The sequence below is a fragment of the Myxocyprinus asiaticus genome, chromosome 8 (assembly GCF_019703515.2).
Source record: "Myxocyprinus asiaticus isolate MX2 ecotype Aquarium Trade chromosome 8, UBuf_Myxa_2, whole genome shotgun sequence".
In the NCBI taxonomy this organism is placed as follows: domain Eukaryota; kingdom Metazoa; phylum Chordata; class Actinopteri; order Cypriniformes; family Catostomidae; genus Myxocyprinus; species Myxocyprinus asiaticus.
Window position 1 is genome coordinate 12241194 of NC_059351.1, and position 125150 is coordinate 12366343.

Below are 125150 nucleotides of genomic sequence, written 5' to 3' on the forward strand. Positions count from 1 at the left end.
AGTACAGTGGCAATATAAAAAGCAATGATTTAATTTAGCAAACAACACGTTTTATAATATCACTCATACCATTTTTCTACCAAAGTATCAGCATTAAAACACAGTCCTTGGCATTAAAAAAATTTGAAAACCCCTGGTTTAAGTTGTACATTAGGGGATGGTGTGATTTGTCTGTCAGTTGCGTCTCTTGGCCACTAGAGCTCAGTAAACACATTAATTTATTTGTGTATAAAAATGGACGTGGATGATTGACATTAACGACAGTTTCTTACTGTAGGCTGCTGCTCAGTGCTCACAAATAACTAACTAATGTTGGATGTCCTTGCGTACTTATTCATTTCCATGTAACGCGATGGAAATGAGGAAGCGCTGATCATAGGCGTCCATTGGAGGACAGCGCAGGACCACAAAAGCGCCTTTGGATGACATCAAAGCCATTTAAAGCTCTTCCTTCACTTCTACTGAGTTTGGATCGCTGGATAACATGCAGACACTTTTGAGCGCTCTGTGCACTTCTCACGTTAGATTCGGGGCTTCGGTGGACAAGATATAAACCTGCGTGTGTCCATTTCGATCAAAATTACGAAAAAGAGAGGACACCTTCCATTCATCAAGACACTAAGAGTCTACATGCATTAAGGACTTCGCTACAATATTTTTCCATCCGGGGTCTTGGTGCCATTTGTTTTATGTATCAATAATCAATAACAATTTCTTTAGCTCACTGGACGTTTTGTTTGTTGCTGGAAATATGGTTTAGCCCGTTAACGGGTAAGATTTGTGGTAACAAAAGCCTGTCTAAGGGGCCGTTCACACTGGAGGCGTTTTTGCGTTCGTTTTAGCGTTTGAAATCGTTTTATTATGTAAACACGCGCTTGACGGAAGTCTTTGACCGTTGCGCCGCGTCTCGCGCAGAAGTTAAAACGCGTCTCGAGACACCTGCGTCTAGCTATATTTAAGCGTAAGAACGCGTTCGGTCTGAACGGCCCTTAAGAAATCTGCATTTTCAACATTCCCAGTCTTAAATTAACGCATAATGATTATCATTGACTTAAGATTTGATAACTATCGAAATGATCTAATTACGAATAACAGGGGCGTTAAACAATAGTGTTGCACGCTCGCGGCTACAAAATAGTTGTGCATTTGTTTGCTCTGGGGTCTTTGGTGCAGATTTTAACCCCTGCTTAACTGGAGGCAGTGCGTAAAGACAGTTTAAACGCATTTGATGCAATGCGACATGATTGCATTGCTGCTGAATTCAATATTGTGTCTTTTGCAGTGACATATCGACATCTACACGGACACGATGGCTGCAGTGGTGAATTATTCTCCGCCGTGGTGGGTTAACCTTTTCCATCGCCTTCCCCACTTCAACCTACAGTTTCAGCTGACCAGCAGCGATTTCCGCCCGGAGGACTCCGAGTATCAAAAGGTAGGTCGAGTTCAAGAGCTGTGTGATTTTGGAAATCTGAGCCAACATCAAGATCAATGTGTGAGCGCGCCAAGCGGCGTAATCAAAGGTTGTGCTTTGGCATGACATCACCCTCTGAAGCTTTTTACTGCAGCATGGGCAACTAGTTGGATAAAATTCGTATTTTTAAGGCGCTAGATTGTTGATTAATTCCATTCTAAGTGGCATGTATTTCAGCTAAAGGGGGCCTAGTTTTGTGAACATGATGTTCTGTGTTATAACTCATAATTTCATACATGTTTGTGATAATGCATGATTTTTATGGTTGACTTAGGTGTCCCAGAATATTCAGTGGTAAGTGGAATCAGACATTTAGAGAGATACAGGACTCGAGTGAAATAGGACATTTTGAGAAAGCAATTAGATCAGATCTGATTCAAAACGAAGCACCACATTTACCCCTAAAGAGGTGGCATTTATGTTTGATCTGTTTTTAATGACTTCACCATCTACTAAGCGCATGTTGCACATCAGAACATGCTGTCCAGTCGCTGAACAGTTACTATCCAGAAAAGATGTGATTCTTAGGAGCTTTGGAGATAGCCAGTTTTTTATTTATATTTTTATTTTTTTCTGAGTTTCAGCTTAGCAAATCGTGGTGCATTTGTGTACTTCAGCCCACACAAATTAATCAACATTCACAAGGCACCATAAACATTTAGGCTACAGTACATCTACAGTACATTTCCAGATGCAAATGCAACATTTGGTCATATGTGTTATATTCATCATTTCGTCATATTTAATTTATTATGATTAGGGATCCAGTTTTGCTGTTCAGCTCACATCACATCACTAGGGAATTACTGCCAGAAAATTTGGAAAACCAACCTATCTGTCTGTCTGACTCTGGGTATAAACACCTAATTAGATTCTGTCACAGCCGAAGCACATTTCACCATGCTCTGGAAGGTAGTTCTGTTTTTAATGACTGCATTTCTTCATTACAATAGCATCAAGCAGTTTCATCACACTTCCAAAACAAGTACCCTAATATTATCATGTTTATCTGGACATGCACCATGCATAATATCGTGGTATAATTTGAAATATCTTGGAGTACCATGTAAATAGCTTAACATATGCATATGAAAGTCAATCTGTTCTAAGGCTAGGCTATATAAACCCTTTTTCAGGACACTGTATTTTAAAGATAATTTTGTAAAAATCCAAATAACTTTACAGATCTTTATTTTAAAGGGTTTAAACAATGTTTTCCATGCTTGTTCAATGAATCATAAACAATTAATGAACATGCACCTGTGGCATGGTCGTTAAGACACTAACAGCTTACATACGGTAGGCAATTAAGGTCACAGTTATGAAAACTTAGGACACTAAAGAGACCTTTCTACTGACTCTGAAAAACACCAAAAGAAAGATGCCCAGGGTCCCTGCTCATCTGCGTGAACGTGCCTTAGGCATGCTGTATGGAGGCATGAGAACTGTAGATGTGGCCAGGGCAATTAATTGCAATGTCCGTACTGTGAAACGCCTAAGACAGTGCTACAGGGAGACAGGAAGGACAGCTGATCGTCCTCGCAGTGGCAGGCCACATGTAACAACACCTGCACAGGATCGGTACATCCAAATATCACACCTGCGGGACAGGTACAGGATGGCAACAACAACAGCCTGAGTTACACCAGGAATGCACAATCCCTCCATCAGTGTTCAGACTGTCTGCAGTAGGCTGAGAGAGGCTGGACTGAGGGCTTGTAGGCCTGTTGTAAGGCAGGTCCTTACCAGACATCACCGGCAACAACGTCGCCTATGGGCACAAACCCATAGTGACACATTATTCCATTTCTGTTAGTCACATGTCTGTTAAACTTGTTCAGTTTATGTCTTAGTTGTTGAATCTTTTTATGTCCATACAAATATTTAAACATGTTAAATTTGCTGAAAATAAAATCAGTTGAAAGTGAGAGGACGTTTCTTTTTTTGCTGAGTTTATATATATATATACAGTTGAAGTCAGAAGTTTAAATACACCTTAACTAAATACTCCTTGCTTGCACACGCTTTTTCAGTTCTGCCCACAAATTTTCTAGCGGATTGAGGTCAAGGCTTTGTGATGGCCACTCCAATACCTTGACTTTGTTGTCCTTAAGCCATTTTGCCACAACTTTGGAGGTATTCTTGGGGTCATTGTCCATTTGGAAGACCCATTTGTGACTGAGCTTTAACTTCCTGGTTGATGTCTTGAGATGTTGCTTCAATATATCCACATACTTTTCCTTCCTCATGATGCCATCTATTTTGTGAAGTGCACCAGTCCCTCCTGCAGCAAAGCACCCCCACAACATGATGCTGCTACCCCCATGCTTCACGGTTGGGATGGTGTTCTTCGGCTTGCAAGCCTCACCCTTTTTCCTTCTAACATAACAATGGTCATTATGACTAAACAGTTAAATTTTTGTTTCATCAGACCAGAGGACATTTCTCCAAAAAGTAAGATCTTTACCCATGTGCACTTGCAAACTGTAGTCTGGCTTTTTTATGGCAGTTTTGGAGCAGTGGCTTCTTCCTTGTTGAGCAGCCTTTCAGGTTATGTTGATATAGGACTTGTTTTACTGTGGATATAGATTCCTCCAGCATCTTCACAAGGTCCTTTGCTGTTGTTCTTGGATTGATTTGCACTTTTCGCACCAAACTACGTTCATCTCTAGCAGACAGAATGCGTCTCATTCCTGAGCGGTATAATGGCTGCGTTGTCCCATGCATACTGTTGTTTGTACAGATGAGTGTGGTACCTTTAGGTGTTTGGAAATTGCTCCCAAGGATGAACCAGACTTGTGGAGGTCCACCATTTTTTTTTCTGAGGTCTTGGCTGATTTCATTTGATTTTTTTCCCATGATGTCAAGCAAAGAGGCACTGAGATTAAAGGTAGGCCTTAAAATATATCCACAGGTACACCTCAAATTCAATACACCTCCTATCAGAAGCTAATTGGCTAATTGTCCAAAGGCTTGACATCATTTTCTGGAATTTTCCAAGCTGCTTAAAGGCACAGTTAACTTAGTGTATGTAAACTTCTGATCCACTGGAATTGTGATAGTCAATTAAAAGTGAAACAATCTGTCTGTAAACAATGGTTGGAAAAATTACTTGTGTCATGCACAAAGTAGATGTCTTAAACGAATTGCCAAAACTATAGTTTGCTAATATGAAATCTGTGGAGTGATTAAAAAATTAGTTTCATCACGATTTACTCACCCTCATGCCAGTCTAGATGTGTATGACTTTCTTTCTTCTGCTGAACACAAAACCAGGGACTAAAACCTAAATGTTTTTCAGAAGTTCTGCAGTCTCCTTTCCAAAAGATTACTGGTTAGAACAAAATAAAAGAACGGTTTATAACTTTCTTTTTGAAATGACAGTACTCTGTGCTAAGGGGTGGGTAAAATAACAATTGCAGTGTTACCAGATCTTGCAAGAGAAACAAGCAACCTGGTCTGGGAAAAACAAGCCCAAAATAAGTCACTTGCCTCACCAAAATAAGCGGAATAAAAGCTATACATTTTTTTCCCCTGTGTGGTGGATTTATCAGCATACAGTTAAGTATAATTTTAATTACAGATCTGCTTCTCAGTCAAAACCAGGCAGCATCAAATCTGTATTATTGCATCATATCTAACAATAATTCAGTGAAGACTTGGAAACAACTGAGAAATGTACTTTCTACCTCTATTTATGTTTTCCTTGTAAATGGATCAGCCGTTTATGTATATGTAGTAATTAATTATACATAGTTGTTAAAAAGGTCTTCATTCACAGAATACAACATCCACAATGAGCAGTTAGGCAAAGAAATGTGTGATGCAGCAGTTTCCTTCAGGATCAAAGCACATGTTTAATTTTTCAGGGAATATGAAGTGGTGTAGTTCCAAAAATGTACTGTGATAAACCTTTGGCCTTTAGTTTCATGAATTAACCAGTTATAACAGGTTACCAGCATTTAAAAATAAAGTTTTTACTCTGGAACAATTGAAGGTTTTCAGTTATGTTCTACTAAAAAGTTTGTGCATTTTCTTGTTTTCATTCCTTGAACCGTTTTAGTCCCTGACACCAAACTAAGATTTTTAGTAGATTATCTCAGCTCTGGAGGATCACACAATGCAAGTGAATGGTGACCAGAACTTTGAAGCTCCAACAAGCACATAAAGGCAGCATAAAAGTAATCAATATGACTCTAGTAGTTGAATCCATATCTTCAGAAGTGATATGATAGGTGTTAGGTGAGAAACAGATCAATATTTAAGTCCTTTTATACTATAAATTCTCCTCCCTGCCCATTAGGTGGTGATATGCACAAAGAATGCAAATCACCAAAAACAAAAGAATAACTCCTCTTATGAGAGAAGAGTGCTTAGGAAAGTGAAAGTGGAGATTTATTGTAAAAAAGGACTTGAATATTGATCTGTTTCTTACCCACACCTATCATATTGCTTCTAAAAACATGGATTTAATCACTGGAGTCTTATGTATTACTTTTATGCTGCCTGTATGTGCTTTTTGGAGCTTTAAAGTTCTGGCCACCATTCACTTGCATTGTAAGGACCTACAGAGCTGCGATTATTTTTCTGCTAGAGAAAGAAAATCATTCACATCTGAGATTGCACGAGGGTGAGAAACTGATGAGAATTTTCATTTTGGGTGAACAATCCCTTTAAAAGTGTGATTTTTATTTTATTTTTTTTTACTATAATTTCAACCAAACCATTGTTGCCAAGTATATTAAAAATGTTTCATTTTAATTGAATAAAAATATAAATATAATGTATATATTTTTCCAAACTGTGTTTCTCTAAATGGAAATGAGAGCGTTATATTAAATTGTTTTCATTTATATGCACCATATGCAATAAACAGCAACATTTTCCTATATATGGTTATACTCAAGCATTTAAATACATTAAAATGCCACAGAATTCCACAAACATTTTAGAGTGATGATGCAAATTTACATTTATTTACATTTTACATTTATTAATTTAGCAGACGCTTTTATCCAAAGCGACTTACAAATGAGAACAACAGAAGCGAATCATCCTAGGGAGGCAGTAGTAAAACAAGTGCTGTAATACAAGTTTCAAAATTGTTTAGATTAGTACCCCTAGCGAGGAGGATGACAATTTTTTTTTAATACATTTTCTTTTATAAGAAGACAGTACACTAAAGGGATTTGTTTGAGTGCTCACGGAAGAGCTGTGTCTTTAGATGCTTTTTGAAGGATGTTAGAGAACCAGCTGCTCGGGTGGAGTTTGGCAGGTCGTTCCACCAGCGAGGAGAGTTGACAGTGATTTTTTGGCTTCTTTGAGATGGCACTACGAGGCGACGTTCACCCGCAGAACGCAAACCTCTGGAGGGATTTTAGACCTGAAGTAGTGAGTGTAGATGGGATGCAGAGCGAGTGGTTGCTCTGTAAGCAAGCATCGATGCCTTGAACTTAACACACGCAACCATTGGCAGCCAGTGCAGTTTGATGAAGAGAGGAATGATGTGCGCTCTCTTGGTGAATCATAGTTTTGAATTGATTTATTGAAACTGACAGTTTGAACTGATTCACGGGAATGAATCAAACTTACCAACTTTGCCGTTTTTGCTACATCAGTTTAAATCAGATACACTTTTAAAACATCTTAAACATTAAATAGTTGAACATCTCGCAAGTTGCAAGGCAAGAAAGGATCATGAAACTAGTCTAATGGCAGTCTTTAGGAAATTTAATGGTCAAAAATGATTGCAATATACATGTTGATTAATATTTGTCAGCAAAATCATTGCACATATATCATGAATATTTGATACACTTTTCAGTACCATGGTACCTTTGTATTACCGTCTGATACTGTCACTGTATAGTACTGTCACAGTGGTTTTTGTAAGGGCAGTATACAGCATTTTACTGTTTAATTTGAGTGTTCCTTTTCATAGAGACAAAGGTGCTGATACATTTCAAGTTCAAAATTCAAGAAGTGCTGTTTACCGTTTACTTGACTAGCCATTCTCCATAGAGCCAGAAGGAAGTAGCATCCAGCCATTGCTCTCTGGTTCTAGCTGTCACTGACCACAGCCAGTAACTACAACACTGATGTGCATGTGTGACCAAATGGCCAACAACGGTTGCTTGTTTCCTCAAGTGAATTAAAAGAAACTCAAGGCTTTAAAAATAGAAATTGATCTCCCAGGTTCAAACATTGCCCTGTGGAGAGATCAGATGAATGCAAGTCAATACTGCTATGCACTGTCAATTTGCAAAATTCCTTTAGAGATGTCTGCTCATTAATCACAGTGATTTCAACAGAATGCAAATGAAAGAGTGAAATGTGAAGCAAATGCACTATGAATCTTTTCTAGGTTAAAGCATATACATTTTTTTTTATTTTTCCCCCAATTTGGAATGCTCAATTCCCAGTGCACTTTTAAGTCCTTGTAGTCGCGTAGTGATTCGCCTCAATCCGGGTGGCGGAGGACGAATCCTAGCTGCCTCCGCCTCTGAGACCGTCAACCCGTGCATCTTATCACGTGGCTCGAACAAACAGAGCGATCATTGATAACACCACAGAGCTACAGTGTTTACACTTTTCCGCTAAAGTGACCAACGAATGGCTTATTTGTAGTTGTCTGCATATTAAGCTGGGATAAGAGAAAGTATTTTATTATGAAAAAAAATACACACATCAGCTTTAACAATTCCATAATCAGCTAGAGTTGGGCAATAGGACGATGTAATCGGACATAGATGATATCTGACAAATATCACAATGCGGATCTCAGTCATTGACCGACGATGATCGACAGTATCGGGAAATGACAAAATTGAGCTGGGAAGTTGCCAAAAATAATAAATAGTAGCACAGGGTATGAAATTAGCAGCTATTTATGCGCAGTGGTGGGTCATTTTGCTCATCTACCCGCTACTGTGGCGGGTGACCTTTAAGACGTCTCGGAGTGATACTGTGGCAGGGTGGAGGGCGGGGCCGGGCCGTGATGCTGCACACTCGGCCCTGCCCTCCACCCTGCCACAAATACATAACAAGAAATGCTGTTAAACACAAAATGCATGCTTGAAGAAACACACTTTGTGTGTTTTGAAGAACAGACGAAAGAAAAGCTGTTGATGCACGTGTCTGATTCACTGTATTTTCAGACGTTCAACAGCGCTAATGTGTCTCATGGAAAACATGCATGTAAAGAATTCTTACTTCAACTTTTCTGTTTCAGTCATCTGAAAACAGTTTGCAAAAATAGTGTCGTCTATGAGAATGCTGCAAATGACCTCAGACCATATCTGAAGGTGCTCTGAGTTTAGTTCGCTTTATTTCCATGGAGCAGTTCACGCTTAACATGAATAGTGAACGCATTGGTGGGTTCACTTATATACAGTATATACTGTGTGTGTGTGTGTGTGTGTGTGTGTGTGTGTGTGTATGTATGTGTGTATATATACAGATATATATATATATATCTGTATATAAACACACCGATCAGCCACAACATTAAAACCATCTGCTTAATATTGTGTAGGTCCCCCTCGTGCCACCAAAACAGCGCCAACCCGCATCTCAGAATAGCATTCTGAGATGCAGTTCTTCTCAACACAATTGTACAGAGCGGTTATCTGAGTTACCATTGACTTTGTCAGTTCGAACCAGTCTGGTAATTCTTTGTTGACCTCTCTCATCAACATGGCATTTCTCTCCACAGAACTGCCCCTCACTGGATGTTTTCTGTTTTTGGCACCATTCTGAATAAATTCTAGAGACTGTTGTGTGTGGAAATCCCAGGAGATCAGCAGTTACAGAAATACTCAAACCAGCCCATCTGGCACCAACAATCATCCATGTGATTTATCTAATCAGCCAATCGTGTGGCAGCAATCCAGAGCATAAAATCATGCAGATACAGGTCAGGAGCTTCAGTTAATGTTAATATCAACCATCAGAATGGGGGAAAAATGTGATCTCAGTGATTTGGACCGTGGCATGAATGTTCGTGCCAGATGGGCTGGTTTGAGTATTTCTGTAACTGCTGATCTCTTGGGATTTTCACAAGGATTTTATAAAATCTTTCATGTAAGAGTTCTAAGCCATAAACTAAACCAACCACCAGCAATACAAACTTTGATTTGAAGCAACAAATAAAAAACCAAACAAAAAAAAATATATTTGTAATTAAGTAGTTTGAGAATGTAGGGAGATGACTTGATTACTTCATTCACAGTGTGTCATGGAAGTGGGCAGTTGATGCAGACCAATTTTGGCACACTTTGTTTGCTGCGATCATCTGATTGGTGGATCATTCTCAGCAAGATCATGTGTATTGTAGCTATTTCACTGACAGATGCGTATACCATTGCTCAACAACCTTGGAACTCATGGTAGATTTGTCTTTAAAATTGTATAAGTTATTGTAATCAATCAATTACACCTATGAAAAAAATTACTGGGATATTTACTTCTGGAACCACACGGTTGGTCGTGTCTAGAAGGGAACCCTCTCACGTCAAGTTCTCGGTGCATGCACATTTTATTATGATGCTATGGTGCTTTTTCCGCTCGCCTCAGCATATTAATGATGGAGAGCATTAAAAACTTCAATAATATCAATAATATAACATTATTACTATTATAACGGAGTGACTATTTACAGTAGTTGTACATACCTGCCACACAGTGCAGCTATTTGTGCTTAAATAGTCTGGTGGAAACAAATAAATTAAAGACAAACTGCATCCTGAAGTGTTGCCACGATGGCTTAATGTGTAAGAATGGTATAGATGTGTTTTTTTCCATGCGGATCACCTAGGTTGAAATCTGCCTTTTGACCCTGTTTTCCCCATCCTGTTACTTGTCTCCACTCTTGATATTTTCCTTTAATACTATTGTGACAAGGTTCTTGTACTCTGTCAAGGAGGAAGTGGCAGCCAGGTGGACAGTCCTCATAATACTTTGTTTTTTAAAATGCTTTACAGCATAAGTCAAACTATTTGCTTTTCAGGCCGCACAAAAATGCGCGCACACACACACACACACACACACACACAAGTTCAGGCTCGACTCTCCTCCTCTCCGGCAGTCTGGATTGCCCTTTAAATCCCTCTCCGCTCTCACTGCAAACACAAAACAGCTGTTAGAGGTGATTTCCCACAGGTGTCAATCCTTTCTGTACTCGCTCTCTCGGCCTCATTCTCCACAGATGTTGCTCGGCCACGGCTCATCACCACAACTATATAATAATAAGTAAAATGAATATAAAGTTGATTTCCTCGCAGTGCTTTGGTCACGATGAAGTCTCAAGGAGTGTTGAGTGAAAGGTTTGAGCTGCATTTAATTTTACAAACATCTTATGTGTTAATTATACAGAAATAAGAAGATGGCAACAAATGTGCCACAGTGATGTACTTGGGAAAATGAGAATGGGCGGTGAGCGCTCTGCAGCTTGCACTCCTTTCTAGACGAATCGCAAAGAAAAATGCAAACAAATGTGTCCCCACTCGAGATATACATCCACTGAGGTTCTTATTCAATCTTTGTTTATTAAAATGTAAAGTTCAGTGTGGGTGGATTAGAACCCGGAGCCTCTAACACAAGGGACTCGCTCCACTTACCACTAGACCACCCAGTCAGATGCTTATCAAAAGAACTGATTGATGTACTTCTCCACTGACCAACAATATCTTATGGCTGACAGTAGCAGATGTAGAACTGAATTAACCAAATTTGTTAAATATTTATTTTAGAGCTTGAATTGGTCATCAAGAATGACTATTTATCAAGACAGACGATTTAAACTAATATTTTACGAGTGTTCCTCGTTGTTGTGTGACTTCAAATTAATGTTCCACGCACGTGCACTCTTCAAACACCTATCAAAATGACCACATTATGTCATGTTTTACGAAAGAAACCTAGGTGAGTCAAACTGCTTTCTCTTAATCCCTTAAACGGCGCAAGGAAATCAGCGTTTTTGTTTACGTGATGTTTCAGAATGCCACTTTCTGCTAGAACACACTATTGAGTCTGTCTCCCCCATTTACATATACTTGATTTAACGATATAAATATCTGATTTTGCATACAGTGAGGAATTATCATTATTGGTATTGATGCTATTATTTGATGTTATTATTAGTATTGATGCTATTAATTGATGTAATTATTAGTACCATATATATATAAACTTTCCTTGCACCTTAAATACATGAGTATAAACAACTTAATAAAAAAAAAAGAGAAAAAAAGTACAAATATTTTTTTTCAATTTTTTGTGTCAAATATCAAGAAGTTTTCTCAGGGTTACACCACATGACTTAAACAAAATGTGCCTTTTCATAAAAATGTCAAAATAAATATCAGATTTTGTTTTTTAAACTTCACACTCAGCCTTGAGGGTCTCAAGGTGTCCGCTCTTATGTTTTTATGGTCAGCATTTGAATAATACTATACAGTACTGATGTTTATTTAGCTATTTGTTTTATTTTTATTTATTCTTTATTTTCTCAGTTCATTTCTAGAATTTGTTGACAATGTATAATAATAATGTAAAATATTCTTTGATAAAAATATTTGTTTAAGAAAGCAGCCTTCTGAGTACCTTTGCATAGTCATATTGGTGCAAAATTGGTGAAAAATCCACATAGAAAAGGTCTGTTTTCATTCCAGCTCAAAAATTACATTTATCTGCCACCATATCGGTAATCTGTGAATTTTCCATCTCTAAAATCGGTATCGGTCTCAAAGAGTCCCATATCGGTTGGGCTGTCGTTTCTATGAAGGATGCTTAAACAGTGGTGCAAAAAGTTGTTCTACACACAAAAGCGTTTTATGGGCGAAACCCTGAAAATTGAGTTAAAAATATGTTGGCTACATGTTGTAACTGTAAACTTGTCATAGCAATATCTTACCTTTTGTTCTCTTCCTTTTAAAGAAAGATTTTTTTTTTTCCTTGTACTGTTCTCTTGGCCATTTTTGAAAGTACGTGAAACTTTTGAACTTAGCCCATCGCTAAACTCTGACACACCTGTTTGCCACTTTGCCAGTGCTTTCGTAAAAACTTTCTGGCGCCTTTTCGCAGTGGAGAGAGAGCTTGCGTGCTCATGGTTGCCAGATTGCACAACTAAAGCATCACACTTGCAGTATATTTCCAAACTGTGTAAGTGTACAGATCTGATCTGGAAATTTCACCTCTTGAACGTATACAGTTGAAGTCAGAAGTTTACATACACTTAGGTTGAGGTCATTAAAGCTAATTTTTTAACCACTCCACAGATTTCATATTAGCAAACTATAGTTTTGCCAAGTCGTTTAGGACATTTACTTTGTGCATGACACGAGTAATTTTTCCAACAATTGTTTACAGACAGATTGTTTCACTTTTAATTGACTACATCACAATTCCAGTGGATCAGAAGTTTACATACACTAAGTTAACTGTGCCTTTAAGCAGCTTGGAAAATTCCATAAAATGATGTCAAGCCTTTAGACAATTAACCAATTAGCTTCTGATAGGAGGTGTACTGAATTGGAGGTGTACCTGTGGATGTATTTTAAGGCCTACTTTCAAACTCAGTGCCTCTTTGCTTGACATTATGGGAAAATCAAAAGAAATCAGCCAAGACCTCAGAAAAAAAAAATAATTGTGGACCTCCACAAGTCTGGTTCATCTTTGGGTGCAATTTCCAAATGCTTGAAGGTACCACGTTCATCTGTACAAACAATAGTACGCAAGTATAAACACCATGGGACTACGCAGCCATCATACCGCTCAGGAAGGAGATGCATTCTGTCTCCTAGAGATGAACGTAGTTTGTTGCGAAAAGTGCAAATCAATCCCAGAACAACAGCAAAGGACCTTGTGAAGATGCTGGAGGAAACAGGTAGACAAGTATCTATATCCACAGTAAAACGAGTCCTACATCAACATAAGCTGAAAGGCTGCTCAGCAAGGAAGAAACCACTGCTCCAAAACCGCCATTACAAAGCCAGACTACAGTTTGCAAGTGCACATGGGACAAAAATCTTACTTTTTGGAGAAATGTCCTCTGGTCTGATGAAACAAAAATTGAACTGTTTGGCCATAATGACCATCATTATGTTTGGAGATAAAAGGGTAAGGCTTCAAGCCGAAGAACATCCCAACCGTGAAGCATGGGGGTTGCAGCATCATGTTGTAAGGGTGCTTTGCTACAGGAGGGACTAGTGCACTTCACCAAATAGATGGCATCATGAGGAAGGAAAATTATGTGGATATATTGAAGCAAAATCTCAAGACATCAGCCAGAAATTTAAAGCTCAGTCACAAATGGGTCTTCCAAATGGACAATGACCCCAAGCATACCTCCAAAGTTGTGGCAAAATGGCTTAAGGACAACAAAGTCAAGGTATTGGAGTGGCCATAATAAAGTCCTGACCTCAATCCTATAGAAATTTTGTGGGCAGAACTGAAAAAGCATGTGGACTAAAAATCTGTCTTAGTTACACCAGTTCTGTCTGGAGGAATGGGCCAAAAACTGTGTTTAAATGTATTTGGCTAAGGTGTATGTAAACTCCTGACTTCAACTATATATACTGTATGTATATAATATATATATATAATATATAGTCAGACTAAAATCCACACAGGAATACATTTTTATTTTTATGAGCGTGCAGGCAAACTTGCCGCTGCTCTGATTTTATTGTTATTTTAGCAATAGCAAGAGGTGCAACCTTCAACAGAAATAATCCACGAGCATCTGTTAAAGGCCCTTGGCCCAGGGGATAAATTGGGCCTGTATGGTCCGGAATGGCGTTCTGGCACCTTCGATTCCAAAAAGAAAGAAAAAATGCTTGTTTGTCAATCCATCCCATTTATTTTATTCTCTGATGTGGTTTTTGTTTCATACATTTGACAAATTTTGTTCTATTCACTCTATTTAGTGAGTGTACTTATTCAATATATTTCAAGTTTCTAGTCAGTTGCGGACGCTGGTAGAAGCAGAATACGAAAGCAGCACAAGACCGCGCACCCCCGCATATTGACGAGCGTTCCACTTCAGTACTGCGCCATGGTCCGATCTCTGTTTCAAAGAATTGAATCAACTGCTCACCCAATTCGTAGATCCACTGATATGCCATTTTGCTTAGTTGTTAAAAAAACTGTAGACACGAAGGGGTTTTGAATCCAGAATCACTTGCATCCAAAGCAACAATAACATTGATATCAAATAACTTTAGATCAAGACCACTCGACCAACACACTGTAAAAGGTTACACTATTATTTGTATATTTATGTGTGTACTCCATTTTTGTTGTTTCACAATTTATTTTTATTTTGTGGTTTTTTTTTGTTTTTTGTATTTTATTTTCTAGCAAACGTACAGTGGGATTCACTTGTGAAAATGCTTTTTCATGCCACAGAGAAGAATTTTAAACTCTTATAATTTAATGCAAATGTTTTCATTACAAATTATATTTTCAGTAAAGGTAGTTGTGTAGAAGGTGTTTGTTTCCCCAAAAATATACATTAAATTTTAAATTGCAACATAATTAGATTTAAGTTTATCATGTTCTATAAGATGACCCCCAACCTATAGGAACATTGAATAATGTTATGCATAAATAATCACAGACAAATCATTATCCCAGTAAAATGTATTCATCTGAAAGAAAAAAAATTCTAATATGAATTACATGCCATACAGGCATATTTAATAAATCCATATTTAGACACCCATGTATTTTATTAAAACTTTATCATTTACTTAATTTTTTTTTATGGGGGGGTTGCGACATCACCCGATTTTAGGGTTCCCCTACCTCTGAAATCCCGATTTAACCCCTGCCTAGGCCTACATATTTTATTTAAGAGTAAGGGCAATAAAGTTAATGTACCACTGGCCAGAACACTCAACTCATGGCCTCAGTACAACATTGGCCTACATAGGCCTACATAAGCATCGCTACAAACTGTAGCAAACAACTGATACAAGCTAATTTCATGTCTTCACAGTAAGAAAGAACTCGTAGGCGAACAAACTTACCATTAAAGGAATAACTTACACTCCTATACATTTTGAGAAGAACTTTCTAAACATCTTAAAATACCAACTTTTGATGATTAACTTATTTATTCTTTTATCAAATGACTACCAATATTAAAAAAACAGACAAACAGCAAAAAAAAAAAAAAAAAAAAAAAAAACTTTACCGAATCCTTTGCGCTCTCCGAGCATTTTGACTCCGAGCTTTCACTGCAGCCTTAATGTCAACGTTGCAAGCACAGGCATTCTCAAAACTCAGAATAGCTAAACTGGACAGTCTTTCTTGTGTCATTGTGCTCCTGAGAAATTTCTTGATCACTTTCTATTTCGAGAATGACCTTTCAGCAGTTGCAACCGTACAGGTAATGTTAGAAACAACTTGAGAGCTGTTGCAACTTTGGGGACACTAGGCAGGATGGAGTGGTTTTTAATAAATAACAGCTACGCAAGATCTGCAATGGAGTCACGCTTAATCTTCTGAATAGTGGGCTTCAGCGCATTTCTGAAAGATAGCAATTGCATGGCAAAGTCTGGTGACAAGTCGTCAGTGTACTGAACCGCTAAAGCGTTGGCCATTTGAAACGGATCGTTGTCAGAGAAGCGCAGCAGTGGACCAGGACACAAAAACCCAAAGCGCTTTGCCACTTCATTCATTCAACAGAAACTGTGTTTTAGTTGTCCTGTACATGTGTCAAAACTGACACCCAAAAATGCTCCTCTGCGTTTTGCAGACGTTGATCTTTGCATAATTCATCAAAGGGCATCTTAATGCACCATGCGCGCTTGTGAGTAAATGAAGACCAAACAACCCACGATTCTGCCAAAGATTCTGCTGTGGCTTCTAGGCTCTCAAACTCCCCTTTTAGTTTGGTGAATGTGTCTGATGCATTCCCTAGGAGTTTGCTGGCCAGCATGATATCCATATTTTTATCTTGGAGGGCACATTAGACAACGTTTACAGTCTTCAATATTTTGACTGTCATGAGGACAAATTAGAACTTCTCCATTGCTTTTTTTCAAACCCATTGCTTCTGCACGCTCATCGGTTTTCTTAGAGAGAAGAGTGCTTTTAATGAGCACTTGCAAAACATCCACATAGCGAAATTGCGAAGAATCAGTTGCGTCATTTCTGGATGCCCAACACGTAGGACATAGTTGCTTCAAAGCACACTGGCCAGATGAATTGGAGAGATGTCCCTCTAACAGTTCCCACCTCTATATGCTCCTACTAAAGAAGACGTAAAGTTTTTGTACGGTGTCAGAATATTCACGCATCTCTGTCACATGCTGACAGCCATTGTTGAGAACAAGATTCAAGCACACAGTGGGGAGAGAGGGAGGGGTGTGCCCGCACACTACAGCTCTGACGAACGCTGAATATGTTGGACCAATGGGTAAATATTTGATGGTGATGTTAATTAATGGGGAATTGGCATCCATGCAAAGATTCAAGAATTGAGTTCTGTTCTAAAAAAGCAAAGGCTACTCGTATATAGGTGGATCTGTGACGAATCTATAGGAGTGGGTCCCCCACGCACTGCGGGGGCTGCGGGGGTGTCCCGTACACCACTGATAGTGACCACATGTAAAACCATGCATAACTATGGTTTCATTTTTGTACTGAAAAACAGTAGTCTAAATACATTTAGAAACTTTTTCTGGCAAAATATCATACAGTTAATACAGTCATTGTATCATGGTAAAAAAACAAAAAACAAAGATAAAAAAGGTTTGCGAGGTGTGGATTTAAAAGCCTTTTTATTAATGTCATTGCACAAATTTTGCGTTTTCTCCTATTATCTTTGTCAGTGCTGTTTAGAGTGTATGGACTGTTTAATGTGATTTTAAACTAGTTTAATCACCAAGACATTTGAAGTTTTGCAATAGAGAATTCTATGCCGCATTCAAATGTGTTTCGCGATCCACGCTGCTCACGAGCACTGTTTAAAACTGCCTGCACTGCGTGGTCGAGACCAGTCCACAAATAAACGTGTCTGTTTTGCGCTCAAGCACATCTTTCTATTCTGTTGTGCTGAGAATTATTTGGGGTAACTACACTGTTGTTAATGATCTGCGTGGTTGAGAACGGTCCATGAGTAAACACACCTGCGCTGCTCTACCCATTGAGCCGTTGCTAATAATTGGTGCAGATAAGGCGGTTTCATTATGCTTTTTGGAGCAAGCAAATTGTGCTTCAAAAAGTAAGGTTAGGTTGACAGGGCAAGGCTGGATTTGGCCTGCAGGCCTTGAGTTTGACACCTGTGTTCTAAAATAAAATGAGAAGTGAACAAAACAGACATCCTTACCCTAAACCAACACCTTATCGAGAATGTCCAAAAAACAAAATGAGAAATGAGAAGCACATTTTTCTGAAGCAACCACATTATCTTGTGTCACTTCTATTACACTTTCGTCTCATGTGTCAGTTTGCGTGCTTGACTGGTCTCAAACCAAAGCCTTTCAAGTCCAAGTCCAATGCTTTATCAGGCAAACTACCGCAGAAGCTAATCACATTGGAATAAGTGTGTAAATGTAGGTTGGATGTGTAATACAAGCGTAAAAATGTATAATTTTTCAAATGATGCATTACATTAAAAGTGTTTGGATATCACAAGTGTTTATAAAGTTGTAATCAGTGGCTGTACTCCTTATTTGTGTGAAAGTTAATAAAACGCATTGTTGTCGTAGCACCTCTAGTGTTCATTTAACCAGGAATTTGCAGCGAAACGTAAAAGGTAGCACGTAAAAAGCCATTTGAAAAAAAGAAAGGTATTTATAGTAACTTTCATTCTATGAGACTAGGTTGGCCAAACCTGTGGAGGACATCCATAAGATGCTTAGAGATGCGGTTGGCCTAGTTGGTCTGCTCGTTGTGAGGTCACAGGAAAGCCAGGGGGTATGTGGGGGGTAAAATAGTATGAGATGAGGTCATGACAAGCCCTGGGGTCTGTCTGGTCTGGCAGAGCAGAAGGGAAGAGAGCGAGGGAGGGTGTGGAGAAAAAGGGTGTTGGATGTTGTTATTTTCTTTTTGACAAAAGATGAATGCATCCCTTTTTGTGGGGGTCTGTGAAAATGGGGTTTAATCTCCAATGCTACCCAGAGTGCTTTGCAGGCATTCTTTTGTCAAGTGGACACATAGTTTTTATGCCAGTACCCCCTCGTTCCCATTCTCACATTCTCACACACGCATACTGGAACACATGGGGGGCATGCACTTGTTCACCTACAGATATATAGAGGAAGCAACTCTGCAATAACATGCAATTAGAATAGATTGTAATATACAGAATGGCCAGTAAATATATTCTTGGGCAGTTGACAACTTGAACATTTAGTCAGGTTAACATTTATATTAGTGTTCTTTAACTTTTAGAATAAAGTCTCATTTTTCACAATCTAACTTTTTAAAAATTGAACTACTAACAATGTCCAATAGTGTATGTACATGTATCACAGGAGAGATTTATGCCATTTTTCCTGAAAGTCATAAAAAATCCCACCTTGGTGTCATTTCCACCACATCTCAAATTCTACATTGTGTTTAATAGAATTCTATGGTGGAAATGACTGTGATGGAAACGTTTTTGAAATAAAGTAGTCGCCTCATTTATCATGCTAAGGCTAATTTCATAGTTACCATTTAATGTATCCTAAATGCACACAATAAAAATATTTGGACACTTTTTGTATAATTTGGCAAAATTACAGCTTGATTGGAAATGACGCCCAATAAAATAATTTGCTCAAGTGATATTTCCCTAGATTTTTTTTTTCTTCAAACATCACTTGTATGCTCTTCACTGACACTTTTGTTGACTTTGTTATCAAGTGCTGTATTTAAAAAAAAACCAAAAAAAAAAACCTTTATCAGTGGCAATTTTTTTACCGTAGTGGAAATGACACCACAGCTGTGGGACAGTCGTAAGTAGCTCACTTTTTTGTTTCCGATTTTCATAATGGATTTTCATAGTTTAATGTTGAAAGTATGGGTCTGGAACAAGGCTAAACAGTAAAACCTGTAAATCAAAAACATTTTAAAAGTACCGTAAAGAAATGATGAAGGCCTAGTAAAAAGTTACCAATTCAGTTTTAATATGACCTTCTGTAAAAAAGCAAACAAACAAAAAAAAAAAGTTAAAATCTGTTCGTTTTAATAAGAATCAACCCCTGGGACATGAAATTGCCTGAAGTTCAAGAAACAACCTCATATGTACAGGTGCATCTCAATAAATTAGAATGTCGTGGAAAAGTTCATTTATTTCAGTAATTTAACTCAAATTGTGAAACATCGTGTATTAAATAAATTCAATGCACACAGACTGAAGTAGTTTAAGTCTTTGGTTCTTTTAATTGTGATGATTTTGGCTCACATTTAACAAAAACCCACCAATTCACTATCTAAAAAAATTAGAATACATCATAAGACCAATAAAAAAAACATTTTTAGTGAATTGTTGGCCTTCTGGAAATTATGTTCATTTACTGTATATGTACTCAATACTTGGTAGGGGCTCCTTTTGCTTTAATTACTGCCTCAATTTGGCGTGGCATGGAGGTGATCAGTTTGTGGCACTGCTGAGGTGGTATGGAAGCCCAGGTTTCTTTGACAGTGGCCTTCAGCTCATCTGCATTTTTTGGTCTCTTGTTTCTCATTTTCCTCTTGACAATACCCCATAGATTCTCTATGGGGTTCAGGTCTGGTGAGTTTGCTGGCCAGTCAAGCACACCAACACCATGGTCATTTAACCAACTTTTGGTGCTTTTGGCAGTGTGGGCAGGTGCCAAATCCTGCTGGAAAATGAAATCAGCATCTTTAAAAAGCTGGTCAGCAGAAGGAAGCATGAAGTGCTCCAAAATTTCTTGGTAAACAGGTGCAGTGACTTTGGTTTTCAAAAAACACAATGGACCAACACCAGCAGATGACACTGCACCCCAAATCATCACAGACTGTGGAAACTTAACACTGGACTTCAAGCAACTTGGGCTATGAGCTTCTCCACCCTTCCTCCAGACTCTAGGACCTTGGTTTCCAAATGAAATACAAAACTTGCTCTCATCTGAAAAGAGGACTTTGGACCACTGGGCAACAGTCCAGTTCTTCTTCTCCTTAGCCCAGGTAAGACGCCAGGAGTGGCATAACAAGAGGAATACGACAACTGTAGCCAAATTCCTTGACATGTCTGTATGTGGTGGCTCTTGATGCCTTGACCCCAGCCTCAGTCCATTCCTTGTGAGGTTCTCCCAAATTCTTGAATCGATTTTGCTTGACAATCATAAGGCTGCGGTTCTCTCGGTTGGTTGTGCATCTTTTTCTTCCACACTTTTTCCTTCCACTCAACTTTCTGTTAACATGCTTGGATACAGCACTCTGTGAACAGCCAGCTTCTTTGGCAATGAATGTTTGTGGCTTACCCTCCTTGTGAAGGGTGTCAATGATTGTCTTCTGGACAACTGTCAGATCAGCAGTCTTCCCCATGATTGTGTAGCCTAGTGAACCAAACTGAGAGACCATTTTGAAGGCTCAGGAAACCTTTGCAGGTGTTTTGAGTTGATTAGCTGATTGGCATGTCACCATATTCTAATTTTTTGAGATAGTGAGTTGGTGGGTTTTTGTTAAATGTGAGCCAAAATCATCACAATTAAAAGAACCAAAGACTTAAACTACTTCAGTCTGTGTGCATTGAATTTATTTAATACACGAGTTTCACAATTTGAGTTGAATTACTGAAATAAATGAACTTTTCCACGACATTCTAATTTATTGAGATGCACCTGTATATGCTAAAACATATTTTTAGATGCTGTAAATGATAACCATTTCTTTTAAAGTCAACATGAAATCAAATGTACCTTATTTTCCACAGACCGGGTTCTATTGTGGACGATTCATCTGTGCACTTTATTCCAAAGGAAAAAAAAAAATGCTTCGTAATCTTTCATCAAAATGTAATAACTTAATCTGCCTCTGAAATTACTTTTCTTCACCTAGCCCTCTTGTTTTTCAGCACCTCCCCTCCAACCACCTGTCATATAGAGACAAATTTTCATGATCCAATTTCATGATCTTTTTCATAAATTCACAAAGTAAATATCCTTTTACCATTTCTATTTGCCTTTTAGCTGTTCACGTGAAAGGCCCAACACTGTGTGACAAAATGAATTTTTTAAAACCACAAATATTCTATATAGCCTTTCAATTATTTGAAGTCATTCAAAACTGCATGCGTAATTACAAAATTATTAGAAATATGTTATTCAAAATAGTTCTACAGCATGTCATACAGCTGGATAGTGCTGTCACTGCTTTGCATGTAATGTCCAATTTCTAAGCAGACACCTTTCTAAACAGATTTTTCAACAGACACAGCAATCCAGCTCAACTTCCTTTATAATGGGACAAAGTTAGCACACAAGCACTACATATGAACTCATACTGTGCCAGTTCAGCATTATTCAGTCTCCAAGGCCTCTCTTCAACAACCCTTAAAACTTTGCTTACATCCTGGCACCAAAAAGAAGACATACATGTGCACTTTTTGGATTGAAAACATCTGTGTGGCAAAGGGTTCGCTTGGACCCTAGTGCACTCAGCACATTCGTTTGTCTGGATCTGGCCCATCAGTAGCTGCCAAAATGTGTCAGCACTTTGTCTTCTTCTTACTTCTTAACTTTTTAATACCACATGGACTGTATTTACAACCATACTGATTGTTCTAATGTCTTTCTGTTGAGAAGATAAAAGCAATGTCCGATTGTCAAAGGAATTTTTCTTTTGAATCGGTTTCTTTTTATTCAGTTTAGTTGATTTGCAAAGCTTGAGGTGGGTGGCATGTTGGGAGTGGAACCATAACCAGTGCAACATTTTACACAATCTGTGTAACTTAATCGAAAACATAAATACAAACAGCAGTATTTAATTGACATTTTTATTTCTTTTTTTTTAATAGTACAAAAAATTGGACTCTGATAATCAGCTTTTTGAACTGGTTCATTGAAATGAACTGTCTAAATAAATGTATTCACTAAAATGATTAAGACTTCTCAACGCTACAAGATAACACCGTCATTACATTGTGACCACTTTGATAGTTCTAGATGTTATACTATAGAGAATGAATTCTCAAAGAACGCCGACCTCTGGGTTATTTTTAGTAAATGCAGGGTGTCTGTAATATATTGTGATAGAAACACCAAAATGGCAAAAATAAATAAATAAACCAGGGACTAAAAACTAAATGTTTTTCATTTAGTTTCGTTCTGAACAAAAACTGTATTTTTTCATTCCGGTTCAGAAGTTCCGCAGACTCCTTTCTAAAAGGTTACCAGTTAGAACAAAGTAAAAGAACGATTTATAACGTTCTATTTAAAATGACAGTACTCTGCGCTAAGGGGTGGGTAAAATTTCAATTGCAGTGTTGCCAGATCTCGCAAGAGAAACAAGCAATATGGTCTGGAAAAACAAGCCCAAAATAAGCAAAAAATAAGTAATTAATTTTTTTTCCTGTGTGGTGGATTTATTAAGTATCATTTTAATTACAGATCTGCTTCTCATTCAATCCGACAGCATCAAATCTGTATTAATGCATCATATTTAACAACTTGGAAACAACTGAGAAAAGTGCTTTTTACCCCATATGTTTTCTTGTACCTGGATTAGCCATGCATGTATATGTAGTAATTATCAAAGCACATGTTTAATTTAACATGAAGTGCAGTTCCAAAAATGTACTGTGATAAACCCTTTTGCCTTTAGTTTCATGACAGAATTATCGGAACAAAATTAACCGGTTACCAGCATTTAAAAATAAAGTTTTCAATCTTGAAAATCACTTTGTTCCGTTTTTTTGATACGTTCTGCTAAAAATGTAGTTCGTTTTCATTTTTCGTTTTGCTCCTTGAACCGTTTTTAGTCCTTGATAAAAATATAATATAAAGGTTAATTAAAATGTAACAAGAATAACAAGAAATATTTCATGTGTCTTTGCAAAGACAGACTGATCACACTGAATTTGGCACCATTAGATTTAAAAAAAAAAAGGGTGCTGAAATAGGTCTGTGCTTACTGAATTTTGAACCACTGCCCCCTGTGGCCAAAGCTGGAAGTGTTATTGAGGTGAAATGTCCACAGGGTGGCGCCAAAAGTGAGTTGTAGTTTTAGTTGTAAATGATGTAATACAGTCAAAAGGAATGCATATTATATTAACCATACACCCTAAACCAAACCTCAACCCTAAACCTAACCGTTAGTGGAGAAAAATGTCATTTTAGAGCGAATATGCAACCTCAGCACCGCGTGCACTGTTGTTAATGTGAACATGAATACTTCCTGGTTTCCATGGGACAAGAACCTGTGTCTTACAGTAACACCAGAGGGAAAAGGTGTTCATGGTTGAATGGATGCAAAAATGTCTGAATGGGGATGCTGCTTGTCAGTAATTTGGCAGAATGTGGTTGAATTCAGGAAAGATTTCGTCATGTGATTATATTGGCAAAGATGTTGCACTATTCATTATATATTGAAAGGTTATCATTACTTTATGGTAATAGTGGGATGGGATTACAAAAACAACAACAAAAACAATGGAAACCCCTGCTCTGTTACTATTATGTGTGTCCTGAGAAAAACCTGGAACTGTGTTTGTCCACCTTGCAGTCTCCTTCCTGTACTAAGTGGGATTATCAGATGCTGTACATGTGTTTTGGTTATTATGTTAAAGAAATTAAGCTTCTGTTTTTTCAGTATTACTGTGCTGTTGGTTTCAGTCAGTTTGATCTGTTCATTGTCCAAAATGAGAGGAATTCATGACTCTGTCTGAATTTGAGGATATTTCTCAATGTTTGCTGATGATGGCTCCAGCAGCTGCGTTGCCACTGGTCTCGTTTGACATGTGAAAAGAGCACTAGTGTTTTTTTCTCAGCATGGAATGCTGGAATAATTAAAAGCATATTGGGCAGGAAAGGGGCCCAGCTGGCAGGAAGTCACGAGTAATAGCGATGAAACGATTTACATGAGAACACCGCATTGTACACATACATACACACATACTAATGGCACATACGCACAGTGAGTTAAGAGGAAAATGTCATTGTGCTTAAATGGCCATGATTACTGTTTTAACGTTCACCATTATTTTCTTAGCACAGATGGGGTAATATGGCTTAAAGAGATCTTTTGTGGTTTTGTCAATAACTGTATATGCCACAAAGTATTACTATGTGAAATTGTGTTGTAAAATGCCAGACTCACACATACGTACTTACAAACTATCCTGCTAAGCATTTAGATAACTGGGTTTGATTCTAGGGCATCTATAATCAGAATTTCTTGCCATCTTGCTAGTTATTACAGAGGCTGCCCTATACAAAGTTATTTTAAGTCTCTCCCTCTAAATGACATTCACTGAATTAAAGGAAAAAAAAATTACTTTTTATTAAGTTTAATTCAGTAAAAAAAAAATCACTGCAAAAATCCTATTGTTATCAAGTGTTTTTGTCTTGTTTTCCATTTAAAATTGGATAATATTAAAGACCCCATGAAATCAAAATGGGTGTCTGTTAGCTTTGAGGCCATCTACATGCTAGTTGACTCCTAAAAGTTTTTTTTTTTTTTTTTCTCCCAATTTGCAATGTCCAATTCCCAATGTGCTTTTAAGTCCTCGTGGTCGTGTAGTGATTTGCCTCAGTCCGGGTGGCGGAGGACGAATCCCAGTTGCCTCCGCGCCTGAGACCGTCAACCCGCGCATCTTATCACGTGGCTTGTTGAGCGCGTTGCCACGGAGACATAGCATGTGTGGAGGCTTCACGCCATCCACCGCGGCAACCACGCTCAACTCACCACGCTCCCCACCAAGAACGAACCACATTATAGCGACCACGAGGAGTTTACCCCATGTGACTCTACCCTCCCTAGCAACTGGGCCAATTTGGTTGCTTAGGAGACCTGGCTGGAGTCACTCAGCATGCCCTGGGATTTGAACTAGCGAGCTAACGAACTCCAGGGGTGGTAGCCAGCGTATTTTACCACTGAGCTACCCAGGCCCCCTCAAAAGTTGACAAAATTAACTTTTAGCAATATATAAACATTTAAAGTTTACAGTATTTCTCTTTGGGGAAAACAGACCAAAATATTGATGAATCATCCTGTACTCATCGGCGTATCCAAAATTTTGTCCAATAAAAGGCTCTCATGCAAGAGAATGCCACTCCCCCTAATACCACCTACTTCTGAATTGTGACAGCAAATCATGGTTGCTGACTGTGATGTAAACTCAAGGCTGTTGGCTGTTTAATAAATGGACAAGTCCTTCAATATATCCTGCCCAAATTTCCTGTTTTAATAAGAAATACATCAACACATGAGGAAAACTGTGCTCATCAAGCGATTCCATGGAGATTTTAAGGTAATGAGAATGTATTAATACAAGCTGTGTATGTGTGAGCTGATAATTAATCCACACTAATCTCTTTACGGATGCTGTCAGTGGTGACTGATTCAAATGAGGTTTGACACATCAGCAGACAGAAGCTGACATCCGCTCACTCACGGATCCCTAAACTCTCACAAAAGTTTAGAAACTTGTATTAAAGGGATAGTGCGTTAAAAAAATTTAAATTCTATTATTATTTACTTTGTTCCAAACCTGTATTACTTTTTTTTTTCATACATTGAACACAAAAGGAGATGTTAACATGAATGTTAGGGTGAGTAAAAGATGACAGAACTTTAAAGGGATAGTTCACCCAAAAATGAAAATTCTCTCATCATTTACTAATCCTCATGCCATCCCAGAAGTATATGACTTTCTTTCTTCTGCAGAACACAAATGAAGATTTTTAGAAGAATATCTCAGCTCTGCATCAACAATACATTTGCAAGACAATCACTGACTACGTTTACATGGATACCAGAAAGCAGCTTGTTGAAAGAAAGCGGGTTATTGCGAGAAAACAGCATTCCTGTTTACATGCACTGTTTAAGTGGCGTACTCTTTACTCCTGTATACATGTGGCTCAGTCAGTAAGCAGCTTTCTCCACAGCAACGTAATTTTCCTGCGATGCGTGTGTAAATAACACACATGGCATCCAAAGAAGACTTCATTATTTTACTCTGTTAATTCGCTTTATTTCCAGATATTCCAGAGTTGTTGATGTGTTTGTTTCCTCAACTTACTATCATGACCTGCATTGCGACGCAGTAATGGGGTTCCCCATTACACAAAACTCAAGGATTTACATGGCTACATTAAGCAACGTTCTCCAAGAGAAACCTAGGTGTGTTAAACAGCTTTCTCTTAATCCCTTAAACAGCATAAGGAAATCAGCGTTCTTGTTTACATGACTTTTCAGAATGCTGCTTTCTGCTAAAACCCTGGTTTCTTAAGTGCATGTAAACATGGTCACTGTCGGACATTAAATCCTCTGCTGTGAATAATGTTCATGCAGAGCGCTAGATGGTGCTAGGAAGTGTAATCAAGCCTGAAATCTTGATCACCAAGGAGACTGCTAATGTCATGATTTATAGCAGTGGTTCTCAACCTTTTATTGATGAACGCCCCCCTACTTCATTCCCTTAGGAACCTGACAATAGATTTGATTATTATGACTAATACCCCCCCCATTTGTAACCTAATGCCCCACTCTCTACTAATTTGCTCTCAGCGCCCCCTGGCATCCTTTGAATGTCCCCTAGGGGGTGGTACTGTCCCCTTTGAGAACCCCTGATTTATAGTGAAAAAGGAGTTGCATTTTGGTCTGTTCTCACCCCAAATCATTTGGATTTCTTCAGAAGAATTTGGATTTAATCACAGGAGTCTTATGGATTACTTTTATGCTCCCATTATGTGCTTTTTGGAACATAAACATTTTGGTACCCATTCACTTGCATTGTATGGACCTACAGAGCTGAGATATTCTTCTTAAAATCTTCATTTTTTGTTCTGCTGAAGAAAGAAGTCATACACATCTGGAATGGCATGAGGGTGAGTAAATGGTGAGAGAATTTGGATTTTTGGGCGAACTATTCCTTAATGTTCTGAAAATCTAATGACACCACCTTCAGGCCATAACACAATATCTCAACCCACTTGAGATTCAATAAGTACCCAGGTTTAACATTAAGGGTGTAAACATCACTTTGTAGGTGCTGTTGCTGGCATGTGTGACACGTGATCCTTCCGTGAGAGTTGACCATTTGCACTGGAGGGGTCAGACATCAGACAGGGTCACTCTGGGCATCTGAGGGCAATTAGCTTTTTTTAGCAGCCCCTGACCTCAGGGTGTGATTATTGGCTGTTTGAATATATTACATTCTATACTCTGAACTGAGATGGCTTACAGTAAGGTTGGTTAGAGGTTAGAAGAGGTTACTGTCCATGTTTTAATGCACCTTTATGATATGGATAAAGGTTATTCTCAGGAAATTTCAATTAGTTTTTTATTTTTTATTTGAAAAAGTTACTGCTGAGCTTTTTCAACTCAAAAGTACCTGGACAATACAATATACAGTGGGGGATCACTGTCTAATATTCAGCCAATTATTCTGCCAAATACTGCCAGATATTCAGATTAGTTGTTATCAAATATGGAGTTTTCAGTACTTTTATCCCCAATTCTAAATATTTAGTTACTTTGTAACAGTTGCAAAGTAGTAATATTAGTAATAGTAATAGTTATTTATAAGCCTAAACCATAAAGGCCTACATTGTTTCAACCTCATCACCCTTAGTTTAGAATTCATATACTTATAATTTAAATAGATAACTGAGGATTCTGATAAGTCTGATAGTATCCTTTGGAGGTTGATTATATTTAAAATGTAAAAAATCTTAATAGCCCATGACATTTGACTTTCAAAACATATCTTGTTTCAAGCCTTTTACATTCAAAATGTTTTTTAGTTGAACATTATGTAGGTAAGCACAAAAATGACTAATATTGGCCTTAAATCACAAATACAATTGCACCACACCACATTATTTACAACCAATATTTTTGGTACTTTATGCCAAGAAAAATGCACGTAATTTATGTAATTGATATAAAGATTATCTACAGCAAGAGTAGAAAATGTGGCAACACTTTACTGTAAGGTTGTATTGGTTAACATTAGTTAACTACATTATAGTTAACATGAACTAACAATGAACAATACCCACGCGAGATTTCAAGATTTAATCAAATAAAAAAATTCATCAAAATGTATTGAGTAATATATATAATAAAGTAATAAAAGAAAAAAAATGCTATTTTTTTTTATTAATTTAATTTTCGCTGGGTTGGGGTGGCGCAGTGGACCAAACTACAGGAATGCTAATTCCTGATATGATTGCTCCGGGGGGATTGTCCCTGTAAAGTGTACTGTAAATCGCTTTGGATAAAAGTGTCTGCCAAGTGCGTAAATGTAATTTTGTTAAACATTACACAATTCAATTTGGTTGAATTTTGTTATGAAATTGAAACGCGTAAATCTTATAAATAGGCTTAAATATTTTTTTGAGTGATTTTACAGTACTTATAAATCTAGGTTAATGTTAATTTCAATTTATACATTTTTGTATACATTTATAACATTAACCAATAATGTTATAAATCCTTTAAATAATTATTGGTTATTGTTAGTTGAGTCATTCTACGAAACGGGTGCCATTTCCACTTTGCAATTTTCAAAATTTTCATTAAGAATAAACTTTTTTTTTTTTTTTTAACTCACAACTTGAAAGATGTGTTAATCCTCCAAAAAACATATTTTCCCACCTCAGGCACAAAATCCTTATTAATATTATCCTTTTTATTCAGGCAAGGGAGCCTTTCTTGTTCCACCCCGTTACGGACAATATGTATGCCATTAGAGTAGTAAAACAAGAAATAGATTTTTAAAATCTAATGTTTTCCTAATAGTAAAATTTCCCTTTTTTGGAAACCATCAATAGAAAGTCTGTAATTTAATAAAAAAAAATGTATTCTTAGATTTTTAATCTTGAAATATGAATTCGACATTTCAGTGGCCTCATTGTTTGTACTGAAAAAATGAATTCACATAAAAAATACAAATAAAGTTACATTTATTTGATTAGTCCACACAACAAGAACATCATTCAACATTAATTTATGTAACATTTCATTTCCTTTCCATAAAATTTAAACAGAATGACCCTGTAACGGGGTGGTAACTGATGTGGCGGGGTGGTTCACTGTGACAGGGTGGTATGGACAAAGTGTTTCTCTATATGATCTGCTGGTTTTAAACTTTATAAAACTGGGGGAGGGGAAAAATTGGAGATGTAATGGAAAACTTTGGTCATGCTCTGAAAAACTGAAAAGAGCATCATAACAGTGACTGGGAGAGTCACATCCACACATCCCTCTGGATTTCCATGTGGCGGGATGTCACAGGCTGTGGTGCTTGAATGATTTCGAGCACATCATCAAAGAGATACCACAGGAAGTCATCTCTTGGAGGCCAGAAGAACATACATTTTACAAGGGCATGTGTTTCAATTGGATCCCAGGATAAAGGTCATTGTCGTATTTAAGCACGCACCACTTCCCAATGAGATCTTCACTTTCCCAAGCAATTGCTTCTGTTGGCACCTTTTGGGCTGTCTTGTTAAAAATGAAATGCTGTGTGGTGAAGCACTGACGTCTCGTCTGCTTTTGCGTGGAGCACATGCAACTAACTTCCCGGTAAAGGATTTCTCCTGGAGTGAATGTGACCACTTGGTGGGTTTTCATTGTGGATGGCACTGGTGGAATCTGGCCTGGCATCTTTTCCATTGTCTGCTCCACTGCTTCAGATGCTACATAAAACAACTTCACAGTTGTAGATGTTTCTGTGAGGACCTTATATAGCTCATGGGCATCGGGTATGTCGCGGTCGTTGGTCACCAGCTTGTCCGCTGTTCTTTTCAAGATTCCCCCAACACCGTCAGGGGCCCCCTTGCCATGGCTTGCCTCAAAAAAGTTCTATGTTCCACCTTTCAGACCTCGTCTTGCGAGCTCTGTGCTGAAAAGGAAGAAATTCCCTTTCTGTTTGTATTGGGTACATGGTCCATCACTCAGAAAGTGTAGAACAGATACATGTGGGTATGTGGCTTGTAGATAATTCAGCACCGGATTCATGTGTTCCCATATAGCTGGGGGGCTTTTGTGTTTGGAGGGTGACACTGTGCTAAAACAGATGGGCTCTTTTCACCACCTATGTACAAAACATCAGTGTGCAGAGTTGCTTGTTGGTGCGAGGAGCCAAAGTGGACAGCTTGAATCTCTGAGCTGTATTTGCATGTGTAATTTTCAGAGAAGTCAATGTGGATCACTGCCTCCATTTTTGACAGGTTCTTTTTCAACTCTCTGCAGTAGGAGTACTGTTGATTTATGTTGAATGTGTGTCTTTTGAATTTATGAAGAGTGTGGAATAACTCCACAAGATTGTCTTGTGTGTCCTCCATTGTTTTCTTCACTGTGATCTTAACAGTGGTAGAATCTTCCCTTGCTTTCTCTGCTGTGGCCCATTGAGTGAATGCAACCTTTGCTGAGCCATCAAATCTGGAGAGCTGAACAGTCTTGTCTTTGCATTTCTCGCACTCATCATACATTTACATTTATTTATAATTTTCTTTGCATTTAATAATGTAATTTTTTTTAATAAAAAACAGTTTTCCATATCTATTTTGCATGACGGGGTGGTTGGTTTGAGCTTGACGGACCCTGCCTAACATGAAAAAGCAACAAATAAACAATGTAAAAGAATGTCAGTACTTGCCTGCTTTTGTTCTTGGTGGCTACAAGGCTCAAATGATGTCACTTCCGCTTTGTGATGTCATTTAAAGCAACAGTACATTATTTATAGATAAAACAAGTTAGTGTGACGGGGTGGTAAGTCAAACTGAGGGACGCACACAAATCATAAAATATTTACAAAAATATAAGGTTTATTTTGAATAAATATCTTATGTAAACAGGGACACACATATAATCCTGAAAATAATAAATGTTTGAAAAAAATATATAACTTATTTGGTGATATTTTAGATGCAAATGTCATGCTGGTCAACATGGACATGTGAAATTGGCTATGTACTAATGAAAAATGATTAAAAATAGTATGTTACTCTTTAAGAATAGTATTTTTATCATATATCATGTTAACAAGAACACTTGAATTAATAACTTTAAGCTTTGGAAACACACTTTGGGACATTTTTTGTGCCTTATGCATCTCATCAAATGTTGCGGACACAAATGGCACCCGTTTCATAGAATGACTCAGTTCATGATACCTAATGCATGAACTAATGCTAACAAATAGAACCTTATTGTAATGTGTTACCAAAAACAGAATATTTTACTTTCCAGAGTAAACAAAAGACATCAGATATTCCATATGTAACATAGTATTCCCTGTATAAGTATATTAAAAGTAAAAAGTAAAAAATTAGTAAAAGTCAAAATCTAAAGACAAATATTAACTACCATATCCATGCTTAATGTGGTCTACCCAATTATGACACACGGTCCTTGAGCAACATTTGAGGGTAAGGTTTAGGGCTGGGGTTATATTAACAACTTCCTTATCAACGAACAATTTCCTTGCTGATTTTATGGATATGTTTTGTTTAGGGATGAGGTTTGTACTATGATTTTTTGATAGGAGTTTTGTTCCAGGACCAACAAAGGATGTTGTTTCAGGATCACATCCTACTTGGCTAAATTACTTTGTGTGTGTGTGGTTATGCAGACTTGTATACAGTATCACTTCCGAGCTCTTACATCACAGCTCTAAAACCAAGAGTAGTCTCCCATGTTCAGTGTGACATACTTTGCTGAATGTGGAGAATCCAGTGCTACAGAGTAGCCATGGATTTTTTTAAAATTTAGATCATGACACATCTGGTGTGGTGGAAGAGCTGCTGCATGTAGATCTGGATAAAACATTTAGGACCGCATCTTGAAAGAATGTCTCTATCATCTGAAAGAAAGGCTTTTTATCCAGAATAGCACCTCACTTACAACATTTTTTGCCATGTTGGATATGGTACCATGGTAATAACATTATATTCTTTGAAGTACCTTGGGGCATGTAAATACCAGGGTATTAGTGATGTACAAAACTACATATTTTTAAAATTGACTAGTTGACTAATCAGTCTAAAGGAAGCCGGTATAATGCAGGCTGGTTTTCAGGTTCACCTGACCCTGATTAGATACATTTGTTAGGGGCCATTTATGATTCGTTCTTGCTTTTTTACAAAATAGCTAGATGGAGCACAATGGAATGGAACAGTATGAAAGTGCCTTGAGCCTAGTTTTTAACTTGACACACCATCTTAAAAATGCAAGGCTCTAGTGCGACACAATGCGATGGCCAAAGAAGCCTGTCTGAATGTGTATCAGTGCTTTAAAGAGGGTTTTACCTTGCAAACTATGTAACAGCTAAAGCTCAGGAAACTGTCAGCATGCTAATTATATCACTGCCATGAAAAATATAAAAACTAAAAATATAAGAAAAAATCTAGATAAACTAGCCGACCTCACTAATTATATGCACGCTAGTTATAGCACTGCTGTGAAAAAATAAAAACCTAAAAAATATACGAAAAAATCTTGATAAACCAGTTGACCTCACTAATTATACACAAGCTAATTATAGCACTGCCGTGAAAAATATAAAAACAAAAAATTATTTAAAAAAAATCTAGATAAGCTAGTCAACCTCATTGATTATATTCACAATAATTATAGCACTGCCACGAAAAATATAAAAACAAAAGATTATTTAAAAAAAATCTAGATAAACTAGTCAACCTCACTAATTATTCACACACTAAATATAGCACTGCTGTGAAAAATATAAAAACTAAAAAATATTTTAATAATCTAGATAAACTAGTCGATCTCATTAATTATATGCACTATTATTATAGCACTGTCGAAAAAAATATATTAAAATATATATATATATTTAAAAAAAGATATACCAGTCGATCTCATTAGGTTGTCATTGGACGACAATCGTAACCCATCCCCACATAATATATATACGGTAATCATCAGTACCATGCATGGTTTATATCAAAGTACAATAGTATTACCATCTAATACATTTACTGTACAATGGTACCACCACAGTACTTTTTTTTAAGGGCGATCAGTCTAAAAATATATTCCAGTATACAGTGCATCCGGAAAGTATTCACAGTGCTTCACTTTTTCCACATTTTGTTATGTTACAGTCTTATTCCAAAATGGATTACATTCATTATTTTCCTCAAAATTCTACAAACAATACCCCATAATGACAATGTGAAAGAAGTTTGTTTGAGATCTTTGCAAATTTATTAAAAATAAAAAATGAAAAAAATCACATGTACATAAGTATTCACAGCCGTTGCCATGACACTCAAAATTGAGCTCAGCTGCATCCTGTTTCCACTGATCATCCTTGAGATGTTTCTACAACTTGATTGGAGTCCACCTGTGGTAAATTCAGTTGATTGGACATGATTTGGAAAGGCACACACCTGTCTATATAAGGTCCAACAGTTAACAGTGCATGTCAGAGCACAAACCAAGCTATGAAGTCCAAGGAATTGTCTGTAGACCTCCGAGACAGGATTGTATCGAGGCACAGATCTGGGGAAGGGTACAGAAAAATTTCTGCAGCATTGAAGGTCCCAATGAGCACAATGGCCTCCATCATCCGTAAATGGATGAAGTTTTGAACCACCAGGACTCTTCCTAGAGCTGGCCGCCCGGCCAAACTGAGCGATCGGTGGAGAAGAGCCTTAGTCAGGGAGGTGACCAAGAACCCGATGGTCACTCTGACAGGGTTCCAGCGTTTCTCTGTGGAGAGAGGAGAACCTTCCAGAAGAACAACCATCTCTGCAGCACTCCACCAATCAGGCCTGTATGGTAGAGTGGCCAGACGGAAGCCACTCCTCAGTAAAAGGCACATGACAGCCTGCCTGGAGTTTGCCAAAAGGCACCTGAAGGACTCTCAGACCATGAGAAACAAAGATTGAACTCTTTGGCCAGAATTTCAAGCGTCATGCCTGGAGGAAACCAGGCACCGCTCATCACCTGGCCAATACCATCCCTACAATGAAGCATGGTGGTGGCAGCAACATGCTGTGGGGATATTTTTCAGTGGCAGGAACTGGGAGACTAGTCAGGATATAGGGAAAGATGAATGCAGCAATGTACAGAGACATCCTTGATGAAAACCTGCTCCAGAGCACTCTGGACCTCAGACTGGGGCGAAGGTTCATCTTCCAACAGGACAACGACCCTAAGCACACAGCCAAGATAACAAAGGAGTGGCTCCGGGACAACTCTGTGAATGTCCTTGAGTGGCCCAGCCAGAGCCCAGACTTGAACCCGATTGAACATCTCTGGAGAGATCTGAAAATGGCTGTGCACCGATGCTCCCCATCCAACCTGATGGAGCTTGAGAAGTCCTGCAAAGAAGAATGGGAGAAACTGCCCAAAAATAGGTGTGCCAAGCTTGTAGTATCATACTCCAAAAGACTTGAGGCTGTAATTGGTGCCAAAGGTGCTTCAACAAAGTATTGAGCAAAGGCTGTGAATACTTATGTACATGTGATTTGTTTTTGTTTGTTTTTTTGTTTTTTTCGTTTTTTATTTTTAATAAATTTGCAAAGATTTCAAACAAACTTCTTTCACGTTGTCATTATGGGGTATTGTTTGTAGAATTTTGAAGAAAATAATGAATTTAATCCATTTTGGAATAAGGCTGTAACATAACAAAATGTGGAAAAAGTGAAGCGCTGTGAATACTTTCCGGATGCACTATATGATTGGTAGAAAATAAAGGAAAACTTGAGATACTATACATGTACAGTACAATGTATACAAGATAGACAAAGATCTAATTTTGGATTATATTTCTCTCTGAATCTTTCTCTCTTTGTCTCTCTATCGCTCTCTCTACAGTCTGTGTTGTTGCTAGGTGCAGTGGCATTGGTGTGTTTGGCATTGGACCTCCTCTTCCTCCTCTTCTACTCCTTTTGGCTGTGCTGCCGCCGCAGGAAGAGCCAGGACTCGCCCAATGCAGACTGCTGCTGCACCGCTTGGTGTGTGATCATCGCCACGCTCGTGTGCAGGTCTGTCCGTTGTGCTCTTACAGTATACACACAAAAGACTTCACCTCATTGCCCTCATCCAACACACACATAAAGTAGCAATACACTCATAAATTACAGTTCATGGTTTTACCTGAACTAATGCCCTTTCACAAAAATGAAACTACAGTGTCACCACAGTTAATCTAACTGGCAATGCACAGGCTTTGTTCCAAAACATAGTGAACTACCTACATGGACAGCTACCTTCTAAGGGGCCGTTCAGACAGAATGCATTTTTGCATTAAAAAAAGCTAGATGCACAGCAACAAATGGAACAAGTGCAAGTGTCTTTTCAAAAGTTGAAGTTCTTTTAAATTGACACGCCATCTTAAGAATGTGAGATGCGGTTCAACCATCAAATTAAAATGTTTACATAAAAAACATTAAAAAACCCCAAACACAAATGGACACAAAAACGCGTTCAGTGTATTTTCATATTTATGTTAGGATGCTAATAGTTGACTGATCTGAAATGCTTTTCACAGACAGGAAATCCATTAATGCTCACTCAACATACACCATACAAATAGCGTTCCTCTCAATAAACTTGACTAGTGCTCACAGTTGATTTCAATAAAACCTATTAGAAGTTAGAATGTTGCTAAACTATTGACGATATTTTAATAAGCACAATCAGCATGCAGTAATGAAATACCATTTTTTTCATAAAATGAAAAATGTTTACTTTATACTTTTCAGTACTGAATAAAATGTATGCATGTTTAAAATCATAATTTCCCTTAACTCAAACCGCCATACTGAAAGAAAATTCAATTGGCAAAGGATTCATGCAATGCCGTCCTTGATTTTGGCCAAATGTAGATATCTTTTGAATTTTATGAGCATAAATTTGCTGGCTACTGTTTGGAACAGCCGTCGTGTCGGGAGTATCTAAAAATGCTGTCTAGGTAGGTTGCTCACTTGGGTGTGGAACAGAGCCAATATGTCATCCAAAGCTAATTATTGGTGTTAAATGTCTGCATAAAGAGCACTTTCTTAGGGAGTAGTAAATTCTATACATGAATCTTTAGCCGTAAACTGACATTTATTCAGTCACCAAAATTCAAACAAGTTCAGGAACCAGAACTAAAGAGCTCTGAATTTATAGCTGAGTATATCACCTATGAAACATATGTAACACTGTACAGAGCCCAGCAAATGACAGCTTACCAAACACCTTTTCCAAGCTAATGAGTGCTGGCCATGATTCATTTGATATAGTAGGTATGTGCTTCTCCTTGGACTAGCCAGTTTCTCATCTGTATTTTTAGTAATAATCCCTCTCTGTATCTCAGTGAACAGCTGAGAGCTTCCCGCAAACGCACTACTGCATTAAACATTTAATTGCACACATTGTGTCTCATTAGGGCAATGCATTGTTCATTAAAATGTGAGAGAAAATAAATGGAGAGAGAGAAAGGGTTAAGGGCAGTTTACACTGAAATTAGTTTTGTATCTGTGTTAGAGCCCGACTGATAAGATACCGATTTTAGAGGGGGGGTGAATTCACCGATTACCGATATGCCGATATAATTAATTTTTGAGCTGGAATGAAAACAGACCTTTTCTATGTGGATTGTGCACCGGTTTTGCACCGATATGACTATGCAAAAGTACTCAGAAGGCTGTTTTCTTAAACAAATATTTGTATTATACATTGTCAACAAATTCTAGAAATGAACACTGAGAAAATAATCAATAAAAATACAATAAATAGCTTAATAAACATCAGTACTGTTTAGTATAAGTCAATTGCTGACCAATTAAATAAAGAATAAATAAAAATACAATAAATAGCTAAATAAAAATCAGTACTGTATGTTTAGTATCGGTCAATGGCTGACCATTAAAATAAAGAATAAATAAAAATACAATAAATAGCTAAATAAACATCAGTATTACTGTTTAGTGTCAGTCAAATGCTGACTATATTAATACTGACAGTCAATTAGGGGCAGGATGTAAAACAAGAAGCTTTTACACCTATCGAGTCAAGAGATAACAGCGGCAGTGGTGTTACACCGTATCCTGCTATACAAGTTCAGGGGAAACTTTAAATATTACATTTTGTAAATGCAATGACTGGAATTGTTCGGTTGAGGGGGGTAACAAACTGTGAATCCTGAACAAAACAGTTTGGTGTATACATGTTTACACATTAGCTTCCACTCAGCTGACAAGCAATGAAAGTAGCTACATGGTTAGCTAGTTAGCTATAAGCTCGTTGTCACAGAGAGTAAAAGATGGACCAGCATTGCCTCACACCAAATAGGTAACAATGTAGCATGAAATCAACATTTAACAGACACAATCCACCACCGCACCGTTGTCTGCTGAGCTGCAGAAAGATGCTCTGTTGTTTACTTTTCAATCTGCTACATTACTTACTGCACTGACAAACTATAGCTGGCTAACCGCAAACAGATGTGATAAACATTAGTGACATGGTTGTCAGGGACAGGGTTAACATTATATTAGTTATATTGAAAAGGGAAAATGATGGGGTCATTGTTTATTAACTTTCCAATATGTATTTCATAAACTAGTTAGCAACTTACCGAGAAGACACCGCTTAACTCTGCACCGCTTAACTCCACCCTCTCTGCAGAGCCACTGTTAGCTCTGTAAACAATGGAGTCTGAGCGCGCCATGCTGGATAAACTATGTTATGACACCAATTCAAGCATTGTTTTCTGCATTATATGTTCTGAAAAAAAGTTTTCATATCTGCACATATCGGTAAACATATATGCCGATACCGATATATTGGTGAAAGGATAATATCGGGCACTAATCTGTGGTGTGGTGTCCATTGTCCAGTGTCCCGCATCTCGCTGGGTTTTCATTGTTTTGCTCACGAGCGGCGCGTTTTTAGATGCCATATCACACCTTGTCTACACCGGACGCGAGTGGTGCAATGCATCGCATAAAAAGCAAATCGCTCCCATTGTAAACATTGATGCTGACTACACTGGATGCGACTGTCATGCAATGCACCAGTTTATGGACACCTCCTTCTACTTCTGATGTGCTGCATGCCCATGGCTCTACAGCTCACACCTCATTTTCTCTGGTCTTTTCACTCTTCGCTTCTATGGAGTATAAACTAGGGTTCTGTCCAGGACTGTTTTAGCCTGCTCTAAATATTGGATAATTTGATGCACGTGCTGTGTGCACATTTGTATGTAGCATTTTCTGTTTATTGTTATTAAAAATAAATTTGTTTAAAAATAAAATATTAATTATAGTTTTTTTGCTTTAATTAATTCATAATAATAAAAAGATATCCGCATCGGATATTTCAAGCTATTCTCTGACCACCCTCTCCCGTCCACAACTCATGGATGTACCGTCCACTACCGCCTTCAACTCTGTATGTAATCCTGCGTTGCAAGAAATCTAATCGTGCCCTGCGGGTCCTATGGTAGTTCTACGGGAATGCAGACCTCTACTATGAACAGCCTCATACTGTTGCGGCGCTATGCAACATCGATTGGTAGACCAGTGTAGACAGGGTGTTAAGTCAAAAAGAACTTAAATTAAAGAAGCTCTTAAATTAAATAGTTAAAAATGCATTGAGACTCAGGTGACTGGCTCAAAAAATGTGTGCCCATGAGCTAAGATGGCAGCAAGCAGACGGTGTACTTCCAAGGAGTCACACCAGCTAAGCAACTGGCATTAAGATAAATAGAAATGCTAACGGACAGTTTTCTCTAGGTATTATAAACCTCTTTGCTTATTTTGCCAGTTGCAGCACCAAACAGAATTGCAAAAATAATTAATATTTTCCAAGGTTTGGATAAATTGGTGCAATGTTGCAATGATGGGCCATTCAAACAATCGGAGCAATGTTGAAAGTGCTGCAGAGCAATAAACAGTGTTCACACTTTTCAGGGAAATTGACTTGCTGTATAAAATTGCTTACTTAGAGGTGTTTCTGCATATGAAGCTTGCAAAAATCACAGAGCAGCTTTAAATATAGAGGGCAGTCAGAACAGGCTGGCAGCCATTTCACAGTGACCCCTGAACACAGAGGCTAAGTGGTTTAATCAAGTGTCTGCATTAGAGGATGGAATGATGTCAGCTGAATTATGCTGCAGTGACCTTGTTTAATGAAACCAACTGCTCGTTTCGTTCTGTGATCTTGACGTGGACATGGATGGATTTGTTTTAAATTGTATTTGTTTGTAAAGCCTTGCAGAAACATTGTCTAAATACAGTTTTCAAGTACTGATGCCGCTGTAGAAATACCGTATTCACAGGTGTATCTGTAACCTGAGTAATGTACACTCACCGAGCACTTTATTAGGAACACCTGTACACCTACTTATTCATGCGATTTTATAATGAGACAATTGTGTGGCAGCAGTGCAATGCACAAAATCATGTTAAAAGCATGCTTACATCAACCATCAGAATGGGGGGGGAAATGTGATCTCAGTGATTTCGACCGCGGCATGATTGTTGGTGCCAGAAGGGCTGGTTTGAGTATTTCTGTAACTGCTGATCTGCTGGGATTTTCATGCACAGCTATCTCTAGAGTTTACTCAGAATGGTGCTAGAAACAAAAAAAACATCCAGTGAGCGGCAGTTCTGTGGATGGAAATGCCTTGTTGATGAGATAGTTCAACAGAGAATGGCCAGACTGGTTCAAGCTGACAGATAGGCTATGCTAACTCAGATAACCACTCTGTACATTTGAAGTCAGCAGAATAGTGTCTCAGAATGCAAAACAGGTTGTACCTTGAGGCCGATGGTCTACAACAGCAGAAGACCAAGAACAGAAAGCTGAGTCTGCAGTTGGAACAGGCTCACCAAAACTGGACAGTTGAAGACTGAAAAACGTAGCCTGGTCTGATTAATCTCAATTTTTGCTAAGAAACATTTATGGTAGGGTCAGAATTTGGCGGCAACAGCATGACCTTGTGTCAACAGTCCAGGCTGGTGGCGTAATGGTGTAGGGAATGTTTTCTTGGCACACTTTGGGCCCGTTAATACCAATCAGTCATCACTTGAATGCCAAAGCCTGTTTGAGTATTGTTGCTTACCATTAGCATCCCTTCATGGCCACTATTTACTCTTCTTCTAGTGGCTACTTCCAGCATGAATGTCACAAAGCAAAAATCATCTTGAACTGGTTTCATGAACATGACTATGAGTTCACTGTTCTCCAGTGGCCTTCCTAGTCACCAGATCTGAATCCAATAGAACACCTTTGGGATGTGGTAGCACAGATTCGCAGCATGAATGTGCAGCTGACAAATCTGCAGAAATTGCATGATGCAGTCATGTCAATGTGGACCAGAATCTCAAAGGAAAGTTTCAATCGTCTTGTGGAATCCATGCCACAAAGAATTGAGGCTGTTTTGAGAGCAAAGGGAGGCCCTACCCAGTACTAGTATAGTGTTCCTAATAAAGTGCTCACTGAGTGTGTCTGATAACGAGGGTGTTTGTACCTAAAAAAAGTGAGTAGTATTTGGTATTTGGCCAGATTGATCACACTTTGAATTCGACGACAGTGGGTCGAAACTTGTGCTGCTGACCGAAGCACAGACCTGTCTGTGCTTACTGAAATTTGAACCACTGGCCGCTATGGCTGAAGTTGGAAGTACTGTTGAATGTGTGAGCACGTGTGAGCTCCAGTTTCCAGCTGAAATGTCCACAGAGTGGCGCCAAAAGTAAGATGTATTTTTATTTGTAAATAATGTAATACTGTCATGAGGAATGCATATTTTATTAACCCCACACCCTAACGTTAATGGCAAACCTAAACCTAACTGTCAGTGGAATAAAAATGAAATTTTAGAGCAAAAATGCAACCTCAGAATTGCGCTCACCATTATTTATATGAACGCGATTACTTCCCGAGGTTGATTGCACAATGCACTATCAGAGGGAAAAGTAAATACGTTTGAATTGAGTTGAGTTGGTGCTTGTGGATAATTCGGCAGAATGGGGTCGATTTCAGAGTACATGAACATTCGGAAGCAACATGTTGATTTTCCATGTGATCATGTTGATCTAGCAGATCATGTGATCTCAACATGGTGGCCACCAATAGGGGAGCCCACTCTTATGTAGAATGAAACTACTACTACTATGTATTTTCTAGAACACAGATATGGCTAGTCTTCAACTCATGCGAGTGCACATAGTTTTTTTTATCAAAAGTAGTAATAATTTCTTGAGGGTTAAGACTTTTTACATGAATTTTTTTTTTTATATGTTTAAATAATAAGCTATAATTTTGCCACACAAATTTCACCATTATTTTCCATTACCAGTCATTAATTATTGTTCTAATTACCTTTTGGGTTCCTTTCCCCTTGCTTTGTCCTCTGTTCTGATTTTTTCTGGGATCTCCTCCCACATGCCCACCCCCACATGGGCCATTCGGTGTTCTCCTCCCCTATGTTTTCTCCTGATTGCCCCATTCACCTCTCCCTTCCTCATTAGCACATGTCTGCCCTATATCTGCACTGCACGCTTTGCCATTCTAGCTGTGATTGACAAACAAAGAAGAGATTATTTCCTTTAGAAAGACATGGATAGTGAACAACCAGAGAAAAGTACAGTGACAATTGATTGAGAGACATGCTGATAAATCTTTAAGGGGATAAGAGAGAGATACAGTACAGATCAGACTGATGAGTCCACGGCAGAGATGTCATGCTGATATGATGGCTCAGATGAAATGCATGAAAAAAAGACACAGAAAGTGAACACATGTACTAGTTCTCACACATGCATATGCTCATGGGGTGACCTAAAACACTGCAGCACTCTTCTGGAACCATAATCTCCCCAGAGTTTTGTGTCTTTGAGCTTTAGTAACTTAGTGTATGTGTGTTTTTAGCTGAGATTTACCACAAGGGTTGGGACTGGTTCCATTTTTAAGAGTACATTGGAACTGAGTAATTTTCATGAAATTTAATTCTGTTAACGGTTCTTTGACGACTACATTCTGTCATCGATGCGGATGTAACACCATTTTAAAATACCCTTACAGTGTTTCCTGGAAATTCAAAATGTTTATATGTGCTACAAGTTAACTTAATTTAGTCAACTTTTCAGAGAATATAGATCGTTTCAGAGACACAAAAAAAACCTCCCATTTAGATTTCATAGTATCTTAAAGGAACTAGAATCATTGTGTTATTTTACACAAAAAAAAAAAAATTTCTGTTGTAATTTACCCACCCTCATGTCGTTACAAACCCGTATGACTTTTTTCTTCCTTCGAACACAAGAGGAGAAATTTAGAAGAATGTTGACACTGGTCTTTTTTCCATACAATGAAAGTGAATGGTGACTGAGGCTAACATTCTGCCTAATATCTCTTTTTGTGTTCCATGGAAGAAAGTCCCAAATATAGGTCTGAAACAACATTTTTGGGTGAAATATCCATTTAAGTGGAATCGTAATTAACATCAGAATAGTTCAGTTCTTTACATTTCCCATCCCTATCTAACACACTCACTTTGAATCACGATTCAGATCAGCAAAACACATATTGGCAGTGCCCCCTTGGTGCCTTGGAGATGTTGCCATAGAAACAGAATCAGATTTTGAACATTGAAGCTAAGAGATGAATAATGCACTGCAGTTCTCTGCCAGTGTGTGTATATAGGCTCTGCGTATGTGTGTGCCACAGCTGCATAGTCGTCATTAAATCTCCCTCATCTAACCCTGCTAGATTCTTACAAAGATTTATCTGTTTGTATCTTTATGAATTTGTGTCCGCTGTGTACTTATTGCAAAAAATTGCAAATTTTATGTGAGTAAATTCGTCTTTGTCTATTGCTATTGCTTTGGCTCAGCAATTGACCCAAGTCAGAATCCATTCTATTTAAAGAAACAAGGACTCATAAAAAGTAATGGCTGGTTTTCCACAATGCTGTTCACTTGAGGTAATCCTGTTATGATTTATTGTCTGAGGCTATTAGCCTTGACTGCTCAAATTTATGTCCGTAAGTGACCCATATATGCCATCGGTCAGAGTAGATTGAATATCTGAAAGAGCCCTCATTCACCTGCACATTTACAAAAACATCAATGTTATGTTACCTACATGTGCACAGGACCCACTTTACATTAGATGTCTTTAACTATGATGTACTTAAGTATTTGAAAAAAAAAGTACTTATTATTTACATTTGTGTTTTTGCATTATACTAATATTTGAAGTACCTGCATTTAATAACATCTGAAATTACACTGTTAACCTTACTCCTAACCCTTACACTAAACCCTAACCCTGATCATATTCCTAAACCTATATCCTGAACCTTAACCTCAGTAGCAGCAAATGTGAATCTTGTGAGAATTTTTCTGAACATCATGTAGTTACACAAAAAATAAATTGTATTTTATGTATTTTAATGTTAGTACATAGTAGTTAAAGACACCTAATATAAAGTCGGATACTCTGTTTGATGGTTCACACTGGGGTACACTTACAAGAAGTGCCATGGGACTAACATGTTAGTACATGTCTATGGTAGCTACATTCATGTGGTAATCATACAGTACTATGGTATACATCAGTGTTTCCTGCATCGCTTTTCAGCAGTGGCTCTCCGCCACTATTGAATCTCTAGCACCACATGCAGTCTGAACTGAATGTGTTGAGATAAAAAGAGTGCATGCCGCAAAATAACACAAATACAACACGTCATACAATTGCACTGCATAGGGCTAAACGATCCATCGAAATAAAATTGAAATCAAGTAATGACCTTATGTGAATATTTAACTGCAAATGGGCTGTGATTTACAGTTCTGAGCTCGCTCCACATATTCATCTCCTGCACAGAATAACAAAAGTGTTGCGTTAAATTCGGTTTGGTAACGTGAACTGAATGTGTTATATTTACAGTGCTCTAAATTTACTTTAATTGGCCACTACAAGTTACTATACAAATCAAAAATAACCCTATGACACCAGGTTTTTGTGGACAGAAGAGAAGAGGAGAGCATTTAACCATATTTGGAATTAAAAGGCGCTCATTAAAAGGCCATTGTTAACACGACTTCAAACAGAAAGTTCCTGCAATTGTTTTTTTTAATTTTTATTAAATTGTAATTTTTTTGGAATGCCTAATTCCCAATGTGCTTTTAAGTCCTCATGGTTGTGTAGTGATTCACCTCAGTCCGGGTGGCGGAGGACGAATCCCAGTTGCCTCTGCGTCTGAGATTGCCAGCCCGCGCATCTTATCACGTGGCTTGTTGAGCGCGTTGCCATGGAGACATAGCGTGTGTGGAGGCTTCACACCATCCATCGCGGCATCCGTGCTCAACTCACCACATGCCCCACCGAGAACGAACCACATTATAGCGATCACGAGGAGGTTACCCCATGTGACTCTACCCTCCCTAGCAACTGGGCCAATTTGGTTGCTTAGGAGACCTGGCTGGAGTCACTCAGCACGCCCTGGGATTCGAACTAGCGAACTTCAGGGGTGGTAGTCAGCATCTTTACCAGTGAGCTACCCAGGCCCCCAAGTTCCTGCAATTTTAGCCAGATCCCATAGCAATGTCGCATACAAATTAAGAAATTATTAGAGAAATATTACTTGTATTATAATAATAATAATGTAGTTATTATTAGTTATTATAAAAGGCCTACAAATGTAATATATTTCTGTAATTTCTTAATATAGGAATAATAACCATTATTATGATGATAATTATTACTTTTCAGTATTGTTCAGTATTATATCAATGATATTGAAGTTGACTGGATGCCAAAAAATAGTAAGAGAAAAGTTTAATCCATTGCAAAGTGCATAATCAAATGAACCCACATAGTGAGTACATATTTTCATTTCTCATTTTACTTTAATAAACAGTTTGGTTAGATTTATTCTATTCTTATCTAAACAGAAGTGTGTGCCCATTCACATGATCTAACAGATAAACCCACAAGCAAGTGATCGTGTTCAGTGCTGTCAGAGGGAGTTTCTGGGACGGGTGGGAAAGCCTCTGTATGCCACGTGACTCCTGATTGTAACAAAGAATGACAGCCTGACCTCTTTCTCTCTCTCTCTCTCTCTCTCTCTTGATATCTCTCTGTCTCACACACTTTTAAGCTTATAAGAGCTCTCCTGCCTAAATCTTTGTGTATTTGAGTGACAGAAGCAAAGGGTAACATATGCAGAAAAATGTGCACACCACATCAGATAAAACACATCTCTTACAATAAACCTGCTCTGAGATGTACCTGAAGTAAATGCCTTATTGTGTCACATTAATACCTTTCTGTTAATTTGTCTGCACAAAGTATTACTGTAATTACTGTCCAAAAGACCAAATGCAGGCTTCTGGTGGGAACATTAAAAACTAAATATAGGGACCAATGGAAACATTTACATAAAGGGACTAAATGGCATCTTATTTAATACATAAAACAGCCAAACTGTCGACTGATAGATTTTGACGAACCTTATAACTAAGGTGGTGGAAAGGGCAGATAACCATTTAATCAGCCGATTGTTTTTCAAATAAATGTTTATAATGTTAAAATTTTTGCCTAGTCTTTCCTTACTATGATGGGCTGGACTTCAATGCTGGGATAATGCTGTACTTTTAACTATAAACAAATCTGAAACACACCGGGGACTCTTATTTTGACATGACAGAAACTTGGCTATCTTACAATGCTCTATACATTTGCTGAATATATTTCCATATAGTCACTTTTTCTTTTTTTTTTTTTTGCATTCCCTTGCTTCAATTTAAAACACTTAATTATCTAGCCTAATCAAAATAACACAATATGCATTGATGTGAGAAAAAAAAATATGGATGAATATTGTCAGCGTTGAAAGATTTGTATACAGCAAATCCCCATGAGGTGCCAGTGATTGTTTTTATTAACTTTTAAAGGCCACTGTTGTACAGCAGAACCAAACTGTTTCAACTGTAGAATCGTCCAGCGCCGACCACAGAGGAACACGTAGGCTAAAAAATGTTAAAAAACTTTTTTTCATATAACTGATAGTTCCAAAAAAGCAACAATCGGTTCAGATTAATCAGTAAAATTGATATATGGTCTACCTCTATTTCTGAGTATTTGTAACACCTTGCTGCGTGGTTGCTTTGCTGGTTAAAAGGTCTCCACCATTATATAAAACCAAATGTGTCTGTGTATGATTCCTTCAAAATTTTATTTTGACCCCAGGGCCCTTTTAACCAGGACTACATGTTTGTCCAAGAGTAAAGGTTGTACATTCTGATTTGTGTGTGGATCAGTGGTAAGGTTATTAGAAGCTTGCGAGCGCATCATTATTGCAGTCAGTGCTGCAGAAAAATTGACTCGTATGTCTTTTGAGGCTAGAGATGAAGGTGGACAGGGTCTGGAAAACCAGAAGATTCCTGTATTATTTTAATCTTTCAGGGTCATGGTCAGTTTTTCCAGGTCAGTAAAACTTTCTATGAAGCCAGTATTTATAATGCATTATAAGGGTATTCTTAACGCATTATAATGTATGCATAATGCCTTATAATAAACCTTATAATATGTTGTATTGTCTTATAAATAATTGTAACAATACGATAATAATAAAGTAACAATAATATGATATAATACTAACTTATTTATGGTTATAACTTTTAAGAGTATACTGCATTATAACACACGACCAACACCACATTTTATCCACATTTATTTTAAGTTATTATGTATCATAGGCCTCACAGTTATAATGTGTCATAAGTTTCATATTTTGACATTGTTTATTTAAGATCAAAACCTGGACAATATCTTATTAAAACTTATGAGTGGTCTTTTACCACTTTAAGTCAAACAACAAATGCAATGTCTTCTTGTAAACATCCAAAAGGTTTTATAATGTGGTCATAATCATTTATAAGTGGTGTTTGTCTGCTTTAAATAAAGTAATAAAAGCTACAGTAGGTCTTCTTTTAAACAGCCATTAGAAATTATGAAGTGGTTATAACACACATTTGCTTTTAAAATTTTTATTGTAATACTTAGAAAATAAAATATTTAATAAAATCAACAAAACCACATAACATTATTTCAGATGTAAAAAAGTTATCAGCTTGAACTTGCTTACATTATAATGAACATTGGTCTCAGAGGAAAGACTCAAAAATGAATAAAGTAACAGCTCTACTAAAGGCTAGGCACTTGCACTGTCATATATGGATTATTAATTATTTGCGTTCTGAGAATTTTTGAAGTCACAAGTCCGTTTATTATAAGACATTAGGCATACATTATAATGTGCTAAGGATACCCATATAATGCATTATAAACAGTGTTGGGTAACGTTACTTTTAAAAGTAACTCGTTAGAATATTGCGTTACTTCTTAAAGTAACTTAATTAAAAAAGTTTGCGTTATTTTTGCATTACTTTTTTCTCACAGCCACTTTCTCTTCTGCTGTGCTATGCATTCCATACAAATAATCCATGCATTGCATACAAGAGACATTACAGGTCGTGCTAGCTACTGTACAACATTCATGTCAAAACAACATAATAAACAAACAGATATTTAGAAAGTATGTCTTCACGTCATATTTATAATAAAGAATCAATAACATGAATATGCATGATTTGTTTTTCCATCAACATGGCAGCTGATATGAATAATGAAGAATAACCACTGTCTTACCTAAAGCAGTGAATTCCAACACTTGAACCTGCATCATATATGTCATCATGTGCTGTGCCGATCGACAATATCAATGTATCCACGATGCATACAGATGCCACTGGTTGATCGCATACAACTTCAAAGGGGCATGTTGATACAACTTGAATGGAATAATTTTCAGTGCTACCAAAATGTCATAAAAATGGTTGTTTCATGAATCAAACTACTTGTTTATTATAAAACAAAAATGTAATCTTTTTAGAACTAAGAAATTTTCTCTGTGTACACAATCGATGTAGAACGTTGCTCGGAGCCACTGATCCAGAATCAGCTTTTCTCATCCCATTCTCCCAGTTACGAGGAGCTGTAACACGGAGCAGTTCGGCTGCATAAGTCAGTGAATTGAGCGAGTATTTCACCCTGTGTATCATGTTGTGGCCAGTGGAAGGCTTGTCTTAAATCCCTCTGCCTAAACGCGTTTGCTGTTTTTTTTTATTTTATTTTTTTATGCATTGTGTATTAACACATTAATCAATCACGTTTCACTCAACCGAATGTTGACCTCATATTACACTAAAACACACAATTTTCCTGGCTTGTATAGCTAATGCGCATGCACGTTAGCGAGTTGATTGACAGGGGATGTATCTAAAATGTGATTGGCTCTTTTACCTGCAAGGCAGGACTTCCTTTCTACATCCTTTGACTGTTGGGTGCTAGAGCTTCTTGGTTGGGCCTTCCAATTTCTCCCATTCATATAAATAGAAGTGACTCATCTCTGCTAAATAGTCTCTGGCCTCACACTCTATAGAACTACAATGCCCATCATGCACTACGTCTCCTCCCAGAAGTTTGCACTCTTTTACTCCTGATTTCTTGCAATACAGGGAAAGTAGAGGTGTACAAAAGCAACACGTTACTTTATTTAAAAAGTAACTCCGATATTATGGTCTAAATCCTACTTTCAGCTAAATCTTTCAGCTAACGACCCTGCATCAGTGTGGAGTGGCCTAAAACAACTTACAATCTACAGGACTCCTGCCCCCAACACTGCAGGGAAACAACGACTGGCAATCTCACACCCCACACCCACTCTGACCTTTACTTCACACAAACACCAACACCTCCTGCAACCCCCCTCCTCCCCCTCCTACTACTCAATCTGCACTTAAGATCTGTGAAGAGGTGTGCCGTGTCTTCCAAAAACAAAAGACAAGGAAAGCACAGGGCCCAGATGACTTTTCACCCACTTGTCTTAAATCCTGTGCTAACCAGCTGTCCCCCATCTTCACATTGATCTTCAATAGATCACTGGAGCAGTGTGAATTCCCATGCTGCTTCAAATGCTCAATCATCATTCCTGTCCCAAAGAAACCCAAAATCATAGTACTTAATGGCTACAGACCCGTCGCCCTGATGTCTGTGGTCATGAAATTATTTGAGAGACTGGTGTTGGCCCACCTGAAGGACATCAGTGGACCCTTTCTAGATCCCCTTCAATTTGCTTATCGAGCAAACAGGTCTGTGAAAGATGCAGTCAACATGGGATTGCATCATATCCTGCAACATCTGGACAGACCAGGGACATATGCAAGGATCCTTTTTGTGGATTTTATTTCAGCTTTCAACACCATCATCCCAGCTGTTCTCCAGACTAAATTACACCAACTCTCTGTTCCCACATCTATCTGTCAGTGGATCACAAGCTTTCTGACAGACAGGCAGCAGCTAGTGAGACAGGGAAAATTCACATCCAGTGCCTGTACAATCAGCACAGATGCCCCCTAGGGATGTGTCTCCCCACTACTCTTCTCCCTCTACACAAATGACTGCACCGCCAAGGACCCCTCTGTCAAACTCCTGAAGTTTGCAGACGACACTACTGTCATTGGCCTCATCCAAGTAATAATCTGATTACGTAATGCATGTTACTTGTAACACGTTACCCCCAACACTGATTATAAATACAGGTTTCATTGTGTGTTATAATGTGTCATAATCTTAAAAGTTATAACCACAAATAGGTAAGTATTATATGATATTATAACTGTTGTTACAATTATTTATGAGACAATACAACATATTTAAAGGTTTATTATAAGGCTTTATGCATGCATTATAATGCATTAAGAACACCTCTATAATGCATTATAAATACAGGCTTCATAGAAAGTGTTAACTTAAATCTACTGTTCCATTTTTGTCTAGTTTATTTTCTTGTATTCCCTCTTTAAACAATACCAATGAAAATTCTGTACTCAATTTCTCACCCTCATGAACATGTATTACTTTTTTCTTCTGTGGAACACAAAAGGAGTGTGTGTACTATCCCTTTAAAATGACGTTATTTGATTGCAGAAGGCATCTATTACAAGAAAATGTTTCACTGATGCAAAGAAATTGTGTTCTGTGTTCCAATGCCCTTTTAAAAACAAATACTAGTTGATTTAACCAAGCCAGCTTTGCTAACCTGATCATTTGCAGTGTCTTTAGAGGTTTATATTCAAGAATCAGGAATCAAATAAAGACTTTTCTTATGTGAGAGAGTTATTTTATAGCTTACAATTTATAAAACAGTCTGTCACAATCACAAGAATTAATTCCTATTTTGATCACTTTCCCACAGTGCTGGCATTGCAGTTGGTTTCTATGGAAATGGCGAAACCTGCGATGGCGTGACACGACTGACATATTCCTTGCGCCATGCTAACCAAACAGTGGCAGGCATCGACAAACTGGTGAGTCATTCAGCTTTCTGTTTGTTCTGAGTTGAGGACATCTTGCTCCATCCAAGTGTTCAAAAAAACTAGTAAAACACTATACTGCCCTTCTGTTGCCAGTCCTAAACTTTCTGCCACCCTTTCCAAGTCTCTGCTAGCAATTTTGCGGCACTAACTATACACTACATTTGCTTAACATATCCTTCTACACCTCACTATGTTAAGGGGATAATTCACCTAAATTTTAAATTTTGTCATAATTTACTCACCCTTATTTATCGTTCCAAACCCATATGACTTTCTTTCTTTCATGAAACACAAATGGAGCAATACTGAAGACTCTTTTTCCAAGCAATTACAATAAATAGGGACTGAATTTAAGTCTTATTCACTGAAAATCTAGACATTCACCCTGGTTCTCCCTGGCGCGTTAATTAGAGAAGTACCGGTGTCCGATATGTGAGCAAAATTTTTTGTGTTGGATTTTTTACAATGAACCGGTTCATCCGGTTCACGAAACCATTCTGAATGATCCATTCAGAAATTATCGAGTTCAACTCACTGACTCAATTATCGGGTCACAGCTGATAATAGGTAAATGGAGGGGAAGATTATCAGAAAATAACGTAATTTTGATATTTTCTCACACAAAGCTATCATATGGCTTCAGAAGACTTGGAATGTTACGGACGAGGCCTTCGGACTCACTTTTATGCTTTTCGTCCTTTTTGAAACTTGAAAGCTTCAGTCAGACAGAAAGTCATGTGGGTTCGGAATGACATGAGGGTGAGTAAATTATGACAGAATTGTAATTTTTGCTCGAACTGTTCCTTTAGTTAAATATTACACCTTCTGTACTGAACGCCCCACTGCTGTTGCTAGAGAGTCCATTGCCCCTGTTGAACACTCTACCCTGAATAAACACTCTACTCTTGCCAAATACTCCACTAAATCGACTGCCCCAGCTAAACACTCCTGTTAAATGTTAAGTGTATTCATAAGGTGAGGGATTAATTGTTTTGTTCTTTGGCCAGCAATTCTTCTAGGAAATAATTATGTGTATCGAAATATCCCTCGGCAGGTGTTCAGGACTGTACGAGAGCCCGAGAGGTCGCATATACCTACAGTAGAGTATGCACACTATTGCAGTAAAATTATCAGTTAATGCAGGTATTACAGTACCTGTGCCCTAACCAGCGCAATGCAAAAAGTTTCCAAGAACAAGCAATTTTTCTGTCCACACCAAAAGCGAAACTGTTGTGATTCAAGGGTCAGAAATAAAACCGTAATTGATATATGTAGCCCAAAACATTTGTGTGTATGTGTGTTTGCAGGTATCAGAGAGCACCAGCAGTCTGAATGAAACCCTGCAGGAAGGTTTGGTGCAGCTGGAGACTGTGTACTCCAAACAGACAGACTACCTGTCCATCGTCCAGAAACTGCAGGGCCAGCTGGACGAGCTGATTAATCTGATGGTGGAGGTGCCTTTCTGGAGCAATACAGATCTGTCACTGGATCATCTGGCATCTGTCACTGAGCAGTTTGACTGGTACAGGTAACTATGAAGAGTGACTTAATTTAGTACCATGGATCTGATCATGAATTATCAAGATTCAATTTTGGCCATCACTGTCTCAAAATGCTTGAAGACCAAAGTTCATTCATAACTTCTTGTCCTCTTGTTGCCCTGACTACACTGAAAAAAGGGGAAAAGCAGCTCTATTGAAAATAGTAAACCAATGCACTTAAAATCAACCTAATACATTTATGTTTGAGATGAGAACATGACTATTTTGCGTAAAGTCCAAGTGAGATCAAGCGCAGTCATCAAAAAAAGTGATATGAAATGTTCAAATGGATTCAGACTAAAAACAGATGACGCGGGCACAACATGATTTTTACTGCTTGGTCAATTAACTTAATTAAAATTAGCTAATGCAACACAACACAAAATTATTTGGTCTCAACTTAATTTCATTGTGTACAATCCATCTGTTTACTCAATTCAGTTGTGTTGGGACTGTGTGTATAAGTTTTGTTGCATCAGTTTATTACTAAATCCGAACAGGGAATTTACAGTTCCCAGCATGCTTTGCATGGGACTGGATTGGAAGAGTACATTTTGAAATTTAATGTATTTCCACGTAAAATAAAACAAGTAGTAGACAAATATGCTGACATGTTTGTTGATAACAAGCTGAAAGATTCAATTTGAGATATTGGAATAGATTAAAATTTAAGTTAGGTTAACTCACTTCATTTAGGTTTTTGCTACACAAAGTATTGGAGTAGAGCCTACATATTAATTTCTTATTAAAGAAACTCATTTTCATTTTAGAACCAATGTCCACAATTTCATTAATTTAAACCAACAAAAGATTTTTTCCCAGTGTAGATGCATTTCTGTCAGAGGACTCAATAGTATGAAATAACATGATTTAGTGATAGATTAGTTTCCCTTGGTGTGAGCCCGGTCCTATGGTACAGGGGCAGGATTCTCGCTAAAACATTTACATTTAAATTTTTACATTTATACATTTGGCAGATGCTTTTATCCAAAGCGACTTACAGTGCACTTATTACAGGGACAATCCCCCTGGAGCAACCTGGAGTTAAGTGCCTTGCTCAAGGACACAATGGTGATGGCTGTGGGGATTGAACCAGCAACCTTATGATTACCAGTTATGTGCTTTAGACAACTACACCACCACCACTCCATAATACCATCAGATCCTGCTGGAAAGTGATGACGGCAGGGGAGAGGAACTTACCCCTTACAGGACGGGACCTAAACTGGTGGTGTTGGGGTGGTGGTGGGTGAAAACAACGTGGCGTAACGAGCAATGAGAGATAGCTGTGGGACCTTACAAGGCATAAGCTAGATCAGCAGTCACCAATTAGCGAACTGCAGTCCCGGTCCAGACCTCGGCTTGGTTCTGTCTGGACCATGAGACATTTTTACATTTGCTGTCCCATCTCACCGTTTCTGTACTTCAAGTGATCAGTGCAACAAAACAACAGAGCTGTGTACAGCGCAAGCACTTGAGCACAGATAGCACTGATCATTCAGTGCTGTATCCTCGAATACTTTTCTCTTTTACAGAACATGCTTCATTTATACCCTTTTGCGCGCTGCGCACAGAGTTGCGGACATGGTTATTTTAACGACAGTAGACCATAGCGGAGAAATGCAGTGAGCAGCAATATACAGTAGATAGATAATGGCATCTTTCGTAAAACACCCTGCAGAAAACAAGAATAATGCAAAGTGAATTCACCTTCATGTGTCTGAAATTAATCTGACCGTTCAGCTAAACCAAATTTGTGACAGGACAATATGCTTCCAGAGCGGAATATTTTTTTCCATCTAAAATTAGCTTTATTAATCGGCATGTTTCGAGCCTTTCACAAACAGATCATTTTTGTGGAAATTAATCAAAGATCATCTCTTGTATAAATGGCAAGGAAAAACAACAAAATATTTGATTTTACTAGTGGCATAGTGGAGTTCTCATGAGAACGTTTCCATTATTTGATAGACTGACCATTTATAGGCCTACTTAACTTTAGCTAACAGTATTTTTAAGCTTCACTATTGTGATGTACAGTGTTTGTTGTTGGCAGATTTTCATTTTAAGGAAAATATAAAAATGGTCATGTGACGAGGAGGAGGGCAGCCCCCAATCGGGCTAATCAGCCGAGGAGAGGGATAAAGGCAGCCGGATGTGGCAGTTCGGGAGAGAGAGAGCCACATGCAGCTGCCGTGTCTGTGTTTGTGCCATTTTGTTTAAATTAAATATTACTTTGATGGTTTGTCCGGTTCCCGCCGCCTCCTTTCCCATTTTAACCCCCCTGATACAGGTCCATTCAGACTTTTACATTTCCAAACTTTTCTCTCAGGGGATACCCTTGAACCCCCAAACAAATATTTCCTTAATAGTCACAAGGCCTCCTATGCCCATTGAGTATCCAAAAATATATTCAAACACAAATACTGGACTGTTGTCATTCAGCTTCAAAATGAACAGTTGATTTTATCTTTTAATATTTATAACAAAGTGCTCTCGATTGATGAACTCATTGAAATATTTTAATCTTTTGGTAGAAGGTCCCCCAAACCCCACTACTTTGGCTTTGTCTTTGGAGCCCCAATGTCCTAATCCTTGACCAGTTTTAAAGAGACTGTTTTGACTTTGATTTTTTTTCTTCTTTTACAAAGTACTATTACTGCCAACTTGGCAATGTACAATTAGGCCTACTCTTTCAAAAAATGAGTATTCCTTATGTCATTTCATAGCTATACTGACTACCAACAGCATGTAAGTTATTGTCCGGACCTTTGCTGGGAAAGAAATCTAGAGACCTTTGGAACTTTAATTGAATGCTCCTGGGCTAGATAATGATTGGATAAGATGCCGGAATTGAATGAATGAATGATGTAAAGCTACTATGAGTCCTCTGAGAGAATTATCACTTAGGCTTAAATTTCCAAAAGTAATGCTTCAGTACTAATGATGGTTTTTATATATATATATATATATATATATATATATATATATATATATATATATATATATATATATACACACACTCTGGCGGCCAGAAGTTTGGAATAATGAACAGATTTTGCTCTTATGGAAAGAAATTGGTACTTTTATTCACCAAAATGGCATTCAACTGATCACAATGTATAGTCAGGACATTAATAATGTGAAAAATTACTATTACAATTTGAAAAAAATTCAGAACTTCTTAAACTACTTCAAAGAGTTCTCCACATGCAGCAATGACAGCTTTGCAGATCCTTAACATTCTAGCTGTCAGTTTGTCCAGATACTCAGGTGACATTTCACCCCACGCTTCCTGTAGCACTTGCCATAGATGTGGCTGTCTTGTCAGGCACTTCTCACGCACCTTACAGTCTAGCTGATCCCACAAAAGCTCAATGGGGTTAAGATCCATAACACTCTTTTCCAATTATCTGTTGTCCAATGTCTGTGTTTCTTTGCCCACTCTAACCATTTCTTTTTGTTTTTCTGTTTCAAAAGTGGTTTTTTCTTTGCAATTCTTCCCATAAGGCCTGCACCCCTGAGTATTCTCTTTACTGATGTACATGAAACTGGTGTTGAGCGGGTAGAATTCAATGAAGCTGTCAGCTGATGACATGTGAGGCGTCTATTTCTCAAACTAGAGACTCTGATGTACTTATCCTCATGTTTAGTTGTACATCTGGCCTTCCACATCTCTTTCTGTCCTTGTTAGTGCCAGTTGTCCTTTGTCTTTGAAGATTGTAGTGTACACTTTTGTATGAAATCTTCAGTTTTCTGGCAATTACAAGCATTGTATAGACTTCATTCCTCAAAACAATGATTGACTGACACGTTTCTAGAGAAAGCTGTTTCTTTTTTTGCCATTTTTGACCTTATATTGATCTTAAGACATGCCAGACTATTGCATACTGTGGCAACTCAAAAACCAATACAAAGACAATGTTAAGCTTCATTTAATGAACCAAATAGCTTTCAGCTGTGTTTGATATAATGGCAAGTGATTTTCTAGTACCAAATTAGTAATTTAGCATGATTACTCAAGGATAAGGTGTTGGAGTGATGGTTGCTGGAAATGGGGCCTGTCTAGATTTGATCAAAAATGACTTTTTTCAAATAGTGATGGTGCTGTTTTTAACATCAGTAATGTCCTGACTATATTTTGTGATCAGTTGAATGCCACTTTAGTGAATTAAAGTACCAATTTCCTTCCGAACTTATTCCAAACTTTTGGCCGCCTGTGTGTGTGTGTGTGTGTGTGTGTGTGTGTGTGTATGTATGTATGTGTGTGTGTGTGTGTGTGTATATATATATATATATATATATATATATATATATATATATATATATATATATATATATATATATATATATATATAAAACCGATGGACACCTGTAAGAGATGTGTATGTGTGTTTTGTAGGTGGCTGGGTTTTCTTGGCCTGCTGCTCTTTGATGTGATAATCTGCCTGCTCGTTTTGGTTGGTCTCATACGCAACTCTAAAAGCATCTTAATCAGGTGAGCACAAGAAAATTTCAAAGGTTTTCTTGAACATATGTTATGTTATTAGTTAAAGCTGAAGTGTGTAACTTCTTCGACACTAGCGCCACTAAACGTAATCACAAAAATAAACATTGTTGACTACATGTCTGCCATTGGTCAAACAGATAGTCCTGTCCCAAATTCACACCATTGGTTGAGCAGTACGGAATAGGGAGAAGAGGGGGATGAAAACAGTAAATGACCCAGAATTGAACTCGGGTCGCCTGCACACAAACGCCACTGTTCGATATGTCACGTCTCCAACACACCAGTATTTGTCTCTGACTATTACATTAATAATACTTTGATATTTATTTAAAGACAATGAAAAAATGTGCTAGATTATCTCATGCTTCTTGATATGCAAGCTTGGTGAGAAAAGTTGAGAGAGATATCCTTGCTTATGAAAGGTATTTTTAAACTCCCAAATTTCTCAATTCTGGTGCATTGCAGGACTTGTTCCAGGTTAAAGTCCTCTACCTGAGTTTAAAATTTCAGGCTTAAACTGTTGTGTGAAAATGCCTATTTTTAGCCTGTAACTATGCAAAATTAAGATCCATTCTTTAGAAATGGAGAGCGAGTGCACGAATCAGCGAGAGGAGTTGGCAGAAAAGAGAAGGATTGGGGCAAAATAAAATCTATTTAGTCTACAAGGAAGGGTGAAGATCCCCCTTTGATTCACTCTGACGCACATTCGCACTCTTGTTGCAATTAGACACGTCTTCTGCATACGTGTTTGTTTGTGTTTAAATTAGTGTTGCAGGCTTATATGTGTGCATGTGTATCTAGAAGCACATTTGGTCAGTGGGAGGTGGTTTGAAACTCCAGAGATGTTTACTAACTGGGTTACTCACCATGAACTTAAACCTAAACACGTTTGAAAGAAGCCATCCAGAAAATATCCATCAACATCACAGAAACATTTAGAACTCTAGAGTGAAGCATGTCTTTAAGGTTTTTTATCAATCTCACTTTCAGCTGTTTGAAAAACCGGGTAAATCCAGCATAAAATCACTCTAAAGTCCCTGTACATTGAAGATACATTTAAAACATAAGACATTCTTTTATGAATTGACAACCTCTTAAAAATTATGGTAGCCAATTTAGAATTCAGATCAATGACTCTATTGTTCATATTAATTACTTTTTAGTCTATAACAATTTTTAGGCCTCCCAGAAGAAAATTGTATTGCTCAAAAATCATTATTAATATTATTATTATTATTATTATTATTAAATGTATAAATGTATGATTTAATATGAATAATAATTATAATGATAATATTCAATATATAAATATATATTTTGTTGTATTTCTCACCTGCAGTGTTTGTTTGCTGGGTGTGCTGACACTGGTGATTAGCTGGGGTTCACTTGGATTGGAGTTTTCTGTTGCTGTGGTGAGTCACTTCACTAAAGCACCTTTGACTTTTCTCCACCATGCCAGTATTTCTTTTTGACACTGAAAGTACAGCAATTTAATCCTAAAATAAATTCAAAGGCAGCCTAGCTGAGACTGGTCATACAAAAAAGTAAGACCAGTCTCAGCTAAAGCTCAGCATGACATTGTTGATTGTCTAGTCTGAAGGTGGTGTGTAGCTCTGTCTCATGTATCTTTTTTGTTTCTTTTTTTTTTTCAGACTGCCAGTGATTTCTGTGTTGCCCCTGACTCCTACATCACCAAAGTTACACGTGAGAATGCTGTAATCAACCAAGGTGTGCTTTCTCAACATATTGACTGAACTGCTACTGTTAATTTCAATCTGTAATTATCTTAATATTTGCGTTTTAAACTTAAAGGAATGTTTCAGATTTAATACGCATTAGGTTAATCTTAAGCATTTGTGGCATAAGGTTGATTACCACAAAAATAATACAGACTCGTCCCTTGTTTATTTCAAATTAAAGCAAAAACTGCGTTACAGTAAGGCACTTAAAATCGAAGTGAATGAGGCCTGTCCAGAAACATTAAAATACACACAGTTTCAAAAGTAACCACAGGACTAGGGTTGCAACAAAACCAAATTTCAGTAGGAGGTACCAATACCAGTAGAATTTCATAATTCTGTATGCCAGTTTCAAGACAACAAAAAAATTGGTAAAATACTATTGAACACAAGCCTATTTAACAAAGTTAAATGTAACAAAGCAAATAATAAATTAAAACAATTGCATGTTTCCTTGAAGTATTTTTCAATTAAGTAAACATTGATTCAAGTTTTTTTAAGTAGGACCCAATTTTGTGTTTTCCGTTCAATGTTTTAAAGTTTAAGTAAATTTCATTATCAAAATGATGTCTAATCAAATTAATTAATAAAACTTTAATCAAATAAAAATAAAGGTTATTTTTTTTACTTACCATTGCATTGTTTAATCAAATGAAGTGCTTCAGTAAAGTTTCTCACAGCATAATCTAAAACACAACATTGGTCTTATTTTTGTCAAATAAAGTGCTGTACAACAGAGCATCACATTATAAATGAAAACATTGATGAATGAAGCTTCTATCCAGTACTTACAGTACTCTTGTTTGTGAGATATTGCTTAAATACAATTATAATAATTATAATAATAACTAGATAGGTTCATTTCCTGAAGAAAATGTGAGGGGTGCTTGCCGTGGCAAAATTTCTCAGCATAATAAAAAGAACACTAACAAACACAATAGGTGCCTACACACCTTCAGTGCTTGTCCCCTAATAATAATTATAATAATAATAATTATTATTATTTTTTTATATAAAAAAATTCAATTTCACACGACTAGCTTTTATTTTGAATCAAGCTTTGTATTTTAATGTGAAGGCTTTTCCATTTTCTATGTTTTTGATGGTAGTTTCACACCTCCGGATAAGTTGGTTATATGGCCCAGTGTGATTATTAAAGTGCAAAATGCTGCGATGTAATACTACAAAAATATAGTCTGCAGGCGCTGCATGCTTCACAGTGAATGTGTGCTCTCTTCTGTCATCTACAACAAAAAGCACATGCGATGCTCATAAAATGTGGTGTTTTCAGTATATGAGCAGCTTCACACATTCACCTTGATGCGCGCAGCACATTCAGACTGTATATTTATTCAATTAAATCACAGCCTATGGGTTTAATAATCACAGAGTCATGCTTGGTACTACAAGTACTGCAGAAACACTGGTATGGGTACATCTTTTTTATTTTGACATCCCTACACAAGACACAAATATTATACGCATTAACATGATTTTAGTGTGATAAAATCGCTTGTTTGAGTAAATTTATATCCAATATTACAACTTTGTTGTCATGACATCACATCGCAGGTAAACAATGTAATCTGGTTAATGATGTAATGCTGGTAAATCCCTGTTCTACCACACTGAAATCATATTTATCATGAACTCAATACTCCCCCCAGAAAATTGCATGCTCACACACAGTTATTCACTCACTTAAAACTGTTCTTGAGCATTGCTATGCAAAGGAGGCTTTCCTAAAAGGGTGTTTGTGTACAAAGCAGGTTTTGCATCCTTCTCTCAGTCTTTGGCTACTCCGGTCAGACCTGAATGTCATTGCTAATTAGTTTCCACAGGGAATACGATTCATGACCCTTTCAGCCCATACACAACACAAACACTCATTCACACTCACATGTGCATATACTTTTTTCACCCTCTCAATCTCTATTTTATCTGTGTGTGTCCAGTAGACTGGATAAGTGTCTTAAACACACGTTCTTAACTCATGAAGGGGATGTCTGCAGGACATTGAGCCTGTACATTTATTTACCTCTGTGAATGTGTTGTCTCTGACTGCTTATTGTTACACTCAAAAACATATTAACCTAAAAATGTGCTTCATGTGATAAATTATAAATTAACTGATTTGATTCCAAAATCAAATGAAAAAAGGCAAAAATATTATTCAACATTACTGAATCAGCTTAAATACATTAGGTTACACCAACAATTTATTTTTATTTTACTTTAATTTTGAGGGTTAGGTATAAATAGCTCCTTAAGGTAACAATTGTAAGCGTCTATAATACAGTTAAATATTTTTATAGTGATCAACCAAGGTTTTCAATGGCCGATGCCGAATATCTAGAGAGCAGGGTGACCAATTGCCTTAACAAGACAAAATGTGATAGTGAATGAAAGATATGCAAAATAACTGAAATTAAAAATGTATACATTTGTTCAAATTCACTCAAAAATAGTTGAAAACAAAGACTGTGCATTATCCACAAGTAAGGAACCGTTCATACAGAATTTTTGCACTTTTTTTTTTTTTTTACTGCTGCACCACATCTCCCTGCGTTTTCAGCATCTCACACAGGAGCTCACACTTTTAAAAGCACTTCTCGAGACACCTGCGTTCTGTTCTGCTTAAAAAAGCTATATGCAGCTAAACAAACAACAAAGAAGAGAATGCAGGTGTATCGAGACTCATTTTTATAAGTTGATGTTCTTTTTTTACCTAACAAAGCATCTAAAAAAATGTGGTGTTCCTGCGCAAGATGCTGAAAAACAGCTCAACCAGGCACATTGGTCAAAGACGTCTGTCTAGCCCATGTCTGTATAGAAAAACTATGGAAAAAAAGCACAGACAGACACAAAAATATGTTCAGTGTGAACGACTCTTATGGCTGTCAGCATTGTACACTGTAACACTTCTGTTAATCGGCTAGTCAGCCACGGTTGTCAGCTGATCTCCGTAAAATAGCAAAATATTGAATGATTAAATGGTCTTGCCGATATATCTGCCAATCACTAATCTGTAATTTACGTCTTTTATTCCTACCCATAAACTAGTAGAATGAATTCATGAGTCATACCTTTTTTAAGGACATACTAAGCCCCTTCTCTTTTAATAACTTAATTTTAAAACTGATGGACACTTTTCTAAAATCACTCTCTCTATCCATCCTCTCCTGCTGTGAGTGTGATGGTTCAGAGCTTGAGGTTAATTAATCATTAAACCTGTGCCAAGGTCATTCCCACTGCTGCCTCTCATTCTTGTTCTCTCTTACACAGTAATAACCAAATGTTATTCTCTTAGATTTATGTAGTGCCGTCTCACTCTCACACACACATACTCACAAACACTCATACTCGCACATACACTCATAAAGACACTTGATATCTTAACAAATCATGATACTGGTTGGCATTGTCTGTAGTTTCAGCCAGCTGGCTTAGTAAATAATGAACTAGTGGGTCTCTGTGATTGTATCAGTTTGAGAGGCAGATGTATGCAGTGAGTGTTTACAACACAGTTTTAAAAATAATGAAGAGTTACGGTAATTACTTAAACTGAAGTTTGTATTTTTTTGTTTTGTTTAAATATGTTCTCATATCCCAGCTAACTGTAATATGCAGAGACGACTACAGTATAAATGTGTTTATTTTTGCAAATCTGTGACTTAGAAACAACATTCACCTTTAGCCCTCCCTGGTGATTGCGTGTTATATTGACCCGTTTTGGATTTTTCACAGATTTTCTGCAACTTAACATCAACTTTTCAGCCTGAAACACTATGGCATTCTCCACAGGTTTGGTCTGAACGTGCCAATATTAAATGAACAATGACTTGTATTTATGAACGAAGTTATAAAAAGGAAAGTTACGGGCCAGTTTAACCAAGTTCATACAAAGACTAAGGTGAAAGCTGTAATATGCCAGAAAACTTTATAATTCATTACCTAATGTTAATGTATACAACTTTGAATGTAAAAATGCAAAAAATTATAAGTGCTGTTAACGATTTTGCCATTCTAACTTCCACTAGACTGAGCTGTTGAATTAGAGCCTCTGAGCCTCTTTCCAAAACCCTTAACATCAAAGATACCATTGAGACCAACACCAAGCAGAAGAGCAGCATTAGTGCATGCTCCTGTGGTTATCAAACGCAACAGTATCAAAATAGCGCCCTCAGCTGACATCTATTATGAGTCTGAATATGGCAATAAAGGGTTAGTTCACCCAAAAATGAAAATTCTCTTATCATTTACTCACCTTCATGCCATCCCAGATGTGTATGTGTTTCTTTCATCTGCTGAACACAAACAAAGATTTTAAGAATAATTTCTCAGCTTTTTAGGTCCATACAATGCAAGTGAATGGGTGCCAAAATTGTGAAGCTCCAAAATCCACATAAGGGCACATAAAAGTACTCCATACTACTGTGGTGGTTAAATCCATATCTTCAGAAACAATATGATAGTTGTGGGTGAGAAACAGATCAATATTCACATTCTCCTTCTGTTTTTGGTGATTCACATGCTTTGTGCATATCGCCCCCTTCTGGGCAAGGGGGAGAATCTAAGTCTAAAAAATGACTTAAAAATGTATCTGTTTCCCACCCACACCTATCATATTGTGTCTGTAGACATTAATTTAACCACTGGAGTCATATGGATTACTTTTATGCTCCCTTTATGTGGAATTTGGAGCTTCAAAATTTTGGCACCCATTCACTTGTATTGTAAGGACCTACAGAGCTGAAATATTCTTCCAAAAACCTTAATTTGTGTTCTGCAGAATAAAGAAAGTCATACACATCTGGGATTCCAGGAGGGTGAGTAAATCATGAGAGAATTTACATTTTTGTGTGAACTATCCCTTTAAACCTATAGAAGCTTATTGAATGGTTAATGTCATTTAGAATATTTGACATTGTAACACTGTGAGAACATGCATAATGATTGGCAGGCAATTAAATAAGTTAATGAATACAACCTTATGGTAAATCTTACTGTTATTATTTATTTGATGCACGTGATATCTTGTGTGTGTATCTTATTTATGTGTGTTAGATATCCTGCAGTATTATCTGAAGTGCAGCATGGGACAGACCAACCCATTTCAGCAGGTAATTATTTCATTTCTCTCTCTGTCTCTCATTCTCTCTCTCTCTCTTTAATGTATGCCATTAATTATAAATTTTTATTTTAATTTGCAGAAACTCTCTGGCAGCCACAAAGCCCTTGTGGAGATGCAGGATGATGTTTCTGAGCTCCTTCGTTCAGCTATCAGAGAATTCCCCAAGACAAAGGTGTGAGTTTGTGCAGGTGTTTTAAATTATGATTAAGTGTGGTCACATGTGGAGGTTTATCTGTTTGCATTCTTTGTCTCTCTATGGACTTATTTTCAGAGTAACCTGGAGGAGATGCAAGCGGTGTTAAACTCCACTGAGGTCAGCCTTCATCATCTCACTGCCCTGGTCGATTGTCGGAGCCTACACATGGTATGATTGTGTTAAACTGTGTTAATGCAGTTTGCAGTAAGTTTGTATTTGTTAATATTTCACAGTTAATGCAATAGTTCACATGATCTAACAATGAAAAATTATTTTACAGCACTTGTTAATCTTGGTTATCATTCATTTCAACATACACCAAAAAATGTTATGTTAAAAGTATACTGCAACAATAACCAAGATTAATAAATGCTGAAAAATGTCATTATTCCTTGTTACTTCACTAAACCTAATGTGTAAACTAATTTTAACAAATAGAATCTTATTGTAAAGTGTTAACATTTTATTATTTTTAATTTATACAGTTGTAAGTCAGAAGTTTACATACACTTAGGTTGAAGTCATTAATTTTTTAACCACTCCACAGATTTCATATTAGCAAACTATTTTTGGCGTGTCGTTTAGGACATCTACTTTGTGCATGACAAGTCATTTTTCCAACAATTATTTACAGACAGATTGTTGAACTTTTAATTGACTATATTACAATTCCAGTAGGTCAGAAGTTTACATACACTAAGTTAACTGTGCCTTTTAGCAGCTTGGAAAATTCCATAAAATGATGTCAAGCCTTTAGGCAATTAGCCAATTAGCTTCTGATAGGCTAATTGGAGTCAATTGGAGCTGGACCTGTGGATGTATTTTAAGGCTTACCTTCAAACTCAGTGCCTCTTTGTTTGACATCATGGGAAAATCGAAAGAAATCAGTTAAAGCTCGGTCATAAATGGGTCTTCCAAATGGACAATGACCTCAAGCATACCTCCAAAGATGTGACAAAATGGCTTAAGGACAACAAAGTCAAGGTGTTGGAGTGGCCATCACAAAGCCCTGACCTCAGTTCGATAGAAAATTTGTGGGCAGAACTGAAAAAGCATGTGCGAGCAAGGAGGCCTACAAACCTGACTCAGTTACACCAGTTCTGTCTGGAGGAATGGGCCAGAATTCCAGCAACTTATTGTGAGAAGCTTGTGGAAGGCTACCCAAAAAGTCTGACCCAAGTTAAACAATTTAAAGGCAATGCTACCAAATACTAACAAAGTGTATGTAAACATCTGACCCACTGGGAATGTGATGAAAAAGAAATAAAAGCTGAAATAAATCGTTCTCTCTATTATTCTGACATTTCACATTCTTAAAATAAAGTAGTGATCCTAACTGACTTAAGACCGGGAATGTTTTCTACAATTAAATGTCAGGAATTGTGGAAAAACTGAGTTTAAATCTATTTTGCTAAGGTGTATGTAAACTTCTGACTTCAACTGTATATAGTGCTCCCAAAGTTAAATTCTGAGATTCAATATGTTTAACCCCTTTTGGACCACCCCCTATTTTGCATTTGATGGCTTATTGAAGGGTTAATGTAATTTAGAATATTTGACATTGTTACTTCTGTGTGATTTAGAATTTAAACACCATCACAGGTCTCTGTGTTGAATACACACACAACAATCCCATAGTGTGTATCAGTATATTTATAAATTAGATACACTAGTGGCAAAAATCTAACATTCAAAAATCTGTGACTTTTTGTTTTCTTTCCTTAAAAGAGGTACTGAATGCATTAAATCTAATAGCACATTTTGTGAAAGAAATATGTAGTTAGTATATTTAGTTTTAATATAAGTATACTTTATTATTTAGTATATTTAATATATATTTAATAAATTTAGAAGCAAATTTCAGCAAATTCTAAATCATTAATACCAAAAAAAAAAAAAAAAAAAAAAAACATTACTCATTTTATTGTATTGATAGTCCTTTATATACTTTCTTGTAGGTTTATGTCTTCCCAACTAAAATGGGGTTGCAGAGATATATTTTCTATTTACCTCACTTTAACAACTCAAGCAAGAGTAAACTGTTTTTACGATATAATATTTCTGTCTCGCAGGACTATGTGCAGGCTCTGACCGGACTGTGTTATGATGGAGTCGAGGGGCTCATTTATCTGGTCCTCTTCTCGTTCGTCACCGCACTAATGTTTAGCTCCATCGTTTGCAGTGTGCCTCACACCTGGCAGAGCAAAAGGTGAGAGGACAAGAGAGAATTGGGTGGGGTTACTTAATAAAATACACCCAATCTCATGAAGCCACCACCTATAAATAGTTCAGTAATTTAGACACAACCAGTAGTTTTCTGTTAGATTAAGAAAGGTTAGCAAAGGTCTTTTAATTCACGGACAGAGAATTGACTGCCAGTCTCTGTCACGTGTATTTATGCTTTTAATTTCACATCAGCACCTTATGTTCTCATATTAATCACCTCTCATGACCATCTGTTGCTTCTGTTGTCTTGTCATTCATTCCTCTTTGGATCATAGATTTGGAAAAACCACTGTCTTGTAGAGAAACTCCCCTTTATATGATGACACATTCACTCTTTTGTGAGCTATAGTAAACCTCAAAGACCAGCATAAAAGTGGAAATGGTTTACCATTTAAGTGTGGCATCATAAAGTACAATAGTCTATTTGAAAGGAGTTTTCTGAATTTCACGGGAGCTATTTGTTATTTGACTCACGGTATAGCACCCTCTCCCTGTGGTTGTGTGTGTGTTAGTGAATATGTTTCCATGCAAATGGCAAGAACAAAGAGACACTATTCCAAATTCTGTGCAAATGCAGACTGGTTGCAGTGGAAGATGCTGCCTCCCTTTGGACTGTTTTGAAACCGCAAGTGAGGCCAACAGATGCATATGTGATGCTTTTGTCATCATAATTAAAAAAAAATGGTGATCTAAAGCAAAAGTGGTAATTTGCTTAGATTTAACACTGGGAAAAGTGGAATCTGGTTTGTAAAGTGTTTGTTCATTTCTTGATCAGAGTTCGATCCACACATATACACAACATATTTTGATCAAGTGGAATCCAAATCTACACCTTCACAGATCCACTTTCTTTTTTATTCCTTTTCTTTGAGATATGTTATTTTCCTCTTATGTTTAAAATTTGATTTATGGTGGTTGTTTATTAATTTATTGCATGACTCAAATCACTAAGAGAAAGTTCAGTGGTAACGTTGGACATTGGACTTGCAATCCACAGTAGTTTTTGAGATTACTTTTAAGTGCTTCTGAATAGCAATTTTACTTCTGAAGCATTAGAATTGATTTGACCTGTTTTTTCATTGCTCTCTAGGTAATACATGGAATACATAGAAAATCAGAGACAAACTAAAATGGAGATGCCTCTTTCTGAAATGGCCATAATCTTTTTTTTTTTTCTTTCTTTCTTTGTCAATTTTACACCTATTCTAAAAAAAAATTCATATAAGAAAGATTAGTTTGGAATCTACTCATATTTAAGTAATGAGCCTTTTGTGGTTTTGCCGTCAGAGGGCAGATAAGCTATTTTCTGCAGTTAGTTTATCCACAAGCATTCAATAGGTCATACTACAAATACAAATTTTCAGTAATATTGAAATTGGCTAATGTACATTAGATTTCCCAGGGAACAATCAGTGGAGCCTAAAATGATTCTTGGAGAAAAACGTATACAATTATTTTAATTTAACTTTACAGTTATTATAATTATTACTGAAATTTTACCCAACATTTATGAATGTCCAAAAGCACACATAGTTTTTGGTAACTAAGGTATAGAGAGAATTTTAACTGTTCAACTTAATATTCAGTAAGTGTTATGAGGTGTTATACTGCACATAGATTGGAAAAGAAATTGGATCTGAATGCATGTAAAACATGTAATACTCAGTACCTAAAATCGACTTGGGTAACATTATGTTTGAAGATTCTTTTTAGTCTAAAATGGTGAAAATTACAAAAGCCGGAACTCTAAGGCTTGCTAGATGTATTTAAGGAATAGTTCACCCAAAATTTTTACTTCTGTTGTAATTTACTCACACTCATATTGTTTCAAACCCCTATGACTGAACACAAAAGGGCAATGTTTTATTGAATATTACGGTCCGTTTTGTCAATAAAATGGCAGTTGATAGCGACTCACTATAAAGCTCAAATAAGGATCCAAAAGTATTATAAAAGTAGTTCATGTAATAGGTTTTGGTGAGAAACAACCAGAAATGTAGGTCATTATTCAGTGAAAATCTTGACATCCGTGTGAATGCGGGCCATTGTGAACATGGTTTTGGAACAACAACAAGGTGAGCAAAATATGACAGAATTTTTTAGTTTTGGGTGAACTATTCCTATTCCATTTTAAAGAGGTCCTCAAAAAGTGCAAGGATAGACCTTTTGCCCTCCTCTCTGACCCAGGGGCGCGTGTTTGACCTGTGCTAATATATTTGAAGGTCGGAGGAGGAGGATGGCGAAGAGACTTCGGCCACGCTCGGCCCACGAGCGCCGCACGATAACCTGTACCGCGTGCACATGCCTAGCCTGTACAGCTGTGGCAGCAGCACCTACGGCAGTGAGGCTAGCCTCCCCGCTGCGGCACACACTGTCAGCAACGCACCAGTCACTGAGTACATGTGAGTGTAGCCACGCTAACCTCATTCTAATGCATGGGCTGGATCTAACGGACCGTAACTGGTATTACATATCTGGATCACAGGTCCTGTAGATAAGGCTCGCTAGCATAGATTACTGCATGGGCTTTGCTGTATTTACCATAGGTTGCAGATCAGTGCGATATAACACGTTAAGACTGCATGGGTTTTTACTAATTACTGTTATTATATATAGAGTCACTAAACGGCATATAGAAGCAAATATATTGATGGCATGGGAAGGATAAAGCAGATAAATAAGCTTGTGTGTTTCATAGGGCTGCACGATTATGAAACAAATGGTTGATTATTTCCCTTGATATTGTAATCGCGATTATTTGATTATTTTGGTTAATAGAATTTACATTAAAATACTCATAGGAGATCTATGAAAAAAATGAGATTTGTGTTTGTGAATGAATGTATTGCTGTTTTCAACATCAACCAAGGCAATGCAAACACGGCCAAATACACATTGGCCCTATAGACCTCATTCACAGTAGGACCATATTAAATTTTTGTTGGGAATGACAATGAGGCTGTGAGAGATCAATGGGTTGTACTGTTGTTTGAAACATTGAAAACACTGAAAAAACAAAACATCTTTCCCAGAAATTTCACTTGACAAAATTTATCTAGGAGCCTCATACAGAGGATAGCATTGAAGAGACTGCTCACAGCCTCATTTTTATTCACGTCAAAAATTAAATATGGCGCTACTGTGATTAAGGTTTATTAGCAGCGCAAAATACTAGAAGTACTAGAATGCTCCTTTTCAATAATAATTAACAAAGCTGTCGCTGTGAAGGCCAAAGTTTACTTCGGCTGTGTGCGTGGTGCAAATTTCGTTATCAGCATAATTCGTGCATATTGTCCATGTACAGCCCAGTTTTTCTAGACACGCAAACAGTCTGAGCATTCAGTCGAAGGAGGAGGATGGCGAAGAGACTGTCCGTATGGACTCACGGTCATAAGAGTATACTTTGAAAGGCTAGAGTGCGAGACGTAAAGGCATGCGGAAAAACAGAAGTGGAACAAAAAGCAATTGTGTCTAAAACGTTAGGACCGGTCGTCATTAATGTTGACCTATAGACTAACTTAAACTTCTCTGATTTGCCATTGCAGTGCTCAACGGATGTGTCTGTGATTGATTATGCTCAGCAGCTGCAAGGAACATATTGTAAATAGAAAATTTTCATGCAATGGAAGTAGACCAAAATAAAATGCTGTTATTGACACTTTTCACGATTAGTTAATTGCGGCAGCCATAATTGTAATTGCAGTTATTTTTTTGGTTGATTAATTGTGTTGTAATTGACACTTTTAATGATTGGTTAACTGCAGCAGCCGTAACTGTGATTATTTTTTTGGGATTGATTGTGCAACCGTAGCTGCACCATAGGTATGTTGGTAATTCGGATGTAATATGTTGTAAATAGAAAATTTGCATGCTATGGGAGTAGACCTGAATGGAATGCTGGAACTGACACTTTTAACAATTAGGTAATTGCGGTAGCTGTTTAATGGTGATTATTTTAGTTGATTAATTGTCCTGTAATTGACACCTTTAACCACTAATTGCAGCAGCCATAATTGTAATCACAATTATAATTTTTTATTAAATGTCCTGTCATTAACACATTTAACGATTAGTTAATTGTTAATTAAGTTAAATGATTATTTTTTTAATTGTGCTGTAATTGACACTTTTCACAATTAGTTAATTGCAGCAGCCCTAACTGTAATTGCCTTTTTTAATTAATTGTGCAGCCCTAGTGTTTTACTCTGTAATTGGTAATAAGTTAGACAGATGATATCTGTCATGTTCCTCTGATAGTTATACATGCATAGTAGATGTGACTCTAGATCGTGCATAGTCATATCACTCAGTGGCTTTGCGCATACTCCTACCCTGCAGTTCAAAGCTTTCTATTAGATTTGTAAAGTTTAGTGCATCACGGGTTGCCATGCGGTGTGGAAATCCCTCCCAAAAAGAGGGAGTCGGAGTAACTGGTGTCTCGTTTGTGACGCAGGAGCCAGAATGCTAACTTTCAGAACCCTCGATGCGAGAACACGCCACTCATTGGCAGAGAATCCCCCCCACCGTCAGTAAGTGCACAAGCACATTTACACAAGCACACATACACAAACCTCATCGTCTCTAGATGTACAATCGGTATTTAGTGCAGTGGTCTTTTTAAGTCACAAACATTATATTAATCTTGGCTTGGCTGTTCCTGAAACCATGTGCCATACTTGGCATAACTGACTTAACCTTATGGTTTCTCTAAGTTTTTCAGAAAAGCCAGAATGTTTGATAAGAAAACAGAATGTCACTGTGAAACTATTTATGGTTGCCTCGCATTTGGCACTTATCAGATGTTAATTTTGAACCCAGCAATAACAACTGGCAAACTTTGTTAGCTTTTAGCACATTGTTAGCTCTCTTGTGAACATTTCAATCCAAATGCACACATAAACAGGTTTGAGGGTCATTTTGGCAGCCTGCATGTGACAATTATTTCAATTTGTCATTGTATAACCGCCACAAAAAGTCATCACAGACTCTTTATTTGGATTCTACAAGGTGAGATGGCACTGGCCAATCACACTTTGTGTAAGGGCATTATTCTATTATGAGACTGCATTAATTTTTTTCCTAATTTGTAAGTCAAGACCCCTTGTCGAGCTGAAATGTGGACAAGGGTTCTGTAGTGCTCTGCAGAATCCTAGAGTTTGCATGACAATTGCATGTACAGTCAATGGAGAAATTAAAGAATGCTTCACCTAGTTCTTGAGCGGAGAAGAGGGGAGCAAGGTTCTCTTGTGAAGGGGCAGGGCAGCTCTCAGACTTGGCATGCGGGGGCATCCTTCATCTCCTCATTAGTTTGAGTAAGAACGAGAAATTTCAGAACTCTTTAAAGTGCCTCTCACTCTCTCTTACTTTCTAGTTTTTGTTTTAGATTTTGTGTTTATGGGCCCTAGATGGTGACGTATGCGTATTTCAAACTCCAGACTGGAGAGATGGAAAGGCTGTAGTCTGATTCTAAATACTGTCATGGTCCAGGATGATGCTCTTTGGTGCCTGTTCATGCTGGAATTGGAATAGCCTATAAATTATGGAATAGTCTCTCCCTTTCTGGATTTTATGATTTGAAATTTGCATGAATTCCTTCCTCATCAATCTGAAAAACATCCCTCATGCATGTCTGTTTAGTAAATTGTCTATTTCACATCATAACACAACCCCCAAACACTCACTAATGCTCTCCCAGATATAGCTGCATTCTCTGTTCCTATCTGTGTGAATAGTCATTCTCATCCACTGCTGTTTTTTTTTCTATTTGTCATAGACTTAGATTTTCCTCTTCATTATCTCATTAATTGCTCTCTTTTCATTGAAAGTTACTCAAAGGCTGATCTTTACAAGGAGAAAATCATATCGCATAATGATACTGTGCATCACCACAGTAACTCAACTCTTGGCTTTAAAAACCATCAGGCTGTCCAAATGACTGTTAATTTGGCTTTTTTCTGTGTTATACATGTGAGTTTGCGAGAGCAATAGAGGTTCATATTTATATGTGCTTCATGTTTGTAAATGCTACAGCTTTACTCTGTCCTAATGCCCTAGTATAAACACTGTGGGGAGAATTCACTAAAAAGTTGCGCCTGGGCAGCTCAGTGGTAAAAGACTCTGGATACCACCCCTGGAGGTCGCTAATTCGCTAGAACGAATCCCAGGGCGTGCTGAGTGACTCCAGCCAGGTCTCCTAAGCAACCAAATTGGCTAGGGAGGGTAGAGTCACATGGGGTAACCTCCTCGTGGTCGCTATAATGTGGTTCGTTCTCAGTAGAGCACGTGGTGAGTTGAGCGTGGATGCCGCGGTGGATGGCGTGAAGCCTCCACATGCGCTATGTCTCCGTGGCGACGCGCTCAACAAGCCACGTGATAAGATGCGCGGGTTGATGGTCTCAGACGCGGAGGCAACTGGGATTCATCCTCCGCCACCCGGATTGAGGCGAATCGCTACGCAACCACAAGGACTTAAAAGCGCACTGGGAATTGGGCATTCCAAATTGGGTGAAAAAAAAAAAATACAAAATAACCACCTGCAGTCTAGTTTAAGCAGCCGATTACTTGTAAATACTATGTAAATTAGATTGAGCTTTTTTTCTCAAAACTCAGTGCTGTTTGCCTGTCATAAATAACATTGCGGAAACTGACTTTTAAGATTGTAAATTGTCTATCGATCATGGCAGCAGTAATTTATCAAATGATGGAGAAGAGCATTATAAGCTGGCATATATCCAGACGTGCGGTGTAATTAAGTGCACTTTTAGCATGTCAAAGAGATGATTCAGGTGTCTGGATTACTGTAGTGGACTGATGCTGTATAGTCCTGACAGTGTGGGCCAGATTACAGTGTTCTGCTCTGTCCTCCGACCCAGTGCGCTATACTTCAACCGACTCGTAAGAATGTGCTGTGCAAATTGTGTTCAGCAAAGATTTTGTGTACGCATTTGCGGTATTGCGAGATCTGCATAATTAAGTGAATCGGGCACTAAACCAGCACAGACAGAACATGCAAATAAACGGCACTTTTACCAGGCGCATTTCATTTTTAATTGAATTCCCCCTGTATCCTTAAAGTGTAAACTTTTAGTCACTTTTTTTATACTATGGCTAATTTTATGACCAATATTGGCAATGAACTCTTTAGAATGATCTGATGGTGTCTTCCTTGCTGCTTTCACCCTCATTTGCAGTACACCTCCAGCATGAGGGCCAAATATCTGGCAACAAGTCACCCAGACCAGTCCAGGCCAACAGAATCGCAGAACGGACTGGACCCCAACATGCGACCAGAACTAACCAGCCGTTCAGCTCCCAATAGCCGACCAAATTCCGCTATCCACCGACCCCACTCTGCTATCCATTAACCATCCTCAAATACAAAAAAACAATAGTCATCTACCTGCTGTCCACCAGTATGAAGTTTATCTCCATTACCACAACAGTCAGCACTTTTGAAATTAATTAACTGTCATTAAAGTAATTCCCCAATGTTGGTTCACCCTAAAGCAGAGCTACTCAACTTAGGAAAGGTCAGGGGCCGCAAAGCTGGATCCTTGTACCCTCGAGGTCCGCACTCTTAATTTGTATGATTTTTATATATATATATATAATATATATACACACACAAGTTTACATTTTTATAGTAGGAATGTTGGAATGTTAGTTAATGGGATAATTCACCTAAAAATGAAAAGTCTCTCATCTACTCACCTTCATGCCATCCCAGATGTGTATGAATTTCTTTCTTCTGCTGAAGACAAATGATGATTATTTAGAAAAAAATATCTCAGCTCTGTGGATGAGAGACAGATCAATATTTAAGTCCTCTGCTTTTTTACTATAAATGTCCACTTTCACTTTTAGATGTGAAAGTGAAACTAAACAGGCGCCACATGTGACTTACAGATGTGAAAGTGGAGACTTATAGTAAAAAAAAAAGGACTTAAATATTGATCTGTTTCTCACCCACATCTATCATATATCTTCTGAAGACATTGCTGCATTTATGTGCTTTTTGGAGCTTCAAAGTTCTGGCCACCATTCACTTGCATTGTATGGACCAACAGAACTGATATATTATTCTAAAAATCTTAATTTGTGTTCAGCAGGAAAAAAAGAAAGTCATACACATCTGGGATGGCATGAGGTTTGAGGAAATGAATTTTCATTTTTGGGTGAACTATCCCTTTTAGTAATTATTTTAAACATAAGGGGTGTAACAGTTTGATTTTCTGATATAGAACAGTTCTGTTGTCACTAATTGTAAGCTAACAAACACCATGAGTGTTCAACATTTCATAGAGCAGAGATGTGTTCAAAAACAAGAGCGATATATCCAAAATTAGCACCAAAAGTCCTTCAGTGACAAGTCATAAAGTTTTGTTCACCCTCATTTGCTGTCACTGCAGGAAATTTGTTTTCCTATAGTTACTGTTGTCATGACGAGTACATCTCTCTGATGAGCTATTCAAGAGATTGGACAGATTTGCAGCATGTTGAGTAATTCTCAAGCGAGATTGCGAGCGCACGTTTGCTTGACAGACCGCGCGTGAGCGCACAAGTACTGTGTATGAACGGACACGCGCGAAGACCGACCACCGCTCTCATAACATCAGCCATGCTTAGATATTGTTTGTTGTTTTTATTTATTTATTTGTAACAACCTCTTGCAGTCGAATTCCCTCTCTAGCGTGATTCAGCAATGTACAGAACTAGCGTAAATCCTCATGAAAATGGTCACATCTCAATTCGTACAGATTTGATTGGCTGCTGATTAATATATTTCTAAGGATGATATCATAACACGGGCCGCGTGTTGAGTAGCGCTACCCTAAAGGGATAGTTCACCCAAAAATATTTGGGTGAACTATACCTTTTAACAAATTGGAATCAGCTGTCCAGTCCTCTGTGGTCTGGTTTAAGCATCTTCGCACACTTGGATCTTTTTTTAATTTTTTTATTTCCCCAGTCTCACACAATGCATCACAGCAACTACACTGCCCTCTTCTGGAGGACTCCTCTCAGTTGTCTGTACAGTTCCTTTAAATCTAAAGCACTCCCATATTGTACTACCCTTACAGAGAGTCTCTCAGGGCAGCCATATTGGCAAGGACTGCAGGTCCACATTAACACAGCAGGATAATGGGTTATACCACTGTCATTTTTACCATGCAAGAAATGTGACTATGACATTTGATTTTATGGCGGGATTATATTTTTAAGTGTTCTTCAAAATTACAATGTTGATTATGTAGTTTAAAAGGGCTTTAAAGTTGCAGCTTTTGTGCTTTCTCTGCAGTTCCTGGTAATATGGCAGCTTTATGGACAGACACAATTCCATTCATCACTGCTATTTAATGTTTAAGGAGATATTAACTAGTTTACAAATCTTAATGAATTAAAGGTGCACTAAGGGATTATTTTCTAATTGCTAAACTGAAATGAATAGCATGAAGATTCTAGTCATATCAGTCTTAGTAAAAAAGCTGATAGATTCTACATATGGTGCTGGGAGCACTTTCGTGAGTGCTGCCATGTTGAGATCACATAACCAACTGAATATTTCTCTCTTTTACACAATAATTCCCTGTAATTGGATGCTTTCACTAGAGGAATAAATGAATCTTGCCCGACTGTGAATAGCGCACTTCTGCAATGGCATCAGTTACTGAGGACTTCAGCCTGATCTCAAGAAAACTACGTGACTGTGGCAATATTTTTGCAAAATGGTATTACGTGGTTCATTAAATGTACTGTGGCATTTCCAAGCCGAAATGTCCATTGTGTGACGCTAAAAGTAAGGCTTTCCAAAAATATATGAGGGTTTTAAGGTTAATGCTCTTTTAGTGTTTTAAATCAACAAAATTGACCTCCTTAGTCCCTACCCTCAACCTTAAACCTAAACCTAACCAATACTATCATAAAAGTAAAGGCGAGGTGAAAAATGCGATAACTGATGCAACCACGTCATTTTGTGGTGCTTCTATGACACTTTCGGCTCACGTCAACTCGCATGTTCATCAGGACTTGTACCCTGGTCCTTGGCATCACAAATGTAACACTAAGTTAAATGCTAATGCAACAAGCGTTAAAATGTGTCACCATTCATGTTATGTGGTATAGTGCTAAGTGTTTTGATGTCATAAGATAGCATTGTGGGTGAAACAGGGCGAAAAGTAAATGCTTATGAAATGGTAATCTGCTGTTTTCCTCATGATTTGTGTAAATGGAAAAAAGTAATTGTTGTTGTAGTGCCTCTAGTGTTCATTTCACTAGAAAACTGCTGCGTTACGCACAAAGAGCCACGTAAAAATCAGTTTGCATAAATCTGTAGGTATAGTAATGTAATTCTATAAGACCAGATTGGAATTTTACTCTTGCATAATGCTGAATCTAAGTCGTTAAATTTCAATTGACCATAAAAATCTAAATAAAATCACTGAGTGCATCTTTAACCGAATCGCACACTTGTTATTCTGTGAAATAACAGATTTACCTGTCACATAAGGCCACTTTTTGTATTCTACGGTGTAATCTATGGTATACCACAGTGTAAATTGACAGCTATCAAGCCTTTGAGCCATTATGCACATTCTGTATCTTACTCTAGAAGGGAAACAATTGCACAACGCACTAATGGTGTGTGATAGTGTTTAAGGTGTGTTTGCCTTGTGCTTTAGTGTGTTTTAAAATGGCACAACTCACATGCTCTGCTCTTTGTAAATAGTGTTTTTGTACTTAAAAAAAAAAAAAAAGATCAACACTACAAAGTTGGTGCACTAACTAATACGTCTGTGTAACAGTGCAGTGCAATGTTTGCCGTGGCTTAGAGCTGCTGTAAAGATTACCTGTATGAAACCTGAAAACAATGGTTAATGAATTCTGTGATTAAATAATAATACATGTTTTGTAGACATCACTTGAATTGTTAATACACTCGTAGGTGCTTGTGTATGTGCACACTTTAAATGTGAATATTTCTAACAGAGGAAAATTCGCTCAGAGAGGATAAGAAGAGAAAGTGATACTTGGACAAAAAGAAAAATGCCTCCCCATGTGTAAATCTTTTTTCTGTGCTGTTCAGGCATGTTGTTCAGTCTTCAAATTCTTTACCGGGTGATTATTCCTTTTAAAGGCATAGATTTTTTGATGAATTGAGAGTCAGACTTGATTCTCACCACAGTCAGCCTTCTCATTTCTGTTTTTACTTTTATGGGGAAACACTTCTCTATAGTGTTTATGAATCTCAAATATGGACAGACATTATGCTATCAAGATCTGGACACTGGACGTGTCGCACTAACAGGACTTATAAAGTTTGCCTCCGAGACGCTCTTTCCCATAAGAGGAAGTACAAAAAAGGAGGAAAAACTAAATTTTAAGGAAGTTCCTCCTCGTCATGCAGTCATTCAGTAAGACTTACGTGGATGTACTGTAAGATAACCTAGCTGTCTTTACCAAGTGCAGTATTGTTGGTTTTATTTACTTGCATCCAGTGTCATAAGGCTGACATAACAGTGTTTAGACATTGTCATAACACCTGTCAAGCGGGAAAAAAAAAAAACAAAAAAAAAAACAGCTGTTGTTAACATTCATAAGATGTGGTATCTAATGCCGTTATCAAAACATCATACCTTGATTCTTTAATGTAGATGTTTATGGATTAATTTTGTATTACAGTATTATGAACATCATCATAAATTGCATTAACAGGTGGAAATGTCATTTTAAACTGGAAATCCTGTAAGATCTTTAATGACTTTGTGACACCCTCAGTTGACTGAGGTTGTGTGTTGTTTGAACTTGTTGTGTAACAACAGTGAATGCTGTGTTTGAATGCCAACAGGATCCCTAACCCTTAAAACTTAAATACAAACATGCTTTGACCAACCTAAGTTACAATCCTAGAAAAACACTCATGCACAAAAGCAACACTATTCACAGAAACACGAAATGCAACAGACAAAGATCTGTTTCACACACTTAAACGCTAAATACTTAAATATTTAGTTCACCCAAAAATAATTGGTTTTGCTCCAATCCGGTCCAAGACTCATGCTTTTGAGGAACACAAAACATTTTACCATTCACTTTTATTGCATCCTTTTTCCATACAATAAAAGTGAATAAATGATGACAAAATCTTCATTTTTTTTGTGAACCCATCATTTAAGTGAGTAAAAACATGCACCTTTCCACTCTGCAGACACAATGTAAAACTACTCTAAAATATGTGAGTCTTTTACAGTATTTACACATTTAAAACCACTAACCATCAAATAGAGACAATCCAAATGTTCGGTGTGTAATTCTGTACCGTATAATTCAGTTGCATGACTGAAGGGAATATGAGGATAAATTATTTTCTGCCTTTTTTAACATTTTCATACAATAACCTTTCTTTCTGTAAATGTACACATTTTTATTTTGTAGCTTAATCTTGTTGAGCTTACTCCTTTTTAAACATGAATAAGAATGATTTGTTATAAGTGTTTTGATAACAATTCTTATGAATTTGTCATGTTTTTGTTGTTGTTTGTTTTGTTTTTTCATTTGTGATTAAGATGTTGTACATGTCAGAAAACTGATTTTCTGAGCCTGGATTCAATGTTTTAATAATGTATTAAAATGAACTTATCTGGTGCCGGGTGTTGAGCATCAGTGCCTGAAAACAGAAAGAGCGAAAAAGAAAAGCACTTTATCGAGGCATACACAGTACTAATTGCAGTATTGTTGCAAATTCCAGGTTAGCCCTGGAATTTGAATGTTTAAATGGCAAAAATGAGCAATGAATGTATGCCAACTTCTTGAAGAAAATCTGTACACTTGTTTGTTTGAAAAATGCATGAAATATCTGAGAAGGCCTACATAAAAAACAACACCAACAAATACCCAGTATGTTGAAGTACAACCCTCCCCCCAAGAAAAATGTAGTCTAAACTTGTGTGTGGTTCCTGAGCTGCTGTTTATACTTAGCTTTTGAGCCATTGGCTATATTATAACAAACTGTGCGAGGAGGATCTTCATGTTGCTAGTATAACATTGTGATCACACAGTAACTCGATATGTTGCTAGTGAATGCAAACCCAGTGTATGTTGGAATGGAAAGCTGTTTACAGCTATAAGTGAAGTTATGTCAAACAAGCAGTTTAGAAGAGTTATATTGAGATTTAACCACATTATTCTTGTAGCTTTAAGCTTACCTTATGTGTTCATTGTAATGTTACCATTTTCTTTATGTAAATGTAGCTGATTTTGTATAGATGATTGCAGTAGAGTTGTTACACTGCAATAATCAGGTAAAGCATTTATCATTTGTTATTACATTCAAACAGCCGACAACCTTTTGAGGCAACCGGTTGAGTCAACAATAATTCTTTCCACCAATTAATTCTAATAAAAAGTTATTCTTTTCTTAAAAAGACAAGATTTAAATGCAGTATGCCTCTGAAAAAAAAAAAAAAAAAAAAAGCAAACAAAAAAAAAAAAGCCACCGAATAGCTCCGTAAAATGACATCAGCCTTATTGCACGAGTGACGGTGGGCTCTATAGCAGGTAAAGAGACCAAGGGCTTAGGCCCTCCATTTAAACCCACTGAATGGGTTTTGCCAGTAGTTGGCACCTGCGCAACGCAAGCAATAACACATCCAAGTCCATGAGACGGAGTGAAGTTAGCAAGGTAAGGGCAGCTGGACTGCAATGCTCCTCACTGCCTGTTGCTTGTATTGTCTTGGTCAAAGGATGGACTACACTCTCTTGAAATGGAATACATAGACAATAAATCAACTGCCACCTTAAGCCTTCATCAGCCAAATAATAAAGGACAATGCATCTATGTGCACTTCTGCTATTAATTCAAGATGGACTTCAAAGATTTTTACTCGTTAATCTTACAATTAATTAAAAGCATTTGTATAAACATAGGCCCCTAATGTACTAATTTAAACCATGACTTGTACTACACATAAATAACAAATATTGGCATAATATTCATGCTGTTTAGCCAGAAGGGTACCGTCAAAGTGAGCCTTGTTTCTCCCAGGTTTTTTCTTTTTTCTTTTTCCTCCATTAACCAACATCTAATGGAGGGTTTTTTTTTTTGTTCCTTGCCAAACTGGGGGTATAAATACAAATATTATTTTCTTATTTAGGCACAAACTACAATCCCATTTTTATCATAAAGTGCAGTGATGACTCTAAGACATTACAGCTTTTTTCTGTTATAGCATAATTTCCTGTAAAGCTGCTTTGAAATGATGTCTGTTGTGAAAAGCGCTATACAAATAGAATTAACTTGACTTAAAACTTGACATAGAAATTTGAACTGGAACGCAGTCCTGCTCCCATGAAAACCAAAAAGTAATCACATTCATTTAAACAAAGGTGAGCACGATTCAGAGGTTGCATTTTCCTTAAAGAGGAGATTTTTACGTCATTGACGGTTAGGGGCATATGGGTTAAAAATAAATTATGCATTTCAGTTTACTGTATGACATCATTTACACCTAAAAACAGCTCACTTTTGGCGCCACCCTGTGGACATTTCTACTGAACAATACTTCCAGCTTCGGCCACTGGGGGCTGCTCGCCATTTCCTGTAATTCAGTGTCTGATCTGTTGAGTGTTACCTTGCAGTGGGACGTCCCAACCTTTCAGAAGTTCAATTCTCTCAGGTACAAAACGGTCTTTTCCACTATTTCTTGGGCAATAGGTCTTGGATCCTGGGTGTTCCGCGTGTTCATTTGTATGGGGCTTGTATGGAAGAGAGAGAGAGAGAAGAAATAGAATCACATGAAGAGAAAAGTATTTTAAGTCATTGTATTAAGTATTGTGACAGTGTTAATCATATTTACCTTTTACAGTACATTATATTTGCTACAGCAAGAAGTTTCAGTACTTCAGCACAACTTGTTTAGCTTTATTGTTTTGTGCTGGATGGTTTCTTTATCTCAAATCAAGTCAATTGACAATGTCATTGTCAAAACAGCACTGAGATTTATATTTCAAATAGTCCTTATGTGTGTCAGACTGTAGGAATATTTTGAAGTACAATTATTCTATGTCGTCTCTTAATATGAGCTCATAAAAATGACATGCATAATAATTATGAAATCATTTGCAAAAAGCTGTTTAAAATAGTTTTAAACTGAGTAACATGTCACACCACATTACAAGTCAAATTTCCAAAAGTATTTCACGTCAACTACCCAAATCTAATTTGGCAATGGCAATAGTGTAGAATTACACTGAAAATGTGTGTAAGACATACCATCCCAATCTTACTTTTGTGGACTGGTCGCAGTTTAAGTGGTTTTATTTTTCCAAGCCTAAATTATCTTTATTTTTTTTTATTGTTTATTTGGCAGGGACAATGCACAATACATATATTGTATCAAATATAGCTAAAAGCTCATTTTCACCTGAAGTCCCTGGGAAAAACAATGGAAAACCAATACTAGTTCCCGAGGAAGCACATATCAGCACTCCCAACACCATTTAAAAAACAAACACTTCATCAGTACAAGAAATTTCCAACCAGACACTCAGTACCTACCAATGCTAGCCACATTTAGTGTCTCTTAGCTAAATAACTGCAGACCTGAGTATCCTTCAGCCATGTTTTCAAACTATATTTAAAATGTTTAAAACTACTGCACTCTCTGATACTCATTAATAAAGAGTTCCATGTCCCAGCTGCCTTAACTGAAAAACAGTTTTGCCCAAATTTTGTCAACCGAAATTTAACATAACAGTCCCCTCTAGTTAATCTTGAGCCAGCACTATATGTTGTAACAAGCTGTTTAAGAGGTTGTGGTGCTAGATTGTGAATTATCTTATACAATAAGGCAACATTTGCCATTTTTTTTTCTCTTCCAAAAAAACAAAAAACAAAAAATTTCTCTCTTCAAAACTTTTTTTTTTCTCTCTTCAAAAAAATGCATGCGGTACCAACCTTGGCCACCAGGTGCCACTATCAGTAAACATGTAATCTTATGCTTTTAATGCTTTCTCTGTTGCTATATAGCTGAATAATACATTTATTATTTATTTAAGGGTTTGCAAACCTTAATCAAGACAAAATCAGGTTACATATATTTGATATGGCATTCGTTGTCGTGTAACAACTGGAGTTATTTTTTTGTTTGAAATTGTTGGTCTTTCTAAACCATCTATACCGTTTGCTCAGTGTTATAAAACGGGAAACATGGGAAAATTATTATTATGTCTGTCCTTTTGAAGTGTTAGGGGTACATCTGGTAATGTTAATAATGTTGTAAGTAATCTAATTTCTAAACGAAAAGATCATTTATAAATTAAATCCTCGTGACTGAACGGGGATGTTATGTGCAGACTTTCATGGTGGAATTTAATTATAATAATTTATTTGAATATAACAAGTTGTCTGTGCTTTTGAAACACACTGTCTACTGCAGAAGTGAAGGGTTCCAAATTAAGAATGTCAAATAAATATCCAAATATTAAAATAACAATTCCTTTAACAATTATAAGCGCAAAACACATAATTTATAAATACATTGTAGCCTATATGCATTGTTGACATACCAATGCATGTCAACCTGATAACAACATATTAAACATATGTAACCTGATTTTGTCTTGATTAAGGTTTGCAAACCCTTAAATAAAATGTATTATTCAGCTATATAGCAACAGAGAAAGCATTAAAAGCATAAGATTACATGTTTACTGATAGTGGCACCTGGTGGCCAAGGTTGGTACCGCATGCATTTTTTTGAAGAGAGAAAAAATATTTTTAGGAAAAGAGAAAAAAATTTAGGACTTAGGCTCAGGAAGGAACTGAGACACAATTTATTTTTTATTTTTTCACCGTAATTTTTTTTTTTTCTTTTTTTTTCACCTTGCGGTTCAGGGCTTCCGTATCTTTTGGTATGCTGGTGTACCCTTACAAAAATCGAGAGTTCTGGCACACTTGCCGCAAATTCGCCACTCATGATTTTCACGTGCAAGGGGCATAGTTTCCAGGGGGGATGGGGGTGGAGGTAACACCACCAATGATCAAAACAAACAAGTACAACCCCCCCAATATTTATACCATGATCAATGAAAACATGTAGATGCTTCACAGCTTTCTTACCAAGACGGCGAGGTATATTTTAGGTCTCGACAATCAATTAATTATGGTACACTAGCATAAACCGCTTAATTTCTTACCTTCTCTCTATTGGTCTGCCAGTAAACAACAACTTCTGTTACTTTTAGAGTATTAAATTACATAAGTGGAACCACGTCAAGAGATTTTAACAATCTCTAGAAAATCTTATATTTGAGCAATTTGTTAACCATAGAAATTATTATGTGATTCAGTTGTCAACCAGTAGTTTTTAAATTGTGCATGCGCCCGCGGAATTTTTGGCGGTAAGCGCGAGCGAACTCTGAGGCAGGTAGTTAAAGCAATCACGCAATCTTCATGCGAAGATTTTCCTCATTGTTGGATTAATAACCATCTTCTGATAATTGTAAGGTTGTTGGGCTTTAATTCTACTGCTTTTTATTTTATAAGGGACCCGGGAGTGAATAAAGTCTTTATCACAGTAGGCTACATTTTTTGACATTTAAAACATCCACGTCACAAGGATTAGCCGAAAAATGCGGGCGTTTTTCCAAATGGCAGTTTTGCGCTCTTGAAGGGCACTGCGGGAAGGGGTGGCCACTCGAAAGTCCGTTCCAAACAAAAGTGAGAAATCATGTTTTTTTTTTGTTTTGTTTGTTTTTCACGATGAGCTCTTTTACAAGACTATTAGTGAAGGATACATTCATACTTTACAAAGTACTTTTCATGCTCCATTTATAGTGCCCACATCAAGAGATCTGTCCTTCAAAGTGAGAAGGGCATAGGGATGATCACTCTCAATTCCAGATTAACAGAGAGGGGCACTTTTTTTCTCGACGATGCTTTTGGTTATTGGATTTATTCCAAACATCACTTGAATGAATCACATAAGGGTGAATCTCACAGAACAGGTCTGGGTCATATTTCACCCCAAAATTCAAAAGAGCCTTTTTAGGACCTTTTTTTTTTTTTTTTTTTTTTTTTTTTTTTTTTTTTGCATTGTAAATTTTTCGTGACGATTAGCGCCCCCAACCGCCCATTTCTCAGAAGTGTAATGCGAAAAAAGTACTACCATCATGAGTATACTTTGACATTTAAATAATATCATTATTTTTGACATTACACAGTTAAACGGAGGATGGGCTTTGTGAAAAGGATCTTCACTGCTGTTTCTATATCATTCTTAAGTTCAATTTATATTTCGATCATTTTCTTTTTATATATATATATATATATATATATATATATATATATATATATATATTTAAGTGATTCAGGCAACTTAAGCATCTGGACTTTCTCCTTGCAGTGTGTGCTGCCACAGCGAGCTGCAGACATTGGGCAGCAGGCATGTTACTCAGGAGGAAAGCACAGCTGAATGCCGGTGACTGTATCAGTGTAACCTTATAACTTCGCTAGAGGGCGCCTGTGTGCACCGATCACACATACAGATTGAAGACAAGCTGGAAGCTCAACTGATAACTCTTCTCCTGTACCAGAGGTCTTGAACAGGTAACAGACGCATAGCCGAGCTGGATTTAATGGTCTTGGAACAAATACAGGTCTATTTAGTGAGAAATCTTTCATCAGAAAGACATATTTTAACTTTTGACCTATTGGAATGATCTGACTATTTGAATAAGGCAAGTAAACCCATTTCATATTCAGTTTAGTGTCAAATGAACTGTTTTGTCGATTGCTAAATATTGTACATGTATCTTACAAACACCTTGTAATAACATTAATAGTAATTCACTTGTTTTCTGATTTAATAGGCTGCTAATGAATCAAATTTCTGGTTTGAATTTGAAATCAATCAGAAATTAAAAAGAGATTTGCATCTGCAAATCTCTGATTTAGCAGGTGAACATAATTCAATCTGTTGATGTAGAAACAAAGTAATAACCTCTTGTTTTATTTATACACTGCTGTTAGTGCTTTAATTTGAGCTCTATGTGAGAATCTCTGCTTTATTCACAAATGAATGTGCGTTGCAGTGTGAGGCTAAAAATATGAATAAGTGAAAGGATGTGGAAAGCTTTTTCTTGTGCTTTATCTCTTCTTATTTCTGGGGTCACAAGTCAGGATATGCATTTAGATGTGAACTGTATGTGCATGTATATATATGTTTATATATGTCTCTCTTTTCCATCAGGTCACAAATTGTACAGATGTGCTTAAACTGAGAACTTAAAGACAAAGAAGATGGGCTCCTTTGCTTTTGTTGTCATCCATATCTGAGGAGGTAAATGTGAATTCTGTCCTTCATATTATGTGCAGAACAGATGCATTGTCTTTGAACAACTGGGGAAAAAACAAAATAAAGAAAAAAGGAAATATCAATGGATTTGAGATCTTCTGTATTCCTTCATGGTCTTCCAAACTTTCGCATGCAGAAATGGAAACTTTGGTACTTGAAAAGTAAAATACAGAAAATGGAAAAATAGAGAGAGCGTTAAAGAGTTGTTTTTATGATCAGCTGGGACCTCTTCGGCAATTTGATGCTCTTGAACCTGACAACCTATTCTGTCATGGTGTCGTAGTTCATTCCTCAAACCCAACCATTGTCCCTGTAATACCACTATGAACCTGACCCCAGATCAGCCGCCAACCCAGCTCTTCAGTTCATTGGACATTCAACATGAGCCTCAAAACCGGACTAGGTATGGTCCAGCCAGCCTCTTCAACAGCACCCTCTTCTTCCAGGATAATGCGGTTTTAGAATGGCAGCTGTTCCTGACCATCCGAGAGCCTGGCACCATTATCTTGACTGTCCTTTACTCCGTTTCCTTCCTTGTGGGTTTCTTTGGAAATGTCATGTCCCTTAAAATCCTGTTGGGTCAAAATGGAAGTGTGCGTCTGTCAGGTGCAAGTGCAACTCGCTGTCTGCTGATAAACTTGGCAGTGTGTGACCTGGCGGTGGTTTGCGTATGCATGCCCGTCACCCTGGGTCATCGCATCTATACGCCGTGGGTATATGGGGACTTCCTGTGCCGTGCTGTGCCCTTCACGCAAGCCGTGTCAGTTTCTGCCAGTGTCCTGAGCATCACAGTCATCAGCATTAGCCGGTACTATGCAGTTCACTCGCCACTACAATCCCATGCCTACTTCACTCGTCGACGCATCCTTGTCTCCGTCACTGTTGTGTGGCTAATCTCCTCAGTGATCTGCATGCCAGTTGCCATAGTTACCCGCCGTGATGAAGTAGCTTTGATTGAAGGGCTAGCCATCGTACTGCCCATATGTGGAGAAGTGTGGCCTCAACCATGCTTGCGTCAGGCATACAATGTCTTGCTCTTCAGTGCCCTCTACTGCCTCCCTGTTGCATTTAATTTAACCCTAGCCTTCTTCACATGTCGCCGGCTTCAGAGCACTGGCGAGGAGGGTTGGTTCACAGAGCTGGACCCCCGCTCACAGGCACTTCATGAAGCAAGACTGCAGGGGCGTCGACAAATTGCCCGTATGGTCGTAGCTTTGGTGCTGCTTTTTGCTCTGTCCTGGTTGCCCATGTATGTGGCTGATATGTGGCTGGACCATGAGCTACGCCATCCACCGGACTGGCTACTGCAGGCCAGGCCCTTTGCACAGTGGCTGGGCCTCACCAACTCTTCTCTAAACCCCTTCTGCTACTGTTTCATTGGAGACCTCCATCGCTCAGCCAAGGCTTTGCGTCTGCGCCTCATTGGCCCTTCTTCTGCCTCAGCACTGGCACTAGCTTCGCTCCCCAAAGTCTTCCACCTGCAGAATCAAGAGAAAGATCCAGGGGATACCACAGACAACTCAATCAACTTCTGTCATGAGGATGCTGGGAATCTGAGTCTGTCATTGTGGTGGACCCAAGCTAGAACATGTGAGTCAATGAGTTTACCATACCACCTAGGAATGATGGAATCAGCCATTGCACTTGATACATAACAAAACTGATGCACTGCTGATACATTTTCATTCATAAATATAGATGGAAGTTTGTGCTTTGTATTTTGTGATTCATGACCTGGATTTCAAAAACTGGATTTCAATTATTATTTTCACTCTTCAAAGATAAAATAAAATAAATTGCAATCTAGAACTGTGAATTACTCGGATTGCTTGTCAGTTCTTAGTCTACAACCATTCTTTCATTCACATTCTACATTTGGAATTGTGTTTGCTGAGGACTGAGTGTAGCACCACATAATGATTAAACATTTCACTTTCCAGTTGAAGTAGATGAAGTATTTACAGTGTTGAAATATGATGTAATTTTACCAATGAGATGTAATAAATGTCTTTATATGGGCAATTATTAGGGTCTGTGGAAGGAGGAATCCATGTCATACAGGAATAAAAGGGTTTAATGCTGAATGTGTACATGTGTGTGGTTGTGCTGCAAAGTTTTGCCTAGAGCAATGTCTTAAGATATATCAAGTTCAATGTCATTAAATGCTATGCTCTGGCAGCATGATTTAATTAAAATGAAACCCAGACACACATACACGCTCCCACCTACACCCACTCCATTGTGAAGAAACACATGTAAGAGTCTTTCTGTGAACGTTCACAGCTTCTCACCTCCTTTACTAAATGTGGAAACCATTTGCATCTCAAGTCATCACCCTCTTCTTAGTGTCATTTTACCAAAGTGCGAGCAGTTTTAGAAACTCGGATCCTAATTCATGTAGAAACTGACATGGGTTCACTGGGACTTTCAAATTGATGGCAGAAAACTTAATATAGTGTATGTGTATATATATATATATATATATATATATATATATATATATATATATATATATGGCTGTAATTGGCTTTGAACTCATTACTAGTGTGAGGTAAAATGTGCAGTTTCACCCAGTGCAAAAGTTTTTTTATGGACTTCACTGAAATATTCAACATGATCACACGGGAAGTCAGCATGTTATTTCTGAGAGTTCCGTTACCCTAAGATCGGCCACATTATGCTGACTCACCAGCAAGCGCCATCTCCTATCAGACAGTTTTGCATTGGCCCCAGTTTGTTTAGCTTCCCCTGTGGCTCAACCAGAAGCGTGCTCAGATCCCGTGTTGAAATAAGGAAGTAATCGTGTTTGCATAATTAGTGAAAAGCTTAATTCAGAGGTAGCATTTCTTCTTCTAACATTAAATTTGTACTCCTTTGATGGTTAGTTTTAGTTTGGGGGTTTAGGTTGGGGAGAACAATTTATAAAATATGCTTTCCTCTTCACTGTATTTTAGCCTGTACAGCTGAAAACAACTCTCTTCAAATATTGATTTTGGCACCCCTCTGTGGACATTTTACTCGGCTTGGGAAAATGGAGCCCACATGTGCCCATACGCCCAACAACACTTACCACTTTGGCCACTGGGTGAAGTGGTTCTCATTTCAGTAAGCACAGACCGATTTCAGCTAAAGAAAAGTTAACCTACTGTTGCCGATTTCACTGTTAGACCAGTCTGGAAATATTATAGCTGCAATTTCATAAGAAGCTGACTGAAAAGGACTTGTAATTCAAATAAAATGTGCAAATTACATTTTTTAATGTAACAAACAAAACAGTGGCAATGGTAGTCAAATGATAATTTTGTTTGCTATTTGCTGCCATTTTACTTTAAATAAATCTGTTGAGGGCTCTCTAAATTTTTTATTATATATTCTGATGACCCTCTTTTGAATTCAGACACAATGGAAATTTTCAAACACAATTATACAGATAAAGATTCTTCCATGAATGAGTTCCATGATTTCTATGAATGTTTTTTTTATATAGCTTGTATACAGAGCCATGTTTACAATATAGAGAAGTCCCACTAGATCAGCATTGCAAAGTATGTATTCGGTTGTGTTCAGTTTTAATTATAGATTCTGAGAATAAATGTAGAAAATATTGAAAAGGCTTAAATTCAGATTCAATCTTTAAGAATGTGACCTCTTACCCATTAGATATTTTTTAGACAACAACAACAAACAAATCTTGTTCCATCAGGGCTGGCCCGTCTTATAGGCAAACATCACATGCAAAGCATATGAACAAATGATAGAATTTAAGACATAGATTATTTTTAATTTGAAACATTCCACATTCCAATGATGTCCATATCTGTTAACATGCAACACGTGTGGACCTGATCATTTAACATAAAAATCACAATGACGGTGAAAACTAAAAACATCATATTATGTATAAAATGAGCTCTGAATAAGCACAAAAAGACAAATAATTGAAAGTGACAACAAATAAAATAACAGTGTATCTAAAATCGGCAAGAAGTAAAGCTAAGCACTACACACTAATCTGCATAATTTATTCATAACGCAAATAATTGCTGGGAACTAGAGTGCGACTTCTTTTCATAGTATTATTAGACAGGAAGGAATTCAGACACTGCCGATATAAAGACGCAAAAAAACTCACATAGAGTGAAAATATGAGCAATTAATCTGGAAAATAACCAAACCATCCTATCTGCAAAGATGTCAGCTCTCTAAGAGGTATGTGCTTTTTCTTTACAAATATATATTTCGAGGTTTTGCGTTAATAGGCCCTATTTAAAATATGTAATTTTATTTATAAATAATTATACATTGCTGTAGTTACCTTATTTTCCCTGATGTTTTTATTAACTTTTGCACACATTCTGGCCAACTTTTTGTTTTCATTGATTTTTGTTGCTATAAATAAACTTTCCAAGCATTTTCAGCAGAATTGCAAGCATTGTCAGCAGTGTCCTATACAATTAAAACTATCTAAAACTATTTTAAACAGCATTTTCTTATTAAGTGTAACTTTAATGGGTAACACTTATGGTTGTATTTGTTAACATTAGTTAACTACATTAGTTAACATGAACTAACAATGAACAATACTTAATATTATTTAATGTTAATTTCTACATATAGTAGTCCATTTTTAACATTAGTTAATACAATATGAACTAACATGAACAAACAATAAACAATTGTATTTTTATAAATTGACATTAGCCAAGATTAATACATGCTGGAAAATTGTATTATGCATTGTTAATGATACCTAATGCAAACCATATTGTAAAATGTTACCCAGTAATTATCATACTTGCAGTTTCCATGACCTCATTTTAATTGAGACACTAGTTTAGTACTTCTGAAAAAAGTTGAAAGGTAAAGCGATCAAATGGTGACTTGTCAAAGCACCTAAAATACACATATTCCTTTATGCATGCATGTACATTTTTACCTAATATTTTCATGTTGGGAAAAAAAAGCTATTGGAACACGTTATTTGTCATTGCTGAGCTATATACAGTATAGTGCTTCTTTTTTAGTGGTTTCTATTTAAAAAAATCTGCTCATCACGTTTGCAGTGGTTCTATGGATGTTTTAAAGTTTATGACAATTTTCACATTTTCATAATTTGGCCTAGGGCCCACAAACCCACGGGTCGGCCCTGTGTTCTATCCTTCCTTTTCTGTGCCTCTTCATCTCATTCTTCTGAGCAGTCAGAAGCTCTCAAGTGTCCTCGAGTGGAGTCATGGGAAATTAGGTAATTGGATTGAGTCTGACAAAGTGAACACTGATAGCTGATAACATGATCAAACAGAGACAAACTGTTGTGCTGTTAGCAAAACGGGAGGGTTGCCATCAATGTATTTAGCACACCCATGTACATGTCTAAGCCATCTGATGGTTGGAGAAGTTCTTCAGTACTATAACACACAACAATCCTAAAGCAAAACCAAAGAAAGCTTGCTGGAAAGACTGGTGGTCACATGGAGGATGAGTGGCTGAAATGTAGAACAGACATTAAAACAAACGCCAGTAAAGGTTTTTACATGCAACGCAATATCGGTGTAATGGCCAAAAATCCATGTCTGCTGTTCTGTTTTTGCTTAAACAGTTTTTGACCTTTCCCCAAAAATAGTTCTGTTTATGCTGTTTAAGGTGTTTACATGACCTTTCACATTGTTGGCTTATTAAGCATAATCAATGTGAGATCTTGCATGTAAATGTGCTCACTGATTTTTGTCTCCATGTTGTTCTGTCCTGCTTTGTGTAAAACATTATGTGAACCTGTGGCAGTCCATGAGGATATTTGCTGGGGAGGTAAATATTTCAAACGACTGATCAAACCAATACAAGGTTGCATTATGTTTTATTATCTTTTTTCTAATAATTATGCTCCCGTGAAAAGATGATCTCTCACTGATATTTTATAATAGTTTGCGTTAACAGTGTGTTATAATCTTTCTGATCACCAGCCAAAAACTTGTCAATCTACAGATGATCAATACAAACATTTATGAATGGAGAATCCCATTCAAGCTAACATGATCCTGCTGTTTAGTCCAATTATAAGATCCTTCAACAATTTGGATTTCATCTATATTTTGGCTAAATTTGAAAGACTTCCTTCCCCGTTCTGTTGCGTTAACCACAAGCAGGCTTGATGTGCTAATGTGATACTGAAAGCTGATTGGCTTGAAAGGTTACCTCTAATAATGATTGGTTATAAATGCGGAAGTGTAACACTGACTCAGGCTGAGTGGGATCCATGTGCGGTTTATTAACACAACAAGTTCAGAGTACAAACAGGAGTGGGTAAAATAACCAGGGCAACCAACAATATAAGAGACAGGGCAGTAACGTAGTCAAACAGGCAAAGGATCGGGGCAGGCAGCAAAACAGCAATGGAGATAGTCCAGGCAAACACAGTAATAGGCAGGCAGCAGAGAATCGTACATGGTAAATCCAAAGCAGTCAAACATGGGTAGATCAACAGAGTAAGTAATAACACTCAGAAGTGTAGCCGAGGCAAACAAGACTTCTTAATGAATTAACACACACATCGGGCTTAAATAATCTGAGTGATATGAGGCATGTGTAGGGTAATCAGTCCAAGCATGTGGGCACTTGGGAAATGCAGTTCAATGTTAATATTCAGGTGAGCGAGACCTCCGGTGGTCGATTGAGGAATCGTCACCGGCATTCGTGCCCCCCCCCGTGAGCGGCTCCTGACACGAGAGCACATCCGACATTGGGGTCTTCCTCAAGGTCGAGAGGCTGGTTTCTCCGGGTGAGTCCTATGAAATTATGTGATGAGACTGGGGTCGAGGATATCATCCGCCTTGACCCAGGACCTCTCCTCCGGACCGTACCCCTCCAAATCTACCAGATATTGGATCTGGCTTTCCCGACCTCTGGAATCTAGCAGATCTCATACTAGAAATGACTCCTTGCCATCCACGATCATGGGTGAGGGGCCTGTGTCACCGCCTTCCTCCTCCACCCTCGGACCACCGGCAGGTTTCAGCAGAGAAACATGAAAAGTGATTTCTCCTTGCTGGCCCTCCTCAGAGCATTTGACTTGGTTATTAGCTGAGCCATCTGACTGCCAGCCTTGCCCTCAGCAAATTTGTCTGCATCTCTGGAAAGACTTGAAGTGAAGAAGTGTAACTTAGCCACGATGAGAGTGTCCTTCATGGCTTCCTCCACTGTGTCAAAAGATGCTGTCCCAGGGTTTGGGAGTTGTTTTCTTCTCACCGCGTCCATGTACTGTGTAAGTGATGGCCAAACTTCAAGAGCCCTCTCTATCACTATTCTATCTATCTATTAAGTTTAATTGAATACAATTGAACTATTTCTTGCAAAACAGCCACCTAGCACAGTTACAGCTAAAGGAGGTAGACACCATACTGTTCAACAGGGAGTAGAAACAATATGAAAATATGAAAAATGGGTAACAATCCACTTAATACAATTGAAAAGATCACTCTAAATCACCCTTTTGCTAATGAAAAAAAAAAAAGAAACACTATAAACGTGACAGCTAAAATAAAACTTACTTTTACATGTTTCATTAAGTCCTCGGCTGTTGCATGCCCCATGAACTGGGATCCCAGGTATCTTGGCTGTACCTGCCCGCACTCCCAAAATCGTACGTGCAGGTCCAGCTGTTACGTTTTGGTGGTGCAATTCAGACTTTCGAACATCAGCACAAATGGTCCCGACACTTTGCAAATTAGGTCTCGATAAAATCCACTAGTCCAAAGTGCGTAATGTAGGCAGTTTTATCTTTCCCGTACCTGAATGATTTAGAGATGTCAGAGTACGGAAACATCGTCTGAAACAATTCCCCGATTTCCTCATTCGCATTTTAGGACTGGTGTCTAGTCACCTTGTGGAGGACCAGAGCACCTCCGCTCTTAGTGTTGGCTCTGATCCAAAAGCGACACGGAGGTCGCTTACGGGAGTTGCGGAGCTGCTGTGTGGGTCTCGCCTAGGCAGTGTGGAGCCGCCAGATACTTGGCAGAACTGGCTGATGGCTGTCATTTGCTGGAGACCCTTCACAGCAGTTAGATATTTCTCACTTTTTGCATGAGACTTCAGCGCCCATACATCCAACGTTCCCAGTTTAAGAGCTTTCTTGCATACGAAGCAGTAGGTCTTCAAATATGTTGTTAGCAACTGGCTTTAAGAAAGCCCTAAATTCAGTTTTTTCAAGCCAAGTATTGCTAAACTTGCACTTCCCCATAGCTGAAGAATAAAATCTGTTTTATGTCTGTGGTACAGTTCAAAAGAGACTTGTGCCAATAACACGAAAGCTGATTGGCTGCAATATAAGTTGCATGTTGGTCTCATTTGTAGTCGTAATACAGCTAATTATATTTGGACTAGCGAAAGAAAGAACGACAACATCACGAAAAAAAAAAAGCATTTCAATGAGCATTAGGAGGTAGCGTTACATGGACGTAGGAAAATTAAGACCCGTTTAAAATTATTTAAGACCTAGAACACAATACTTCAGTGAATTTAAGACTTTTTAAGGCCTAAAATTTTTTATTTAGAAATTTTAGACTTCTTAAGACCCCACGGAAACCCTGATCAATACAAGGACGAAGGCCCCCGTCCTTCTTTCCCACAAAGAAGAATCCTGCTGCTGCCGGTGAATTGGATGGACGAATGAAACCCTTGGCCAGTTCTTCTTCAATGTACGATTTCATGGCTTTAGCCTCAGGTTCTGACAGGGGAAAGAGTCTGCCTCTAGGAGATGAGGTACCAGGTAACAGATCAATGGCGCAGTCACTAGATCGATGCGGTGGTAGTTGCGAGGCTTTGGTTTTACTGAAGGCTTCAAACAAATCAGCATATTCAGAAGGTATATGTGGTGCTATGTTGGACTCGTTAGTTACCATAGTGGTACTCACAGACATAAGGATGATTGGTTTGAGACACTCGCATGATCCGTTTCTCACGCCATGAAATTTGCGGGTTATGGTCCTGCTGCCAGGGTAATCAGAGGATAACTGGTTGGTGTGGAGAGTGGATGATGAAGAGGCATGTTGTTTCAGTGTGTAAAATTCCAGCTTGCAGAATGAGGTCAGTGGTGGTGTACAGAACCTGGCCGGTCCCCAGGGGACGCCCATCTAGCGCTGCCACTGCCAAAGGAGAGTCACAAGGTTTTGACAGGAACGTTAATTTTATTGGCACTTCAATACATGGAGTGGTTTGGATAGAGGGAATCAACACACCCTGCGATTGTGTGTTTGAGGAGGTCGTGTCGGACAGTCAGCTCTTAAATGACCCGTTTGGCCGCAATATAAACAGAGATGGTTCCTGATGCGGTGTTCACGCTCCTCTGTGGTGAGATGAGTTCGACCAACCTGCATGGGTTCAGCAACATCACTGGGTTGATGTGTTTGAGTGAGAGGACTGGTAAATCGATTTGATCTCCTGGAGCGAATGAGATTGTCAGTACGATTAGCGAGGTCGATGAATTGGTCCAGGTTTCTGCCTTGTTCACAGCAGGCCAGCTCAGGTTGCACGTCAGTGTTTAATCCTTGATGAAACAGCAGTTTTAGTGTGTCCTCCACCCACACAGTCTGTGCAGTGAGAGTGCGAAAAGACAGAGCAAATTCAGCTGCAGTAGTTCTACCCTGACGAAGCGCAAGCAGTCGCTCACCAGCACTCCTTCCTCCCTCAGAATGTTCGAACACCGCTCTCAGACATTGAACAAATTTATTGAATGTGGTGTGGTTTAGTCTTTGATTGGCCCAGACAGCTGTTGCCCATTCCAGCACCTTACCCTTGAGCAGAGAATACACGAGAGATTACTATCATCAGATGGGTATAACGAGGGCTGTTGAGCCAGGAACATAACCAGGAACATTAGCAGTCACTGTACTAGGAGGCATTGAGACTGGTACCTGACTTGCTTGAGGCGTTGTGGAAGCGGATTCAGGTGCAGGCTGATGGAGACTCTGCACGGATTTCACTAACTCTTCTGTTAGTGTGGTGAGTCAGCAAAGTTGTTGTTGGTGAGATGCCAGTAGGTTAGCTTGGGCAGAAAGTTCACTGGACAGATGCATGAGGACCGCTGGATCGGTAGTTGGCGAAGTCTTCTGTAACACTGACTCAGGCTGAGGGAAGTTCAGAGTACGAACAGGCATGGGTAAAATAACCAGGGCAACCAACAATATAAGAGACAGGGCAGTAACGTAGTCAAACAGGCAAAGGATCGGGGCAGGCAGCAAAATAGCAATAGAGATAGTCCAGGCAAACACAGTAATAGGCAGGCAGCAGAGAATCATACAAGGTAAATTCAAAGCAGAGTCAAACATGGGCAGATCAACAGAGTAAGTAATAATACTCAGAAATGTAGCCAAGGTAAACAAGACTTCACAATGAATGAACACACATCGGGCTTAAATAGTTTGAGTGATATGAGGCAGGTGTAGGGTAATCAGTCCAGGCATGTGGGCACTTGGGAAATGTAGTTCAGTGTTAATATTCAGGTGCATGAGACCTCCGGTGGTCGATTGAGGAATCTTCACCAGCGTTCGTGACAGGAAGGAGGTAAATTTTATTTTGCCTCCATTTTTCTTTTTTTTAGATGCTTTTTGGATGGAAGCAAATGTTATTTGAAAATCCATTATGATTGGTAAATTTTTTACTGATGAGAGAAGGCTGTATGCCTTCGGCCTCCTCTGGCGTTCATATCGTGATTAAACCTACCTGGGCTACCGTGCATTAACAATTCTTTTTTATTTTACATTATGCATCTGTGTTATACAGATTAATAGGTGAATTGATTAAACAATGTCTTATTAAAACTGTTAATTTAATTGTTTTGGTTTTTTTTACATTCATTTTGAATACCTTTTTGAGGAAGCTCAGCCTCCGTTGTCTCCTCCCACTGGCCGCCACTGATGTAAACCTGTAAATTGGCATCTCTGCTGCAACAGTTGTGCAATGTTGACAGTCTCTCAGTATGGTCCCATCATGTCACATTCCATTTAACACACAACATTAAGTACTAAGAATTCTAGACTGGAATTTAGATAAGTCCATGAAGTGATCTTGAAAACCAGTTTGCAGTATTGTCTTTTGTTTGATTGTTTACATTGTCTTAACTTATATGGTAAAGCATGAACATGCGTATTGCATCTTGAGCTTAATGACTGTCTGTGAATTCTGTGTGCTGACAATCCTGGGTTCTGCCTCTTTCATGCATTATTAATGAGTTCATCTTCATCAGCACAGCCCCTGCATAGATTTATAGTGACATTTTGCCCAAGGGATGTGAGTGTGGGTAATCTTTAGTATGTAGGCCTGTGTATATTTATAAATAAATACATAAACTGTTGATTGCACATAATAAAATAAATGTATGTCGCCTATACGATATGCAAGTATTATTTTTATGCATGTACTGTAAGTCTAGAATCTGAAAAAAGCCATGCATGTCTATGTATATGCGTGTGTGTGTGTGTGTGTGTGTGTGTGTGTATGCGTGGTGTACCTGCTGCAGACCTAAATCTGCCTTCCAGTCTCAGCATCAAACTGCCAGTGTTATGTAACTCTGTAGTTTGGGCAGAACCTATGACGGTTTGGCCAAGGTTGGATATTTAGAGGCACTGTGTATGTGCATGTACTGTATATGACTGTGTTTGATTTCAAACCTTTGAATATCTGTGGCTTCACTGCATCCCTGCAGCTTTGAGAACAATCATATTAGTTTCCAAAGTATTTTCCACAATGAGAACAAAAAGCTGCAATGCCATTTAAAGATTCAGGTGCATAGTTGCATTCCAAAATGTTTTTGACTGCAATTCATAAAAACGCAAGTTGTGAGAACGTATCACACCCTCAATATTGCAACAAGGGGTGCTATAGTGAGATTTGTGTGAACTGTCCGCTTCTATGGTGAGTATTCTTTTTCCAACTACCGTCATGGTGGAGCAACAATTTAAAGAGACTTTTGCTGAGCAAGTAAGTTATATTCAATATATTTATAGCAACTTAACTAAACAAACACCAATTTAATGGCACATACATTTGAAGTACTCAAAGGTCACACCTTTGAGTACTGAGGTATGTTCCTGCCATGGAAACGCGAGAACACACGTTGAGCATGTTCAACCGGACCGCGTGTTGGCAGTGTGGTGGCCAAGCACTCGCATCTGCGTTTACATACTTGCGGAAAGAGGCTATTTATATACAGATCCAGTCCCGTACTCACAAATTGTTTTTGTCTTACCACTAGGAGTTCTCCAAAGAGTTTCTAGCTAAGAGTTTTTGCATAAAAGCTATTCACAAAACTGCTAAGAGCAAGTTTTACTAAGGAAACCTTATTGTAAGAGTAAGGCGGAGTTGACCTCATTACTATGGATGATGTCACATTTTATTAGCGTGCTCTTTTAAATCGGCTAAAGTGATTGGTAGACAGGGAAGTGCTATTTGTCAGCAAATAGATAATGGGATAAATAGGCCTATATAATAAATATAATATAGACAGATAGATAGATAGATAGTTTTTTTTTTGGTTGATGAATATTTGTTCATCCTGTGTTGGTGCAATGAAACAAGCGTGCGTCCCATCTACTGTATCAACTACACCGTGTAGCCCTGTGATGGCTGTGATTGCCGCCTTTTCTTCTCTGCAGCGAGTGTGCACCCACTGGAAAACATACACTATGAATGGACCTTTTTCACACTCCGGGTTTTGGAATGCGGAAATAAACGTTTGCAGGGTAAACTTCGACAGCGGTGAATGGGAGATCACAGCAAATATTGTTTTCACTTACCAATTTGCTCCAAGACTAAAAGAAAAAAATCCACTGTTATGTTTGAATGACTTTCCAGAAGAGGAAAAAAATAGAGAGCGGTAGAGTAAGACAGCAAAATGGGAGAAGATGCCAAATTTACGGTCACTCTCTCAGCAGCTGTAATAGAAATCCCCTCGCAGCTGTGGTAATACGTTTTTTAACTAATTCCAGGGTAATAAAACACAAAGCATAATGTTATAAATTTACACTCAATATTTAAAAAATTGCAAGATTTACGCTGCTAAATAAGGCAAGAACACGTCTTCACAGTCTGTGAAAAAGGTCTATTGTCGGACGATGTGTGGTCTGGAGAGGGCATACATAGTTTGATAGATGATTCTGCTGACAGAAATTCCCAATTCATCCATGCTATACAGTTTCATTTTTCCTGTTGCCAGAGAGCGAGCGCATTGTCAAAACCTTTATCTCTGGTGGAATTAGGTTGTTTCGATTCATAGAAGAGGTAACTTCATTTCTAACTAACTATGCAATAATTAAAAAACACTCAAGATTCAGACGAAACCTTTTTTTAAATGTCAATGTCAATATTAAAATGTTTATATTATTATAATGTTATATTTCTAAAATACACTGACTCAGTTGCTATTTAGGTGATACCTTTTAAAAGGTTCATTTCATAATAATATTCTAAAATATTGTTTTTAATGTGGCTTGACGACAGTAGGCATGCTTCGGATCATTTGTGAGTCACTCTTAGGGGTTTATAAGTCTTCAGGAGGACTTCTAAGCTGTCGTGGTTTTAGGAGCTACTTTTATCGTTAAAATGCTTCATGAATTACTCTTCAGATGAGATGAGTCATAAAATTAGGAGTGACACATCCACCATTTTTAAGAGTTGCTCCTAAATTTCTGTGTTAGGAGCTACTTCTTAGGATTTTTGGTTAATACGGACCCTGGTCTTGATATATTGTTCTAAAGCTGATAAAATACCATGCATGTAGTCCATACGACTTATGCGCCATATTCCAAGTGTTGCTGGTGAACAGAAACTACAAGACTCTGTAATGTTTGTCCTAATCAGAACAAATCTGGTAAATTCACGTAAATGGAAATTAAATGGGGTTTTTAAGTTGCAAACCAAAAACATGCTCTCACACAATAATATTTCTTTCTGTATTGCCCCTTCATGACCATATTGACTTTTTGTTGCTGGTTATAAGTATCTTGCATTGTCCTCAACTGCCATTTTGAGATTTCTCCTGCTATTTACGGTATCTTGAATGTACATTCTGCATGACTGTCTCACTTAAGTACTTAATAAAGACACTTAGAAATGTATAGGCATGTCATGTCCTAGCCGTGAAGAGAAGCACTGAGTGAATCATAGGAGGCGGTCCCCGCCATCTCTCTGTCAGCGTGGCCCTTTTAAGATGAGGTTACATAAGTCAGCTCTGTCTCCTGAGGGTGTAAACCTTATCTGGATGTGTGTGCCATCACGATCACAGCTCCTGCAGTGAAGTCTCAAGTTTAATGGTGTAAGATTTGCTCATTGTTGAACACTGTTAGTGCATTACAGGAGTAACCCACAACCGTCACAGCGCTGATATTATTCTCTGTAAACTTTATCCCGCAATACTGTTCTTGCCAGCATTTCTCATGTAGTAATGATTAGAAGCAAGGCTTCTAGAATGTTCTCTTGCTTAGCTGATACATTGCATTAGGGTTTGATATTATATTAAGTTTGCTGTAGTAGGGCTTGCATAGACTAGTCAGGTAGTCGACTACTTCAACCACTAGTCGGCGCTGTCGGAAGCCATCAAGTACTCGAGCATGCATTAAACATAACATGTAAATACATTTAAAATGGTGGATGTCACCAACAGGCACCCTCGCACTCAGCACACATCAGATGTCTGGAAGTACTTCATTAAGGATGACAAAAATATTGTCATATGCCAACTATGTAAGACTACTTTGAAATGCAATAGCAGTAAAACTGCTATACACAACCACCTCAGATCGAAACACCCAACCACAAATGCTAACATTAGTAAGCTGCGCACCACAAAGCAAACATGCATCAGGGACTTCTCTAAATGCCCAATTACAGAGAAGACAGATAATAACAGATTTACTTGTGGATTTTATAGTGAGGGATATAAGGCCCCTCTCTGCAGTTTCAGGAGAGGGATTCAAGGGAATTCTCAACTTTTTTGAACCCAGCTACACCATCCCATTGAATGCTACACTGTGGAAAACAATTAGCTCAGAAATGAAAGGCAAGAACTTCTCCCTCATTACTGATCTTTGGACTTCTTGCACCATAGACCCATATATAACAATAACGGCCCACTACATCAATGAACAGTGGGAGTTGAAATCAAGAGTGCTGGGCACCACTATCATGCCAGAGAGACACACTGCTGTCAGCATTGCACAGAGGCTCACAGAAACCGTCAATGAGTGGGAGTTGGGTGTATTTTGATAGCAATATGATAGCAATATGAATTTGGCCATGGAGATCTGTGAGACGTTGCCCAATCACCTTGGTTGCAGCGGACACACATTACAACTTGCAATAAAGGCAGGTTTGGATTTACCTGTGGTCTTGAAGACCATCGATGCTGCAAGGCGTGTCGTCAGTCACTTCCGTCTCTCTTCAGTGGCGACACGTTCCTTGAAAGCATGTCAGGAGTAGCTGTCCATCAGAGAGGGAAAACTCCAAAATGATTGTGTTACTAGATGGAATTCCAAATTCGTCATGTTGAATCGACTCTATGAGCAGATAATCCCAGTGCAAACTGTACTCGCTGACGAGACAGTGACTAATGTCCACTCTCGAAAATCTGACAATTAAATCATCTTACTGGGATCTAATTGAGCAGCTGTTTCCCATACTTAGGCCTCTGGCTAAGGTGACAGCAACCATGTGTGGAGAGCTGCATGTCGGGCTGTCCTTTTCTATATCCTATACTTCTCAATCTGACAGAAAACACATTAAGGCCCAGCACGGGTGATCTTGCTGCCACTCAGATATTCAAAGAGACAGCTGGTGATGCGGTTCATACTGGAGTCTGAAGCACTAGCAGAATCTCTCCCTATTAGAACGTGCATGTTGGATCCACGGTTTAAGCATTTGCTGTTTCTTGCCAGAGAAGGTCAGAGAGGATGCCAAAGTTCATCTCGCTAATTTAGTGCATGACAGCGAGGCAAAGCATTCTGAAACTTCAGGTGAGCTAACAATCTATATTTGACTTTCTTTTGATTTTAAACCGGTCTTGTTCCGTTCTTGATGCGTTTTACTGTCACAACAGGTGAACAGGAGGGTGCTGATTGCAGCATGACAACCAACGATAACGTGCTACCCAGTGAGCATAAAAAACCAAGGCTCAAGGCCGATTTCGAAGAACTCTTTGGATGTCACTACAAAAGCCACAGTCCTACGACAAAGTGGCCATGAGATTCGGGATTACTTCCAGATGCCCGACATTCCCACCATGGGGAATCCTCTTGACTGGTGGGCATGTAATGAACACTGGTTCTCCCACACATATCCAAGCTGGCTAAATCATATCTTGCTGTCCCTGCCACCAGTACACCGAGTGAAATAATTTTTTCCTTGTCCGGCAACACCATCACAAGGCAAAGATCAAGCCTGCTCCCTTCTCACATCAACGTACTTGTTTTTCTTAGCACAAACCAGCGAGCCATGACAGCAAACAAAGATAGTATGTGGCAGGAGGACGATGACAGCGAATAGACTATGTGAATTTTGTGTTATTCTATCATAAACTATTTTGAACCGGTTGAGTGAAGGTCTAAGTGATGTGAGTACACGTCCATTATTGTTATTACTGTTGATGACCTGTGAAATGTTAAATGAGGAGGCTAAAGTTTTATAATACAGTTAAATGGTAAAATGAATTTTATTAACATATGCATGCACATATTGTTCGATGTCAAAGACGCGGATGTTAAGGTTACAATGTTGCGTGTCAATTTAACATGTTACTTTGTCTATGTTAAATACAAAAAGACATTATTTTAAGTGATAACAATTTTTATTTAAAGTTTTTTACAATACATGTAAGAGACGTAATTGTTGCAAACATTGGGCTATCAATTAATAAACACTTGTTGACATGAACTATTCTTTTTTTATGTAAATTTTTTTAAAAACGGTAACGTAAACCACGAGTACTCGAGTAACTCGGGTATTGTTTTGACAAATAACCGACTAGCAGAAATCAGTAGACGTGCAACCCCTATGCTCTAGTTTTGATCAGATAAATAAATCTACATTTTGAAAAAGGTTAAGAGAAAATGTACAGTGGTTATTATCAGCTGACTGTACATTATCCTGCTTATTACGAGGCTGTTTTAAAAATAGATAAATAAATGGCAACTGGGTCTCATAGAATCACATTACTATATCTACACTTTTGCAAAATGATTTGTATGTGGCTGTTTCCTGGTGAAATAACACAATTATCTCACTGTGAATTTGGAAACAGTAGGTCGAAAGTTCTTCAGCTAAACTTGGTCTGTGCTTACTGAAATTGGAACCACTGCCCCCAAGCTGGAAGTGTTTTTGAATGTATGGGCAGGTGTGAGCTCCAGTTTCCAAGTGAAATCTCCAATCTGTGGCAACAAAAGCGAGTTGTATTTAGTTGTAAATGATGTAATACAGTGAAGAGGAATGCATGTGTTATTAACCTAAACCATAACCTAAACCTAACTGTCAATGAAGTAAAAATGTAATCTTAGAGGGAAAATATAACTTCCAAGTCGCACTTGTCATTGATTATGTGAATGTAATTACTTCCTGGTTTTAACACTGAATGAGAATCCAAGTCCCGGAGGCTGCTCAAGCAATGTGCTACTAGTCGTACCACAGAAAAAGGTAAACACGTTTAAATTTATGCAAAAATGTCTGAAGGGAGATGGTGCTTATCAGTAACTTGGCAGAATGGGGTCGATGTCACTGGAACATTTGGTGGCAACATTTCGACTTCCTGTATGATCATGATGGAAATAAACAATAGAGGTGCTGCAACATCAATTACTTTTATTAACTTAATATTATAAGTAAAATGGCAGAATATAAGTTCATTAACACTTACTTTTATATCATTAATTTTATTTTTATATCATTTTGCATAAATGTTGCAGCAGTCAGGTAATTTTTATGAGATCAGGCTGATAATTGGACTTGTAATATTGATTTGAGTTTAAATGATTTTATTTTGTGAGAAGAAATAAACCTCAGAGTGATACAAAAGGCATGAAACTAGTACAACGATGTAGGACATCCAGCATGATCTCATGAACAGTACGTGACCATGGCAACATTTTTGCAAAACAAACGTACCTGCTTCATAACACGTTTCGCTGCAGTTTCCCAGTGAAATGTCCAACAGGGGGTCCCAAAATTAGTGAAATGGTGTCATAATCAGACTAGGTTTTTCAGGTGAATAGTACCTAAACTTCAACCTAAACCTAACCAATAGTGTCCTAAAAGCAAATGAGAGGTAAACAAAACAGAAATCCTTACCCTATACCAACACTTAAACCTAACCGATAGTGTCCTTAAAAAGCAAATGCGACATGAAATGCACATTTAAGTAATGTTCATTCTATGAGACTATATTGAGGATATCGGTTACCTGGGACAGTCGTCAGTTGTGTGACAGAATGCCACGACTGACCATCAGAAATGGTGGTAACAAGATACAGTGATGGTGTCAGATGGTAATGATAAATGATTATCATATTCATATGACATGGTCTTTACATGCTGTTTCATAGAAAACCATGGTATTACCATCATACAACAACAATGGTATTACTATGATACCGTTTTCAAATAACCATGGCAATATGGTTCTCTTTTGAAAGTGATAGTAATGCCAATTCTACTGTTCTGAGATTCATTAAGCTGTATCCAACTTTTTCCTGAATGTGGAAGTGTCCCCCGATTCATACTCAAAGCCTGTTTTAATTTCTGGTCTCCAGTGTTTTTTTTCACTTGTATTGGCATATCTAAACAGATAATGTGATGTTAAGCGTTTAAAATTTGTACAAACTGGCAAAAAAGCATGTGGCTCCATTTATTTTTAATTTATATTGTTTTTATGTTTTTGTTTTCTATTCAGATTTAACATCCTCCAGTTTATTTCAACAGACATCAGAATGATTAAAGGACACACATGATATATATGAGTCTATGCAGGCGTGACCTTCAACACTGACCTTCAAACACGTCACATCTGAATGATCTGTCACACCCCCTCCTCACACTTTCAGATGAAACACCTTCCCACCTGTTCATCCATCCTTAATTCCTGGGAGACGACAGGCTTCCTTTTTAAGCTTGGCATAGATGTGTGTGTGTGAATGTACTTACCGCATTGCACTATATACACCAATCAGTCACAACATTAAAACCACCTGCCTATTTTGGTGCCATCTGGCACCGACAATCATCCATGCGATTATCTAATCAGCCAATCGCGTGGCAGCAGTGCAGTGCATAAAATCATGTAGATACGGGTCAGGAGCTTCAGTTAATGTTCACATCAACCATCAGAATGGGGAAAAATGTGATCTCAGTGATTTGGATCGTGGCATGATTGTTGGTGCCAGATGGGCTGGTTTGAATATTTCTGTAACTGCTGATCTCCTGGGATTTTCACGCACAACAGTGTCTAGAATTTATACAGAATGGTGCCAAAAACAAAAAACATCCAGTGAGCAGCAGTTCTGTGGATGGAAATGCCTTGTTGATGAGCAAGGTCAACAGAGAATGGCCAGACTGGTTCGAACTGACAAAGTCTACGGTAACTCAGATAACCGCTCTGTACAATTGTAGTGAGAAGAATATCATCTCAGAATGCTATTCTGAGATGCAGGTTGGTGCTGTTTTGGTGGCCCGAGGGGGGACCTACACAATATTAGGCAGGTGGTTTTAATGTTTTGGCTTGTACTAGTAATAAACACAACTGCAACAGGGATAAGAAATTACCTTGACTAATGTGACAGATGTGCTTCCTTGCAGGACAGAATATTAAGGTATTGATTATCATATTCTTTTGGGAACACTTTCTCTCCTGTCAGTCACTTATTATTGGAAATTTATGTAGATTACCTGTCACAGATGATGTCTGAAGTGAATCCCAGAAGAAGAGAGGATGTAGAAATATTACACCTGAAGACAGACTCACTTTCATGTTCTGCTTAATTTCCCTCTGTTTTCTATCTGCCTGTCTGTCTGTCTGTCCATCCGTCCTGAGTTAGTACTGACATTGGGAAATAATGCAAGCATATCCTTATGCTGTAATTATAACAGGAGTACATCATTAACATTTACAGTATAGGCCAAACCCTGTCAGTCATCAGCACATCCATGTACTACATTAGTTTCCAAGCATTTATGATCAAAAGATTATGTTTCATTACAACACATTACACAGTGCATAATAACAGTTCAAATTAAAGCACAGATAAATAGAAAATCATATTCATATCAAACATTCAGAAAAGGTTTCATTCAGAAACATTAACCCTTTCAGAAAATGCTTTCATCACCCAGAAAACAACAACTGATCATTTCAATGGATGCCTTTAACATCTCCACTGACTCCACATATGTGACATATTTCATGTTTTCAAAATTCATATGATAGTTTTGTGTGGAACAGACCTACAGACCGAAATTGCACATGTTGTCAGCCACGAGAAGGGTATAGCTGCCAGAGCTCCAAAAAGGGGCGGGAGCTCCAAATCGCTAGCAAATATATAAGGTGTGTTCGACTTGAACTGCATCTCGATTTGCCGATTGGTGAGATTTGCCATTTGCAGTAGGGGGAGGAGTTGATAGCCGTCAAGCCGGACACTTGCGCTTCTCTTGTCTGCTGAACCTACACCAGTCATGGAAGATCACGCAATGTTTGCTTTATTGCAGACGAAGTGGAATTCAGATAGACAGATGTTTAAATTTTACATAAAAAATAACCAGAAACATTGTTCATTTGAAGGTTATGTGCTGCTTAACGCAGTGCCTGTTGTTTGTATAAGAAAGTCCAATAAAAGCCTGTATTATTTTAATATCAATAAAGGAGTCAGTATTTTTTATCATTTAGATTTTTTTTATGAATAAACATAATATTACTATTACAAACATAATATAGCATGATATAAACATGATGTACGGTTATAAAAACACAGAGTTGTGAGAGTTTTCACTGAACTGGAGGTGTCAGAATAAACACCATGGTAATGGCATACTACCATACTACTCTTATTTCTGCCATAGACATAGCAGAAGTAGTAAGAGTAGTATGTGAAGTATGCAATTGCGAACGCAGCTCATGAAATGTGTAACCGTTGCCACATTGTGAGTCTGGCCAATCGTGAATGAGCTGTGTCATCATCAGATTCCAAGAGTCGATTCCAGACTAATTTTTTCAATTCCAAAAGAAACGGGAGGTAAAGTTAAATCTCATAATAAACATCTCATTACAAAATGTTCTTTGCATTATTTATAATAGCATAAACAACATTTACTATTAATAGGTCATTCTAAAATTAAATCAGGGCCAATATACACATACCACTGACGTACACAAAACGGGGGCTGCAGGGGCGCAAACACAGGATGTAGAGCAGAATGATGGCCTAATGTCGGATAATTTTCTAACTTCAGCATTTATAGTAAAAAAGTAAATCATTCACTTGTTGCTGTGTGTTGTATTGAAGAGACGGTAATAAAATCTGCTTTTTTTTTTACAGAGATCATGACAATGCAGTGTTTCTTGTCTCCATGTAAACCTCCATTTATATGTACCCGCATAACCTCAAACGATGCCTTTATTTCCAAAGGCGATGTGTCATAAGCCATGCTGAATGCGAGATCTGCATGTCAATTTACTGTACACTGCTAAGAAAGAGAGAATGCTCTCTGACAAGAACAGAGAGTAAAATACGTTTATTAATTTGCCAAGATGAAACAAGATGCAGTTTTGTTGCAAAGAAAGTTAAAGCAGCATTTGCCCAGCTGCTTTCTGCTCTCTGCTGGTTGTGTAAAATTTGTGGAGGCGTATCAGACGGCATGGAGGACTGTCCTGTCAGCGCCTAATCTCTCATTCATTCTGCCTGTGCAACAGTGTGATAAAATGATGGCAAAATGCGATATACGGTAAACCTATATGCGTTCAACACTAATGAGTTTATGAAAATCATAATTAATGATAATAATATGATGACATATATTGCCAGCCTGTAATATAAAGCAGCATAATGTAGTATTTTTGTATCGCTAAAATAGCTGGTGATAAATAAGTGGCTGATAGCAGAAGTGGTCCACTTTCAAGGTTGATAATGGTGGCACCCTAGATTCACTGAAAAATAAGGTGGATAGGGAGCCCCTTACCCTTTCCCTAAAACTAACTGTCTGTGGAGGTGTCGTCTCCTTTTTGAATTGGCACAACCCCCTTTTGTAGTAACCCCACCCTCTTCTGGAGGAACCACGGCCACATTTGTAGATCTCCGTCCTGCAGCTATACCTACTTATCAGCCACTGACTGTGTCTTATGAGACCAGTGTTGGGTAAGTTAATCTAAAAAAGTAATTAATTACTAACTATTAATTACATCTTCTACAGTGTAATTAGATTACTGTACTAATTACTTTGTCTAAAAAGTAACTGCATTACTTATTACTAATTACTTTCTAAAACCCTGATCAACCTCGACCAGATAAAAAATACAAAAAGGATAGACATGAAACTGTTCTTTTAATTCTTTCACATAAATCATATAAAATCAAATAAATTATTCATGAACTGGCCAAAGAATTTAAGGGGGCTCCATTAAATTAGAAAACATATATTTTAACATTAGACGTTACATTTCAATTTTAAATTCACTATTTTTTTTATATAGAATTGTTCTAGAGTCTATGCAATTTTTAACGCAATGAAATCACTGTAACTGTAATTAAATTACTGAAAAATTAAGAGTAATCCATTACTTTACTTTTTCAATGAAAAAGTAATTTATTTACAGTAATTAATTACTTAGTAATGCATTACACCCAACACTGTATGAGACACAAAGTTTTATTCCTGCAGGGGGCACTTGACGCTCTTAAAACGGAATCCTTCATGCATCTGCATTTAAATCTCAGATTGTTTTATATCTTATTGCAGACATTTTACACTGGATAGTTATTTTTAAATAAAACTGATAATTGCAAGAATTCATACCTATGAATGGAAATCCGACTCAGCAGTATTTATAGAACTATTATAAAAATCCTCATCCTGTATAATAAACAACTGTAACTGTCTGTCCCATCCTAGTAAGCATGAGAAGTAAGAGGTACCACAAGATTCCGCCATCTACGCTAGAGGGGATTGCGCAACACTAGTTGGGTGATACTAACTCAGAGGGAGGACTTCACTTTTTTGTCTGATTATGAAAGACTCATTGTCAAGGTATCTCAAACTGTTAGGAATAAAATGGGTCATATAAATCAAAAATTATTTGGAAATGACAGCTAACCCACATTGTTTGTAAGTCTAGCTCTTGTTCACATTTCATAAGTTCACTGGTTAAAATGTATACAAATTTAAATAACTGATATAGGCATTATGAAAGGTGGAGATGGGGAGGTGGAGAGATGCCGGAAGAACTGTCACCGGTGCGAGGGATACAGTCATTTATATATGCTTGGGATATTTGATATAGGTTGTCAGGCCTAAATAAACTCCCAAACTTATGTTTGGAACTTCATTATGTGAAGGGACAGGAAAAACAAAATGATGACAGTTTTTGTGCAAAAAACCTTTAACATAAGTGAACCTCAAGGAAGAAGCTTTCATGTGTTCTGAATTAAGCATTTCAATATGGAGAATTAAAGCACTTTAGCAGTGGTAACAGAGTGACAAGGCATGAAAGTGTTAAAGTTTATGAATCATTAAATTGCTTCCATTTGTTTTGAGATTAACTTGATATACCGCATGATCTACAGTAAATTTGATGTATTTTCTTTCCTCCTCGCAAAAAATGTTTTCCTTCCAGTCTCCTAAAACTCAAAGATTTACCACACTCTTCCCCACTTACTGATGCTCCCTCCTCCCATTCTTTCTATTTCTCTTTCCTGCCCTGCTGATTTGTTTGTGTAAGAAAGCACCTTCAGCTACATGTTTGATCATGTTAAGAGGGTGCGTATCTAATCACAGCCTGAAGACACTCAACAACCATCACACACAGCCCTAAGACATCACTGCCCACACATTTCTTCAAGACACATGCACACTTTTTCCACAGAGACATTCAGTCACCTGACTCACCGATGATAACCGTTAGGGACAGGAAGCAGTGGTAGGGTGGCCAGACGTCCCGTTTCTCCAGGGACAGTCCTGTATTTAAGCACTTTTTCTAGTGTCCCGACTTATTCTGAAAAGATCATGGTTTGTCCCGTATTTCCCCTTCCTAAAATTTCTCTATTACCTATGTGGCTTTCTCAGTCATGTGAGTATTCTAACCAAAGTAGCCAAGGATATGGCTTGTAAAAACCAATAAAATCACACTGTGTTATTTGAAATACATGATTGGATTAAACTATCCAATCACAATCCCCTATCAATAGACATCCAGTTAGTGAACTGATTGAAGAGTCAGTTTAAAGAGCACACAGATGAAATTGCGGCTGTAAAAATGTCAAGGAAGCGTGCATGTACATTTAATGAAGATCTTCAAAAAGAGTTTACATTTCTAAAAAAGGAGTCACAGACAGAGCCTAGTAAAGTGAGGTGTGAGATTTGTGGAGCTCGCTTTTCCATTGCCCATGAAGGCTGCCCCGACATCGCGCAGCATGTTCATACAAAAAAGCATGTGGATGCTGCTAAAAGTAAGTGTGCCGCACCAAGTGTTAGCGATTTTTTTGAAGTAAAGTTCTGAATCTGACAAGGTGCACGCAAGTGAAGGACTTTATACTGTTGTGCACGGCCATAGCTTTGCACATTCATGTCCTGAGAATCTTGCAGGCCAGGCTGGAGGAATCATTCATACACTCTGGTTGAAGCTGGTTACATGCGAATGGATGATTTCTTTTGTGCAGTCCGAAACTTTTATTCAGCGTCGGTGGATTGCCACCAAAATTGGAGCCGCTCACTGGAGAACACAGAAAAACCTGAGTGGGCCCTACTGAGAGACATCCCAGAGTGGAAAGGCATTCAGAGCAGCCTCGAACACTTCTACTCCAGAATCCCCGCTCTCGGTTTGATTGATGAAACCACGCTCTTCGATGAGTGGGCTTGTGTGAAAAACATTGTCACTCATCACTTCACTGAGTGGAACATGAACAAGACGGCCGTGTCTGAGAGATGGACAGAAGTTATTTGTGAGCTGGAGAGCAAGACCATCAACTTCGGAGTCTTAGCCATGGTCGTGGAGTTTGTTTTATGCCTGCCTGGGACATCTGCATCTGTGGAGCGTGTGTTCTCATTAATGAACGCAGCATAGACACTGGATAAATCTCAACTCAGTGTAACAATCATGAAGGCAATGCTTTTCGTAAGTCTTAATTTTGGACTGGACTGCTCTGCATTTTACGATAAACTCTTAAAAAGACGAGCGCACTGAGAAAAATTGCTGTCAGCGAAAAGTACAAGGGGACAACAGTTACAAATGCGGATGCACCCTCTACTTCGCATTGATCTGTGCCTAGGTAAGGATATGTCAGTTTCATTTTTGCTGAGAGGGGGCTGTCCCGTTTTCCACAAGCAGGAATCTGGTCACCCTAAGCAGTGGGGACAATCCTATGATCATTTTAACAGACACCAGGACCCTCAGACTTAAAATCTGACACTGTGTTCTTATCTTCTTCATGACTGCTCAAGCAAAGCATTCCCTAGAACTCAAAGCATGAAATCTTTTTATATAACTATTAAATCCAAGCAAAAATAAATAAATAAAAAATAAATAAATTAAATAAAATAAATTCCAGCCAAGTCTATTGTATGAATCACTGCTCAGATTATATCTTCATCACACAGTACTAATTTACTTTATGATCTGGTACCAGAATGATGTGAAAATGACGTCACAATACCGGCAGCCATTTATGCGTACCAGATTCGTGTGTAATGGAAGGCTTAAATAGTGGCTGATAATACTTCAGGTTCATTAATTAAATGGGAAATGGAAGGTCAAATGAAGTACACTGCATATTCAGGTATTCCATGCATGTAGGAAATCTGCATACTGTGCGCAATATACAGTACATACTGCAGAAATAGAAAGAGTAGTATGGTAGGATGCTATTCTGAACAAAACCTTTGTCACGCGTACATGATAAAATTTTGCAGTTGGTAAAAAGCTATTAAACTATGATTAGCATCCATTTTATACAAGTACTGTATAACAATACAAAGAGAAGACATATACCAGGAAAACTTTGAAGAAGCGTGCTTTTTTTTACATGTTCATGGAATAATTCTTGATTCTGGCAAATTATTCAATAGCATTAGCAGGCATATAGTGTGGAGTGGTGGTGGCGTAGTGGGTAATGTGGGTAAACTGGTAATCAGTCCCCACAGCCATCACCATTGTGTCCTTGAGCAAGGCACTTATCTCCAGGTTGCTCCAGGGGGATTGTCCCTGTAATAAGTGCACTGTTAGTCGCTTTGGATAAAAGCATCTGCCAAATGCATAAAAATGTAAATGTAAAAAAATGCATATACAGGTGCATCTCAATAAATTAGAATGTCGTGGAAAAGTTCATTTATTTCAGTAATTCAACTCAAATTGTGAAACTCGTGTATTAAATAAATTCAATGCACACAGACTGAAGTAGTTTAAGTCTTTGGTTCTTTTAATTGTGATGATTTTGGCTCACATTTAACAAAAACCCACCAATTCACTATCTCAAAAAATTAGAATACATCATAAGACCAATAAAAAAAACATTTTTAGTGAATTGTTGGCCTTCTGGAAAGTATGTTCATTTACTGTATATGTACTCAATACTTGGTAGGGGCTCCTTTTGCTTTAATTACTGCCTCAATTCGGCGTGGCATGGAGGTGATCAGTTTGTGGCACTGCTGAGGTGGTATGGAAGCCCAGGTTTCTTTGACAGTGGCCTTCAGCTCATCTGCATTTTTTGGTCTCTTGTTTCTCATTTTCCTTTTGACAATACCCCATAGATTCTCTATGGGGTTCAGGTCTGGTGAGTTTGCTGGCCAGTCAAGCACACCAACACCATGGTCATTTAACCAACTTTTGGTGCTTTTGGCAGTGTGGGCAGGTGCCAAATCCTGCTGGAAAATGAAATCAGCATCTTTAAAAAGCTGGTCAGCAGAAGGAAGCATGAAGTGCTCCAAAATTTCTTGGTAAACGGGTGCAGTGACTTTGGTTTTCAAAAAACACAATGGACCAAAACCAGTAGATGACATTGCACCCCAAATCATCACAGACTGTGGAAACTTAACACTGGACTTCAAGCAACTTGGGCTATGAGCTTCTCCACCCTTCCTCCAGACTCTAGGACCTTGGTTTCCAAATGAAATACAGAACTTGCTCTCATCTGAAAAGAGGACATTGGACCACTGGGCAACAGTCCAGTTCTTCTTCTCCTTAGCCCAGGTAAGATGCCTCTGATGTTGTCTGTGGTTCAGGAGTGGCTTAACAAGAGGAATACAACAACTGTAGTGTCTGTGTGTGGTGGCTCTTGATGCCTTGACACCAGCCTCAGTCCATTCCTTGTGAAGTTCACCCAAATTCTTGAATCGATTTTGCTTGACAATTCTCATAAGGCTGCGGTTCTTTTTCTTCCACACTTTTTCCTTCCACTCAACTTTCTGTTAACATGCTTGGATACAGCACTCTGTGAACAGCCAGCTTCTTTGGCAATGAATGTTTGTGGCTTACCCTCCTTGTGAAGGGTGTCAATGATTGTCTTCTGGACAACTGTCAGATCAGCAGTCTTCCCCATAATTGTGTAGCCTAGTGAACCAAACTGAGAGACCATTTTGAAGGCTCAGGAAACCTTTGCAGGTGTTTTGAGTTGATTAGCTGATTGGCATGTCACCATATTCTAATTTTTTGAGATAGTGAATTGGTGGGTTTTTGTTAAATGTGAGCCAAAATCATCACAATTAAAAGAACCAAAGACTTAAACTACTTCAGTCTGTGTGCATTGAATTTATTTAATACACGAGTTTCACAATTTGAGTTGAATTACTGAAATAAATGAACTTTTCCACGACATTCTAATTTATTGAGATGCACCTGTACATACAGTATAAGAATATTCTGTGGAAGAACACTAATACATGCCACTGGTTTAGATGGCTTGTGACACCACTGCCTCTAGCTAAGGGTTTTCTGCTGTCTGTTTTCAGAATAATTAACACAATAATACTTCTCAGAAAAAAAAGAAAAGGGCCTGAGGTCAGAGCTAACAGTCACACAAAACACACACACTTGTTCTATCTGTTACTGGCACATAAGCAGGAAAGCACGAGAAACTTACATCACAAGGTGGAAGAGGTTAAGAGTGAGGTATTGATCCTGTCAGTGCACATTTAGTTGCCCTGAAATCAGGGTTGGTTGGCTTGTTTCTTTAAATGGTTTAAGCAAGGCTAAATCTCTTTAGGTTGAACTAACAAGAATGCTCATTTGCTGCTTCCTCTAAAAGGCACAAATAAATAACAAGAGATCTGTTTTAGATTGAAAAACACAATAAATGTCATTGGTTCCCCTGTTATGTAATAACGGCACCACTTGGCTTTTAAAACTATAGTTTTTATTGGCAAATTACATGATATACTGTATGTTTTGATATCTTAAATGAATAGTTCACCCCAAAATGAAAATTCCGTCATCATTTACTCAAACTCATGCCATTCATGATATGTATGACTTTCTTTGTTCTGTTGAACACAAATGAAGATGTTTAGAAGAATATCTCAGCTCTGCTCTTACAATGCAAGTGAATGGTGACCAAAATGTGAAGCTCCAAAAAGCACACAAAGCCAGCATAAAAGTAACCCATAAGACCCCAGTGGTTTAATCCATGTATTCAGAAGTCATCCAGTCAGTTTTGGAAGAGAACAGACATGAATTCCTTTGTGTTCTGCAGAAGAAAGAGGGTCATAAACATCTGGGATGGCATGAGGGTGAGTAATTTGAGAATTTTCATTTTGGGGTGAACTGTTCCTTTACTAATAATACAGTATACATTGAATATGAACCTTTCATTCATTTTGATTAGAAAGTGCTTGCCAAAACAATTAATGACAACTTTTAAAGATATCCAGAACATGTCAGTTGACATTAAAAAGTACAAATTTGTTGCACAAATAAATTCAACATGCTTTTCAGCAAATATCTGCTGTATTTTGCATATATTTTGATTGGGCCTATTGTAACTGTCTATTTGTATTTATTTTAAAGGCGTCTATGGCTGCATGTTGAACAGATTTTCAATGTGACCATGATGCAACTGCAGTTCCCTTACCTTGACTTCCTTATTGGCAAATAAATACAAATAAATATATATTATGATTTTGTATTTCACATTAATTGAGGGGATGAGAGCACTGAACAATTTTTCTTGATTAAGGTTATTTGAAGCCCTTTTAACATACATTAATTCAGCGGCAGAGGCCATTTTTACATCACAAAAGCTGTCTAGAGGAAGTCTTTATTGAGGCTCTGAAAAGAGCCAAGTTTTTTTTCCAAGGAAATATTTTATTAATTGAATTTGTATTAATTCGATTTTTAAATGACTGATGGCATTTATGGCAACTGTTTGATTATATATTAATCAATATTTCACTAGGCAGACCTTTTAAATTATTTAGCGACGGTTATGTTTGCGAAAGGTACTCGATGAAACTGAAACATAACTCTGTAACCAGTATGACGTGCATCTGTTTTTGGCTAATCTTAGAACTACATTATTCGGCAACATGTGGGGTCCCTCTTGAGGGGGTGAAAGAATGTGATGAACTAAAAGAAATAATAGACATAAGTCAGCATTAACAAGGGTCACAGAAAGGAATATTATGTACTTGCATCCAGTGCTCATGGGCGACTGCAGTTGGCCATTAGTAGTGACCTTTATTCTAAAACATCACTGCTCATCTTTGAGCAGACAACTTTAAAAGAACCTGTCACACAAACTTTCAAGCTGTCATATAGCTCAAGTGTAGGCCAGCTGAAGAGCGGAGAGTTCTGAAGGTTTGATTCAGCTGTGAATTTGCCCTTGACCTTCCAAACAGTCCAGTCCCAGTCTGTCTGAACTAAAGAGAGATGGAGAAAGAGGGAGAGACTGAACTTTTTGTGCTTAGTGTAATTTCATCTCTTTATTTGTTAAGAAGGAATATTGTAACGAGCAAAACACCCAAACACTTATGACTGTATTGCTGATTTTAAATAAATTCATGAACAGAATACAATAATAAATAAAAACTCTTTATTATAGTCAAAATTAACAAGTCAATATTATTATTATTATTATTATTATTAAATGATTATTCTGACCCAATTGGAATTTTAAGGATTTTAAGATTTGTTTTTTTTATATATACAGTGTGTGTGTATATATATATATATATATATATATATATATATATCCTTTAAAACAATTCTACCCAAAATTCCTAATTTTATATATATATAATTGTAAGAATTTTAAAAAAAGGAATTTTGGGGGGAATTTTTTAAAGAAATTCTTTGTGTATGTCCAGGGTTTTTTTTATGGAGTGAATTAAGTTACTGCATGGGAACTGCAAACATACTGTATAGTTTTATATAGTTATATACATTTCCAGATAATTAAAAAACATATTTTGATGTATTTCAAAATGTTTCACATTTATAAATGTGGTTAATGTTTATATAGCTTTTTATGGGTAGTTGTTTGTTAACCCTAGTACTATTATATTAGAAAAAAAATAGGTGCACCCTTTAGGGTAGGGGCAGTGCCGTATCAAGGTATTCTGGGCCCACCTGACTGTATATTGGCCAGGGTCCCTTTCCTATTAAAAAAAAATACAGTTTAGAATTTGTTGTGGGGCCCCCCTGGACCTGTGGGCCCTAGAATCATTACCACCTTTCACCCCACTAGCTACGGCCCTGGGAAGGGGTCAAATTGATCCTAATTGGTATGCAATTCACCAAAATTTCACACTGAGAAAAACAGCAGAGAATCAGGTAAAAACAGAAAACCTTTGTTGTGGCTTGTCAGAGACTATAAACTACATGTAAAAACAATTTTTATAATATTTATAATTTCAATGAACAATTAATTAATGCGGTGAAATTAATTTTTACATGTATGCATTTGGCAGATGCTTTTATCCAAAGCAACTTACAGTGCCCTTATTACAGTGACAATCCCCCTGGAGCAACCTGGAGTTAAGTGCCTTGCTCAATGACACGATGGTGGTGGCTGTGGGGATTAAACCAACAACATTTTGCTTACCAGTTCAGTGCTTTAGTCCACTATGCCACCACCACCACATTTTTAGTTTCCATTTGGAGCTTTTTTCTTGTGTAACGGTAAGCTCATTTACAGTCAATGGAGAAAATAAGTCATCCTATTTATCACAGTTACGTTCTACATAATGAGTACAAAGTGTGTGCTTTTTTTAATCCAAGGATAATTTAGCTTCTGCATTTAACATTGCCCTCTGTCTCTAAAGCATTCCCTGTTTTTGAAACATCTTCATCCACAAAAAGTTCAGGATCTGGATCTTCAACCATATATATAGTGTTACCTATAAAATCAAGTATTTTGGTATTAGGGGGTGGGAGGACCCTGGGTTGGAAAATGTTGACAAAGCCTATATGTAAGCACATTTTCATGTGTAAAAGTTTAATTAGATTTTTAAAATATTTTTGTATTGGATCAATAAAACCCATTTTAGTGCAATTAGCAAATATATGCACACTGGCTTACAGGTTAATGCTTTTTAGGAAAGGTAATTAATTCAAATTAGATGACTGCACAGTTATATGCTGAAATCATTAAATAGTCCCAACTGTAGTCCTCCAATCAGTTCACAAATAAACTAATTATTACTCAAACGGTACTGAAAAATTATGTGCAATGATAAGACCAGAACCAATAGGAATTCCTGAGAAGAACGCTTTATAATACTAAAATGCCAGAATGGTGTCTTTATATTGCTGAAATGCAAAAATAAATACATACATACATAAACAAATAACTCCCAATTCAACATTACAATTCAGATGTATATTTCACATCATTACATATCCACATTAAATGTATTTATTTTATTTTATTAAACTTTTGCTCAGAGACTTCTTGTTTCACAATGTTTAAACTCTGCAGTGTGGTCAAACGTAGCTATGCAAAGAATCTAGGTTAAGATTAAAAACAGGAGGCTCCATTTAGCAAAAAAAGAAAAACAGCCTCCCCTGGGTCTTAAAGATATGTCAAAATGTGAGTCATTTCATAAATTCTACATTTGCTTTTTTCTAGCATTAAAGATTCAGAAGATCTGTCAAATTTCAGAACTCCATCTGCGTGCTGCTCACATGGCAATGGTAAATTGCACTGCAGTAAATCAAATGAGACACACTGCACCTTGGTAACTACAACCAATCAATGCACTGGCTTCGTCAATTCCAACCAGCTTACAGTAACAGAAATATGCATTTTAGAAGGTATATTTCATTCAGATTTTCACTGCATGCATGCTATGAATGAGTTGAACTTACTGTACAAGAGCCACTTAACCCTGTCCAACGGCGTTTGTACAACCTATTACATTTACAAATTAATTGTAGTCATATTCATTTCAAAGAGGGCAAAATGAAAATGCAAACAACAGTAAAACTGCAGTACAGTACGTGACAGTTTGTATCTGATATCATCCATTGACCTAACCCTAGAGAATAGTAATATACCAAATAATATTTAAAATATTTCATGATTAGATGCAACACATTCTCACGGTGAAACTGTCAGGACTTTTCTAAATTTGGCTAATTCGTTTGATATTGTACGACTTTCACTACAGCCAGTGACATTGCTGGACATAGTTTCCATCTAATACACAACAATTACTTGCTTCTGTCACACACAACAGCTTCCTATCATGTTTACACACTGATTGGTTAAGTTTAGATAAGGGGTTTGGGTAAGGCCATAATATTAATAAGTATGTCCTTAACGCCTCGTGTGCAAAATTTGCGCTTACTTCCGCATTAGACATCTGGGAATTTGCATGTGATGAAGTCGTACGAGTTTATGCGAACAACATCGTGCAAGACCATACGAAAAAGCCATATTGTAAATTATGTATGAATTTTCATGAGATCGGGTTGATTAGATTAGATACTACAAATACATTGACATATCTATGTACTAATTGAAAGTACCATGTAATTGCATTTATTGCATGCTTTCTTGAAATGCACGCAGAGAAACTTTGATTGTTACAAATTAAGTGGTAAAGTAGTTTAGCTTTTACAATTGCAATTAGAAGTATATACGAAGTTCAAATATAGTGTACTTTAAGAAAGTATACTGGTTAGGTGCTTGTTTCCATCTACAACTTGTTTTATGATCCTACAACTTGTTTGAACAGTGTTAAAAGCGATTATCATAAAAATGCACAAAAGCATTACATTTGGCAGACACTTATCCAAAGTGACTTACAGTGCCCTTATTACAGTGACAATCCCCCTGGAGCAATCTGGAGTTCAGTGCCTTGCTCAAGGACACAATAGTGGTGACTGTGGAGATTGAACCATCAACCTTCTACTTACCAGTTCAGTGCTTTAGTCCACTACACTACTAGTAATATGCCTAATATTTTCCTATACTGTATACTTTTAATTACACCATGTCTGTTCTGAGAACTTTTAAGAGTGCATATTTCATTTGCATTTCAACATACTGTTATCATATTAACAGAGAACAAACTCTTTATTTGTCTGTCTTATAACTCAGATGTCTTATAGCAAGAGGTTACTAATGCTGAAAACTTATTTAAAAATGATCATTAAAACATTATTTTGAGTACTTGTTTTTTATTATTGCACAAAGCACAATCCTTAAAACATAAGAGTGATACTAAATTTACATGTGCAGCAGTCACCACACCAGAACCAGTTTTGAAGTGGGGGACCCTCAAACACACTGGCTGTGACATCATCACAACAACATTAAGTAGGCAGTAAGCAGAGTGTGTTGTACACCCAATTTATACCAGACCAGCTTCCAAGATTGTCAAAAACAGTGATTATAATTATTTATCTACATAAATATTAGTCAAAAACTGTCCCCTTACACAGTTCGAATGTTGACGCAAACAAACTAAAAAGATTTAAATCTGCTTCCACGGAGAGCGACTGGCCATGAGCTTGTCATTATTTGCAGTTTAACTGAAACATTTTTTTTTTCCAACCAAATGAAATGTTCTCTGTTAAGCCACTGATGATGATACTACTGAAACACTGAATTGGTTCAACTGTGGGATCTTGTGCATGGATTCCTCAGTCTCAATCAGTCTTTTGTTGTTTGTGTCTGCATTCATCAACGTTACACAAGTACAATATGCCCTGTGTTTTTATAACATTTTTAATGCAGCATATTGCATTCGATATTGTGCAACCTGAAGAGGTAAGGGTTGAAGTAATATCCTCATCCCCAGTAATAGGATAAAAAGCAATATTTGTTCATTATCCTACTTTGTCTAATGCTGCTGACATCATGATTTTATTGATTTTTTCACTTTTCTTTGTGCCAAGGGCAAAATGGCACGTTAACCAATTTTAATAAAATGGCAGGTGTTAAAACTACACAGAATTACTGTCCTTTCCAGGAATGTCCTGCAACGTCGGTTGATGTTTCTGCTTGGGGACTTGCTATGGCTGTTGTGTTTGCATAATTAATGAGGTAGGTCTGTGTAGGTTTCGGGGACTGTTTGGGGTTTTTATTAACCAACATTTAAAAGTAATTGGGGTTATAGTTATGTTTCGAGTTCAGCTTAATGTTAAATGTCAATTTAGGTTATTTTTTAGTTAACCTGGGTGAGATTAGTATTGCTTTGTGATAGATGAGTTCCAGTGTAAATTTAAGAAACATCAGAGCAATTTGTAGTGTTACCATTGATGTTTAACAGTGGTTAATACGGAGGCGTCTCAGGTTTGCCATGTCCAAATTACCTGAAGTCAGGTTCATAGAGATTGTAAAGTTCTCTCCTATCATCTAAAGGAACATTCACAAACCAGTCTTGCTCCCAGTTTGCTGACGTCCTATTGCGGTACCCTGGGGGAAATTTAATCTGATTATCCATTCCAAGCATCTTCAACAAATGTTCTGCATCATCATCATCATCATCAAGAATTTCCAGCTTCCCAACAAAGTCATATACAATTTGGCAAGGATGGCAGAGTCTGTAAACCTGCTGCCAGTGCTCATTGAATGGCTCCTCCTCCTCAGTGTCAGCATCTAACAGGTACTTAAAGTTTGGAAATGAGGGTTGGATACCTGCGGCGAAGGCTTCTTGAGCACATCCTGGGGTGTTGAAATATTAGCATAATGCTGAAGCATTATGGAGCCAAAGTGTTTATAGTTTATAGATTGCCTAAGCAAACTTGTTCCGGAAGGCAGACATGAGTCGTACAATAGTATCCCGTACAAAAAGGAACTTTGTATAGTTCGTCAGCTTTTGTTGCATTAAATGTCGCGAGGCATGACCAAAGCGCCTCTGAAACTTGTTAAAAGTCAGATGCTGTGTAGGACTGTGGCTAAAGTCTGCTGGTATGGTAAGAGGATCGCAATATGAAGCTCAGATGTCTTGAGGTTTTGGCTGAGCACAATCATGACTCGTTTCCAGTTGGTACATGCCAACTTGGGCACAAAACAGTAAATCACACCATGGCGATCATCCACAATGAGATGATCCAGGGCTTAGTTTGGAATCTGGTCAAAAGTCTTCAATTTCCCAAGGAAATTTAGGCTGCTATTGGCCAAGCAAAGCTCTCTTAAAATACGTCTATGGTTTGCTTGACGCAGTTTGAGGTGTGCGGGGAAAGATTGCGAGGTGCTGAGCGTTACTTTGTAGGGTCCCTGATCCTCTAAGGGGCATTTTAAAAAAGCTGTGATGGTCATCTGGTTTGGTTTGGACAAGCTTGACTTTTTGGACTGGTTTGAACTGAAGTTCAAGTCAGGTGGCTCCTTCAAAACAGTGTTCCAGATAAATTGATATCTCTTGTTCGCACTCATCCAATGTCCAGTGGACATCATGCTAGTGGGGAATGCAGGTAATGAGGCCATGTGCAAGTAAAAAGTCCCATCTCTCAGATAGTCTTCCCAGAAAACTATTATGAAGAATATGATGAACTTCAAGTTACATATCTAAAGTCACACTAAGGTGTTGAGCGTTTCTCCAACGTTCACCTTTCATCCAGAAGGGTGCAGCCAAATACCACAACTGCAGGTGCATCTCAATAAATTAGAATGTCGTGGAAAAGTTCATTTATTTCAGTAATTCAACTCAAATTGTGAAACTCGTGTATTAAATAAATTCAGTGCACACAGACTGAAGTAGTTTAAGTCTTTGGTTCTTTTAATTGTGATGATTTTGGCTCACATTTAACAAAAACCCACCAATTCACTATCTCAAAAAATTAGAATACATCACAAGACCAATAAAAAAAACATTTTTAGTGAATTGTTGGCCTTCTGGAAAGTATGTTCATTTACTGTATATGTACTCAATACTTGGTAGGGGCTCCTTTTGCTTTAATTACTGCCTCAATTCGGCGTGGCATGGAGGTGATCAGTTTGTGGCACTGCTGAGGTGGTATGGAAGCCCAGGTTTCTTTGACAGTGGCCTTCAGCTCATCTGCATTTTTTGGTCTCTTGTTTCTCATTTTCCTCTTGACAATACCCCATAGATTCTCTATGGGGTTCAGGTCTGGTGAGTTTGCTGGCCAGTCAAGCACACCAACACCATGGTCATTTAACCAACTTTTGGTGCTTTTGGCAGTGTGGGTAGGTGCCAAATACTGCTGGAAAATGAAATCAGCATCTTTAAAAAGCTGGTCAGCAGAAGGAAGCATGAAGTGCTCCAAAATTTCTTGGTAAACAGGTGCAGTGACTTTGGTTTTCAAAAAACACAATGGACCAACACCAGCAGATGACATTGCACCCCAAATCATCACAGACTGTGGAAACTTAACACTGGACTTCAAGCAACTTGGGCTATGAGCTTCTCCACCCGTCCTCCAGACTCTAGGACCTTGGTTTCCAAATGAAATACAAAACTTGCTCTCATCTGAAAAGAGGACTTTGGACCACTGGGCAACAGTCCAGTTCTTCTTCTCCTTAGCCCAGGTAAGATGCCTGTGACATTGTCTGTGGTTCAGGAGTGGCTTAACAAGAGGAATACGACAACTGTAGCCAAATTCCTTGACATGTCTGTGTGTGGTGGCTCTTGATGCCTTGACCCCAGCCTCAGTCCATTCCTTGTGAAGTTCACCCAAATTCTTGAATCGATTTTGCTTGACAGACATAAGGCTGCGGTTCTCTTGGTTGGTTGTGCATCTTTTTCTTCCACATTTTTTCCCTTCCACTCAACTTTCTGTTAACATGCTTGGATACAGCACTCTGTGAACAGCCAGCTTCTTTGGCAATGAATGTTTGTGGCTTACCCTCCTTGTGAAGGGTGTCAATGATTGTCTTCTGGACAACTGTCAGATCAGCAGTCTTCCCCATGATTGTGTAGCCTAGTGAACCAAACTGAGAGACCATTTTGAAGGCTCAGGAAACCTTTGCAGGTGTTTTGAGTTGATTAGCTGATTGGCATGTCACCATATTCTAATTTTTTGAGATAGTGAATTGGTGGGTTTTTGTTAAATGTGAGCCAAAATCATCACAATTAAAAGAACCAAAGACTTAAACTACTTCAGTCTGTGTGCATTGAATTTATTTAATACACGAGTTTCACAATTTGAGTTGAATTACTGAAATAAATGAACTTTTCCACGACATTCTAATTTATTGAGATGCACCTGTATATAGAGGAAACCACAGCTGAAAATGAAACACAAAGTTCACTTCAGAATGACAAAAAATAACAAGGTTTCTGATTTTCATTTGGCTTTGATATGCTCAGATGAATGTGAAATAAAATGTATTTTGCCAGAGGTGAGGAATTATAACTTTGAAACAATGTGAAACTGCGTAACTTAACATATGTGTTGAAAAACGCAGATATATGTTACAGTGCTCTATAGTTTTAAGTATATGTTTAACAGTGTTCAACACAACCACAATCATGTCATATACAGGTAAGATCAGGGCTGTAGTTTTTAAAACTTATTTAATGTTATAACAATAAATATTTTTCATGGTGGGATTAGTTATTTGGGCTAAGTTATCACAATGGGAACCTGTTTATTGACTTTTTTTATTTATTTTTTGTGAAACAAAATATTAGCCAAAAGGCAAAAAAGCATCTTTCACAACATATAACTGCATTTAAAATATATTTAAATGACTTTTAAAGACTTTTCAGCCAAATTTAAACAGTAAAAATAATAAATTATAAAACTATTAATGAAACAATAAAAATGGAAACTTAATATAGCCTTCAAATATACCTATAACAATTAGTTAAAAGAACAACCCCCCACCAAAGAAGAAGAAGAAAAAAAAAAAAAAAAAAAAAAAAAAAAAAAAAACCAAACCCACACATTGTTTAATTTTTAAAATTAAACATAAATAACTAAATAAATGTACATTAAAAAAAATAAAATAAATAAAAAAAAAATCCATAAAATTCCAATTGGGTCAGAATAATATCATTTAATATTAAAAATAACACACATATATATATATATATATATATATATATATATATATATATATATATATATATATATATATATATATATATATATATATATATATACACATACATACATATACATACACACACACACACACACAACCGTTCAAAAGTTTAAGGTCACTTACCCTTTTCACATTTTAGAATAATATTAACGTCATCAAAACTATGAAATAATAGAAATGGAACTATGGGAATTATGTTGTGACTAAACAAAATCCAAAATAAATCAAAACTGTGTTATATTTTAGCATCTTCAAAGTGGCCACATTTTGCCTAGATTTTGCAGACATGTACTCTTGACATTTTCTCAACCAACTTCTTGAGGTATCACCCTGGGATGCTTTTTAAACAGTATTGAAGGAGTTCCCATCTATTATGGGCACTTATTGGCTGCTTTTCATAATTATTTGGTCCAAGTCATCAATTTCAAAAAGTTTTTTTTTTTTTTTTTTTTTAATAAAATGTTAGTTTTATAATAAAATAAATTAATATGGTGGCACAATTATATTTTTGTCTACAAAACTAATTTCAAACATTTAAACATACGCCTTCAGATCAAAAGATTTTTAAGATCATGGGAAACATTTCAGTAAAGTGTTTCAAAACTTTTGACCGGTAGTGTATATAAATTGGACAACAGAAACTATAACTAATGAATGCATTAAATGTATTAAATCAAACATTTACACAACCAATAAAATACCTGACAATGTGCCAAATCTGACATTTCTGTATTCTGTATATATAGCCTATAATTTATATTA

General features: G+C 37.6%; 3 protein-coding genes across 4 annotated transcripts; 2 read left to right on the forward strand and 1 right to left on the reverse strand.

Annotated features, from left to right (window-relative positions):
• Positions 1 to 248: 248 nt before the first annotated feature.
• ttyh3b (tweety family member 3b) lies at positions 249 to 79003 on the forward strand. 2 transcript variants are annotated; one of them, XM_051705141.1, is made up of 15 exons: positions 249 to 771; positions 1283 to 1435; positions 35453 to 35622; positions 50895 to 51006; positions 52323 to 52543; positions 56959 to 57054; positions 58406 to 58478; positions 58719 to 58794; positions 63873 to 63928; positions 64019 to 64111; positions 64211 to 64303; positions 66208 to 66344; positions 68584 to 68763; positions 70815 to 70890; positions 73552 to 79003. In XM_051705141.1, the coding sequence occupies exons 2-15, from the start codon at positions 1310 to 1312 to the stop codon at positions 73723 to 73725; spliced, it is 1683 nt and encodes a 560-aa protein (XP_051561101.1). In that variant the 5' UTR covers positions 249 to 771; positions 1283 to 1309; the 3' UTR covers positions 73726 to 79003. The 2 variants fall into 2 exon arrangements, with proteins under 2 accessions (XP_051561101.1, XP_051561103.1); XM_051705143.1 differs by lacking the exon at positions 68584 to 68763.
• Positions 79004 to 84856: 5853 nt separating this feature from the next.
• Positions 84857 to 87777, forward strand: zmp:0000001069 (galanin receptor 2a). The gene is made up of 2 exons (XM_051705144.1): positions 84857 to 84965; positions 85609 to 87777. The coding sequence occupies exon 2, from the start codon at positions 86037 to 86039 to the stop codon at positions 87366 to 87368; it is 1332 nt and encodes a 443-aa protein (XP_051561104.1). The 5' UTR covers positions 84857 to 84965; positions 85609 to 86036; the 3' UTR covers positions 87369 to 87777.
• Positions 87778 to 120651: 32874 nt separating this feature from the next.
• Positions 120652 to 121974, reverse strand: LOC127445555 (carbohydrate sulfotransferase 12). Its single transcript, XM_051705708.1, is given in 6 exon segments — positions 120652 to 121043; positions 121046 to 121116; positions 121118 to 121319; positions 121322 to 121572; positions 121798 to 121849; positions 121929 to 121974. Coding segments are annotated over 6 exon segments (1014 nt in total).
• Positions 121975 to 125150: the final 3176 nt, after the last annotated feature.

Bases quoted from the DNA above. Each gene is read 5' to 3' on its own strand.
- ttyh3b (XM_051705141.1), top strand. From the start codon at position 1,310: ATGGCTGCAGTGGTGAATTATTCTCCGCCGTGGTGGGTTAACCTTTTC. The intron at 58,479-58,718 runs GTGAGTCACTTC...TTTTTTTTTCAG, and splicing joins TGGAGTTTTCTGTTGCTGTG to ACTGCCAGTGATTTCTGTGT. The intron at 64,304-66,207 runs GTATGATTGTGT...TCTGTCTCGCAG, and splicing joins ATTGTCGGAGCCTACACATG to GACTATGTGCAGGCTCTGAC.
- zmp:0000001069 (XM_051705144.1), top strand. From the start codon at position 86,037: ATGAACCTGACCCCAGATCAGCCGCCAACCCAGCTCTTCAGTTCATTG.